The 144,179-nt window shown below is 42.2% G+C and overlaps 12 protein-coding genes across 12 annotated transcripts in view; 5 read left to right on the top strand and 7 right to left on the bottom strand.

Annotated features, from left to right (window-relative positions):
• abcc12 (ATP-binding cassette, sub-family C (CFTR/MRP), member 12) overlaps window positions 1–10,556 on the top strand; it is a gene marked incomplete at both ends in the record, with an annotated part of 16,227 nt that extends 5,671 nt beyond the window's left edge. Inside the window, 21 exons of the mRNA XM_079217479.1 lie at window positions 445–675; window positions 759–830; window positions 996–1,120; window positions 1,979–2,051; window positions 2,282–2,485; window positions 2,806–2,940; window positions 3,196–3,295; window positions 4,403–4,450; window positions 4,781–4,873; window positions 4,972–5,075; window positions 5,560–5,742; window positions 5,952–6,178; window positions 6,406–6,543; window positions 7,451–7,637; window positions 7,743–7,832; window positions 8,047–8,236; window positions 8,586–8,745; window positions 8,859–8,937; window positions 9,391–9,504; window positions 10,226–10,390; window positions 10,464–10,556. Of these exons, the coding sequence (XP_079073605.1) occupies window positions 445–675; window positions 759–830; window positions 996–1,120; window positions 1,979–2,051; window positions 2,282–2,485; window positions 2,806–2,940; window positions 3,196–3,295; window positions 4,403–4,450; window positions 4,781–4,873; window positions 4,972–5,075; window positions 5,560–5,742; window positions 5,952–6,178; window positions 6,406–6,543; window positions 7,451–7,637; window positions 7,743–7,832; window positions 8,047–8,236; window positions 8,586–8,745; window positions 8,859–8,937; window positions 9,391–9,504; window positions 10,226–10,390; window positions 10,464–10,556 (2,811 nt within the window). The remainder of the gene's footprint in view (window positions 1–444; window positions 676–758; window positions 831–995; window positions 1,121–1,978; window positions 2,052–2,281; window positions 2,486–2,805; window positions 2,941–3,195; window positions 3,296–4,402; window positions 4,451–4,780; window positions 4,874–4,971; window positions 5,076–5,559; window positions 5,743–5,951; window positions 6,179–6,405; window positions 6,544–7,450; window positions 7,638–7,742; window positions 7,833–8,046; window positions 8,237–8,585; window positions 8,746–8,858; window positions 8,938–9,390; window positions 9,505–10,225; window positions 10,391–10,463) is intronic.
• A 4,809-nt stretch (window positions 10,557–15,365) lies between these two features.
• pcnp (PEST proteolytic signal containing nuclear protein) lies at window positions 15,366–17,182 on the top strand (the record flags this gene model as incomplete). The annotated part of the gene is made up of 5 exons (XM_079217481.1): window positions 15,366–15,411; window positions 16,042–16,268; window positions 16,499–16,576; window positions 16,659–16,714; window positions 16,840–17,182. The coding sequence occupies 5 exons, from the start codon at window positions 15,366–15,368 to the stop codon at window positions 16,949–16,951; spliced, it is 519 nt and encodes a 172-aa protein (XP_079073607.1). The 3' UTR covers window positions 16,952–17,182.
• Window positions 17,183–18,211: 1,029 nt separating this feature from the next.
• LOC306735912 (interleukin-18 receptor accessory protein-like) lies at window positions 18,212–25,645 on the bottom strand (the record flags this gene model as incomplete). The annotated part of the gene is made up of 12 exons (XM_079217482.1): window positions 18,212–18,783; window positions 19,470–19,585; window positions 19,663–19,806; window positions 19,897–20,007; window positions 20,447–20,584; window positions 21,238–21,392; window positions 21,536–21,662; window positions 22,083–22,151; window positions 23,498–23,666; window positions 23,751–23,913; window positions 25,379–25,493; window positions 25,597–25,645. 12 exons carry the CDS (start codon window positions 25,643–25,645, stop codon window positions 18,535–18,537), a joined length of 1,605 nt encoding a protein of 534 aa, XP_079073608.1. The 3' UTR covers window positions 18,212–18,534.
• Window positions 25,646–27,632: 1,987 nt separating this feature from the next.
• LOC306735913 (X-linked interleukin-1 receptor accessory protein-like 2) lies at window positions 27,633–32,883 on the bottom strand (the record flags this gene model as incomplete). The annotated part of the gene is made up of 8 exons (XM_079217483.1): window positions 27,633–28,015; window positions 28,098–28,250; window positions 28,702–28,845; window positions 29,674–29,819; window positions 30,364–30,443; window positions 30,673–30,850; window positions 31,218–31,452; window positions 32,799–32,883. The coding sequence occupies 8 exons, from the start codon at window positions 32,881–32,883 to the stop codon at window positions 27,633–27,635; spliced, it is 1,404 nt and encodes a 467-aa protein (XP_079073609.1).
• Window positions 32,884–37,541: 4,658 nt separating this feature from the next.
• On the bottom strand, window positions 37,542–41,726 carry LOC306735915 (interleukin-1 receptor type 2-like; the record flags this gene model as incomplete). The annotated part of the gene is made up of 8 exons (XM_079217487.1): window positions 37,542–37,567; window positions 37,637–37,782; window positions 37,877–38,000; window positions 38,109–38,171; window positions 38,265–38,409; window positions 38,639–38,816; window positions 39,184–39,427; window positions 41,609–41,726. The coding sequence occupies 8 exons, from the start codon at window positions 41,724–41,726 to the stop codon at window positions 37,542–37,544; spliced, it is 1,044 nt and encodes a 347-aa protein (XP_079073613.1).
• A 1,022-nt stretch (window positions 41,727–42,748) lies between these two features.
• On the top strand, window positions 42,749–57,879 carry LOC306735823 (coiled-coil domain-containing protein 81-like; the record flags this gene model as incomplete). The annotated part of the gene is made up of 16 exons (XM_079217383.1): window positions 42,749–42,824; window positions 42,967–43,028; window positions 43,198–43,351; window positions 49,766–49,950; window positions 50,040–50,114; window positions 50,195–50,366; window positions 51,506–51,617; window positions 51,906–51,999; window positions 52,301–52,447; window positions 54,225–54,323; window positions 54,726–54,895; window positions 54,977–55,055; window positions 55,723–55,833; window positions 56,396–56,505; window positions 56,602–56,727; window positions 56,867–57,879. 16 exons carry the CDS (start codon window positions 42,749–42,751, stop codon window positions 57,003–57,005), a joined length of 1,911 nt encoding a protein of 636 aa, XP_079073509.1. The 3' UTR covers window positions 57,006–57,879.
• Window positions 57,880–76,125: 18,246 nt separating this feature from the next.
• LOC306735636 (serine protease 23-like) lies at window positions 76,126–78,817 on the top strand (the record flags this gene model as incomplete). Its single annotated transcript, XM_079217131.1, has 2 exons — window positions 76,126–76,151; window positions 77,050–78,817. 2 exons carry the CDS (start codon window positions 76,126–76,128, stop codon window positions 78,215–78,217), a joined length of 1,194 nt encoding a protein of 397 aa, XP_079073257.1. The 3' UTR covers window positions 78,218–78,817.
• A 62-nt stretch (window positions 78,818–78,879) lies between these two features.
• tmem39a (transmembrane protein 39A) lies at window positions 78,880–85,772 on the bottom strand (the record flags this gene model as incomplete). Its single annotated transcript, XM_079216721.1, has 8 exons — window positions 78,880–81,900; window positions 82,310–82,430; window positions 82,534–82,721; window positions 82,851–83,208; window positions 84,482–84,636; window positions 84,757–84,840; window positions 85,328–85,550; window positions 85,660–85,772. 8 exons carry the CDS (start codon window positions 85,770–85,772, stop codon window positions 81,661–81,663), a joined length of 1,482 nt encoding a protein of 493 aa, XP_079072847.1. The 3' UTR covers window positions 78,880–81,660.
• Window positions 85,773–93,702: 7,930 nt separating this feature from the next.
• LOC306735466 (immunoglobulin-like domain-containing receptor 1) lies at window positions 93,703–100,290 on the bottom strand. The gene is made up of 9 exons (XM_079216937.1): window positions 100,234–100,290; window positions 99,450–99,620; window positions 98,578–98,727; window positions 97,992–98,111; window positions 97,658–97,804; window positions 96,632–96,745; window positions 96,292–96,473; window positions 95,092–95,745; window positions 93,703–94,934 (listed from the first exon to the last, which is right to left on the bottom strand). Exons 1-9 carry the CDS (start codon window positions 100,277–100,279, stop codon window positions 94,896–94,898), a joined length of 1,623 nt encoding a protein of 540 aa, XP_079073063.1. The 5' UTR covers window positions 100,280–100,290; the 3' UTR covers window positions 93,703–94,895.
• A 5,066-nt stretch (window positions 100,291–105,356) lies between these two features.
• LOC306735916 (immunoglobulin-like domain-containing receptor 2) lies at window positions 105,357–117,712 on the bottom strand (the record flags this gene model as incomplete). The annotated part of the gene is made up of 10 exons (XM_079217488.1): window positions 105,357–105,392; window positions 106,241–106,964; window positions 107,095–107,440; window positions 107,848–107,976; window positions 108,376–108,534; window positions 108,658–108,804; window positions 110,209–110,265; window positions 114,078–114,197; window positions 117,212–117,598; window positions 117,706–117,712. 10 exons carry the CDS (start codon window positions 117,710–117,712, stop codon window positions 105,357–105,359), a joined length of 2,112 nt encoding a protein of 703 aa, XP_079073614.1.
• An 8,543-nt stretch (window positions 117,713–126,255) lies between these two features.
• LOC306735191 (cell surface A33 antigen-like) lies at window positions 126,256–132,157 on the bottom strand. Its single transcript, XM_079216641.1, has 7 exons — window positions 132,047–132,157; window positions 130,837–131,003; window positions 130,508–130,721; window positions 129,806–129,970; window positions 129,276–129,392; window positions 129,035–129,164; window positions 126,256–128,172 (listed from the first exon to the last, which is right to left on the bottom strand). The coding sequence occupies exons 1-7, from the start codon at window positions 132,084–132,086 to the stop codon at window positions 127,695–127,697; spliced, it is 1,311 nt and encodes a 436-aa protein (XP_079072767.1). The 5' UTR covers window positions 132,087–132,157; the 3' UTR covers window positions 126,256–127,694.
• A 4,094-nt stretch (window positions 132,158–136,251) lies between these two features.
• Window positions 136,252–143,967, top strand: LOC306735917 (gastrin-releasing peptide receptor-like; the record flags this gene model as incomplete). The annotated part of the gene is made up of 4 exons (XM_079217489.1): window positions 136,252–136,559; window positions 141,317–141,668; window positions 143,137–143,250; window positions 143,692–143,967. 4 exons carry the CDS (start codon window positions 136,252–136,254, stop codon window positions 143,965–143,967), a joined length of 1,050 nt encoding a protein of 349 aa, XP_079073615.1.
• Window positions 143,968–144,179: the final 212 nt, after the last annotated feature.

Below are 144,179 nucleotides of genomic sequence, written 5' to 3' on the forward strand. Positions count from 1 at the left end.
ACAAAACGTCATCTTGCTGTGACGTCATCCAGCCACACGAACTGCAGTGTCGTGCCTTTTAGTGGTGATATATAATCTGTAAATGTGGCCTCCCCACCAAAGAACTGAAGAAATTATATAGTTTTAATTTGTTTTATATTTATTAATTTCAAACATCTTCTACAGAGTTTTACCATGTACATCAACCTGCAGTGCAAACTCGTCTTCAATGCTTCGGTGGCCACTTAGTTTCTCACTTGTCTTTTTTTTAATAGCGTCTAATATCTTAAACATGAACATTTGTTTTAAGTCATTGTGTTTCCATTGGTGGTTGCTATTGGCGCAATTTTCTTCACAACAACGTCATTGCCAGCTTTCATTGTTTTGCTGTTTAATTAATTTGCACATAAAATCTCATTCTTATAAACATAAAAAAGATTATTATAAATGCAATGTTTTTTTCAGAAAATATTGCTGATCCAGAATCCAGAGCCCTACCTGATCCAGACAAACAACAGTGACTTAGCCATAGTGATGACAAAGGCTACACTTTCTTGGACCAAAGCAGCCAACAAGCCTGACTCCCAACCAATCTCAGCCAATGGGGGGGCGGGACACAACATGAAGGAGAGAGGCCAGAATGGGCCGGCTGAAACCTTACCAACCCTGAGAAACATCTCCTTCACGCTGCCTAAGGTGTGTTCTACCACCGGTGAGAATAAATGAGGTGTTCTAGATTGGGTTACAGGTTAACCTATACTCCGTGTTATCCCCTGCAGGGCAGCCTGCTTGGCATCTGCGGGAATGTGGGGAGCGGAAAGACGTCACTGATTTCCAGCATTTTGGAACAGGTTCTTCTATTTTGTCTTGTTTAGTCTCTTTGACAATCACGTTTATGACGTAATGTTTTTACTGTTCTATTGTCCCCAATATGTTCCACAGTTATGTAAAAAGAATGCTGATGCCATGTTACATACAACTTTTCTCATGGTTCTCTGCTCATTTTTATATTTTAGATGCACCTTCTGCAGGGCTCCCTCACAGCTGATGGGACATTTGCCTACGTTTCCCAGCAGGCCTGGATATTTCATGGGACTGTTCAAGAAAACATCATGATGGGGCAACCTTTTGATCAGTCAAAGTATATGATCACTTAATCTAAATGCATTATAAATAACCACAGACTTTTGAATCTGGAAACAAAAGGAAGTATCGTTAACTGGATGCCGTTTGGGATGTTACTATTCTACCACTGTTCCTCATTGCAGTTCCATGGACCACTACAACGGGGCATGAATAAGTCTTTCCTTTTGAGTTTATCTCCCATGACATTTAATACATGGAGAAAGTCCCACTTATCGTTTTACAAGCTAGTCAAACAAGAGGTCATGTCTGTTAGCAGCCAGAGACCGCAAGAAGGGAGACTGCTTGACATGTGCCAAGTCACGTAACTCGGCTGGCGTTTATGACTGTGGTGAGGGCCATAGCTGTGCTGTAATTATCTTGAAGTACATGCTCAGGTCAACATGCACCACACCTGACTGACTCAATAGAAAAACTGTTACTATAATTTGTATTTCTCTGGAACGAATAGCTGATCTGATCGGCGACACTAAATATATTACTGGGATGAAGTCTGTGAATCCGTTTCAGCACTGCTTGTCTGTTAATGCTAGCTGTGTGAGACTATTTTGAAACCTTGGTTCTTCCTATACAGATCAAGCACATTAGGAGAAGTAAATCGATAATTAAATTTGAGGCACTGTATTGTACACTTCCATCTGTGTTGTATGTGTCATTATCCTGCTCTGTAAATGTGTTTCATTGTTAGTTTGTTTCCTTTATGTGTGTCTATCCTCTATAAAATGTAAAAGAATATATTTAAAAAAATAGATGGACCTTTTCCCAAAAGTATCGCATCTTAAAAATGGCTCTGTTGAAGCCCCTATATACGTGGCTGTCCCTTGACTTTCAGGCAACTCATTGTCTTACTCCACAGATACAACAGAGTTGTGGATGTCTGCAGCCTCAGAGCTGACCTGGATATTCTCCCATACGGTGATCAAACTGAGGTAGGAGCTTTCTGCTGTACTCATCCCCCGGGAAGGTTTGGTTGGCCTTTGAATGATTTCTGACCAGCTGAGTGGAACTTTTAACACCCTGTAACATAGTATCAGGTCTGAGTTTATCTGAAGCTGTTATATTTCTTTATTGCAAGTTAGTACAAGGGTGACGCGAGCTTTGTGACGTACCATATCCAAGTTGCCACTGTTTTCAGTAGCTTTCTGCTGTTTGTCGGCAGATCGGAGAGCGAGGGCTGAATCTGTCAGGTGGGCAGAAGCAAAGAATCAGCCTGGCCAGAGCCGTCTACTCCAATAAGGACATCTTCCTCCTCGACGATCCGTTATCTGCTGTCGATGCCCATGTGGGGAAACACATCTTTGAGGAATGCATTAAGAAGGAGCTCCGAGAAAAATCTGTCATACTGATTACACACCAGCTGCAGGTAGACAGTTTGTTTCTTTAGCAGATGGTGAAGCCTAAATAGCTTATTACACATTACATTTCTCTGTTGCATTGGCATACTTTTTAAGTGAAACAAACTAAGGACTCCAAGTATAACTAGATTGTGGTAAACCCCAAAGTAAACTGCCTTTTTTGTATTTTCTCATTCATGAATTGTGAGCAGCATTGTAAACCACAAAATAAGAGCATCTGACAAATGCCATAGCTGTAAACTCATGCTGTTTAGACAGAGTTAGGTTGAACTCCGGCCACAGTGCTGAGATCGTTTCGTTGACATGGTTGTTCTCACTTGTGTGTCAGTATCTGGAGTTCTGCGACGACATTATACTTTTGGATGATGGCGAGGTGCAGGAGGCTGGAAACCACAAGGCCCTGATGGAAGCCAAGGGCCGCTACGCTCAGCTCATCAGAAACTACCAGATGGAACAGGCCGAGGTAATAAGAACACACTGTACTGTAGCGCCTCTTTTGTGTCTTTCCTCCATGTTTTACTAGCTGTGGAAACCTTTCACCTTTTTTTTTTTTAAGCACAAACGATAAACGGAGATACGTTGGCCGTAAACTAAATGTCAGAGGTTTATAGGAGGCAGGAACGTATCTGCTACTAGGCCACAGGTTAACTATTTACTTTCGGGTGAAAGTGACTTGTCCAGACTCTGCAGTATCGCTGCGTTTTGCGTTTTCTTTCAGACGGAGGAGGAGGAGGAGGACGAAGTGTCTCCCCGAGACGCAGCGCAGCCACACGACATTGGGCCAAGAGAAAGACCCGAAGAGGGGGTGGTGAACCCAGGTATGAAAACCAGGAAAATATGTCATGATCTAAAATGGATTAAGTGGGATCATTTGTATCCCTCAATTCATCTCTTGATGATTTTATTTGGACCAAAACAAGGCTGAAGATTATAGAGTTTTTTACAAATACACTGGAAGTGTAGCACATTATTTAATAACTTGAGGACATAACTTCCTGGTAGCAATTTAGAGCAGAACCAGTCAGGGGAAGGTTCTAGAATTGGCTGCTTTAATTTTGCCCCAGTTCTCAGTGGATCAAAGTGCCATTCGTGTCAATATATAACCAGGAGGAGGTAAAAGGTAGCGCCAGCTGTCCATCGAGGGAACAAAGCAAGGACGAGCAGCTTTGTAAAACAGATGGGGCAACAAATCTACAATCCTGACAGTTAATGTACTACTATTATTGTGATCTTTGGGCAGGTGTGTGTCTTTATTATAGTTTACTGCCGCGGCCCTGTACCGGTCCTTTGGTACCGGGCCGCAGAAAAAGAATTTATGAAAAAAAATAAGTCGGTCATTCTTTGACCGGATACATCCGTCTGTGCGTAGCCTCAAACGTAACCTCTTGACACATGTCAAGAGGTTCCGTGATACGTTTCCCCAAAAGTGAAACTTAAAAGTCCGTTTCAACTCTGTTCTGGATTTAAAATCAAGGAGTATACTGAGATCGCCAAAAAAGCTCTGAAACCCTGTCTCCATTTCAACCTCCTGTCTTTGTGAAGCGGGTTTTAATGAAGTGACAGAGTGCACATAAAGGTTTAAGTTGCGGCGTAGAGTCATAAACACACGTCGGGGGTCGTTGTCTCCGGTCACCCCGAGATGGGACCGGCTCGTAGCAGAGAAACAAGCTCAGGGCTCCACTAATCTGGCGTAATGGTGAGATGTATCTTTATGGACTTTATAATTGTCTTTATGGCGGTCGTATCATTTTAAAGTCAGATTTATTACGTCATATTTTTCGCCCACACCGTGAAGGCAGGTCCGTGAAAATATTGTCTGACACAAAACCGGTCCGTGGCTCAAAAGGTTGGGGACCGCTGGTCTACAGCACAGGAATTTCTTATATATATTGATGTGTCCCTTTCACACCTGTGCTTCTTTTCAGCATTTGACATTTCAGACGAAAACAATGGAATTCCAGCTGACCAAAGATGTGAGTCTACCAAAGTTATGAAATAATAACTCTAATGTTCTGGGGAATTTCAAATCTGACGAATCCAGTCTCTGCAAGGATGTTAGACTCATTTGGTTCCATTTTATTGTGGGAACATAACAGACAAAGGGTGCGGGCGTTGCGTGGCTGTCTGGATGGTCGAACAGCTTCTCTTAAGATCTTTTTCACATTTTCCGCAACTTTTGGGTTTACAGCAAGTGAATGCAACATTATGAATGCCTTCCAGAAGAGAATATGTGCAGTTATTCAACGGTTAATCAACGATCTCTCCTTTCTACGACGGTTTTCACTCTTCTTCTTCTTCTTCAGCGTCTGTTGGGGATCAGCTGGTCAGTCTGGAGTCCAGCACAGAAGGTGCCGTCTCCTGGACAGTCTACCATCAATACATCAAGGCAGCTGGAGGTTTGAATGCCGACTGCGCGCGCACACACGATTATAATCAATAATACACAATTCACACACGGACAACCTGGTTGATGTGTGTGACTGTGCTGCTGCAGGTTACATGGTAGTCTTCCTCGTCATGCTGAACATCGTCCTGATGATTGGATCCACAGCCTTCAGCAACTGGTGGCTCAGCTTCTGGCTGGGGCAGGGTGACGGGGTGAGAACACACACACACACACACACACACGATTGTCTGTGATGTCCCACAGCGTGAAAAAACAACAGATTCATCCTCAAACAACCATGTTTTATGGAAAGTCTGACGGTTGGGAATAGCGCTCATCAAAGTCTGCTTTCCCAAAACAACAATCCAACAGCCGCACACTTTTGCCACAGAGGCGGACACAGATGTGGGTGTTGCTGCATGTGCTCTGCAGATTAATTTTCCTCACAACTTCAGTGTCTGTTTACGGCCGAACCAAACAGTTTTTGTCTCTTGGCAGCGTGGTGTGCTTTTGGAGAACAGAAATAACTTAACTGTAGTAAACTGTACTATGTGTTATTTCTGCAGATATGCACTAATTGTTGATATTCACAAAAGTATGAAAAAGAAATCCCCCCCAAAATATGTTATGTTGATAAATGATCTCTTTGGAGCCGGTCTCCACTAACATCGTATATTTTCTCTTTGTTTCCCCAAGTCATTCAATGAGACGACTTCAGACCCAGGCAACATCTCACAAAATCCACATCTCCACTTCTACCAAATTATTTATGGCGTGATGGTGGTCGTCATGTTGATTCTCGCCCTCATGAAATGCTTCTCATACACTTGGGTCACCTTGAATGCGTCCACCAAACTCCACGACACCATGTTCAAGAAGGTAGTGTTGATGATATCAAACATAACCATGTTTACCTGGTTAAATATATGGGATTGTTAAAAAAAAAGTTACGATTTTTCCTTTTGTTTACTGATGCAACCAAAGGGAAAGCGCAGGATAAGGCAACCATTTTGTTTTTGTCTTATCCCTGTCATATTTCCTACTCCCTATAATGTGTTTATGGTGACAGTTTTGTTTTCCTGTCTCAGATTTTCTCCAGTCCCATGAGTTTCTTTGACACGACGCCAACAGGCCGCATTCTCAACCGCTTCTCCAAAGATCAAGAGGAGGTGGACGCCGCCCTTCCTCTCAACATGGACCCCTTCTTGCAGTTTAGTCTGCTGGTTCTCGCCACCGTTGCCAGCATCGCTGCAGTCTTCCCCCTGATGCTGGTTGCTGTGTTTTTTTTGGGAGGGTTGTTCATTCTCTTTCTCTTGTGAGTTGATACTAGTTTAAACACGATAACATTGATTTCTAGGGGTACTTTTGGAAAATGGGATTGTAGCAATTCACAATCTGGCACCTGGTGATTCCATGTTCAGTGAATTTTGTGACGTTCATTTAGATTCCAATCTTTAAATTGTTGCAAGTCTTAAAAGCAGGTGCAATAAAAGAGTATGTATGTATGTATGTACACTAAATATGTCAGTTGTTCATCTGCAGTATCTTCCGGAAGGGTATCCGTCATATGAAGAGGCTGGAGAACATCAGTCGTTCTCCCTGCATCTCTCTCACCACCTCGACCCTGCAGGGCCTCAGCACCATCCACGCCTACAACATAAGAGACCAACACATAAAGCTGTAAGAGTTCCTCAACCTGACCTTTAACTGCGTGGCTCCTCATATGGCTGTTTGCAGCGTTGTCTGTGGGGGAAGATTTGGAGACTATTTTAAATGGCAGAAAATGTATCTTAATGCATAACTTTTATAGCACATTCGTTAGAAAACTTGTTACTCAACACCTGTTGTAAAATCATTAATCAGGCCATTTATTCTTTGCAAAGGAGCAGAGCCAGAGATGCAACGTGTCCCTTTACTAATTGCATATCCAAGTCTGCTCCCCGAACAAGCGGAGAGTCTCCCTTGTATACATAAAATACAGTCACAGAAGCTCTCATGACGTCTTGCACTTATCGTGAACCTTCCTCCCGTCATCCATAGATATGTTGTTTAAGCCATAAGAAGAACAACAACACTGTGTATTGTCTTCAGTCTAGAATATACAGATCTAACAGATCACTTGACTCCTAAACTGAACAGTCTTTGTGTAAGGGAAAGTTCACACCGTAGTCATAATTAGGGTAAAGTTCACCCAGGAGTCACAGGCCATGATCATCACATAATTGGAGGAAATCATTTTTTTTTTTTTGTTGTTCATTGTTACCGGATTATAAATTGCTCGAAGAGGTCATGGTTTGCTTTCAGTAAAAATAGACTTCATTCTATGAAAGATCAACAAAAAACATTTCTAAAGTTTCAGGTCAAAACGCAAAGGTTGTTGTTGTGCCACCAGCTGACCAAACCGCACCACAGTTTACTGCGTTCCCTTGTATACACCGGCCAAGTGTGACGTCGACCAGATGAACGGTAGCTTTAGTGTAAAAGCAGCAGGCGTTTCAGATCCTGGTCTGCGTTGTAAAAGCTGAGTTGCTGATCATTGGGGTGAGGCGCTACAGTATACGTTCACATGTCCTTTTTCACGTTATAGGTTCAAGACCCTGAATGACATCAACTCCCACTACCATTTATTGTTTAATTCTGGAACACGCTGGCTCTCCTTCTGCCTGGACTCCATGGCTTCCACCATGACCTTGTTTGTGGCTCTCTTCGTAGTGCTGAGTAATGACTTGATCAGTCCGTCTTTGAAAGGCTTGGCTTTGTCCTACACCATACAGGTAGTTTTAGAGCCGAAAATAAATAAACCTGTAGTGTATTTTTGTTTTTTGTAAGGATACATTGAATGCAACGTGTGTGTTTACAGATGTTGATGTTTTGTCCAGCTTACAGGCTTGCTTCAGTATACAGTGAGGCAGGCGACGGAGGTGGAGGCTAGATTCAGCTCGGTGGAGCGTCTGCTGGAATACATCACGGTCAGACCCTAAACGCCTCTTTATCGTGAAAATAATGACTGTTTATACACAGGTTTGCCTCATAACCATAAACTATTCATTGTTCCTAGTCTTCTTAAAACTCTAAACTTCTCAAGAACACTTTCTAAAGCTATTGGTTTCTCTTCTATGGAGTTCATTATCCTCTGACACGCCTCCTTTCTCCTCCTTCATTAGTTGTTTTTATTGTGTACAGGGTTGTAAGTCTGAGGGCCCCAGGAAAATAATGGGGGCCCAAGTCCCAAAGGACTGGCCGTCAAGCGGAACCATCACCTTCCAGGACTATACGATGAGGTACAGGGAGAATACACCCATTGTCCTGAACGGGCTCAATTTCGTCATCCGAGCTGGAGAGAAGCTGGGCATTGTGGGAAGGACCGGCTCTGGTAAGACCCTGACTCCAGCAGTTTTTACTCATGACTGTAAATGGGCAACTCAGAAAATATCACGATGACTCAGTTTCCATTAATAAATCAATAATTAATGTCTATCACTAACTAGTCCTAAATACACAAACAATTGTACATATTTCAATGCGGCATATCGTATAACAAACGTATGTGCATTACAATAAATCACGATACATTGATCATAATGTATCTTCTACAATGCAAATGTTGATAGCCCTGTTACAAATGAGTAAATGAAAAACTTCCTTGTCGTGGTAACTTGTAAAGACATGTGTGGGTGGTTGGGGAACCCTGCTTCTGTAAACCGTGAGCTTTGTCTCTGTAGGGAAGTCCTCTCTAGGCGTGGCTCTGTTCCGGCTGGTGGAGCCAGCAGCAGGAACCATCCTGATAGATGGCGTGGACATCACGGCCATTGGTCTGCAGGATCTGCGCAGCAAATTGTCAATCATCCCCCAGGATCCTGTGCTTTTCAGCGGCACGGTTAGGTAACCTAAGCTAACTCGTATAGATAAATGTTTACATGCCGGGAGACAATGTTCTCACTGAGGTTTTATTAGTCACTGACTGGCCAACTGACGGTGCATGTCCGCTCCTCCAGGTACAACTTGGACCCCTTCAATAACTTCAATGATGAGGAGATCTGGGCAGCGCTAGAGAAGACCTACATGAAGGACTCTGTAAGCACAGTATATCAACGGTTTCATTATAGCGTGTGGTCAGTGATCAAGACTAAATCTCTTTATCTAAATTATATCTTGAATTATGTTATCTGACCAGATTGTCGTTCTTGGTGGTGTATTGGTGTTATTGAATGCTTATTTTCCAATATATTATGAACTGTAGCCTTGGTGGACGAAGGATTAATTGCAGTACCACACTGTGAAAATACTCCACAAGTCACTGTATGTAAGATTAAAGTACAGAAGTACTATGAGCTTTGTACTTATTAAAAAAATAAAAGTACACTGAGCAGAAATGAGCCCTGACCAGAGTGTTACACGAGATCATTGGATTATGATTAATGTGACAGTAGCGTTTTTAAGTTGGTGGTTTTTACTATTTTACAAACATTTGGGTTGTATCATTATTTGATCTAGTCAGGTGAAGTAGTAAGAGTTTTGTTTCCTCAGATCGCCATACTGGAGGAGAAACTACAGGCAACGGTGCTGGATAATGGAGAGAACTTCTCTGTAGGAGAGAGACAACTCATGTGTATGGCTAGAGCCCTCCTACGCAACTCCAAGGTCTGTACATGCAGCTGCTTCTTCTGATTCCTTGTTACTTATACACTTCCCAATTTGACTGCTGCTGAACCGCCACTGGATTACTACTGCCACGTATCTATCCGTCATGGATTATCTGGATTGATCATAGCTGGGCTTTAAGAGCTGTAGAATCTTCTGATGGAGTTTGTGCACTAATACTAGCTAAGACACGGTTATCATCACTGACAGAGCAGCAGTGTTTTCCTCTGTAATCTGTTACCCGTTTAACAAACTGCATTCTGTATCTTATTTTTCTTCGGTGTCCTGCTTATCAGCGCAAAATTGATTTCGACAGGCAGGATGCCCTTTTACATATTATTCACGCCTGTTTTTATTGATATTGATAGTGAAGCCAATTATCAAACAACCCAGAATTTGATGATGGTGTCTCTTGAACACTGGAACGAATTTATTAGCTAAATGTTTCGGGGGAAATTGAAAACGTCACTCTGGTTTGAAACGTCAGTGATAAATATCAGATTTGTCCGATCGGCCGCAGCATCCAATCAAATGAACAATAAGGGGGCGTGTCGGTCCTTAAAACACTTCCGTGATGGCTGCTCTCGTGTATCCTCACTCAAGGCTCCTCGGAGATCTCTCCTCAGAGCAGAAATAAGAGCTTTAGGACGGCTGTCAAGATGATCAAACAACAAACTGCTGGTTCTCCTTCGTCTGGAGTAACTGTCCTCCTGTTCAACAGATCATTCTTTTGGATGAGGCTACAGCATCAATCGATGCAGAGACGGACGCCTTGATCCAGACCACCATCCAAGAAGCCTTCAAGGACTGCACCATGCTCACCATCGCCCATCGTATCAACACTGTGCTGCACGCAGATCGCATTCTGGTCATGGACAACGGCGAGGTAACAGATGAATACACAGAGGGAAAGTTTGTGCTTCCAAACCTCGACTAACAAGAAGTGATTTGTCCGACAGGTGGCAGAGTTTGACGCTCCAGATGTGCTGAAGCAAAGACCAGACTCTCTGTTCGCCTCGCTCCTCACTGCTGCCAACACTGTGAATACCTGAGGCGCCGTGGCACCACTACACACTAATAACTCACTAATAATATTAATTTTTCACGATCACATCATAATTGGGGAAATTTATGGAGACACACTTTGTTTTTCACCTTACAAAGCGTATAGATACGGATGTATTTATCTCCACTGTCTGCTGAAACCAGTGCATGGACGCTGTTTTTCGAAGGCTTTTTGTCAGACACAATTTCAGTTTTTCACCTTACAAAGCATGTAGATACGGATGTATTTTTCTCCACGGTCTGTTGAAACTAATGCATAGACAATGTTTTTCATAGGCTTTTCATCAGAGTGGATTTTAATGTATATTTAAAACATTTTATTTATTTTCTATGACTTTGTAACACACTTTGCAATGCTTCTGTGTGGAGTCTGTTGGGTGAATATGAACTAACTTGAGCAACAGCACTAAGGGACAAAACGCAACTGGAATTTCACAAAACGGCGAAAGAGACAACTCAACGATGTTTGTAAGACGTAAAACGAAAACCTTGGTTCATTGTGGCCGACGATTCCTCGTCAGTGAATGGACAGAACAACTCCTTTCAAATGTTTTGTGAAATGTCATCTTATTTGTGAACTATCGTGTTTTTTAAAATGTTTTATTTTGTAAAATGTCATTTTGACTAATCGCATTTTATAATAAAGTGAAATATCTTAAAAAATGTGTTTGTAAAGTGTATAAACAATTGCCACATGCACAAGTGGTAATGGATCCGGAAAATGTAAGCGTCACTCAGTGTGCTGTTTGCTGCAACCAGTGACATATTCCGTCTGGGATTGCGTTTAAAGTGTTCAAACACATGATTAGCATTGTATGTAATGCTACTCATTGCCTGTCTACAGGCTATAGGGGTGCTTATTTTGCTATGGCAGGTCTCTTTTTACTTCCCCCAAACTGACTCGACACCCACTATCCTCTCAGTAAAGCTCTTATGAAATGCAGATTGAATAGGTGGCTAATGCTCTATAGTTTGGCAAAGTCTGTGAATTTGCTTAAAGATCAGGTCAGAGAAAGTTAGCTGACATATTTTTTTTTTGAAGAGAATTTCACACGCGCTTCAAAATCTAAGCAGTGTCTTATGAGGAAGCGTTATCTTTTCTGTGAAAGGCCTGGCGTTGTGTTTTAATGGTGAGGGCCGTCCTCGTCCTGCTGTTTCAATCCCTCCTTTAGTTCTCCATCCTCACTTGCCACTCGGGATAAAAACGATGGAGGCACAATATAAATGTGTGTGTGTATATAAAGTGGTGCCTCACTTAAAATCCTTTCAAGAGTAGCCATGTTTCTTGTTTAGAAATGTAATATAGGGAGAATGTTGTGTTGAAGAATACTTGTGTAAAATGGCTTCAAGTTCACTACCTCTTCTGTCTTGCAATGCTTGCAGGCAGGTGTGTTCTCTGCATTGCCAAAGTCAAACAAAACTGGGAGTGAATCCCATTCTCACCATTGCCCATCGTAATACACAAAAAGTTTGTGCTTCCAAACTTCGACTAACAGGAAGTGATTTGTCTGACGGGTGGCTTTGACGATCCAGATGTGCTGAAGCAAAGACCAGACTCTCTGCTCTCCACAATGCTGCCAACACTGAACACCTGAAGCCCTGTGGCACCACTAATAACGCACTAATAATATTAATTTATTCAACTTTATCTTAAACCGTCCTGTCTGTATTTGTGTGGTTTTATCCGGTGTGACTGAGCAGCAGAGAAGAGGTCCTACATTCATGGAGACACAATTTTAGTTTTTCACCGTACAGTGTAGATACGGATGTATTTATCTCCACTGTCTGCTAAAACAAATGCATAAAATAAGAATCCTTTTATTAGTCCCGCAGTGGGGAAATTGCAGGATTTATCAGAGAGGATTTGAATGTATATTTAAAACATTTTATTTATTGATTTTATGACTTTTTAACCCACTTTGCAAAGCTTTTCTGTGGAGTCTGTTGGGTGAATATGAACAACTTAAGCAATAGCACAGTGGCACAGACAAAACAAAAGGATTTGTTTTGTGAAATGTCATTGTCTTTGTAATTCATTAAATTCAATCATGAAATGTTGAATGTAATCATGTTGATTTTAAATTTGATTGAGTCATCTAAAGGGTTAATTATACTTTTTTCTATGTAGCTGGATGCCTTTGGATGCTTTCTCGATGCTACATGAACATCAATAACTGGCCGTGTGTGATCTGAGTGCAACCAACTGTTAATAGTGGAAAATTAACTGAGGTCAAAGGTCACACACGGTTAGGGTTAGGCCTGAGTTCCAGATGGTGAATGCAGTGAGGGCCTGGGATGGTTGAGGTTAGGCGAGGAGAGCAGATGGTTGAGGTTAGGGTTAGTGATGGCGAGATGAAGCTTCCTGAAGCATTGAAGCTTTCCATCCAATTGGTTCGCTCATGTCCCGACGCTTCACGGAGCTTCATCTGCTCTACTGCGCCACCAAGTGGACAATACATGTGACGCCAATACATCAATTATTAACTTATTAATATTGTGTCTATCTTTATGATATAATAGCGGGGTCAAAATCAAAACTCGAAACCAATTAAGAGAGGCTTGTAATGTGACTGTGGGTGAGTGGTTAGAACATCCGACTTTCAGTCAGAGGATCGGTGTTTCGAGCCTCGGCTCCGCTAGTCCATGTTGATGTGTCCAATTTTTAAGTAAAAATAAGAACTTTTCCGCAGTGCTGGGCTTTTTGAGACTATTTCGCCTGCTTTATAAAATACCCTTTCACAGGCACAGATGAAGCTGGGTACAGAGAGGAAGGGGAAATCCATTGAGTTTCGCTGCCCCTTATATTTCAAATCGCACGGCAAACCCACGAACCATTTTCTGAATCAGTCACGTGGTACGGCCGGCTCGCGAGGCTTCGAACCTCACCGCATACGTCATCGACACAAGCCTCGATACGCGCTTCACCAAAATCTACCTGCATTACTCGACACGCGCATCGAAGCCTCGACACGAAAGGACACATCACTAATTCTAACCACTGACCCACAGTCACATCACAACCGTCTCCCAATTGGTTTCGAGTTTTGATTTTGACCCCGCCATTATATCATAAAGATAGACACAATATTAATAAGTTAATAATTGATGTATTGGCGTCACAAACATAATTTATTCAATTTAAAGCTTCACACACCAATGCCATGGTGTCGTTATGATCACTCTGCCTGTTTTACATGTATTGTCCACTTGGTGGCAAATGAAGCTCCGTGAAGCGTCGGGACATGAGCGAACCAATTGGATGGAAAGCTTCAATGCTTCAGGAAGCTTCATCTCGCCATCACTAGTTAGAATATCCGACTTTCAGTCAGAGGATCGGTGTTTCGAGCCTCGGCTCCGCTAGTCCATGTTGATGTGTCCAATTTTTAAGTAAAAATAAGAACTTTTCCGCAGTGCTGGGCTTTTTGAGACTATTTCGCCTGCTTTATAAAATACCCTTTCACAGGCACAGATGAAGCTGGGTACAGAGAGGAAGGGGGAAATCCATTGAGTTTCGCTGCCCCTTATATTTCAAATCGCATGGCAAACCCACGAACCATTTTCTGAATCAGTCACGTGGTACGGCCGGCTCGCGAGGCTTCGAACGTCACCACATACGTCATCGACACAAGCCTCGATACGCGCTTTACCAAAATCTACCTGGATTACTCGACATGAAAGGACACATCACTAGTTAGCATACAAGGACATGGTGTTGCCGGTTTCACCCACATGTTTCAATTCACACTGTTTACACAAACTCTAGTAAATGAAGTTTTGGGATTTAGGACTGCCATGTGGTCTGAGTAAAACACCTCATTAGTATATTAGTTACTGAACCAGTCTCGGGGGTTGAAAATATCCCCTATGCCCTCTGGCTTTGGGTTTGTTGCAAAGTATATGTGTGTTGCAAAGTTCAGGTCAGGTTCTTTCTGAAATATTTTAAATTCACGAGTATTCAATTTCTACAATGTTAGAAAAGTTTGGGAACAACTTTCCCATTAAATAGGGATGGTAATGCTTCGCTGATTAGTTGCAAGATAAATATGACTTATCTCAAAAGATAAGCAAAGTCGAAACGTGTCGATAAATAAATAAAAAAAAAAAATATATAGATATATATATAGCACTTGATTATGATGTGTTGGGATTAAGATTACCACTGCATTGATGTGTTGCATTTTACTGCTGCAGATGTTTAACGTTTTGCTCCTTTAACTACTTTATATACTGCTGGATATGAGTACCACGTATATGTATACATATACAACTTTTTAGAGCCACGAGTACCACGTATCTCTAAAGTCTAGAGTTTAGAATAACAGATGTTTTCAGATGCTGCATGTTCCAGCTGACCCAAGACGGGAGGGCTTTTAAATATCTTATTTTGTTATCAATCCTGTGTTTTGTTTTGTTTAGATCAAGTCATCGGACAATTCTAGTGCTTGATCCACTCGGCAGCTTCATTACTGTTTTTGTTCTACCACTTCCATAAATGTGCAAGATGTTCATCCCCCTATTGTGCAAATAAACATGTACAAAGAGATCGCCAATATCCTGTTTTACTTATACAACGTCTTTAATACGTACAAAATATCGTATAATAATATAAGTACACCCCCACATTTACTTAATGGCATTTAGTTTCCAATCATTAGGCAAACTGTTACTTGAATAGTTATTTAACGTTACTCTTTACGTTTCTTCTTCTTCTACAAATAGTCTGTAATGGCGCGTGTGTGTTGCACAGCGCCGGAGGACCGCAGTGGCACAAGCTGGAACATTTCACAGAAGAAATGATGGCGGATTACGAGCATAACAGAAGAGGTCGCACCGACGACGGAGGTGATATTTGTGCTGTTTCAACGTCTAAATGTGGTTGAGAAATAGGAAGTATTTGGCGTTAGCTTGAATTGCTGCCTATCCATTAAAACCGTCCCTAGCTGATGAATGTTAGACGCAGGAGACGTTCGTACAACTTCACGAAGCTAACTCAATGTTAGCCTCGTACCACTGGCTAGCTAATGCGAACGCGGAGTGACAGTGTAGTTTGTATTATGATTATTATTAATGGCGACGGGCAGTGACTGCCGGGCTAAAGTTACGTCTGACCTTGGACAGGTCGTAAAGCAAAGGCGGGCTTGCAGCCTAACTGTCTCCTGTTAGCTAGCTGACCTGGCTCTAGCCTAGCTTGTGTGCGAGCGCAGGTTAACAACACTACACACTACACGCGTTCAGACCCGTGTTTACGTCGGGGTACCTAACACCATAACATTGCACATAGTTTTCTGCACACACGGTCCCGAGATCTACTTTTAAAAACAGTGAATTAACCGTTAATACTTTACGTCACCCGTGGTTAGTTGACGGCAATACACGTAACGTTAGCCACAGAGGTAAAGGTGATAGCTTGATTTCTTCTCAAGTTCCCAGGAAACAGTTGTTCACCTTGTTGAGTTGTCTTGCCTCAAGCAGGGCCGCAGGAGGAGCGGGACAGAGTGAAAACTAAGCCTGTCTCTTGTAGCACTGTGGGAGGAGAGGGGACCGCGGTCAAACGCACATCCCAGCACCTCGCGCCCGAAGAGGAGGACGAGTCCTCAGAGGACCCACCAGCGCCCCGCAAGGTCTCCAAGATAGGCTTTAGCATGAGCAGCCCGATGGGGAAGAAGGCGATCCCCATATCGATCAAACTTGGAGCGACAGTGAGTGTGTAGCATTGCATCGTGACTGTCTGAGCACACAGCCTGCCGTCATTGGTGTTGAAACAGTTATGTATTCACGAGACCATTGATTACATTAATCCAGTAATGCATTAATTTAAGAACTGCTGCAAAACCACAAATTTGATAAGTGTAACCATCTTTTATTTGATGAGTGAAGCGGTGTGACGCATTTGCGTTCATCTATATCTCGTATCTGAAATCTCTTCTAGAAACCCAAAGAGCCCGCACCGTCAGTTCCTCCAAAAAAGTCAGGGCTGGCATCGGTTTTTAATGAGGATGATGATGATGTAAGAGCACTTGCACACGCAGATTTATGTCATAGTTGTACAAATATGCAGAGGCTGACTTGCGCTCTCTCATGCCGTGCAGAGTGAACCGGAGGAGATGCCCCCAGAAGCAAAGATGAGGATGAAGAACATTGGCAGGTATGACCACACAGATACATGGTATACTTGAGAACAGTTGCCTCAGCTTCTGCTTTAATCAAAACAGTAAATGCTATATTCCACATTAAGATAAATGTGACATGACTAATCTGCTATCTTTTTAGGGAGACACCAACTTCTGCGGGTCCTAATTCCTTCAACAAGGGCAAGCAGGGTTTCTCTGATCATCAAAAACTTTGGGAGAGGAAGATGAAGTCCCAATCAGACGATTTGTAAATGACTTCCACGGTCGTTGTCCCTAATGGATGAGTTTGTATAGTTTAAACCATGTCAGCCATCTATGAAGGCTCAAATGATTCTTCACTGTGCCCTCGGTTTTGACAACCTCTCAGCTTTATGGACATGCAATGAGGAATACTTTAAGCCTTCGAGTGACTCAACTCAAGTTTACGTTTTTAACCACTACCTGCTGACGCTGAGATGAGAGGTACCAGTATGTCAACCCTCTGTGATGAGTTGCAGAGGAGGGAGGGGGGGATATGGGACACACAAAATATCCAAAATATTGATTAAACTGTAGAATTTTACACTTTTCAGCTGGAAAGAATTAATAAAATCTATCCTCGTCGTGCCCTCATTCCCTTATTGTGACATGCTCCTGTCTGAAGCTGGTCGGGTGTGGTCCTGAGCAAGTGTCGCTTGTCAAATATTTGTATAAAAACGTACATAGAACTGTGATGTTTTATTTTTAAAACCACAAATGGGAGTGTGTGTTTAAGAGTAATGTTATTGTGCGTGTGTGGTTTGGACTCGACGTACAGATGGATTGTTGTTTCCTTTAGTTTCTGAGCATCAGTGTCCAACCCTTGTTTTCACCAACTGTGCCATCTCATGGGCACTTCGTTTTTGTCTTTTTGTTTTCGTTATGTTCACAACGAAAGGACTGCTAATATGTTTTTAGTTGAGAACTGTGTGAAGTCATGTGGCTACTAGGGTGCTGGTCAGTCATATTTAAGGGACAGTTCACTCCAAAATAACAATAGATATCAGTTATTCCACTTACCTGTAGTGCTAATAATCATTTAGATTGTTTTGGTGTGAGTTGTGGGAACTGTCCCTTTTTTAAATGATTTCTGGCAGGTTAGAAATAAGACTCAACTCTTCATTGCCACTTTACCATCAGAAAACCCAAACTTTGGAAATCTTACACTAATCCCTTTAGTTCAGATAAATGTGGTTACTTCTCCAGTGCCTGACTTTTGGAAAATGTCCTTTATCAAAAAATAAAGTCCTCCGTGGGTCATCTGACTGTTGTGCTTTCCCAAATGAATCACATCCAGTGCTACGACCCGTTTCATCAAACAAATCTCTTCGTTACATATTTAAGTAGGTCAAATAAAAAGTTTGAATGATGATTATTTGTCAAATGTTTATTGCCGACGGTCTGCTGTGACAATACACGAACTACATCCCACAACATCCCTTTTCTCTAAACTTACATAGAAACAGCTAAAATGTAAGGTTATGTTAAATTGTTAAGTGCATCCATCTTCTTTGTGGGGGTATATTTTGTTTATCAATTTATTAGACATCCTTTATTATATTCATTCTTTTAAAATCTTATGGAGTTGATAATTGCTTAATTTGCACTGCTTAACTGAACGTTTATTTTTGGTACAGATGGAAATGAAAGATCAGACTACATAGCACTTAGCGCCCTGAGCGTGGCACAAAGAGTGACTTACATTTCCTCCCATTATTTGAAAATTATACTTAATGATTTTGCGTCCTTGCCATCGTGGAAAATACCGTGACACATTTGTTCATTCATGTCTTGCACATTGTAGTAACGCTGTGCATCATGTCAGGATCAAATGTTTCTGGTTCTGCACGAGTGAAACTAGCTTCACTCTCTGATCAGGCATGACCTTCTTCAAAGACCTCCAGAAATTGTTGGTGGCTCTGGCAGGTTTGCCTGAGGTCCAGTCCAGACTGGGGAGCACCTTCAAGGCCCGTTGGACCAGCAGGGAGTCCGGCTGGATGAGGGATGCTGAGGCTCTACTGGTCCATATTAGCAGGAGTTTGAGGGCAGAGTTTTGCAGCATAGCCTTTAAAATATAGACCAAGTAGCAAATCAGTGATGATTTGCGTTTTGAACCATAAGAACGGTTTAAAATAACACGCATTATGTCATCAAAGGTATTCGTAACCTCTTAACATAGAAGACAGAGCTTACTTCCATCCACCATTCATGTTTATGTCAGTAAATCAATAAAAGGAAACAAATGTTATTTGAGAATTTCATTCAGGATGTATGTTGCTGGGATCTCAGCCAACATATCTGCTAATTCTAGTGTCACCACTGGCGTTCTGCTTATGCCACGTTCACGATATGTGGGATGGACGTTTTAATTTCCCTCTTGGAATTAATTAAGTCCACTAACTAACTAATTAACTTAAAAACAAACTATTGAAGGGATGATAAATTATCCCACGTCAATTACAAGGGAGTGCTCCAATCAAGACGTTTGTATGATTACAGAGTTGGTCCTGTGGGGAATAAAATAATGTGCATGGACAATATATAACCATATCAATTTGGCAGTCTTCGGCAAATGTGAGGTGTGCATATTTCCTTTTCTGACACTTCCATATTAGGAAACACAAGTCGCGCATATCAGATCTTTCAGACAAGTTAGAGTTTCCTAGAAGTTGGAAACTCGTAGTTACAATAACTCCGACGTGACGTGAATGTGGCATTCGTCCTCTGCTTTCTGTGAAATGTATTTCCTACCTGGACTCCTGACTCCAGCACAAACACAGCATTGCTGTCGGAGAGGTAGTCCGCTGACAGGAGGCAGATAAGCATTCGGCTCCTCTGTATTGCAAGGACCACATCATTTGTATATGCTGCAATACAAAATGGAAACCATCAGAAACACACACACACACACACACACACACACACACACAGTTGAGCCTCTGACCTCCTCCAGGAACCACGTCCCTCTCCAGCAGACAGAGGCGATACCCCCACCGGTCCTCTAACACTCGGGGCAGCACCACCTCGAGTGGCCTCTGGGTGGACATCCCCTCCTCAGTGCTCAGCAGCTCCATGCTGGATATACATGCTGCAAATAAAAGTCATTGCAAATTCAGTCCTCCAGTGTAGTTACGTGACAATAAAGTCCAGACATCGTGCCCTGAAGATATTGGCCTACCTTCCTCATCAGTGTCAGGTCGTCTCGGGGAGGAACGGGCCGAACCTCCCTCGACCCCGGCTGACGGCGGGCTCCACACATACGACAGAAACACATCAAACTCTTTCCCATCTGATTGGTGGTGGACGTGAAAGACAATTATGAAAGCAAAACAGAAATTGAAACCTGGGTTCTTTTATGTATATTTCCGTTACACATGCAAATGTAGTAACACTTTAAAGTGAAGTGATTAGTTTGTGATCAGATTGTCATCTCAGTTTTTGTCACCACCACAGTAAGTGCAATATCATAGTGTCCTACCTACTTTTTTTTACCTTATCTTGTGGGCAATTTATTTTGGATACTCACCTTTTTTGAAATTAGGTTTTGGGTAAGGTTAGGGTAAAAGTTAGGTTGGTAGTGGTTATGGTTGGGTTGGGGTAAGTCTCCAGGAAATTAATGTAAGTCGATGAAATTTCCCCAAAATGTATGCACAGCTGTGTGTGTGTGTGTGTGTGTGTGTGTGTGTGTGTGTGTGTGTGTGTGTGTGTGTGTGTGTGTGCATTCTAACCTCCATGATGTTTTCCATGTTGGAAGTGTGATCTGTAGATAAGTTGTATTTCCAGCCATTTCACATGTAAAATGATTCCTAGTCCAGCTACCAACAGCAAAGAAGCAATGGGATACCCAACCAGCGATGGCCATTTCCCTGAAACCCAGTCAAAAATGTGCACATTGAATTGTGTTGTGCCTTTTAAAGCATCAATAATGGACTTGAGTGTTTAAGCTGTCAACACAGAGTTGACTTATTACCACCGTATGAAGTTATTTGGTGGACTTATTGAAAGTTACTGAGTTACACATCCAGCAGACACAGAGAAACATTAGCATTCATTAGAGTCATGCTTGTGTCCAGTATTCACTTTCCTTTTTGCTCTGTTTTATATATACCACCTCCACCACTTTCTTCACTAGCCAGCTCATTACTTAGCCTGTCTATCGCTTGGAGATGGTAGATATACAATCGGTTTATCTGAGCTTTTTCCGAAAAAAACACAATGGAAACAATGCTGACATGAGCCGTTGGAGTGAACCAGTGGCAGCTGCAGGCCATAAAACCAAAGACTTGAGCTGAAAGTAAGTGACGTGATGAATCTCTGTGGATTAATTAACTAATGTTTCAAACTTCCAATAAAGAGGGTGTCACCAGCCAGCTCACTGGATTGGTTCGATGTTTTGCCTTTTTGGATGCAACGTTTTCAGTTTGAGCAATATGAGGTTATTTGAGCTGCAACGTAACGATGTTATGACAAAATATTGTTTAAATGCAATATATCACGGTGACAATTGAAACAATAGTACCTTTAATCTTTTTCTTGAGCTCAATGGTACCACTTGTGTTTCCAACAATATTGCTGGCGATGCAGGTATATCTGTGCTTCAAGTGTTGGGGAGTCACCGGTTTAATGATGGCCGTTCGTATGACCTTGTACTCGTAATCTGTTAGATTCAAAACCCTGTCTGAATCAGAGGAAGAATTTCAGCTCCCTTGCACCATAAGGAATACTTATCATCATGGTAAAACATCATGCTTACAATTTTACAATACTATAACAAGCAATCACTGGTGCACATTGACGGAGGGACTGCAGTGACTCACTGTTGCTTCTCCATTAGTAGCAGAGTCATATTCTCCATGTTGCTGTCATTCATGTACCACAGCACCTCCCTCGAAAAGCTGACCTCAAAAGGAAAATATACCTCACACGTCAGGTTGTGAGGTTGTCCTTGAATGGGTACAAAGACATGGCCATTATAGTTTAACACTTAATGTCCAAATAAAAGTGATACTATAATTTAATATCTTGCCATCACACCAAATTGCAAGATGCACAAATGAGTCATTTAGACAAAGATATGTAGCCTACATGTAAGTTACAGCAACATTTAGAGCATTAAAAGTGAACAATTACAACCGTCAACATTAGAATGACACACAATTTAAAAACTTTTAGTGGGCAACTCGTGAGATTTGACAAGTGAGTTGAGAACAAACCAGAACACATGAATGCTTGAACGTTTGCTGTATATCAGTCATAAACTGATTATAGTGTCAACACTGTTGACCTTTGAGTGACACCAACTTGGAATCGTTTTTTTCTCCATTCATGCTGTGGGATTATATCATGTCATTTGGACACACTTACCAAGCTCCACTCGCTCTATTTTGTTGCCATCAGGATTTTTAATCCTGGGAGGGGTACTTGCTTGGTCAGCTGTTTGGGCATGGGAAATAAAGTCAGGTAGTTATGCATTATCATCTGTGTGTCTGAGAAACATTCATACTGTACAAAACAGATCTGAGGTCTGCTTTGACACACAGCAACAGCCTCTTTTAAGAAAAATGTATATGATTAGAGCAGGGGTCGCAACCTTTCCTATCCAAAGAGCCATTTTGCCCAATTTTCCACCGTTATAAACGTTATTTAATATCACAGCTTATAAAGTTTTATATATGGTCATATTATACAAAAACTATAGTTTGCTGTATTGATGAAATTATAGATTATAATTAATAAATGTATCTTCATTTTTGTGGCGTTTTTTTCAATGCTTGACGTGATTTAAAAACTGCATTAAAGAAGAATTGTTCTTGTGATGCCCATTGATGCCTTTTGTTCTGAAAACAGGACATTCAAAGTTTTAAATAACAGTAGTCCTTAATGCAATAAGTAACTAAGCTATTATCGCCACAAGTATCTTGAGCATGCATTGCATCCTGCACAGTGGAGCAATGACAGCAGTAACCACACAGGCAGCTAACCACCTGCAGTGAGCGAGGCTGTGGTTTTTGGGGTAAGCATCCAGATATGAAGCGATTTAGATGTGAAAAACATCAGGAAGTGGTGAGTCCCTCAGGAAAGGCGTATTTCTTCATTTCTTTAGTAATTTGATTCGCTTATTGGAGCTCATACAGACTTGATAAAAAGTTCGTTCAAACTAATCAAAAGGTCTATTTTCTCAAAAGTTATTTAATTCTCATTGTATTGCATGGTTTTTCTTCTTCTTCTTGTTCATTTTATTAATATAAGTAGCTTGGGTCCTCATTATTTAAATTGTACCATGGTCAAGGAAAATAGAAATTTCAGATTGGCTGGCAGGTTATTAACAGGACTAATTTTACCCCAGTAGCATAACAGTCCCTTCTTCTGTCTCTGTGAGGTCGTGCTTTGAGCTGAATGCTACAACTAGCATGCTGACAGGTCGTTCCTGTCAGCATGCTAGTGGTACAGCTCCACAAGTACCGACAAAAAGATCGAGAAAGGCCTCATCTTATATAAGCATGTTAGCAGCATGCTAACGTTTGCAAATGAACAATAAACCATCCGATAGTTGTTAAGATATTTCAGTCTGGACCACTGATATAACAGACCAACATTTCCATAGAGTCCTCTAGCATTGCTAAAAGAAATACAAGGTGGTGTGAACCCCGCTCCTCTTTTTGTCTGTACCAAGTGGCCATGGGATAACTGTGATAATATTTATATCATATAATGTGTTACCACGTATAGTTGTGCATTATGGCATTCTTAACCTCTACAGACGCACACAGAGGACTCACGTACGACTGTGACCGTAACAGCCCTCCTGAAGGTCCAGATGACTCCTCGCTCAATTATTTGTTGATCACAGAAATATAGGCCGCGGTCTTCTTTGATGACTTTGCGGAGCTGTAACGAGCCGCTCGTCTGTCCGGGGACTCTTTTATGCTCAGGCACAGTTTCGTTACGCTGGAAGAAAGCACACTTGAGTTTTCGCAGTGATTTATATGATTCCACAGTGAGATGTTTTAATCCTGTTTATGTGTTCTTCACCTTGTGCCAGGTGACATGTGTGTTGTTACTACACTTGAGACCTGGGCAGGGGATCACCCCACCTCCATCAAATCTCAGCAGCACTCTGTTTTCATCAGGCTGGAAGCATCCCAGACTCTTTGACCTTTTCACCACCTGCAGGTGGATGAACAACTCGCTGCCACTGGACAGCAAAGACCTGAACACTTGATAGAAGTTCAAACTCATGCGATTTACACACACACAACAACATATTAATTTGCTATTTAGTGTCCGAGAAAGGTTTTTAAAGTTGGAACTTTATCAAATGCTTTGCAAATGATCATTGACAGAGTATATGTTAATCACAGTGGTGGGCCGTCAGGGCCTGCTAAGCCTTCTCTGCTGGCCTAAACAGAATCACAAAGTTATAGCTATTTTATAATTTTTTTTTTTAATTTGTAATCTTTTTGTAATTTTTTTGTAATATATAATTAAAAGTTATATCTATTTTATAATGTAATTGTTTCGCTGAACAGCATCCCGTCATGCGCGTATTTATGTATACAATATCAGACAGAAGGCCTAGGTATAAAATGCACGGCCCGCCACTGGTTAATCATAATTAGTTTGTTAAATATTTTAGGTGAGGACTCAACTGACTCAAGACATGAACTGTAGATAGCGTGTAGGATTTCAGAGAGCGCTATTTGCAGAAATGTAGTGTAATATTGATAACCACGATTTTATTAGTGTATAATTACCTAAAACAAAATATTGCTCTGTTGGTACACTACCGTTCAAAGGTTTGGGGTCACCCGGACAAATGTTCAGTTTCTTCGCATTTCTCGCATGGGATAGCCTTCATTTCTAAGAACAAGAATAGACTGGCGAGTTTCACATGGAAGTTCTCTTTTTCTGGGCATTTTGAGAGTATAATGAACCCACAAATGTGATGCTCCAGATACTCAACTAGCTCAAAGGAAGGCCAGTTGTAAAGCTTCTCTAACCAGCATAACTGTTTTAAGCTGTGCTAACATTTTTCTAATCATCCATTAGTCTTCTATGCGATTGGCAAACACAATTAGAACACTGAGTGATAGTTGCTGGAAATGGGCCTCTATACACCTATGAAGATATTTCATTAAAAACCAGACGTTTCTACCTAGAAAAGTAATTTACCACATTAAAATGTATAGTGTATTTCTAATTAATTCAATGTTATCTTCATTGAAAAAAACAGTGCTTTTCTTAGTAATAATTAAAATAAGGACATTTCTAAGTGACCCCAAACTTTTGAACAGTAGTCTATATTGCTAGATTTGATTTTTAGGCGTGTTATATCCATGTGTAGGCCAGGGGAAAGGTGGGAAAACGGAAAGGGATCCAGGTGTCTTGGCAACAGCGGCGCCAACAATAATATTACTTGAAAACCAGGGGTTCATAATTTCTTAAACAAAAGGATAACACATTTGTTGAAGAGCACAGCATTAATTGTATAGGAGCAAAAGCACAAATATTAGGATTTTTGTGTTTACGTGGGACTTGATTTTAAACTCCACAGCTAAGATTAATTAAGAAGAACTTGTGAGTTGCCGCGAATTAGTGAAAAACATTGTTTAAACTGAGTCTAATCGGACACACTTGGGGATTAAAACATGGTTGTTTACCTGCACGGGTAATTTCCAGAATGTTTTGCTTCCGCTCGGAACTCGATCCCACGAGTCACAGACTCGTAGCAGGGCATCATGAACATCTCCCCCTCCACAGCTCTGTAGTTGAGACCTGGAGAGAGTCGCGTTTCTGTTTCACTTCAATTGTACAGTCAGACATAAACAGGTCTAGGACACCCTGAACACACACAAAATATGCTTCCTTTTAAACCCACATTCAAAAGCACCGTACCCGATCTTTTCTCTTGATGGTTTCCCATGCATCGTCCCACCGAGAAAATGGGGAAGATAAAAAAAAACAGAATGTATCCAGTTTGCATCGTGTGTCACTAATCTCTTAGCATTGCTTGTAGATTTCCGTCTGATGGTACTGATGAAATCAAGCTTTTTTACAATTTGAGCCTCTTTTCTGTGCATAACCACATCTGGTTTTCTTGGTATTTTCCTATCGTCACTGTTTTCTCCATCAACATGAGGTGCTACCTTTTCACAAGACATGTAGATAGGTGGTGCGGCTTCCTGTGTGGTCACCTTTCAACATGATTTCACAAGAAACTGCTCTAATATTGTGTTCCTGTAAATTGCATGTTACTTTCTATGTAAACTACGGAAGAGTTGTTCAATCTGAGTGGTGTTGTGTAGTATGTTACTGTGATCTTCAGCAAAACAAATACTAAACTAGTAGAATGCACTGAAAATAGGAGATACAAAAGGTAAATAACATAGTTCCTTTAATAAGAACAGACATTTAGATAGCATTGCTTTTTAGTATGATTATTTTTATAATTCAGGGGAAAAGGAAGACACAAACATATTCTGAGAGTAAATTTAGATTAATAAATCATGTTGCACACTGCTTTATGCTGTGGTAAGTGGTTATTAGTGGTTATTAGCTCGATTTTCTAGGGCACACCTGGATTTTGACTGGCCTAGTTTCTAATCTCACTACATAATCTCGCTGGCAGCTCTCTGTGATCTTTTTCCCTGCTGAATCTGCTGTCTGCTTTTGTCTATACTATGTATAGCCACTACTATATTACTACCTTTCTCCTTATGTCATATCCATCCATCATCTAACTGCGTATCCTGTTCAGGGGGGCTGGAGCATGACTCATTGTACATTATATTTATTTTACAGCTCTAGATTAATACGGACAAACATACAAGTACCATTACTGAATCGTATTACATATTAGTCTGGTTAAATACAAAAAACAACAATTTTCGTGACATTATCTTCAATATAGCATAATCGTTATAGCATATTTTCAATATAGCAATACATTGCAATACACTGTGTTTAAAAAATAAACCTGTTCTTTAAAGCTGCCGTAATCAGGTTTTGGTCACAAGATGGCAAACGCTTTTTGGAAAACCAACATATTCGCTTTGAGAAATTCTATAATATTCTCATGTCTGAAAACCAACATTTAGCCTCTGTGAAACTGCACCCTGAAACCAAAACAAATCATATTGAAACAAACAAAAACGAGACACAATGTGTTAAATTAGGGAGCTTTGGAGGTTGTAACGAAGACCCTCCATTACCCTTCACTGGTATGATGGGAGTATAAACTGTTTCCTCGTGCATGGTCAAACATCTTTGTTAAGTTGTTTACAGTCTTAGTGGTAAAGTGGTATTGATCTCTTCATGGCAATCTCGGAAAGAAACAGATTTTGTTGTTGTTGTTGTTCGCAAATAATTGTTTAGTTGGACGTCCGTCATAAAACAACTTCACTGGCATTTTGAAAACATGATGACGAAGGCAGCACAGATATTAAAACAAATGTATGTAAAGGTTTCGCAGAACACTTACAAATACACAGTGGTATGGAAAAACAAATGTAATAATATAGAAGAGAAATTCAGTTACCACATTTTAATATATATTAGGGATTTTAATTAATGAGCCCCTGGGAAAAGCAATAGACAAACTTTCATGAGAATGCATTAGTTGAACATTTCTGGATATGTCAGTATAACTGTTGTGAACCCTGCACATGTAACTTTACATTTGAACATTTCATTCATAATTACGTTACATGTCTTTCGTCAGCTGTCATAGCAAAAAGGAAAAACGTGGAGGTCAATTCCACAATGCAAGATGTTCCATTGACATACTAAGACACCAAAGGTAAATGTGAAAAATAAAGAATTATGACCGTCTACAGCAGTAAATGTCTTTTCCTAGTATGCATTTTTGACATACTGTATCTGCAAGTCATACACTGAAAAGAGATATAATACAAGCTATTCATTCTGGCAAGACGTAAGATCCAAGACTGTCGAAGGTAAAAGCTTTATTTTTGATGCCTGCTGCGGGGCCGGCAGGTGATATCGTAGCTGCTTCCAGAAGGAGGAAGAATGCGGGATGGAGCTCATGCCCTTCCACGTGACACGGTCTCCAGCCTCGCCAAGAAGCTGCAAGGCCTCCGGTAAGGAACCAGATCTCGGCGCTTCAGTTGTCTCCGTTTGGATGAAAACCAAGCGAGTCTGCCGCTCCACAAGGGCTGCATGGATGGCACTCAGCAGCCCAGATCCTGGTCCAGCATCTGGTCCAGGATCTGGGGAGGTGGGAACCAAAACCACCGCCCGACTCTGCTCTATACAGTCTAGCACCGCCTCCGCTGCAGCTGCAACCAACCAGAGTTTGAATTATTCGTTACTTCATGGAGACTTCTTGGTAGACTTTTTTTAGAATAAATAAATACGTACCTTTCCCTGGTAAGACATCACGATCATAAAGACAGAGACTGTAACCAAACCTCTCTTCCAAAACACTCTCCAGACATTTTCTGTCATCTTCATTCAGTCCTGCGTCTGTGTCGCTCTTGTAACACATCAAAAAGGCATCATAGCTCTTTCCATCTAAGCAAACAAAAACAAGCAGCTTTGTCACTTATTTCTCATATTGTCCACATATCGATGGCCAAAGTACAAAACCTATCTGCAAAATGATCCAGGAAAAGTGGGGAAAACCTCCTATCTGCACTGTATCATTAACAAATATAATGCAAGAAAACCCCAAAGTTTTTTTGGATATTTCAGATAGGAGGTTTTGCTCTTCGGCCTCTTATGTGCCTCTTAAACATGAGTTGTTCGCTAAAATTAACCAAAAACAAGCCTGTAACCACTACACACTAAAGCATGGCATTTTGTTATGTATGGAGGAGTAGGGGAAATAATATCAAGGGTGAAGAAGAAATGGAGAACATCGTGACAGAGAACAGATATTTCCAGTGAGAAAGAGAAGGAGGTTTTGCTCTTCGGCCATCGACATGAGTTGTTCGCTAAAATTAACCAAAAACAAGAATCCCACCTAAGGTGCTTCTGTGGCAGCCAAGAGTGTCTCTTAGGAAAAGAGTGACGTTCATTTTGAACCTCACATAGATAACTACTGCCAAGACCATCACCACCATAACGCCGCCAACGGCGAGAGCCAGGGAGACGTAAGAAGGACGAGCTGTAGGGAAATAACAGCAAGAATAAATGGGTCAAAATGTTTATTTAAACACTCATTAATGTAAAGTAGTGATTTTTATCTGAATGAAAGCTGGCTCAAAAAGGCTTTTCTGACATTTATAACAGGACTAAACGAGTAATTCATTATTCCAAATGTGATAATCGTTACTGGCAGCCCCATTCAAAAAGTACTACACAAGCAGATTGAACAGGTTTAAGATTTAAGACAAGGTTTCAAACACACATTCAGTGGCAGTTCTACATGTAGTTACGCCCGGAGCGCCTTCCTTGATGCAAAATCATCAATAATGTCATCATATGAAATATACTGACTTGAGCTCACTAATTGCATTAGAGCAGCGGCCCCTAAACCCCGGGCCGTGGCCCGGTACCGGTCCGTGGGTCCCTTGGTACCGGGCCGCAGAGAAAGAATTTATAAAGAAAAAGAAAAGAAAAAAAGGCGGAAAAATGTTTTATTTTGAAAAAAGACCGGATACATCCGTCTGTGCGTAGCCTCAAACGGAACCTCTTGACACATGTCAAGAGGTTCCGTGATACGTTTCCCCAAAAGTGAAACTTAAAAGTCCGTTACAACTCAGTGTTCTGGATTAAAATCAAGGCAGTGTTAGTGAGATCGCCAAAATATTTTTCATGTCATATTTTTCGACCACACCGTGAAGGCCGGTCCGCGAAAATGCGGCCCAGATGATATATAGATATTTTTTAAGTGGTGTGCCACCCCTCACGTGACATGAAAAAGTGCCGCCCCGGGCGGCTGCCCGGTTCGCCGTGCCCAAAACCGCCCCTGCACACACTAGATCTTACATACCTTTTTGGGCCAATGTGATGTTGGCGAAGCTTGAGGGTCCAGATTCAGGATCCAGTCTACAGGTGTAATTTTTTGATAAATCCTCCTTTGACACCTTTTTGAAGACTAGAGATGCCGTCATCTTCATCTCTGCAGCATTACTCTCCCTGGAATGAAAGAAAAGTAAGAAAGATGAGCTATTTTGTGTGTTGTATGTGTTAAAAATGTGCACTTCCACACTCAGTTATGTGAAGTGTTTACCGTGTAACATTGTAGAAAACAGGAGAGCTGTTGTCTGTTTCCACCTTTGATTTCCCGTCTAACCAGAACAAATCGTCAAAGTCTGAATACATAACGGCTTTACAATCAATCACCACTGTTGTGCCTAGAAAAAGCAGAGTTTTGACAAGATTTAAAAAGAAAGATAGTAAATGCTTGTATGTAGATCCAAGTGTGTGTGTCCATGATGCGATGGAAGAAGATGGACACTTACCCAAATCTACATGAACATCCCTCTTGTGTGGGGAACTGATCATTGACAATATCTTATTTTCTGTGCAAAAAAAGAAGGAAAAAACACTTTACATCTTCCCACGCCAACATATGAAGATAACCAGTGAATATAAAAAGACAGGTCTTTCCTCACCCTTTGGTTTGACTTCAAGCTTCACCCTAAAGGTCATGTTATATACTTGTCTGTAACACAGGTACGATCTGGTACAGGTGGAGACACCGTGGTCATTCTCTTCCACTGTTGAGAAATAGCCGTTTTTTGGAAAAGACTTGCCCTCCTACAAGGTGGGAAAATAAAGATGAATTTGAAAAAGAATGAAAACAAGCCTTAAATGTTGACAAGAAAACCACATTCCCCAAAACTATGGTACACTTTCTGGAAATGAAAGACATAGAGGGATCTGTTAATGAAATGGGTTAAAACAGGCAGTCAGAAGTCCCAACCAGAAGGACCGCATATGTCCAGAGCTGAAATATTATATGACAAAATCTGCTGCGTTTACATACCTTGTGCCATATAATGCCAATGCTGGTAATATTTGTGATGTTCTTAGCAGGCACGTTTACTTCGGGACAGTTCAATGTGCAGGACTCTCCTTCGTAACATTTTTGAGGGTACTGGGTCCTCTCCTCTCTCTGCATTGTGTAAACTGTCAGCCTGAACCAGAACTGCCTGCTGGCGTTCCTGTCATATCATCGAAGAACAAGCATTGAAACTCAACAGAATACAAGTAACTGATAATAATTCACTGTGAACAGTTTTATATTCTGCACATTCAGGAAACGGACCAGCTTTGTTGTCCCATCATGATGGATTTTGCGTAAAAAAGGCAGACTTCAAAGAAGGCTTTCCCTGACATGGGATCAGGACTATGTCTGACATCACCGACTAGCTTGCTGTGTATAAAGCCATTCAGTACTGTAATCCCACAAATCAAAACAAAAAGTACCTTATGTATTCACTGTACATCTATCTCCAAAAGCGCCACATAGCAATTCTATATCTGGTCAAAGCCGAAGTCTGTGTCATTGTGGGACGGAGTGGACTTTACCCCAGAGAGCATGAGTAATTCCCCTGATGCTGGACAGAAGCACTGAGAATCACAAGGCTCCTCCCATGAACCAGCAACCCCATCCGCGTCTGCTCAGCTGAGGACATGTCGGTCAGATCCCTCTCCTGGGGGCTGTGACTGGTCCAGATCACTTTGGCATCCCCAGGTCTGTCAAGAGCGCAGTACAGCGCCACCATCTCACCCGCCTTGACATATGTCTCTTTGGGACACACGCCTGCAAATGAGTGTCACAAATTTAAGGTCATTTAAGTGTTTAAAGCAATCACATGAACTGTTGAGGCTGGTTTAATCCAGTACCAAAGGAGAGCTGGCGTCCAGCCTACTGTTAAGTGAGGGTTGGACACAAAGTGATTGGTCTGTTTGAGCAAAATGGGTTGGACGTTTGGCTTTTAACCCGTCTTTGAACCAGATCCAAGCGACATGTGAGCGTCAACGTTTGGTTGTGTTGTTGTAAAGAGTTCACTAAATAGTTGTCTGTGTTATTTATTGGTTACAATATTTCCGTTCACTTTCTGGCCGGATGACCCTTGACCCTTGTAGTCAGAAAGGTTAATGTGACACTTCACCTTATTCATTCTTTTCAGGTTCACCACAACTCCCACCGATTAAATTGATGAGTTGCATTGCTTTAGTACTAGATTACTTCTAGTCACATCAATTAATCTCCATTTTTTAATGCTTTAAATTGTTTTTCTCATAATCCAGATGTCCATTCAAGAACAATTTACTGCTGTCAACTTGTTAGATAATATCTCCAATCAGGCCTGCAGATTTGCTATTTAAAGAAAGTTAATCGTTACATTTGGTGTGCCTTGTATACTGGGTCATTTGTGGAACAGCATGAGCTTGGCCGATGCAACCGGTATGAAAGCACAGGGGGGCTCTTCACCACATCCTACTTTCTTGGTGCATTTTGATCTTGTGACTTTCAGTGTGACGGGAAATTTGTCAAGTTTGTGGAAGTCAGCACTGGTCAGGGAAACAAAAGGAAACAAAGGGAAGTTTGCCAATGTATTTAAACATTTGCACATTTGATATCTATGATGATCATATCTGCAGCGGCAAGTACATTTACTCAAGTATTTGTACTTTTATTTCCATCTTCTGCTGCTGTATATACTTATACTCCACTACATTTCAGAGGCGAAGCGTGCACATTTTACTCCACTAAATTTATTTGAGAACTTTAATAACTACCTATTTTGCAGATTCAGGTCAAAAATACAGAATGTAATCAGAAAATACCCCCACATTCACCAGCTTTACACATCCATCAATAATGGTAATTCACTTAATAAAGGTTACATTATTTTCAATGGGTACATTCTGTCATCTGCCTGTCTATGTGATCTCAAACAGCACATCAAGTTGAGTCTTCACCCTTTGACACCCCTGAGGGCATGTTCTTACCTGTTAATGATGCAAGGAGTAAAAACAGAAGGAGCAGCAGTGCTTTCACCATCATGATAACATGCAGCGCCGCACAACAAGGCGTTGGAGAGCGTCGTCAGAGCCGTGGTCCTGCCGAGTGGAACATTTCCATCTGAAATGAAACCACACTGGGTGATGATGAAAAGTGAAACACATGGAAGAGCGTCACGTTGTCGCCAGCGCAGTAACCGTTGGATTTCTCCTCCCGAGACATGCTCTCACTGTGGTGGTGGTATTACGCCGGCATCCGCAGTGACAGTTGGAACATACCATATGTGCAGAGGTGCAGTTTCAGTTACTAAGAGAATAAAAAAAAGGTGGCTGACTTGTTTACTCCTTGTGATATGGGGTCAGAACCAGTCAAAGTTAGACAAACAAACTTCCTCTCAGCCGGTGAACGATAGAGTCTTTGCGTTTAGAGCAGGCCAAGCCACTGGCTGCAGGTGAGCCCAACAAGGCCAAACAGGGACGCTTTTAAAGAATGGGTCAAATATTTAGAGAGCAGGGGAAATAGAATAGACTCAGAGATGAAGAAGGACAGACAAAGACAGCTGCACCGATAAGATATAAATGAGGTGTTGCATTGAAAGTGGATTTTAGAGTTTCCTTGGACATGATGAGCAAAAGGAGGATTCAAAGAGTATCAGTACATTTCAAATGTTTGCAACTTGCCGTTGCTTTTTTGCTCCATCGCAAGAAACCTACCTGCATTTAAAATATGGAGGCATTATCAGCTAAATGTATTTTTAGACAAGATGGCTAAATCCAAGAGTTAGAATATTATTATATGAATGTGTACATGTAGGCAACTGCATTTTCGTTCAATCGAACGCCTCTTTTCACTGTCATCAAGGGTTTTTTTTACTGACTAGGCAAAACTTCTCCACAGCAACCGACGTTATGCAACTGTTTTCACAGACTATGAACTGTTAATCCCAATAATCATCATCCTTTACCCATAAAAGTAATGTTATTGAAGTTCCCCTTGAAGAACAACAAGGGCGCTCACATATTTCCACTCAATACCTGCGGTACCTGATTTACCATGCACACACATGTGACATGCCATGTTCTTCGTTTAAAACGTTAAAAGGACACTATGCATGTAACGACCGTATTTCGACACGCCGTCCCGACAAGTTAAAAACTATCCTACAGGGATAAGGTATTGATCTCAAATGCCATGGAGCACTGACTGAGCGGGGATATTTGACTAGTTTGGAGTGAGAATGTGTTGTCCAAGCGCCAAATAAGTTATATTTGAAGGACTCTTTCCAGACATCATGACCTGGTAACTCACGATAATCCACAGACCTTATGAGTATTTAATGTAGGGACTATTGTGTCTGTCTTTTGAGGGTTACGGTCCGTTCAAAAGGTGATATGTCAAAGTTGCATTTTATTTTCTGCTGCCCCCAAGTGGCCAAAAACAAATGTGTTTCAGGTTTAATGATCATATCTGCTTTTTGATACAATGTATGGTCAGCACCTTTTGACAATAGCCATTCAATGTATTTAATGCATTATTCCCCTGTTGTACATATTAGTTTTGTTTATTTCTACTTTTGTTCAGCTTATTTTAGTTTAGTTTCTACCTGTGGGGCATTCTATCTTTCTGTAAATAATTTTGGAACTGTATGTACGTAAACCTAATATTATCCCTGTATCATGTATTATCATTTTTCATACTTGATTCATATTCTGAAGTGTTTACTTGACGAAACACTGTGCTGGTTTATATTGTGGAGAAGTCACAGGAAATGACATGTATTGACTGAGCTGACCGCAATGGTTGGACTGGAAAACGTCCACTGGGTGGCAGAAAAACATCAAACAAGCTCACCATGCAAACAGTGGTAAAGTATGGAGCTACAACATGTTTCTCCAATATTCATCGACCTTTTGGTGTAGTTGTGGTTTGAGAACTTGAGAACTGTTTGCTGTTTGTGGGTTCATCAGTGTGTCTGCCTTCAGGGAGTTGATGAGAACATCTGACAGCTAAATGTTGAGTCAAAACAGGACACCACACAAGCCTAAAACCCTCATCTTTTCACATTACATATATTAATTGCTTTTTTTTGTTCAAATCATTAATATGTATTAATGCAGGTTTAAAAGCAGTGGTTAAACAAAAACAACAGAAAAGTGCATTTTTAACAATTCAGTAATATCTTGACGTGCGGCAGTGCATATTTTTCCCTGTAGTGCCCCAGACCTGATAGGCGATCGGTGGCGATCGGCGCGCAATGCAAGCCGGTTAGATTTGTTTCCGACTTGCTCTGACGTCATGCACACGTGATCAACGACACTCTCATGAGATCAAGCCGGCCGTCAATTTCAGAGCCAGGCGCCGCAGTAGCTCTCTACGGACTGCGTGGCCCAGCGCATGATGGGAAACGCCTGGGCCCTATTTCTCGTACCTGGCTTACTGAGTTAGCGGGCTAATTGTCAGGATAAGATGACGTAGGTCTGGCTTTCTCGGTTTCTCGAAGCAAGCTTAGATAAATCACCATAGCAACACATCCAAAAATGTAAACCTGCTCCCGGGCAGGCTTACTGAAATTCACTGGATAAACTGGCCACTCCCACAGACAAAAAAGGCAGCTCACTTCCTCATTGATGAAGGAGCGATATTAGTTATATTAGTTTTATAGGGAGAGAGTTCTTTCAGATCGCCAGGATCCATCTTTTCCATCACCATGACTTCCTGTACGCGGCGATATAGATTTTGCCGCTTCTCAAGCCGCGGACATTGAACACCACAGGCGCAGCCGATCACCCATCTCAGACATAAACTATCAGCCGCTGCATGCCGCTGTTCTTAAGTTCATTTAGTTCTTAAGAAACTTATGGATGTGTTGAAAGCACTCATAATTATATGACAGTGTTATTAGTACACCATACATATCATTATTGTAGAACATGATTAAGGTGATCGTGATGAGAATACAGAGAATCACACACAATTTATTTTCACTGCTTCAATTGATTGAATTTCTGATTATGAATAATACATACATACTGATCCGCCCATACACATATTCAAACTCCTAGTTAAATGGTAATCTACACATGTATATACATATAGTACATGATTCATACGCACATACAGTACATATATCCTCATAAGTATATATTTATTCGTAAATATAATCTGATTGATCTGGGTGATGAATTTCCCGATACATTTTCCCAGCACTGACGCATTTAACTTGATATATTTGCGACGCTTATGTCTCGCAGCGGGGGCAGTGTTAAAGTTGCGTTCACGGCAGCAATGTTGCAAAAATGTTGGAATATTCGCAAAGCGTTTGCTGCGAATGACTACGGTATTGACTTCCTCATATGCCTTCATGATCATCTCCTGCTTCTCAGCAGAGGAATAAAAAGAGGTTCCTCTGAGTTTATTTTCCATTGTACTGTTAGAACATCGTGGTGTCAGTGCTCGATTATTATCCCTTCTGAAGAGGAGCGGGCGCGCGCATTTATCCAGATGACTGACGTCTGGCTAGAATTAACGAGACCGCTTCAGCACAGGTCTTCCGTGGAGAAACCGCGTTAGCCTGACGTCAATCATCTCGCTAATTTAAGCTGGATAATAGGACATTTGCTCAACTTTGTTGAGCCAGGTACGAGAAATAGGGCCCAGGAATTGGGCCTGCAACTGCTGCTTCTTCTTCTTCTTCAGTTTAATGACGGATCGCAACCAACTTGACTAGGTGCATACCGCCACCTAGTGTACCGGAGTTTGATAACCCATATAGCTGGCTGTCACCATGTACATTGTGTGTTAAGCAGAGCGCTAAAGCAGCGTCAAGCTGCTCCAGCGCGCTGGCCAGAAGCAGAGGAACAGACAAGACAGGAGCTGGTCAATGAGAAAATAAACTAAAAGGGAAAAATAATTATAATACATGTAGTGTATTTGTGAAAAACAATTAAATTATGAAATAGATATAACTTTGAATTGTTAAAAAAATAAAAATATATATTATAATACATGTAGTGCATTTGTGAAAAAAAATAATATATATAATATATATATATATATATTTATATATATAATATATAAAAAATATATAAAATAGCAATAACTTTGTGATTCTGTTTAGGCCAGCAGAGAAGGCTTAGCAGGCCCTGACGGTTAATAATGGCTGAATTCCAATTCACTACTTTGTTTTCAGGGTTCTGGTGCTGTATATGCTGGTTCACTGTCACGGTCATGACTTCCTGCTCGTTAAGTTACAAACACACAAACGCCTGTGCTTTTCCTTCAACGACAGATCAAATTTTCTGCAGAAAAAAAGGCAGATTTGCTCAATTAGATGTGTTCAACCGATCACCAAGAGCTGATTAGGTGTGGGCAGTGAGCCTGTAACCACTACACACTAAAGCATGGAATTTTGTTATGTATGGAGGAGTAGGGGAAATAATATCAAGGGTGAAGAAGAAATGGAGAACATCGTGACAGAGAACAGATATTTCCAGTGAGAAAGAGAAGGAGGTTTTGCTCTTCGGCCATCGACATGAGTTGTTCGCTAAAATTAACCAAAAACAAGAATCCCACCTAAGGTGCTTCTGTGGCAGCCAAGAGTGTCTCTTAGGAAAAGAGTGACGTTCATTTTGAACCTCACATAGATAACTACTGCCAAGACCATCACCACCATAACGCCGCCAACGGCGAGAGCCAGGGAGACGTAAGAAGGACGAGCTGTAGGGAAATAACAACAAGAATAAATGGGTCAAAATGTTTATTTAAACACTCATTAATGTAAAGTAGTGATTTTTATCTGAATGAAAGCTGGCTCAAAAAGGCTTTTCTGACATTTATAACAGGACTAAACGAGTAATTCATTATTCCAAATGTGATAATCGTTACTGGCAGCCCCATTCAAAAAGTACTACACAAGCAGATTGAACAGGTTTAAGATTTAAGACAAGGTTTCAAACACACATTAGATCTTACATACCTTTTTGGGCCAATGTGATGTTGACGAAGCTTGAGGGTCCAGATTCAGGATCCAGTCTACAGGTGTAATTTTTTGATAAATCCTCCTTTGACACCTTTTTGAAGACTAGAGATGCCGTTATCTTCATCTCTGCAGCATTACTCTCCCTGGAATGAAAGAAAAGTAAGAAAGATGAGCTATTTTGTGTGTTGTATGTGTTAAAAATGTGCACTTCCACACTCAGTTATGTGAAGTGTTTACCGTGTATCATTGTAGAAAACAGGAGAGCTGTTGTCTGTTTCCACCTTTGATTTCCCGTCTAACCAGAACAAATCGTCAAAGTCTGAATACATAACGGCTTTACAATCAATCACCACTGTTGTGCCTAGAAAAAGCAGAGTTTTGACAAGATTTAAAAAGAAAGATAGTAAATGCTTGTATGTAGATCCAAGTGTGTGTGTCCATGATACGATGGAAGAAGATGGACACTTACCCAAATCTACATAAAATACATCCCTCTTGTGTGGGGAACTGATCATTGACAATATCTTATTTTCTGTGCAAAAAAAGAAGGAAAAAACACTTTACCTCTTCCCCCGCCAACATATGAAGATAACCAGTGAATATAAAAAGACAGGTCTTTCCTCACCCTTTGGTTTGACTTCAAGCTTCACCCTAAAGGTCATGTTATATACTTGTCTGTAACACAGGTACGATCTGGTACAGGTGGAGACACCGTGGTCATTCTCTTCCACTGTTGAGAAATAGCCGTTTTTTGGAAAAGACTTGCCCTCCTACAAGGTGGGAAAATAAAGATGAATTTGAAAAAGAATGAAAACAAGCCTTAAATGTTGACAAGAAAACCACATTCCCCAAAACTATGGTACACTTTGTGGAAATGAAAGACATAGAGAGATCTGTTAATGAAATGGGTTAAAACAGGCAGTCAGAAGTCCCAACCAGAAGGACCGCATATGTCCAGAGCTGAAATATTATATGACAAAATCTGCTGCGTTTACATACCTTGTGCCATATAATGCCAATGCTGGTAATATTTATGATGTTCTTAGCAGGCACGTTTACTTCGGGACAGTTCAATGTGCAGGACTCTCCTTCGTAACATCTTTGAGGGTACTGGGTCCTCTCCTCTCTCTGCATTGTGTAAACTGTCAGCCTGAACCAGAACTGCCTGCTGGCGTTCCTGTCATATCATCGAAGAACAAGCATTGAAACTCAACAGAATACAAGTAACTGATAATAATTCACTGTGAACAGTTTTATATTCTGCACATTCAGGAAACGGACCAGCTTTGTTGTCCCATCATGATGGATTTTGCGTAAAAAAGGCAGACTTCAAAGAAGGCTTCCCCTGACATGGGATCAGGACTATGTCTGACATCACCGACTAGCTTGCTGTGTATAAAGCCATTCAGTACTGTAATCCCACAAATCAAAACAAAAAGTACCTTATGTATTCACTGTACATCTATCTCCAAAAGCGCCACATAGCAATTCTATATCTGGTCAAAGCCGAAGTCTGTGTCATTGTGGGACGGAGTGGACTTTACCCCAGAGAGCATGAGTAATTCCCCTGATGCTGGACAGAAGCACTGAGAATCACAAGGCTCCTCCCATGAACCAGCAACCCCATCCGCGTCTGCTCAGCTGAGGACATGTCGGTCAGATCCCTCTCCTGGGGGCTGTGACTGGTCCAGATCACTTTGGCATCCCCAGGTCTGTCAAGAGGGCAGTACAGCGCCACCAAATCATCCGTCTTGACAAATGTCTCTTCGGTTCTCCAGGGACACACGCCTGCAAATGAGCGTCACAAATGTCAGTTCATTTAAGTGTGAAACATGATTGTCACTGTAACGTTGCCAGCTAACCAACAGAAACCAAAGTCACTGCACTCAGTCAAGAAATGGTCCCGCACATAACTTTCTACAAAATCAGAAATTGTATCGGGACTTTTGTCATTGTTAAACTAAAAAAATGAGATACACTCATGTGTTACTTAGTGAGTTTTTGAGGCTTGAAGGTGGTTTCTTTGCTAGCCGTTTCCTCTTGTTTCCAGTATTTATGCTAAGCTAGGCTAACCATGTCCTGGCCGTAGCTTCATATTTATCATACAGACAGGAAAGTGGTATTGATCTTTTTATCTAACTCTCGGCAATGAGCGTGAATTACCTGTTCTATAACAATACTGTGAGCGGGTGACTTAACGATAGGCCTATCTGGCCACATCCCAACTTCTTGGTGGCTATTTGTCTTGTGATATTCTTCAAAAAGGAAGTTGGTCAGGATCTGCAGGATCACTCAGCACTTAAGAAAGCTTTGTTTGCTATTTAGCATGTTTCATATCCACGTGGGTATTTCAAAATGTAGGATTGGTTATTTTAGGAGTCTAAATGCTGACTTTTCAAGACTCTAGTCAAAGAGTATTTTTTACATACACATACGCGCAAAATAAATGTATTCTACATTTAAACGCCATCAAAATACAGAAGTATTAAGAGCAAATGATTGGAGTCAAAAGTTCTGACATCCTCTTATATTATTAGATTCTGATGCAACAATGTGTAAGAAGCATTTTACTGTTCTAGTTGATCGAGTTTAACTTTAACTTGAGATACTTTGAATTAGTTTAGTCCAGTAGTTGCCAACCTTCATGTGCAGAGTCACATGATTAATTTGAGGGGTCGTGAGAGGATTAATAAGGCCTGGAAAATAATCAAAAATGATATCCATCAATCTGTTCTTTCCTTTTTTTTGTGAAATACTGAATCATGTAAACTCTCATTGCCTTTCTAATCTTAGATTCCTAATAAATTACCCAAAGAGGACCCCGAGGTTGGTAACCACTGGTCTAACTCATTTGTGTTTTATTTCATTAACTTGTCACTTTTTTTTTATTTTTATAAAAGCTTTCCATTCGTCAAATAAATGTAAGCTATACATTAGTGTTTCCCTCTGAAATGGATTATAGTTTAAGGTAAAGCATTTTAAAACTGAAAAAGGTAAGCAAAGTAATTCAAGTTCAGCACTGGAGTAGTAAAGTGACTTCCCTCCACAGGCTATTCAATGTCAGTCTATTGTAGTGATGGGAATTCTGGCTCTTTTTAGAGAAACGGCTCTTTTGGCTCGGCTCACTAAAAAGAGCCGGCTCTTTCGGCTCCCAAATGGCTCTTCAGATTTTTTGGTGCTTAAATTAATTTATTACCAACAATAATGTAAAATTATGCGCAATATGAATTACTAATGTAAAAAATACATGCACTATATCAAATGTGTATTATATAAATACACTTTTATTTATACACTCTACAGAGTGATAAAAAAAAATTGAAACTGCAAAAATAAACGTTTAACTATTTACAAATTAGCTTAACTAACTTTTAACTATTTTAAACGTTTAGCTTTTTAATACTTAACAAATTCAAAGTGAAACAACATACAGAAGCACCCAGAGTTTTGTCCTTCATTGAAGATTTACATTGAGAAAGACCAAGTGCCTCAGCTTTGAGGCTGATCCTGTTTCTTCTCTCCGGAATTATCTGCCCTGTTTTGGAGAAGCTTCTCTCTGAGGAAACTGAAGTTGCTACAACGCACAGTCTCCGTGCGTCACATGAGTGAGGCGGGGGTCCCTCCCTCCTGGTCGTGTGCTTGCTGTGTGTGTGTGTGTGTGTGTGTGTGTGTGTGTAACTCCCGCCCCTCCCCCCTCTGCTCAGCGTAGGCACAGAGACGACGCCACACATGTTGACCAATTAAATGTGGCTTGAGAGAGAGAGAGAGAGAGAGATTGAGAGAGAAGGAAAAAAAGCGGCTCCCGTCGTTCACGTCAAAGAGCCTCAGAGCCGTTTCATTCGCGACGACACATCACTAGTCTATTGCATGTTGGATATTTCACACCACATCTAAGCAGACACATGACTCATGCGTTCACACTAAAAGAGTTGCGAAATATTCGCGCGAGTAGATTACATGTAGCCCTACCTGTCAATAACGTGAGGAGGATCTGAATCATCAGTATTTTCTCCAGCTTGATGAAACCCCTCACATCAGGGATCCACAATTTTCCTCTCAGAAACGTCTCGGTGTTCTGTGGAATCATTTCGCTTCTCCATCAAACAAAATGAAAGAGAAAGAAGAGCTGGAACATGAACACGCCCTAAAAGGTGACATGACTGAGACAACAACATAAACGAACACCCCCTATTTATAGTGCCTTTGTGTATAAAGCAAAACTTAAACAAGAAAGAAAGAAAAAGAAAAGAAACTGGCATTGCAGTAAGTTATCAACACGGTATTATAATCATATGTGGCTATATCTGTGCTGCCATTAGCAAAGAAAACCATTTAACCCAGCATGGTATTTTCATTTTTGATTTCCATGTAATGTGTTGTAGAGGGATTAAGAGTGTTTGGCGGATGCTATGTTGCTTGACAACTTTGCATAAACACATTCTTCAAATGATTGCACTTGAAGCCAACTCTTTTTTAGGAGGCTGTCCTTATATATTTTTTATATTTTATTTTGGGCAATATTAATACAATTGATTGCAGGATTGCAGAAACATTGAGTCCAAGTTCCCCAAAATGCACAAATAATTTATTGAGTAATTTGATGAATTATTTGTTCATTCAGTTGACTCTTGAACTATATGTTTTCTGTTAATTGTATTTGCCAACATTGATATTTAAATCCTGTTTCAAAACGATTCTTCAAATCCCATTGATTAATACACAATTACAGGCTATTGTCAAGGGGGAAACTTGCATGGCCTAGTTTATTATGTATTATTAATAATAAGAACCTCTTTATTAAAATAAACAGGAGTTGACTATGTCCACTGAAACCCTCCTGCATATGTCCTTGTATGGCTTCTGAATATCTGTCAGACGTGTGTCCAACACAATCATGTTGACAACTACAAGATGAAACTTGAACTGCTGTGTTGTGTGTCTGCGCCGCGCTGGAAACCCGGACCACCGCGCGCATTGTTACGGGCAACCGCTGCTCTCACACGCTCCTCTCATTCTCCTGGTGGTTGCAGCTAAACAGGCAGAAGACGGACGCCACAGAGAGAAGTTTGGTAAACTTCACGGATGATTTTTTAAAACGGTTTAACGGAGATGACGGACATCCTGCGGCTGCTGTCAGAAGCGGACGGGCGGACTCTGCCTCCTCTCTCCCAGCTCTCTGGACACGGTCAGACCAAGGACATCCTGTTAAAGTTAAACTGTTTATTCAACTGTCGGTTTATCTAATTGCTGTATACACGTTGAATAAAGTGCGCGATCGTTTCCGTCTCACGATATAACCAAACTTCATGTTTCTTTCTTTCTTTCAGATATACAATGTATATGGGCTGACGTATCTGCCTACATTGAACGTCAGATGACCTTACAAAAGGTTAGACCTATCTATATATCTATCTATCTATCTATCTATCTATCTATCTATCTATCTATCTATCTATCTATCTATCTATCTATCTATCTATCTATCCATCCATCCATCCATCCATCCATCCATCCATCCATCAATCCATCTTTCCATCCATAATTGATTGATCCAACAGGGGGTCCACCTGGCAGGATTGGGGACCTTCACCTTCTCTCAGCAGAAGTTGGACATAGGAAACAAGTACACAATGATCCAACGACCCATCTTCCTCATGGCTGGGAAGCTTGTCCAGTCTCTGGGGTTAAAGCAGGTCAGACCACTGGCCGCAGGTGAGCACGTTTTGTTGTTGTTGAAGAAATGGCTTCTGAGCATTTATGTCAACACTAACTCATCCCAAAAGCAACACAAAAGATGGAGACATTGATCAAATATATAGCGACGCAGATCCGGAAAAGTAAAGAACCCGAAAACGTTGCTTTTCAATCAGCTCCTTATGAGTGATAGATAGGTATTTAGAATAAGACATACTGTTATAATATTGTAAGAGTGAAATTGTATGATGTAAACTTAATTACATGTATTAGTTATGACCACTAGTCGGCGCTGTTCGGGCGTCTGGAGGTGAGAGGGTAAAGTGAGGGAGAAGAAGAGGAGAGAGGGAAAACGGGGCTGGACGGGCCGGCTGGAATATGGAGTGGGTTGACTAAAGTGATGAGGAAAACCCAGAACGTGTTGGACTGATTTATTCCGACTGATAAACCCACGTCGCTTACACTGGTGGAATATCGTCCCTTGGGATTCTGCTCAACTTTGTCAGTAGCTGAAGCTAAAGGCTAACGACGCTACCCGCTAGCTTAGCTTAGCTTGAGATACAGTGAGCGAGCTAGTCTTTTACCCCATCAGTGTGGTTATTTTATTTGTTTTTTTTTTCCTCTTCCGCTTGTTAGCTTCAAGTGAGTTTAGAAACCGTCTCCCGGGTCGTCTAGTTCCGTACGACAGCTAAAGAAAAGAGGAGGAAGAAAACTCGTCATGTCTGATGAGGAATCACGAGCTCAGCTGGAGCTCCAACGCCAGTTGTGCCGCCGTCCAGCAGAGCGCCACGGGGCATTGCTTTACCGCCGCCCTTTCACAACGATGGCCGTGAGTCTTTTCAACTGTGGATTCGCCGCTACGAGGTAATTCAAGAAGCCCGTTACGAGGACAGTGGTGTGGATTTGAGGACCGTGTTAGCAGATGAGCTACCGACGAGACTACCGCCAGAACTGTTCATTGTTTGGGATAATCTGCCTCGGGAAACTCAGAGGTCTTTTGCTGAAACAAAGAGGTATTTGCAGACAGCTTTTGGCCAAAAGGATATAATAGCATAATTTCAAGCATTCCCTAATGCCCGTCAAAGAATGCCTAATGAAGCAATGGAGGTTTATGCTGCGGATGTGTGCAGGCTGGTCAAAGAAGCTTTTCCTGAGTTTGAACATAAAGCTTCAGAGTATATGAAAATGTCTCGCTTTATTGCCTGGATCAAGAGCTTCAAGTGAAGTGTCATGAAAGAGGAGTGAAAACTTTCACCGAAGCTTGTGAAGTTGCCTCCCAAGCTGAGCGGGCTCGTCAAGCCGCAAGATTGGTAATGCCCGTGTCCCCAGCTAATGTCACATTCAGAGATGTTGGGCCAACGCAGTCAGTAAATTCAGTAGGTGAAAATGACCCTGAACTCAGAAAAGCTCTCCAGAATCTGACTACTACTGTGAAATATTTAAGTAATGATCTGAGTGCTCTGAAACTGAAGATGGATGAACAAAGTAGTGGGCTCCACGTGGAAAGGAACATGCAGGTGCGTCCTCGTAGATCACCCTCACCACATGGGAGGAGCCCAGATAGACCCACAAATGCATGGAGCTCAGGCTATGGGCATTCCCCATCCAGATATTCACGTTCACATCATTCTTCTCCGGAACGTTACCCTCATGTAAACCGTCACCATCAGGATTTCACCCGCAGAGAACCTGACCGGTACCGACAGCCTTACAGAGATGCTCACTATTCAGCCCATGCCTGTGACCCCCATGGGGAAAGGAGATGGAGACAAACTTCTCCCAGCAGACACCGCTATGACTCGCGTCGCCGTAGCCCAAGTCCTTCTCCCAGACATGTGTCATTCCAAGAGTATGAAGACAAAGGCCAGCAGTGCTCCACCAACACTGATTACAAAGATCATGGTAGATTGGAACAGGGAAACGGACATTAGCTGATGATGCGGGGCACCCATCAGCTGCTCCCCTGGAAGCCCCAGAGGTCGGCCACACTGAAATAACAGACAACATCCGACAACAGACAACCCCTAGTGGGGTTACAGATATAAAAATTCCCCTGACTGACGCCACTGTAAGTAAAGCTGTCACCTCCTATGTAAATGGTAATGTTGAAGGCACTGATATGCACGTCATGCTAGATACAGGCTCTACAATCTCATTTATAAGTGAGCGGACCAAAATGTCAATGCCTTCTCTGGCAAAAAAAAACAATAAAAAAGAAGTTCATTATGTCACAAGCTGTGACTGGCCAAAGCTTGGATACATTAGGTATGGTAGATGTCACCTTTAAGCTGGGGTCTCAAACTCTACAACATGAAGTACACGTCATCAGAAATGTAGCTCAAGGCTTTATATTAGGTTGTGACTTTCTCACTCCTCACAATGTTATTTTAGACATGGGGAGAGGGCTATGCTATCTAGGTAATGAGGTCCTGCCCCTACTTAGAAGAAGTGATCTGGCATCTGCTAGTTGTACAGCACAAATAATGGAGAACATAACTATTCCCCCACGTTGTGAAATGATTTGCAAAGTTGCCCTGATTTCCCCTGTAATCAATGCAGGCCTTACGAGCAGTTACAGTGGCTGCCTTGAACCCCGGCAACCAGATATGGATGGTGTGGCAGTTGCCCGCACACTGTCTATTGCTGAAAATGGCTGTACTGTTGTGCGCATCATCAACCCCACACCCACCCCTATGGTACTACATTCAGGTCTGCAGTTAGGACAGTTTACTCCAGTGTCAGACACTGACATAAGTGAGGATTCAGCTCCTGTATGTAATGTGTTCACCTGCCCAGTAGAGCCATCCAGCCAACCAACTAATGTCACCAAGCCAACCAAGCTGCCTATTGATATCAAGTGTGGAGATCTGACCAATGCAGAGAGTTCCGACCTACACAACTTGCTCTCGTCTTACCATGATGTCTTCAGTAAAACCAGCACAGACTTTGGTAATACAGACATGGTCAAACATAACATCTACACAAAAGATGCACCCTCCAGTTAGGAAGCGTGCATATCGTACTTCTCCGAAAATGCAAACATTGATCCAATCACATGTCGAGGAGATGTTGGAAAAAGGAATCGTGGAAATGAGTAACAGCCCTTGGGCAGCACCTGTGGTGATGGTCAGAAAAAAGGATGGCACATGGCGATTTTGTGTAGATTACAGAGGCTTGAATGCAGTCACAGTAAAAGATGCACACCCTTTGCCCAGAACAGACGACACCCTGGATGCACTCAGAGGCTCAGCAGTGTTCAGCACGATGGATCTCTCATCTGGGTATTGGCAGGTGCAGCTCGAGGAACAGGACAAAGCAAAGACTGCTTTCACAACAGGACGAGGACTTTACCAGTTTTGTATGATGCCAATGGGCTTGGTAAATGCACCGCCCACTTTCCAACATCTAATGCAGCTGGTGTTACAAGGTCTCTCATGGAAAACATGTCTAGTATACCCTGATGACATTATTGTGTATAGCCCCAGTTTCAGCATCCATCTTCAGCATTTGAGAGAGGTGTTTGATCGCCTCAGAGCCGCTAATCTCAAACTTAAACCCTCAAAATGCAGTTTTGCAGTACAAGAAGTGACATTTTTGGGACATGTCGTCTCACCTGCAGGACTAAAACCTGACCCAAAAAACATTGAAAAAGTGAGAGACTGGCCTGCTCCCAAAAACCCTACTGAAGTCAGAGCATTCCTTGGGCTGTGCTCTTATTATCGGCGTTTCATTTATGAGTTTGCAAAAATGTCAGAGCCCCTGCATGCTCTCACTCAAAAAGGAAAGACATTTCTATGGACTGAGGTTGAACAGAGCGCATTTGAAAGCCTCCGTCATACTCTGTGTGACACACCCATCCTCTCCTATCCAGATTTCTCACATGAGTTTCTGCTCTTCACAGATGCATCCAGCACAGCCATTGGATGCGTTCTATCTCAGGTGAATGGGGATAACATGGAAAATGTCATTGCTTATGGCAGTCGTGTTTTGACAAAAACAGAGAAACGGTGGTCTACATTTGACAGGGAATTGTGGGCTATCGTATGGTCCATCCGGCACTTTCGCCAGTATCTAACAGGCCAACCCTTTCGCATCATCACAGACCACAAACCCCTTCTTTCCTTGAGGAAGATGCCTCTGGATTGTGATCCTACAGGTCGCAGGGCAAGGTGGGCTTTGGAAATTGACCCCTATGAATGGACAATTGAATATCGACAAGGAACTAAACACGCCAATGCTGATTCTATGTCCCGTCGTCCCCTGACAGCTGGAGAAACCACCCCTACCACTATGGTTGCAGCCAATCAGGTGAGATTTGTTTCAATTCACACTCAAACAGACAAGGCAGAGTCACAGATTTCAACCACTGACTTGACTGACAGTAGGCCGCCATTTTCGAACGTTAAAGCAGCCTCACCAGAAATGAGAGAGTATTGGCGAGAGTTTCCTAAGCTCCGCCTTGTTGATGGTCTCTTATGTCGCAGAGTCAGACCTCCACCAAGTGACCTTGTTTTACAGACTGTAGTCCCCAGTAGTTTGCAGAAGGAGGTATTCCAAACATTACATGGTCACTCACTCTCTGGACACTTCAGTGCGCAGAAGACATTGCATGGGGCACATGCCAGATGCTATTGGCCTCACATAACACGTGACATAACTCAATGGTGCCTTGAATGTACAGCCTGTGAAGCGCGGCGACCACAAACGCCACACCAACGGGCCCCTATGCAAAACATAATCACATCTCGGCCGTTTGAGAAGATTGCAGCAGAGCTGACGGAGTTGCCACTTACTCACCGTGGTAATCGATATGTACTTGTTGTAATGGACTATTTTACAAAGTACCTCAACTTGTATGCACTTTCTGATCAACGAGCAACCACTGTGGCTAAATGTTTGTTTGAAGATTACATCAGCCACCACGGTGTCCCTCAAAGTTTGCATACTGACCAAGGCCGTCAGTTTGAATCGGATCTTGTCAAAGACCTGTGTTCCGCCTGGGAATACACAAAACACGGACATCCCCATATCATGCCATGTCAGATGGCATGGTGGAACGGGCAAACAGGACTATCAAGGACCAGTTGGCAAAATACCTCCACACCACAGGAGGTGAATGGGACGACCACCTGAAACAGGTTGAATTTGCATATAACACCAGTGTTCACTCGTCCACCAAACACACGCCTTTCTCTCTGGCACATGGTAGAGAAGCCCGTCTGCCTGCTGATGTCCTGCTTGGGGACTCCCCAGGAGTTTCAAATGCCACTCCAGGTACTCCGAGTGAATATGCCAATTCTATTGTAAGGAGACTGTGTGCTGCGTTTCACTCTGTTGCACAAAACATTGAGGCAGCAGGTGCTCAACAAAAGCACTACTATGATCGTCAGATGAAACACTCAGCCTATGAGCCGGGTGACTTGGTGTGGGTTGACCTTCCAGCCCTTGCTAGACAAAAGTTGTCACCTAAGTGGTCGGGCCCGTTCAAAATACTGCGAAGGTTGGGCTCGGGCAGTGGTGACATCGGAGTGGACTATGAACTGTTAGACCAGCGGGATCCGAGAGCTAAGCCAAAGGTCATTCACTACAACCGCCTGAAACCTTATCGCTCTGCCTGGTCAGATGGGAAAGATCCGCCTGTACCTGTAGGAGGGTCTACAGCAGCAAACAGCTCAGGCCACTCACTGCCTACTGCACTCTCAGGCTCCAGACCTTATGTTTTCTGGAGCCCAGCCACACCAAGATGCTCTGTGCCTCCAGATAGGGCTCGGACTCATGTGTGTCCTCCATCTCAAGGGGCTGCCACTACCACAACACCTGTGGGACACAATACTTCCACAGAATCTACCAGTGGACTGTCTCCGCTAGTACTGCCTTTCGAAGGAATAAAGACCAAGTTCGGCCGCTGTGTGCGTCCCCGAGTACGTTATGGAACTGTGGTCTAAACTTTTTTTTTTTTCTCTCCTGCTGGTGGATTAACAGCATGTTAACATGTACTGGGAAAGACTGTTATGGACATAAAAAAAAAGAGAATTTAAGTATGCTGTTCTGTGTTATAACCCTTACTGTTACTCCTGTTTATTACCATCACCTGTTTTATTGGTATTTAGTTAGGTAAGTTTACCTACAGTATAAATGCAGTTATTTTGAAGCGAGGACGCTTCTTTTGTAAGGCGGGGAGATGTGTAAGAGTGAAATTGTATGATGTAAACTTAATTACATGTATTAGTTATGACCACTAGTCGGCGCTGTTCGGGCGTCTGGAGGTGAGAGGGTAAAGTGAGGGAGAAGAAGAGGAGTGTAGGCTATAATGTGGAGTGGGTTGACTAAAGTGATGAGGAAAACCCAGAACGTGTTGGACTGATTTATTCCTACTGATAAACCCACGTCGCTTACAATATCATAATATAGGTTTGTGTGTGTCCCTGGCAGCAACACACCTGCCAGTGGTGCAACTGAACTTTGCAGCGGTGTCACAAGAGACTCCTTTCAGCCGAGACGTCGTGGAGGGCTGCGTTAGAGAAACTCTTCTTCTCCTCCTCAGAGCTTTGGCCTCCGAACAAAACATATTCCTCACCTTCCAGGGAATTGGAGTTTTGTCCTTCAATAACAACAAGGTGGCTCGCCTGCTCATCTGTATTTCTTCTAGTGGAACGATGACAGCTGGTTTCCTGCTAAACGTAATCTCTTCTGATGTTATTCAAAGGTGCGGATGAAGTTCAACAGAGCTTTTATTAACGCGATGGATGGAAGTGGTCGGCTGCTGTTAGCGTTTAACAACGTGAGTATAAAGCACGTGTTTGCATGTTAGAGTGTATAATGTGTGTATTGGTGCAGAACACCTGTACTTTCTCCCTGCAGAGACCTGGGAGCAGTGTCTCTTTACTGTCTGGTGGCCTGTCCAGGCTTCAGAGGCCACCGACTGCCAACCCCGTCACCCTGCCAACTGTCTGCTCTCCTCAGCCAGACAACAAAGCTGGGGACAAAGACGTATGGGGCTTGTCACCAGCTCCAGACCAGAGGAATGCAGGAGGTGAAAGCGCTTTTGGCACAAGGCTGACAATTTGGGGTTTGATAGCACTTTAATGAATCTAAATGAAACTTTGGATCAAATCCAAATCCTTTGAAATCTTGTAGAAAAGGAAAAGGATATCTGTTCCTCACTGTTGGCTAGACAAGCTGGAATAAACATGATGTGGAAATGAGGTTCATTCACATTTATTATAAATGTAATGTGTTCGGGGAAGTAGTTATCAACGTCATTTTGGGATCCACCTACTGCATTTCCAAACTCACAAATGAACACAATATATCTCACGCATTTAATCTGTACAGAAAAACAATGTGGAAAAATGACATGTTTTACATGGAATTATGTGCCAAAGTGTTTTTTTGTTTGTACCAGTGGCTTTCTGGAGTCTCTGGCAACCTCATGGTTACGACTCGAGGAGGTTTTTGTACAAACAGATGTATTCTCCCACTTTCAGTCTTTATGCTATGCGAAGCTAACCGGCTGCAGCTTCATATTTATCGCACAGCGAGTGGTGTTGATCTACTCCACAAACGCTCATCAGGAAAGCAAATACATATTTCTGAAAAATATCAAGCTGTTCCTTTAAGCTGTGGACTCACAGGTTCAGGTTCTCACGTTATCTAAAACGACTCAAGCTGTTCCTTTTAATGGGGTTTGTGATAGCCAGTGTTTATGAATGGATAGCCTTGATAAACAGCTGGATTATACAAGACTGGATAAGGTTTAAAGCTTAATGAGTCTAATGACCCACTTTTAAATAATCCAATCAAATGCAAAAGATTTCATTTAGATCTCTCTTGCAACGTTACACCGCAAAAATGTCACTGTTGGACTATACTATTGCATTGCAACAGTCGGTTAAAAGTGAACATATACCAAACAACTAAGTGAAGACAGAGTACATGCTTTGAATTCCTTTAGATATGGCGATGCCTCTTCTGAGCTGACTGCACGATAGAACGTTCATTACAGCCACAAGAGATTTGAGAATTCTTCCAAAAAAAATGACTGCTGGCTAAAAAAACTGAATTGAGAAGAGGTTGAGTCTAGACTGAATACCGATAGATCTGGTGCTGTTGTATGAAGTGCACTTATAGTCACGTTGAACCCACTCAGAGTGTTGTGTGTCTCTACAGAAGTTCCCCAACAGAGAGAATCCAAGTCCCATCAGCCACTGCAGCCTGCCAAGATGAAAGCTGTCAGCCTGTTTGAAGAACTGAATCCAAAACCCCCCATGGAGGCCACAGACAAGTACAACAACCCACACACACACACACACACACACACACACACACACACACACACACACACACACACAGGGTTCAGTTTGCAGTGCACAGATCTCTTGTTTGCAGGTAGATGAGATAGTGTGAGCTGAGAGCTCTGTGGTGGTCTTATATTGTTACTGCCCCGAGGCAGCTTCCAGCTCCATTAATGATGCACAACTACCTGTGGGACAGATTCCTCCTTTGTCATCACCTCACACTCACTCTCGCACGCACGCACGCACTATGGTAAATAATCTGTTTCCACTCTCAGGCCCACCACCTCCTTCACTCCACCAGAGGTCAGTCCCAAGCTGGAGAAGCCTCACGTGACCATCAGCTGCTCTGGCCACACCCGCGCTGGACAGGTGTGTACTGTGTACTGAAGGCGTGTACGTGCTTGGGAAGTAAGACCGAAAGGAGATGTATTGGAATTAGGTTTTTATTGATATGAGCGTTTGAGTATAATGTTGCTTGACAAAATAATGATGTAAAGCTGTATTGCTTTTAAGATAGGGTGTGTCTCTGTTGAGGGAGCGGTGATAACAATCTGAATATAATATAAAACCCAAGCAAGGCATTACCTACAAAGTATTTATATTACACAGCGTGTAAATAGCTATATGTGTACATTACTGATTAATCACTGTCATCGTCTTGTCGTCGTAGGAACTGTGCTACCTGTGCATGCAGCGGGCCCAAAGAAATGTTCCAGTCTACCTGAGGGAGCAGCAGCAGGCGGAGGAGAGAGCTCAGGAGAAACTCTTACTGCTGAAGGAACAACTCAGAGACCAGCAGTACATGCACGAAGAACAGGTGTGTGCGTGTGCATGCATGTGTGCACTTAGTGTGTTTGAACAAGTGTGTGTTCAGACAACAACAAAAAACACAAATTTGACTGCACCAACGTTAGCTGTAGGCTACAAACAACAGACACACAGACTGTATCTGTTGGAATGCGTTGTCTTCTTGTGTGTTTCTGTTCAGCTCACCCACAAGTCATTTCCTTTTTGGAATTTCCCTCCAGTCTTTCTCCTCTTTCCTCTCGTCTCTGTACGTTTATGAAGCAGACTCATAAAGCAACTGGATAAGCACAAGTTGTTATACTTTCAACTTGCAGAGCCACGGGCAACTTTGCGACCAAGTCTTTCCATTTACTTTGCATGCAATTACGCCTCTAAAATTCATCTATACTATCTGAAAACTAAAGCTTATACAGACACACCTCACAACTAAGTTCAACCTCTTAAGCGTGCTAACATTTGGCAATTAACTGACAGCTGTTTTGTACAGCTGAAGCAGATAGGAATGTGCTTAGTCATCTTTGCCAGGAGAATGTTGCGTGGTCGTGCACCTCTTTGTCTGTCCACGTCTTATCTCACATTTGGCTGCAGCAAACTGCTTAATATTGTGACTGGCCAGTTATGGCGCCATGCTCAAGGACCTCTTGTTGTTGCGGTGACTCACTCTCTCTCAAAACTCCTCTTATTGCCTGTTTTGTACTGCCAGTGACTGCCTGCTCATTGCCGCTAGTAATAACACAGCTGAGTGCATCACCGTCCGCTAGACACAGTGACAGAAAACAATTCGCTTACTTTTAGTGTTTTGGATGGGTTGTTTTGCTAACGGATATCAGCTAACAGAACTACCAGTAGACCTGCGAAATGCAATTTTTGTTTTTGCCGATGTATTTTACGTCAACTCATTCAGCGCCACATTGAATGAAATGTATTTAACAATGTTTTACAGCCCATTAATGTCAAGATGGGGGGTTAGACAACTGTGAGTTGTATTCAATCAATAACACGATCACCAGTGGTCGTTACAGACACAACTGTCTGTGTACCTTTCTAGTTTTGCCAGTATTTAATCATAAATCAAATAATTGTGGAACAACATTCTTGATGGCACTTGATGAAAAGTTGAGTGAATCCTGATGGTAACATGAAGGAATTAAATAATCAATGTTGTTGAGATATTGCAGTCCAGACCGACTCAAAGACCAACGTAAGCTACATGAAGCTATGATTGTGCAGGTCAAGTGGGAGAGCGCTTTAGAAGGCTACATTTGAAAAATCTATTAAAAAGAATGAACACCTATTTCATACCATCTGCTGTGGGTTACTGAAGGTGATGTGTGAGTGCTCTGGGGATTTTTTTGTGGTTTCTGAGAGAGAAAAAAGGGATCAGGAAACATCAAAACTGTTGGTTTCACAAGGCTGAGTACAGAAGTACACTCATACCATTATGTCAAGAAAATCTGCAATAAAAACACAAACCATAAAAAACATCTCAACAATTGATCGTTAAGAGTGGTTCCAGACTGGTTGGGGCCAAAGAGCTGAGAAAACTGCTTCATCCTCTTTACGGCACTAGGGAAGAGGTGTGGGACATTTGGGACATTAAAATTCAAAATGAAACAACTGGAAGTGCTTTGCATGATGTTTTCTCCAATATTATTTCATGGATCCATAAAACAGCCCTCTGAAAAAGTTAACTTTTTACCCTGGAGAGCCTCATGCTCTCAATGTCTTTGCTGATTCAGTCAGCCATGATGATACAAGGCTTGTGCTTTTGTGTGTTCGTCTGGCAGGAGAAGCTGAATGAGCAACGTAAGCATGCAAAGCAGGTTGCTACATTCAACCTGCAAATGTTAGAGAAGAAAGAGAAGACTTGCTGCCCTCTCTTCCCTGTGAGTAGAACTTGCTATTTACAGTTGTAAGACTTCCATCCTGGTAGGTAAAACTCTTTGAGCAGCGAGTTTGTGAAAAGAAAAGCAACTTTTGTATCTGTTACATTGCAGCCAAACAAACTGCATACGGCACTAACAGTTTCCCACTCAACAGCAGGTCAAAGTAAAAGTGATCAAAATGGCTATGTCTTGTTTAGTATTCACATTTTTTGGTGAACAATCATGGCCAGAATGTAAATACATTGAAAGGCTATTGCAGAAAAAAAAACGGACCCTAATTTGTATAAAAAATACGGGTTGAGTTCATGAATAGCTGAAGAATTATGACATTTAAACATGAAATCACATTTAACAACTGCATGTTTTGAGTGTAACGGTGGTGGCTGGTTAAAATGTGTTTAGACTTCATTCGTCTTCCCGGCTCGGCCCTTCACCCCTGCCAGGAGGGTCCAGCAGCATCGCTACATGAACGAGCTTCAGAGCCAGATGGAGACCCGACGGCACCATGAGGCTCGAGACCGGCAGAACCGTCTGCTGCTGGAGCGTCTAGACCAGGTGCAGCTGGTCCAGGAGTGAGTAACAGCTGTACTGCTCGGGAAATTCAAATAATGATCTGTTATGATAACAAGTGTAACCCGGTGTGTGTGTTCTAGGGTAGCTTTGCAGAAGGCTCAGCAGCTCCAGCAGAAACACGAGAGAACTACGCATTACAAGAGGGCTCTGGACACGCAGGCAAGAAAATACTTCACAAAGTTGACTTTTGCAAAAGGATGTTGGTGCAAATACTTTTTGTTTGTAAACTAACACAATGGTCACCAGTGACAATATGGCGAGGGAAGTGAGTAAAAGTACTTCACATGTTTTGTTGAACAGTTATTTCACAGCTAATCAATTGCTCAGAGAATCTATCAAAATAGCTTTCAAGTCAACATTAGAAGTAAGTAAAGTTTTGAATAATTCTTGAGAAGAAGACTGAACTTACTGTGCTTTTCAGGTTGAGGAAGGTTGTAGGTCAAAGAAAGGTCAAGGGCACCAGTGCAGACAAACCAAGTAAAGCATTCGAGACACGTTAAGCTCCATCGGCATACTTGCATAGAGTCTACTATATAAGAAGTGGATGTAGTCAGTGACGGTTTGGGGAATATCTGTGGACTTGAATCCTAACCAGCTGCTCTTTTGATGGACCGAAATGATGCATGTGTCCTATGTTAAGCATATGCAGGTATTGTGTATGCCTATTTCAAAATAAAAGTTACATATTTTATTTCAGGGAGAATATGGTTTCCAGAATTTTGCAACATCTTTTGGGGGTTTCACATTTTGTATTTGGCTTAGTTTTGACCTTATAGTCTGCTCAAAGGTCACCTTACAATTACAATGTGTCTGTTCTGTCCTTTAGGTCGGAGATAAGAAGTGCACAGATCCTCCAGAGTGCCAAGCTGACAACTCCGGGTTCAACCGCTGCGAGACAGCAGCCAACAACGCGGAAGGTCGAGAGAGGGCACAGAAGGTCAACCTGTTTGTTATTGCTGCTATGAATCTTACTTTTCATTGTTGGCCTTGTGTAGCCATGAGAAATAATCAAAGTCATTATTGTTCAATTAAAAGTATCTGCATTGGTTTTTGTTTTTGCAGTGGTGGAATAGGTACTCAGATGCTTTATTTAAGTAAAAGTAGCCATACCAATTAATACAAATACATAATAAATAATAATATTATTGATGCAATAACATTCAATAAGCAGTTTCAGGTTGCAGCTATTTGATATGTAGCTAAATAGTATATATATTATAGAATGGCTTCAACTTTATAAATGCATCCGATATTTGTTGATCAAATGTTTTGCACCTAAAATAGTAATCTGCAAATATACTACAGATATTAGCTAAATGTGGTGGAGTAAAAGTGTATTTCCTTCAGAAATGCTGTGAAGTTGAAGCATAACATGTAAATACTATACACATATTCTCAGTCCTGTTATTGTCAGTCTTGTTTTTAAATTGCTTCACTTTATATTGACGTTAAGTTATTTTATATATGTATGTACTGTATATATGTATTTCTACTGGCAGCTCTTCCGAGTAAATTTCAGTGCTGCCACTGAGCGGAAGAAGGAAGAACTACACAGCCGCCAAGCAGAGCTGAAGAAAGAGAGAGATGATCTCAAACACAACAAAATGGAGTGAGTAAAGGAAGGGTGGAATGAAAGAAATGGATAACAATGAGGATAAAGGGAAACAATGGTTGTTTGTCTCTCTCTGGTATGGTTCCTGTCCAGGTTTATAATGGGCCGCATCAATCGCTTCGAGAAGAAGCGGGACATCAGTAAGTCACTGGAGGGCGAATGGAGTCGCAGTGCAAAGCTCAAACACCAGCGAGAGGAAGAGGAGAGGCGCTTCCTGAGGTCTGTGGATGAGGGATCACCTCCGCCATCATTCGCTCACACATTTACATCTATTTATATAATCACGAGTTAACCGTTCTCACACTTACTGACCGACCTGAAAGTATTTACATACTTCACTCTGTCTCCCTGTGGTCAGGTCTGCTGGTGAGCTCCTGGTCGATAAACTGGCACAGTACAGGCACTGCTGCCAGTGTAAGAGGAGGACCACCAACTGTGGAGAGACCAACATCTGGAAGGACTCTCAATACCTCTCTGGTTCACAATTCATGATCTGACGAACAGTGTAGCCTACAGCAGCTACAACTTCAACATCAATACCTCAGAACCTAAACAATACCTCATCATGTGACAGTCACTTCAGATTTAAATAATACGTTGTCTACTTTCATCGGCTGAGTTAATGTGAGATGTATTCTTTCTCTTTTTGTCTGGGCATAGTTCCTGTTTGTTGTACTTTTATTTTCCCTAGAATGTAATGTGGTTGTTTTTGGTCTTTCGGAATTTCTGAGTTCCCAGTCAGAAATTTCAATGGGAACACCACTAGAATTCAGATTTCCGACTCGGAAATTCAGGCAAACCTCATCAACCCCAACCTCAAAATCCAAGATGGCTGCTCCGTGCATCTACAGAAAAAAGCTGTGTGAAATACTGTTTGTGAGTGCTTCTGACTTATTTGTGTTTCAATAGATCAGCCGAACACAGTGCTGTCCAACTTCTATCTGCAGACATGTTGCAACGTTTTTTGTATGCGCAAAATACCGACATATCACAATGTTATCAACCGGTATCGCTAACAATGGCTAACATGGCTAACATGGCTGGAGCAGAGAACATTACGTTTTACAACTTCTAGTGGGAGGTTGATGACCTCTGTGTGACGTCATCCCCAGCTCAGACTTCTGAGGTAAATGGAGCGCAGCACTTTATTCAGCTCAGTTCAGATCTGTTCCCTTTGAAGATTGGGTGTAAAGATCTGTACTGAACTTTTAGTTTGTGTTTGCCAAATACAAGTTATAGTCGGTAAACTGTCCTGGCAACTGCCTAGATACCCTAGCAAAGAGACCCTGTGTATAATTGTAGAAGCTAATCACATCTAGCTATAGTAGTTAGCACGTTGGTAGAAGTCAATGCATTGAAGTACTTTGTAAACCCGGATTACATTCAGTTACAACAAATAAATGTTGCATACAGAGAGGCTGTGTTTTTTTACTGAATTTTAGCGGGTTTTTATCATTGTTGCTGGTTCATTGTCTATGACTTTATCTGAAAGATCAAAGATGAATTTCCTGTAGACAGTACAAATACATATTTAAATGAACATGAATTTATTTCAGTTTTAGTTTTTCAAACAAATGGAAATGGGGTCAATTGCACTCATGCGAAAATTCTTTCACATTGGACTCTAAACTATAAAACATCGTTTCACTTTGGCAGCCAATTTACTGACACAATAACTAGATTTGTAAACATGGACGGAATGTTTTGGGTGAGTTACTACCTTTTGCAGACATGCAGTAGAGCTGTGATATCACATGAAATAGTTGTGACACTCACAGTTGAGGCGATTGAGGAAAAACTAACATAAAAAAAGTGTTTTTTGTCAGATTCTGACACTTTAAAAATGGCTGATGTCCCCCAGTGCAGCATAGTGGCGAAGAGAATAAGGACACTGTCTATTGGCCGTTATTACACTTTGAGGGCAGCTGTCCCATACCTGACCCCGACAAGTGTTGGGGGAAGTTGTATATGCTACAGTAGGCAAACATACAGAGAAGTACATAACTTACAGAGAGATGAAAAGCAAGAGGGCCCCAACATGGGCCCCAAGTTTGTGAGGACTGCAGGGATAGAAGGAACGATAATGCAAAACATTACAAATCATTGTGTGTTTTCTTTACAAGTCATTATAGGTTGAAGACAAATTGGAGCAAAGAGAAAAAGTGAGGGAAACAAGATGAGGATGAAAGACGGTGTGTGGCTTTGATATGGGAGGATGTGTTCATGCAGCGAGGAATTTCTATAGATGATGAATGTGTAGCAGGATCATGACAATATCATTCTGGCTGTAGTCCCAGTTCTCTGTGAACCAGAACTCACTTAATGAGCTCATGGGTGCATTTTCAAGGTCTTCGTATCAAAACAGATGCACAATTAACGGCCCCACGCGCTCCGGATGATTAATCTATTCACTGACGGACCGATTGTGTGTGTGTGTGTGGACTAAAACATGTGTGAGTGCAAGTTGTGGTACAGAAACGGACCTCACAGTGCATGCTGTGTAACCCAGAAAAGAGAAGTGTGATCCAGAACAGGACCCACCTTCAAGCTATTAAACTGGTTTCTGTGCAATAAATGACTGCTGCAGCCTCACTGCAAGTCACAGGAGTACTTTAAATTCCTTGTGGGGGTGAGGGTACATATGTGTATAAGCTTGTAAAAAATTACCTTATGAGATATGCATGGGGAAATTTATACAAGAGTCAGAGACACGGTCATATACCAAATCTAGTGAGTGAGGCATCCCTCACCCACCCGTCCCCTGCTAAGTATTGTGGTGTGTTCTACACGTGGTTTAATATGACTTCCCCTTCAGTGATGTTGCAATCCTCTGGAAACTCAGTTGGACTTGCAAGAGATCGACCCTTGACGGACTGAGGGAGTGAACATGTTGGCATGCTGGTGTTCGGGCTTGTGCTCAAAGGAGGGCAAAAGTGTTTCATTTTTAGGATTCCCTCTAAATTCTGAACAACCCACAACTATTAGTTGAAATGTCACAAAAGCTACTCATGCTTTAATCTGTTTTTTATTGTTTGCTCCTCGGTGGTCTCTCGGATTTGAGGGTTGAATTAAATACTGAGGATTTAGGACTCAAAATCAAAATCTGGTGACTGAGCTACTCCTTTAGTTGCGTGTACATCATACCGGCAATAGAGAGCCGCAGGAACGACATCTTTTTGTAAACTAACCCAGTAAGCTCGCATCGCATTAGTTCCCTTAAGATGAAAAAAATAAAAATAAACTTTAACGGGGAGAAAAAGGGAAGACACCTTCAGGAGAGCAACAGAGCAGGATCCCTGTCCCCGGATGGACAGAAGTACAATGGATGTGTACAGAATTAACAACGTAACCGAGTTACAACACATTCAATTGCATTATTTACAGAAAACACTTAGCCTGACAGGATTCAATCAGATATTTATGGTTATTATTCATGTACTTGAAGATAAGATAAGATAAAATAATCCTTTATTAGTCCCTCAGTAGGGAAATTACAGGATCACAGCAGCATTGCTCACAAGTGAATGAAAGAATAATAAAATAGAAACAAGTAGTATAAATAAGGAGTAAAACAGTAGAATATTAATGTACAGACTGAATAGAAAAGTAAATATAAACAAAAAGTCCTTAAACGTATTGCACGTAATATTGCACCAGGTGAATAATAAAGTGACCAAGTTCAGATCAAGTGTTCGGTTGTCAACAGGGGGAGACGAATTTAACCTTAATTTATTAAGGTGTTGCAAGTCACAAAATAATGATTACACATGTCTTTAAATCAAGGGTTTGTTTAACAATAAATAAATGCACACAAACTTGTGTGTAGTCTGAGTTTTGACACAAATTTGTAGGATCTTGGGGTTTTCTAATCCCCCAAAAAGAGGCGTGGCCTTGACATTTTGGTAATTACCAAATGTGCCACTGTGACGCATGGATCGTTGTCTTCGATTAGGCTCGCTGGGTTGATGCTGTCTGAGCCGAGGGTGGAGGACACTGCCTCACGGGGCATCTATGCTCACCCGTGAGAAGCAGACAGCATGAGACCAACGACAACATCGTTCATACTGTTTGTCACGCACATGATGACTGATGGACAATGGAGGGGTTACGTGAGGCTGAGCAAATTTGCGCTGCAACACCACAAAAGTGTCCTCATACATTTGGCTCAAACGTTTCCTTATTTCCTCAGGAGGAAATCTGTGAAATTAAGGGCACTTGTGAAACTTAGTGAACACCCTCTGTTTCACTCTCTTTTCCCTTGGCCTTTCCCTTTAGTGTGTGTGTGTGTGTGTGTGTGTGTGTGTGTGTGTGTGTGTGTGTGTGTGTGTGTGTGAGAGAGTGAGGGGGGCAGTAGATCTAATGGATATTCATCCTAGTTTTACTGGCAGGCAGATTGTATTTGGCTTTTTGACAGTTAGTGTTCGAGCTTCATTTCAGATCCAGATGTTCCCACCCTGCCCACACGCCATCCCACAATGACCCGTGCACAATTCCCTTGAACCAAGCACATTGTGAGAGCAGGCGGGCCAAGTTTTTGAGGGACAACCAGCACATGATCAGCTGTATACACTCTACTGGGGGACGACGCTGTGTGCGTCGGCTGTAAGGAAACCCGATATGTAAAATACCAAGAGGGTTCAAATTAAGTAAGCAGAGAACATTTTTGTCTTTGTCTTTGTATGTTCGTGTCGTTCAGACACTTTTACTTTGAACACTGTGTGATGCTCAGGGCCTAAATTATGACACTTTAAAGCTACACTGGTCAATTTAAACAGATCTAATTATTTTTACGTAATGTCAAAGGTGCTGCTCAACCCTCAGAGAATGACTTTGCATTTCCCTCAGCTCAATGTTTTAAAGTATTTTAGCTCATTGGTTTTAGTTTTACATTCCACAACTTTACTGTTTGGAAAGCAGGATGTGAGGTTCAAACCATCAACCCGCTCTGACCCTGAGCCACAGCCAAAGCACCAAATAGCAAAGTTAGTGACTAGCTGGTGATCAAAGTGGAGGACAGTTACGCAGTTATGTCTCCACATGTTGAACAGCTGTAAGCGGGGCTCTTGAGAGCACAACAAAAAGCCCTGTTCGGGACAAGCACCCACAGTCCCTCTGTGGGAAAAATCGTCACCTGAATGTAAAAACATGTCTCGAGAAAGGGAACTCGGTTAGTCTGAACGAGCAGGATTACAGATCTTTATTGACACAATTGTCCACCGCGGGGATATTTAAACACAGAATGAGCAGCTATGAGTTGAGGTTTGCCATCACATTTTTCTCACTGACAAAAAATTAAATAAAAATGACTTCAAGACATCAGAAAGAATTGATGACGAAAGACAGATATGTTATTGATTAGAGTAATTTTCAGCACGACTTAGAAACCAAAAGCTATTTCCTGCGATGAAACCAGTGCAGGCGAGAGCCCAGAAAAACTACGCCTGCTCCCTTAAGCCCTTAACAGCTTGTCCTAACACGTGAGTGCACACACACACACACACACACACACACACACACACACACACACACGCACACACACACACACACACACACACACACAACCATAGGGTATCCCATGTCACACATTGCAGGTCATACGATGTTATTTCCTGATGAAATTAGACTTGTACTGTTCTTTAGAAGCCTCCTCCTTTCCTTTTCCTCTTTCCGATCAAAAGGTACATTCCAATGGTTCGCACAGAACTCCCCTTTTCCTCCTCTTTAATGTACATTTTGCTTTTTCTCTGAGCAGCTCCAGAATCAACCTTTCTCCTTCATGTTTTTCGATGTGACTTTGAGTAATGTCCTTCTAGATTACTTCCTTTCCTTCACCACCACTTCTCCTCATATTCATCCCATCATACTTTCGTGTTTGCCCGTCCCTCGTGTATTATCTGAGGTTCCTGTCCATCTTATTGCAACACACATTTCTTCAGTTAGGAGCATGAAGACAATGCAGCTGCAGGGAGCTCAGCATCGATGAGACAAAACATGTGCTGGTTTTGCGGTACGATGCTGTAAGATTGTCATTAGAATTACAATTACAATGTCATTAGAAACCGTTTCTCAAGCCGTCAGTTGCTTCAGAGGAACCTTGATGTAATTTCAGTACACATGACATCTACTGCACTCTGTCCATCCGGGGAGAGGGATCCTCCTCTGTTGCTCTCCTGAAGGTTTCCTCCCTTTTTTCCCTGTGAAAGGTTTTTTTCTGGGTTTTTTGGGGGAGTTATTCCTGATCCGATGTGAGATCCTGGGACAGGGATGTCGTATGTGTGCAGATTGTAAAGCCCTCGAAGGCAAATTTGTAATTTGTGATTCTGGGCTTTACAAAATAAACTGAATTTAATTGAATTAAACTGCTCGGGCAGTGAGCTGCAATGAAAACTGAGCTTAAAGCAGAAGATAAATAAGCGCTAAAGCTTCTCAAACAGAGTCTGCAGCTGCCTTTGTAGCGTGTTGTTTTACATTTGTATCTAGAAGAAGAAGGCGGAATTTGCATTTCAAACTAACATTAATCATTTTTGTTTCCTGTTGTGTGTCTTTGTGGGGACGTACATGTGCACATCTACATGTTATGTTTGTGTGTTTCTGAGAGTCCAACCCTCTCTCATGCCTGTTTATGGTCAAACTATGCTAGCGGGGTCACTCAGAGCACAGCCAGTAGACATGGGAAGAAGGAGAGAGAGAGTGATGGAGAGAAAGACAGAACGTACAACCTCTGAACCCATTGGCCTGATGACGGATAAGCCTCTGGGGTCAAGGGGTTTGGTTTCTTGACTTCCGTGAAGCCAGCGGAAATGATGGTATGATGGACCGTATACCTGCACCAACCAAAGCCTGCTCCAACGTGATCTGTCCATACTACACGGATTACAAACAGAACACTTCCCATACCGCAATCTTGTCCCGTTGCCTACAGATCCTACATGTGAATGCAGAATCTGTTCATAGAGATTGGAGGAAATTTGACTTGCTGTAGTTGCCCTATGTCACTTAATAACAGTTCCTCCAAATGTGTCATCTTTTCCCAAAAAATATGACCTAAAAACACTGTAAAGTTACTAATTTATTTCATACTGATTTGTGTTTTGTTTCCTGGCATTTGTTCAGTTCTTGAAGTCATCTACTTGAAGTCATCATGAACAACACGCAGGATGTTCCTGAGGGCTAACAACGGCTAACGGACAATGTTAGCCAGCCAGCTAAGAACGAGCAGTATGGAAACAATTTCAGAGTAACCAACTCTAATGTAATAACTTCATTTGAAATTGTAGTACATTCCACTTACGCCATAACAAGTAATCACATTGCTGTAACACGTAATGTGTTGCTGCCTTTTGAACACATTGACATCACAAGCCTTTATAGAAAACGGTACAAAGGGGATGATAAGGTTCACAAGCAAAGCCTTGAAAGCTCTTAAACACACACACACACACACACACACACACACACACACACACACACACACACACACACACACACACACACACACACACACACACAGTAACAGTGAATTGCATGCAGGCCAGTCCCTGTGTCATCACTTGTTAATCAACTTCAGTTAATTCTCTCCAATCCCTCTGCACTTGTTCTGTTCCTTTAATAACTGAGACAGAGGGTGTCTCCTGATATCTAGTCCCAGTGAGCTGCGGACTCAGGTCCAGTCTGACAGCACACGGCGGAAATATTTTTGTTTTATGCAACAGTTTGGCAGATACCAGGGAGGAGCCTCTAGAGACTTCATTATGATCCAGCTGCAAACAGATCACGGTGGAGATGTTGCAGCAGCATGACTGATTACACTGCTGCTCTGCATGAACACAAACACTGCATTCAATGGTGTGTGTGTGTGTATTTGAATAGGATATGGAACAATCTCCTTTCAGCCCCTAAATTGCCTGCTGCTAACAAGTAGAGTCTTGATAGATGTGAACAGCTGGGAATGGGGAAACTAAAGCGAGACGTTGATAACCTGCCAAAACCGAGATGCAAGGCCACTCTGCGTATACTTGCAAGCACCTATTGTCATTGCTCACAGCAGGAAAATATATTTCTAAAAGTGATTAAAGCTGCACTAACCCCTATCGTTGTGGTTGGTACGTTTCACTTGTTGTCACACACCCACAAAGAACACACGACTGCAATTCCCCTCAACTCTACGGAGCTTTTTAGTGTTTTTCAGCGCATTGTTTGGATTCAACAAGGCACAGCTTTGCCGTTTTAGTGTTCACTACTGTTCAATGCTGTTTTTATCAACTTTATAAGGCTATAATAATGTTGGGTTTAGGGCATGTTCTGCCTCCCACGAGTGGCCAAAGAAATTAAGTTATGCAGTTATAGCTTTTACATAATTCCACATCCTCACAACTACAGCAGAGCCCGGCTGTGCTGTATGTGTATGTGTGTGTGTGTGTGTGTGTGTGTGTGTGTGTGTGTGTGTGTGTGTGTGTGTGTGTGTGTGTGTGTGTGTGTATTCTTGGACTGCAGCGCAGGTCCAAGATCAGCACGTCACATTTCATAATCATTCACTGACCTGGAGTCGAGCCAAACTGACTCCAGGCCATAAATCGAGATCTATTCAATATTGCAACGCTTCAACCTTAGTTTGATAGATTATGGGGGAAAACTGCAATCAGGAAATGTTGGATTACATTTGTATCCCACGAGAGACAAACTGCATCCATCTTAGTCAAAAACTCTGCCTTCATTTTTTTTTTTTTTAAAGAATCACCAGGCCAGTTGGAGAAGTCTTCTCGTTTCCGCTGCAGTTACACTATCGCAGTCAGATATTCTCTAGAAGCGTCAAGAACCAGAAATGAAACCGGATAAGAAAGGTCAATTTGAGCAAAATAACCTTCTCTCCAATTTGGCGACGTAGTTGTGAAAAATGACCTTTTTGAGACACACTTTGGTGTGTGGAAACATTTGAAGGTATCACACACAATAGATTGTAGAAACTATACAGAGTACACACAGAGAAAAAAAGAAAATGGCCTGGAACAATATTCTCACTGTCATAAAACATGGAAACCCCCTCAGTCAGAATGACGCAGAGGTTTCCCTCCTGCTGGGAACACACCCCTTCCCACACGGAAGCTCTCATGAACCCGAAATGCTCCACACTTCCTGTTGGTCAGACTGTGCCCTGGTTAGGGGTTACGATGGCAACAGTTGTTTCATGCGAGGAAGAGAGGTCAAATGATGGCGACAGGGAGATGTTTGTGTAAAACGGAAGCAGAGCGCACAGCAACAGGCTTTGCGTTTGTTTGTTTCCTTCATGCGGCCTCATGCAGCTTTATGGCAACAGCAGCAATATAGAAATGAGAAAATACAGCATTGATGGGAAGTGACTAAGTATGTTTACTCGATTACTGTTCAATGTTAAAGGTACTTTACTAAGGTATTTCCATTTTCTGCTACTTTAATAATAAGTAGTTATATTTTCTGCTACAAATATTTTATTTATTACCACAAATACTACATTTTATGACTTAAATGAATAGTTACTTTGCTTCAGATTATTAATACACTCCATACACTGCCTCACAGTTGTTGGCCTCTGCCAACCAGCCAAGTTGCAGTCACATTTACAATAGTTGTTCAAAACAGTTCCTTCCAGGCGTCCCTGAGATATCACATTCACGAGTATGTACAGACATACGTTTTGGAAACTCAAAAACATGAGTCCTTCGGACCTCATGTCCGTTTCCGGCATGCAGTCATAAAACATATAACCAATAAATAATTGATGAGGTTTCTTTTTAGGTTAAGATAAGGTAAAACTGTGTTGGTCCCTGGGCGGATGATATTCATAAACTACCCAGCATTCAAGAAAGTAATTAACATGAGCTCCACTTTTACCCGCAGCAAATGAAGTGTTGTTATAAGAATAGTTATATCATCATTATTATTATTACTCTGCAAAAATTGTACTTCATTCTGCTAATACTTTTGTACTTTAACTTAAGTAAATTTTTTTTTTTTTTTCAAACTGCATGTGACGATATGAAAATGTTATGTCACCATGATGCTGGCCAAAATAATTACAATTCACGATAATCCCCCAAATGTATTTAAAACTATTAAAATGGCACGAAAAGGTAGACTGACACACTTTGAATTGTGTTAGGAAACAAATATTTTTCATTGCATCACAGATCACATCTGTGTTGAGTTAAAGCCATTGAATAACCTTCATAAGGAAATCATGAATCATAAATGATAACAATAAATAAATAAATAAAAAAAGTCTGTTCTTTATTTGTTAATTCAGGTACTTTTCCAAACCAGGCTCTATTTTTCCCTCCTCTACTTTGATGACGAGCTAGACAGCGTTTTCAAGTCACTTATGTGAGGATAGCCGAGACTATTCCGATAATCGAAATTCATCATGATCAACTGATTGTGTTTTAATACCAACTGCAATAAAATCCTATACCTTTATATTATTTTTCCTCCTTTAGATACATACTAGAGACGGACAAATGAAGACAGAAAACAGAGATTATCCTGTCAATTATACACGAGCGTAAAACAGGAAACCCTCTGATGAACATCAGTTATTGCACTGATGATGTTTTGGGTTCTCTGGATCATAGAGATCGTTTCAATGGACTAGCATGTAAAACATGAGCCGACCATAACACGTCTCATGTAGAGTTGATGTTCGTGGCTTCAGCCTGATGTCTGTCTCAAATTTGGTCTCTCCACCCCCCTCAAACTGACATTACAACATTAAGCTAAAGCCAAACATTAGCTGAGTGAGTTGTGTTTATTACAGTGAAAACGTCCATCAGCATCATGTTGACTCATGAAAGAAACATCCTAAACCCTCTACGGACACATAACGTCTTCTCAGGGCAGATTCAAAACAAACACGTCATCAAAATGACATTATCCTTGGGAGGACTGTTCACAGCAACCTTCTCAAACTAATGCTGCCAGCTGCCTACTGGATACCTGAAGTAGGAGAATTTAGTCAGAGCATGTATACCATTGATCTGTACCGACGCTGCTACGGGTGAGACTGAAACTGAAAACTATTTTATTAAGACTCTCCAACCTGATTGTTTCTGTGAAATGTATTCATCACAAAGTGATTGCTGTCTATGTTCTGTTTGTGTGCATTGGCACCACGGATGCATAAAGAGAAGTGGCGCTTTTCCTGTGGTCTTGGTTATCACCCCTGTTGCGCCACTGGACCGGCATCTTTCAAATTAATGAAATGGCAGCGTTTTTCCATCAGAGCTTGAGTGGGTCTGAACACGGCCTCGGTCACGCGTTGCCTTTTCCCAGGTTTGGTTTTGCCGAAATTCAGTGGCGATGCATTTCTGTGTCCTCTCGTGCTTTTACATCTGTAAACTGTAGAATATTAATAATGATCTGTAAAAGCACACGTATAAGAAATAGTCAGAGACGTAAACAGTTTAGAAAACAGATTTTCAACGCTGCCTGATCCATTTAAGAAGAGGTGACTCAGAAATTCCCGACCCCCTTCATCAGCATCTCCCACACACAACTCCCCATGCGGTACAGTGGAGATAATTGGGTCTGGACCAGAGAAATGAAGATCATTTCATCATCAAAAGGGCTGAAGGGGCCGATTTGTGGTCCGCTGGGTGCTTATTATGGTCAGAAGTGATCTTGATGGTATGCTGATAGACTCCATGTTCAAGCTTGTGTCGTGTGGTCAGACCACCTCTGCCTGGCTGGAAGAGTTTAACATCTGACCTCTGATGTCATCAGGATCAACTGAGAGAGAGAAAGAGATCATGCACAATCAGAAGCATAACAGGAAGCCTGCAGCTGAATAACATTCATTGTGTTGATGGTGTTTTGGGTTAGCTGAGTCACACCATCCCTGCAGCGCTGGAAGAAGCATCAGAGAATGCAACATTATGACCACAGTGTCTCCTGTGCAGCATACGCTCAACTTTCTCATGACACTGAACCATGCGTTGCTCCCTAAAAAGTCTGCATGCTCACAATCTTGAATTGCTGTGGGGCAGAATATTATCTCAAGATGTGCTTTGACTGAGTAATTAGTCTCTCGATCACATAACTGGTGTTGATTCAAGGATGAATATCTTTTTCTCCGAGAATGAGACCATCCCTGGATGAAAGCCCTGAAAGAAAAACCTTTGTAATGACCTGCAGGGTTTAAAGATGGATTGGATTCACACGAATTCCTGCTCTCTGGGATCTCTTTGTGGCTCACGAACTGTCACTTTCCTCAGCGTGTGGTTGCTCCCTCAGGGATGGGTGGATGCTCACGGTGACTCAACTTGGATCGAGTGAAAACAGGGTGCTTATTTGAGTCAGTGTCCTTTGGCAGGCTGCACCGCTGAATTATAAAAGCATGATGCTGGATGTCTTTGGAAAGGAATGTGAACAGTATAAAAAAAATGCTATGAGACTAGATTTACTGTTGTGTTTTGCTGTGAAGCTTGTTTGGTATGAAGTGTGGTGATGCTGTAACAACGATGTCTGGTCTATCTGTCATTATATGATCTACTATGTGGGACAGACAGCTTGAACAGTTAGCAGTCTGAAAATATATTTGAAAATGTTGGCGGGGGAAAATAAAGAAGCTGATTTGCTTTCTTTCTCAGCGTGAGATGAAACGTTTGACACTAGTCTGATGTCTGTGGGTGTAATATGTAGCAGGAGTCAGGGTTAGCCTAGCTTAGCAGAAATACTGGGAGGAGGGGGGGACCGCTAGCCAGGGTTTAGAAAGTTAAAAAATATGCCCTGAACTGCATTAGATGTTTTCTGGTGTTTTTTGGCCACCCCATTATAGTATATCTGTCTATGGATAATTGCATAAGCCTGACCATGTATGGCTTTAGAGCGGTTAAGATGCTGCAGAGTTGAAGGTAAAGTAAAAACTCAAAAGGTTCTTTCTAGAGCCAGGGTTTGGTAGGTCTATTCTGGGTTGCTGTCCAAACATGGCTGAGTGAGGAGGACTCCTCACTATGTAGGTATGAAGGCCTCATTCTGAGCTAACAAAAAAGGCTTAGTTTCAGTTAATTCTACACAGATGAAAACATATTTAGGATTATTATATTTCTTTTCTGCTAATAGATCCCTTGAAATGCTACACACTAGTCAACAAAGCCATGTTTTTGCAACAGCCACGTCATTTCAAATTGATTTACCTAAAATCAGATGGATGGGCTTTAGAGGCACATATCTGCAATGGTTCACAAGTCACCATCCAGCCAAAGCTGTCAAAGAAAATAATAAGAAACTCCACACAAAAAAATCAGCAATAAAAAGGACAATCGAATAACTCTTAGGGGAGGCCATTCGGAGAAAGCCAGAGGCTTCTGCTCATCATTTTATCTGAATCTGTGCTTTCAGAGCATGTGTCTTTTGGCAAGGCATCGCATTCGCATTACTGAGGGAAAAACACCACAGAACTTTGTATAATGAAAGACTCAGTGTTTTGGTTGAATGACCCTTTGCTCGGATTACATGCGTTGGGTAATGAGTGATAAAATGACTTCAGAGGAGAGTTCAAATAGTTTCTTCAATCAAATTACATAAAAATGTAAACCAAAAAATTTGCAACACAAAAACACAACTCCTGATGGATGTGAGAAATGTTTTGCCATATCTTTCACAAGGATGTGAGTCATTTTCCAGAGAGCCAGGGTATCAAATGGCAGGCCAAGGGATTTACCCACAGTCACGGTGCAACACTCCTTTCCTGTAGGCGAAAAGCTCAGTCACCAAAAGCATTCGTGTGTGAGAGGACACTGTGGGAGAGATATTTGGACTGGAAAAAGAAATGTGTGCAGTTCCACACCATGATGAGTTTATTTTGTTTCCTCAATTTGATGAGAATGCCATATGGTATGATGCGTACGTGACTTGATGTAAACATGTGACCACATCCGGAAGAGAATCCTACACTGCCCTCTGTGGTTGACATAAAGCATAACTGAAGTGTGCTCTGTTGCACCTGTAAGCACACCCAAAAGTACTGTCCCAGGGTGCTGACCAGTGTTCCCTCTAAGCTGCGTGCGTGCGCGGCCGCGCAGGCCAGTCGAAGGGGCCGCGCAATAGATTTTTCAGACCGCGCACATTTTTCAGACCGCACAAACGATTTTTTTTCAGGGGTTAAAAATCTTTTTTGCGCCAGTGTTTCTGAGATAGGAGTGAGCCATCTTCACAATAATAAGATCTTTGATGTGACGTGTCGAGTCTTCTTGGCCAATCAGCGTCCCGTTTCTCGACATGCGCTCTCTGTACCTCTGCTAGCGCTCTGCCTCCGTTAGCACCCCCGACCCCCGCTGTCCTCCTCCGGGCGCCAGGAGTGAAGCTCGCCCAGAGCGCCACATGAGCTCGGGCCGGCGCTGTTTAGGCTCCTCTTGGCGGGCCCTGCTCCAGCAGCTATAGGCCTCCATGGCGAAAAGAAAAGCAGAGCAGGAGCCCCAGAAAAAGGTCTGCCTAACGTTCAAACATGAGTGGCTAGATGAAATAGTCCAAACTGATAAAGGTAGGATGAAACTTTCAGACATATTTAAATATGAAGTATATGAAGTTATTAAATTGTTTCTATAGGCTACCTTTAGGAAAAATGACACCATGTCAATTTAATAGGCCTATAATTATTGTTAAGCACTGCATTAGCATTTTTCTTTCAATGAAGTTCCACTTAAATGTTGTACTTGCTGAGAAATGACTAAACACCTTTGATACTTTTATTTTGTTATATATATCATTATCAGTCATAGCCAGTGAACCAGTCATAACCTCCCCTTATTGAAGTTCAACAAAGATCCTTTAAGTTCAACTAAACTGACTGGGAACATTTTAATGATGGTGTTTTACCAAAGTCCAGCCATTATAAAGGATATTGAATAAATATCAACCATGTATACATATAGATGCATTTGCTGTCATCTCTTTGAATCCCCTATGGCTAACGCAGGCTTGTGGTCATTTTCGGCAGATCGCGTGGTTGCAAATTGCTCACAGTGCTGAAATGTGCGCTCAGAAAAAAATTGTTCTGCTCAGTGCTGAAAAAAATTAGAGGGAACATTGGTGCTGACCACCCGCTGGAGTACACTTCTACATCACCGAAGCAAGGCCAAAAGGGTCAACCTCTGGAGGCCAGCCAACAGTATTTTCATGTTTTTAAAAAGGTATCCAATAAACACAGCAATGCAGCAGCAAAAGGTGGAGAAGAAATGGATTGTAGGTCAATCCAAACAGGAATAGTGACAGATTCCAAAATATATACATAAATTATCTTGTGCAAATTTCTAATAAGGAAGGAAATACTTTGTTTGGCCTGAAGGATGCTGTGAATATTGAACTGTTATCAGGCAGGACTCCATCAACCAGTCGATATTCCCTTGATGTTACTATGCAATCATCACTATTATTGCAGGATGTCTACAAGGCTTTCTTAGTAACAGGAATCACTGATTTACATAATGCTTTTCCCCGCTGGACCAAAACCCACTAACACCAACTAACATCTGGCTTTTGCCTTTAGTGGGAAAGGTAACAATTGTGATTTGTTCCCGGGACAAATGACTCAGTGGTGCAGTGGTAATTAACGTCTCTCTCTCTGAGCGGCAGTGATGGAAACATGGCACCCGGGTGGACGAGCTCCTTTTCACCCTTTTTCTTCGACGCAATGCTATGTGATACACTTTGTAATGAATATTATAATGAACTAGAAAGTGCAGATCTCTACTAGGTGCATTTGCAATGACCAATGCTGTAACCTTTGATTGATTGATTGAATATGAACCACAACGGGCTAAGCCCTTGTCTACGGCTCACACAACAGATATGCTCCCATGTTAATTCATGCCGATGTCAGCAGTAGTTCCGTCAGCTGTTAGCCAAACACACCGTCAAAAACAATAAAAGTGAGCAAACTGTTTCCCCATATGTCTCTGGGCAGGGAGAAGGGCTGGGGGTCCACAGAGCACTCAGCTGTGATATCACTAGCGGCCCCTAGAGTCAGCAGGCCGTATAAATAGAAAAGGGCAGTAAACGGTATGTCCACTGTTCTAACCATCACCAGCTCGTTTGAAAGAAAGACTAAATAACAGGAATAAAAGACGAAGTAATCACCGTAACATTTTTGACTAACCCTGTTTTCAGGCATATTTGTGACATTGAATACGTCATACCAGGGAGAAAATAACCCAGCAAGGCATACTCTTCTGCTGGCATTGGTAAAGGAGTACATCCTGTATTTTCAACAGGGTTTCCCATGTTTGAAAAACCCACATGTACCTGCTAATATTTCTGCGAAAAGGGAATTAGTGTACACAAGGTAAAAGGTCCGAACAGTCACTTTAACAAAATAACTCCAGGAATTCACTAAGTTGAAGTTTCCTGCAGCTGAGCGAGACGAGTGTTTAGCATCTTTTTATCACAAGGCTGTACGAGTTATATATCGAATGTGCCTGGGAACAGTTGTATTCCTTTCCTTTTGCCTGAAGCTTTACATTTGGCCTAAGTTACCCCCTAAGATTTCACAGTAAATAACTTTTCAAAAAGACGCCTGGGTTATCTCATTTTGCCAAACAGCTGTTTCATGGCCTCTAGGGACGAGCGAGAGAAGAGGTCCGGCATTGGAGAGATGATTCAAACAAGAGACTGAGAGGCACAGAGACGGGAAAACACAAAGAAGGAACTGAGACAGGGAGGCAGGGAGAGAGAGAGAGAGAGAGACAGAGACAGAGGGACATGAAGAGAGAGGATTTAAACATGTGAGGCCGTCCACACTTGCTTGATTGTGTCAGTGGCCAGAAGCGAGAGGGGGAGAGTGGGAAGAATAAAACAATTAACATGAACAGTACTCCGGGGAATGTGGGTTTCCTTGACAACAGCAGGCATAGCAAAACAGACGGGCCCTTTCATAACAATTTAAAACAAACAAAAATGTCTCCCTTATGCACCCAGGCAATTGTTAAAAAGGGGACATCCCTTCCTGTTATCCTACAGGGGGAAAACAAATTAATAAATCATATTTCTTCCCCAAATTCTTGTTTCATATTCATTTAAGCTTCTAACTTTGGTTCTAACGGGACGGGAGGAGGATGAGATGCTGGCAGATCCTCCTGCCCCAGATCTCTCGGGTGCACCCGAGAGAGAGAGAGAGAGAGGGGTGTGTGTGTGTGTGTGTGTGTGTGTTATAATTGTAAATGTGTGTTGTGGGACGGGTGGGGTGCAGTGTTTGATGAGCCAGCAGGTCCACCCAGTGTCCTGGCAAAGGTGCTAATGTATAATCAGTTGCAGGAGTGAACAGGATTTGAATGATTTTAAAGCAATAGTTCAACATTTTATTTTATTTTCCTCCTGGAAGTTAGATGAGAAGATTGACACAATGTACTCTCACATCTGTACGGTGAATAATACGCTGAAACCAGCCGTTGGTTGGCCTCGTTTTGCATAAGCAAGAGGGAAACAGCTCGCCTGCAGCCTCACTGTGAGGACAAGACTCAATATATTGATCATGTGTTTAACGCATTTAACTCTCTGCCAGAAAGACAATGTATTTCCCAAAATGTTAAACTGTTGATGTCATTTTTTCAACTGCTCAGCCATGCATGAGTCCACTCGCTGCCTCCACTCGTCTTGCTCTTTCTTTGCCTCTTCCCCGTCTTTCTGGTGGCCGTCGAGCCAAATGAAATCATTACATAGCATCATATCTACCAACGGCTTGCACATTTTATGCTTGGGCGGGCAAAGTGGCCAAAACTTTGGCGTCAGAGCTGCACACTGCCCACTGAACTAATTCCAGTCACAATAGCAGCGAGGTCGCTGTTGAAAGTAAATGTCATATTTCAGAGGGAATAGTCACAGGGAGGTTTCTGTTGTGAAATGAACAGCTTTCTCACAAGTGAACGGCCTTTTGTGATTAATGCCAAGAGTCATGAGGGTGGTCAACCAGGGGAATCGACAGTGTGAAAGTTTGTTTGGGCAGCACATTGATGTATGTGTGTAATTATTTAATGAGTAGTTTGATGGCATTTGTGATGTGACACACAATAGTGGCGTTGATAAAGAACGAATGTGGGTCACAGTTTGGGGAACGTCTCAATTTCTCCCACGCACACGCACACGCACACACACACACACACACACACACACACACACACACACACACACACACACACACACACACACACACACCTACCTTTGGAAGCACTCTGATCTGGACAGGCTCGCCTCCGTCCAGCTGTTTTTGCCTGTCGATAACAAAACATCAACGTGCTCTATACTCACGCAGCAGCCCCTCAGTTTGTCCATGTATTTAATTATTATTGCATTTATAGCTATGTTGTAATAACATTAAACATCAACTAACAAACCTTTTATAAAGGCATATTTATTAGGATGTGTTTTCCAATTTAATGGTTTAAAAATGATCAAAGGTAATTTGACCTTATCGTTTGTATTACTTTAGTTCTACAGAACTAAAGTAATACAAACCATAAGGCCATCACCTTTAGCATAGCCAAGTAGATCATTTTTAAACCATTAAATTGGAAAACACATCCTTATAAATATGCCTTGATGAAAGGTTTGTTAGTTGATGTGTAATGCTATTACAACAAAGCTATATATGCAATAATAAATAAATACATAATTTGCTTATTCTGTGGAGGCAACACAAACAATTGTGATGCCAGGTTGTGAAAAATCCCTCTGTATGGCATTAATCCTCTGCAGGTCACGTGTCACAACAGCTCCTTGATTAACCAGGAAGATCCTCTAATGGACCACTTCATTTCTATAGATTTTGTTTTGTTTTAAACAATTGCCATACAGGCAAACTGTACACTAGATCGCTTAAAACGTGTTTATTAATGGGTTGCAAACGTGTAAAACTAAATTATGCCAAACATAAATCATTCTTAACCGACACCCAAAAGTTACTCTAATTAACGACTTATAAATAATGTAGTAATTAATAATTAATAAAGCCATTAGGTTGAATTGATAAACCATAATGGGTATAGGGTATTCTTATTTTAAACCCTTTATAATACCCAGTGAAGCTTTATATTTCAGTGACGCTTAGTGATAAAACAATGTCATTTGTTTTGGTAATTGCGTGGGTATTATTTTCAAACATTTTGTAGAAGTTAGATTGATCGATTTAAATATAGTCGATGAATAATAATTGGACGCAACCCTGATCAAATGCCTGATATCCAGAGTGCACTGAAATGCGTCACAACGAGCCAGACTGTTAAATGCATGAAGCTCATTACACCACGGACTTGTTTAATGAGTCGTTCCCCAGCAGCAGTGATGTGACGCGTCACGTGGCCGTCTCGGGTCGGATATACTCGCGGTGCGTCCTCAGCAGGCAGATGTGACACTGAGAGCAGACGGACGGACGGAGCGCACGATGACCCACCTCATCCGCTGTCCACCCGGCTGCTGCTTTCGGAAAACTCCAGACTGTCTCGGATAAAATAAAGTAGTCGGTTCTTGAGAGAAGCGCCAAGAAGTCTGTTTTTTCTTTTCTTTCCTTTCTCTCCCACAAGTTAAAGTCCATTCGCGGGCTCCGCCGGTTCTGGGTTGTGGTTTCGGTGTTCAACCACCGGCTCACCTGCAGGAGACACGATGCGCTCCCGGGCTGCGCTCCCCCGGTAAGTCCCCTCTCTTCAAGAAAGTAATGTTAACCGCACTTTTACCATTTAAGTAATGCAAATGGCATGCTTTGTGTTATTAGCTTGACACATTAGCTTGACACCATGACTTCTAATGACGAGGCTGTATATTGTAGCCTCTAATGTGACAAACACTGTCCATCACCAGACAATAAGTCACCTCCGGCCAGATCCTCTGTAAATTAATTAATCAACATCAATAGCCCTCGCACCGCTTTTGTTGTTTGTTACCCACTGTACACGTTTATATACACACACTTCATATACTCTCTCACTACACATACTTTGCACTTTCTCGATTGTTTAAATGTAATATTCTCTGCGCTAATATAAATATATATATATATATATATATATATATATATATATATATATATATCATCCCTATTATTTTAATGTTTGTGTCTGTAAGCTGCTACTTCGACAACAAATTTCCCCTTGGGGATGAATAAAGTATATATATCCATCCATAAAGTATATTAACTCTGCAACCAAATGTTACTCCGCCACATTGGCGGGCATTAGGCCATGTAGTCCCCAGGCCACTTTAGGAATTTCCCATCATATCCTAAGGCCTGATCTTTGCCCTGCTGTCGGTCATATTTGCAGCATTAAAAACAGTTGAAGTCTACAGCTGCCAAATTCCAGGGCAGATAAAAAAAATTACAAAAATCTCCAAGTTGAAATGCTCCTCCTCAACTCCCATGGTTGCAATTATAAATCCATGATGCTGGGTTTAGGAATGAGAATGTTTATTCATGCAGACAGGCATCCGGTCACGTTTAACAGCATCACTTGAGTTCTATATTTTGAGTCCGTCAGTGAACGGGTCTTTAGTGCAGAACTTCACCTGATCGGTCCTCCTGTCCGTCCACAGGTTCACCTCCCTCCTATTTCTTCTCTTCATTGTCCCCGTTTTCGCCTCCTCTTCCCGCCCCCAGTGGGTTCTCCAGCGTGTCCCTGTGGTCCTCGCACAGCAGACGGAGGCCAGGTCGGCCCCCCACTTCCTGTCTCCGGCCCGCTTGGATGTAAGCTCCCCCTGCGACCCAGAATGCCACAAGAAGGCCCCTCGGCCGAGCTACTGGGACCTGCGGCGTCTGCTGGCCTACGAGACGCTCCACTCTGACGGCCAACTCACTGAGACCGCCGTCGGGATCTACGGCTACGACCCCAGTCCTGACTCCAGTCCGGCGGACTCCGCGCGGCCGTCTGGGAAGGCCGAGCGGTCGCGCGTCAGGAGGAAGCGACAGATCTTCGGCCACGATGGGCGCTTTAGCATTGCAGGTCAGAACCACCTGCTGAAGTATCCATTTTCGGTGGCTGTCAAGCTGTCCACTGGGTGTAGTGGCACGTTGGTGGGGGACCGTCATGTTCTCACAGCCGCCCATTGTGTTCATGATGGCAAAAACTACGTGAAAGGAGCCCAGAAGCTCCGGGTCGGGTTCCTCAAAACCAAGCAACGGGACACACAGCCGTCCTCCAACTTCACCAACCACGTTGAAGGTCGCCCCGCTCCTTACGGCCCGCCGACCAACGACAAGATGAAATTCCAGTGGATCAGAGCCAAGCGCACCCATGTGCCCAAAGGGTGGATTAAGGGCAATGCCAATGACATTGGGATGGACTATGACTACGCTTTGCTGGAGCTCAAGAAACCCCACAAACGCCGCCACATGAAGCTCGGAGTCAGCCCCCCGGCTCAGAGGCTGCCCGGTCGACGAGTCCACTTCTCCGGATTTGACAATGACCGTCCTGGCAAGCTGGTGTACCGCTTCTGTCGGGCCGGCGAGGAGACGTCAGACCTGCTGTACCAGCATTGTGATGCTCAGCCCGGTGCCAGCGGGTCGGGGGTCTACGCCCGGATGTGGGACGGCCGGCGCCAGCGCTGGGAGCGGAAGGTGATAGGCGTGTTCTCAGGGCATCAGTGGGTGGAGCGACAAGGGGCGTCTCATGAATTTAATGTCGCCGTGAGAATCACGCCTCTCAAATACGCTCAGATCTGCTACTGGATAAAAGGAAACTTTGTGGACTGCCGGGAGGGATGAGGGTCTCGCTCTGAAACCGTAGGCCCACTTGTTCCTCATACTGGAACGTTTGGGACCGCAAGAATACTCTTTTCACCCCATCATTTGTAGCACTGACGTAACAATATGAACTGGAACTGACACACTGACACACACACACACACACACGCTTCACTATGTATTCTAGACCTTTTTATTGTGCTAATACTAAAGATTTCACTGTTAAAACTTTTGAAGTTTTTCTACTGAAAAAATGATTTGTGTTTGAATGTACAAGTCAGCTACCAAAGGTGCTAACAAGTTTCTCTCCAGACTATCATGTATCTCCTCTCAGCCGACACACTAGTTGCGTACAGTGTACTCCGTTAGCTTGTAAGAGCGCTCAACGTGTTACACAGAAAGATCTTACAAGACTGCAGGTTACTGGTTACAGGACGCACATTTAGTCGAGTGTTGTACTTTAATGCTTAGCCCCATCTGGTGGCAAAGATAAAGCATTGCAGGTGTCCAGCATTATGCACAGCAGGCCTTCATAAGCCCTTTTTACTCCTCGTAAAACATTTGTGGAAACAGAAACTGAAGGCTGTGGCGAATTTAATGAAATATATACTTTGAAATAAGCAACTGTGTCACATATTTCTTATCCGTCTGCTCGGAAAACAAACCCCTCACACAACACCATCTCTGTTTAAACACCATTTGTTTTATTTTTGATGTCAAAAGGCATTTTTATAAATGCTGGGTAAACTGAACAGTGTAAAAAAGCTGAAACATGAGGGCCAGCTCCAAAGACTTCTCCAGCAGTGTCACATTCAACAACAGGCTAAACCACGAGTCTGAAGTTGCATCCTGGGATATGGCACGAAAACAAACTCTGTGACCCAATTTGACAAAAGAACGACTGAATCAGTTTTTAATTAACACTTCTTTGCTAGAGGAAGATGAAGAAAACCTCAGGGCAATGTAGTCAGGAGGTGAACCTAAAATCTTTTTACATGTCATTTCTCTTCGTCAGCTGTGATCGTATGGGTTCACCACAACAAAGAAGGCAGATTGAATGCGTCACTTGAGCAAAGAATCAACATTCAAGCAAGAACTGACCTAGAAGCAGGATTTAAAGCAAACTTAAAAATGTCTTTCTGCTTCATTGAGATAGGGGGCGACATAAAAGTACACCCACAAAAGAATATCATGGTACTCAATCGTAACCAACTTCAAAAACATGCCAATTCAGATCAACAGCAACATTCAGTTGAAAGAAGGTACTACATTCATGTGGAAAATGACCGGAAACACAGAAGCACCAGAGAACCGATTTAAGGGCCGAGTTTGCAGAGAAAGAAGAAGAATGAGCGTGTTTATGGCATTTGTGTGTAATCAAGAGAGTCCTCACACTTCCTCTGAAGAGCAGAGCAGCTGGACCGGTGACCCAGATGTGCACCCGTTGGCTCATCTCAAAAGGGTTTTCCTCCACCTCTCAAACTTGACTAATTCATGACCACACAAGAAATATTTATCTTTTTTTTCTTCCTTTTTCTTAACTAGTCAACAGGTCCTAATTTTCAACACTGCCCCCAAATAACGAACCGACTGCAGCCGGTAAGAGGAGAGGACTCCACTTGAGAGGAAAAGGATTTTAGCAAGGTGGGACTTGACAGAACGGTAACAACATGCAAGGCGACCTGTTTGTAACACCATCTGGTAACTGAGAATACATGAACTGGTAATGAAGTGACGCATACAGTCTTTATCCTCCAGCCTTTGTTTCTGCATTCCTCTCCGATGGAAATGCGACTATTAAACACCCTGCTGTCAAATCCATGTGAGAGGGTGATGACAATATGGCATGTTTGCAGTGGGAGACGGTTTAGGTCCCGGGCGTACCAACAGCAATCGTTAGTATTAGCCACACAGGTCCCGTAATATACATCCAATCCACAAAGAGATGGACCTGGTGTGGTGCGGTCCATCTATGAGCATTCAGGCACCAAAAATATGAAGAAAAGATTGACGGGATCTCCCTTAAGAACACAAATGAAGCAGACGGTCTATAATGGCAAGTCAAAGTATTGTCAGACATCAGTAAGTTGACTTTAATAATCACCAGGTTACAGCAGCAGCCCTTCAAACGTCACTTTTTAATTAACAACCAGGGCAGGTAGGGCTGTACGACACGATGAAAGCAGCCGGGGTCAAGCTGCTGTTTTCTACATTTTTGGTTGTGCTTTGATGCCAATAGTATCGCAGTCCCCGCTCACTTGTTGAGACCCTGGTGTAAGTTTGTAAAGACTGCTGTTGGAACTGCCCTCCTGATAGCCAATGATGTGAAACAAGCAGATACTGATAGTAAATACAAAGTAACTAAAGTGAATGAGGAAGTGGATTAGAGTAGCTCAAGGCTTCCCCCCCTAGACTGATCTCAAGTCAGTTTGGAAGAAAGTTGTATTCCACTCTGTGGTAAAAATCCACACCGAGGCTCTGCTGCAAGCAAAAGTTTGACAATTTAAAGGTAAAAGCTATACCACTCTTATCTGCACTTTAAATATGAAGCTACTGCAGGCAGCTGGTTAGCTTACTCACCGCTTTTGTTTGAGTCTAAACAAAAGCTGAAGTGTGAAAACGACAATTTGCTGTTTTGAAGGGGGGGTTATAAACTAGCCTAATGAAACAAACAAGATATAGCGCGCTAATCCTTGCATTTTAGAGGTGCTGGGAGGCCTATCTTTTAACATTTGACAGAGCAAAGATCAGTTTCCTCGTTTCTAACCTTTGTGCCGACATGAAGCTCACTGACACCCTCGCCTGCTGTAGCCTCGTATTTGATTCACCTGAGAGCCAATAAGCTCATTTCCCAAAATGTTGAACTTTTGCTTTAAAGTCACCCGTGAAAACGTGCTTAAGATGCTGAGAGCAGCGGTGGGGCGCGTGCTCTGCTACCCCAAAGAGCTGCGGCACTTTTTACTGGTTTAGATTAACGCTCTAAGAGCCTCGGGGTTGGACCACAACCGCCCAATCAGAATTCAGGATCTCAGGCACAACTCCTCCCACCGATCTGAGTCGCTCGTCTGGTTGAACTGACTGTCGGGTCAAGTCCTCTCTGTGATTGGCCACCTGCACTTAAAATATCTTTGGTGAGAGTCACCTCCTGGCATTCCCTGACTTCCCCTAGCATCAACATAACACAACATGCTAATGTCGTCAGCGTGGTAATGCCCGGCGTAACTCGAAATAGTATACAAAATAAAAATATTCTTTAAATAGGTATGTATATATATGTATATATATGTATATATACATATATATAAACATTGCATTAAAAATAGAACCGTATCAAAACACAATTTTGAGTTCACAGTCTGTCCCCTGGCCTGCAAGCGTGAGCGCTAGTCAACCCTTCAGCAAACCTCCACCCGTCGCCCCTCCGCATCCAGAGTTCGTAGGCGAGGTCTCGCTGTGCGGAGCCTTTACTGCGACTTGAGCCCCAGACTGCCGGAGGACAGCGGGTCGGAGTAGGCTTTGCCCAGCACGATGCGGTCTCGGAGCAGTTTAAAAAGGACATAGTAGTTGCAGAAGAGAATAAGGCCCAGAGACAAAGTGTGGTTCCAGCGCTCAGAGCGCAGCAGAGAGTATAGCTGGTACAAAACCACACTGGACTCGATCCAGATCAGCAGGTTTAGGATCCGCAATGGTTTGTGGAACAGGAACTAGAAAACCAACAGACCGGAAATGGATTAGAAAAGAGCATACAGAAGGGGTAAAAAACACAAATGATTTTATTTTCTTTCTGCAACACTTTGACACGTTCCTCTGACTTTTATGACCAACATATGACCAATGTGTCACCTGGAGAGCCGAATCTCATCTCATAATCAAGCTACTGGAATGATCCACGGTTGCCTCAAGCTGGATTTATGGCTGTGTTAAAGATTTTTTTATATTTCTGCTGAAATTAGCGAGGGAGGTCTACATTTTCAGGTGAGGTGGTGCAGTTTACGTTTTCATAGGTTGCCACGGCTGTGTGGTATTTTATCATAATGTAAAAAAAGGTATCCATATTATTTCGTCCGCTCTCATTTCAGTGAATAATTCACAGGTTATAGTACATATACTCACATAAAACCTTGCATGGGAAACATCGGAGGGCAGAGCGACATTATACGGTCCGACTGCCTTGTACAGAGATCGACTGTGTCGTACCAAGACCCCCTGAGGCCAAATGGTACTTTCGGACCACCTGCAACACAAATCAGCACCACAGCACAAACTATTAGCGGAGTCATTTTTGTACCTATGTGTGCGCGACTCTGTACAAATGTGAGCCCCAAAGCGCCACTCACACATGCTGAGGTGCGTTGCTGTACGAGCCGTGCTCCAGTTTCTGCCAGCGGCCCAGGTGACCTGCAGAGCGATGGAGCAGGTCGCAGTAGCTCGGGGGCAGCAGCTGACTCATCAGCATGACAAACGCATTGATCCACACCATGATCAGATGCTCACATGACCAGCGCATGTCATAGTACTGGGTGCTCTGTTGAAGTAAAGTGAAAGCATGGTTGAACATACCTTGAGATGAACAAGGAAACAGGAAACTTGAAAAACTGAAGAAAAGAAACCATACAAAGGTCAACAAAATGAAAATGAAAGGACAGATACCAACCTTAACGAAGCAGAGAGGCAGGAAGGCTACGTAGTAAGCGCTGAACAGCGAGTTGAACAGCACTTCCTTGATTCTCCGGTTGAAGTCGCTCTTCAGCTCCTCCACCTCTGCCCGAATCAACTCCGGTGTGTGCGAGTGTGTGTGTGGTGGGCAGGTGTGCGTAGGCATGAGCGGCGGGCTGGAAAACTGCTCTCTGAGGTTCTCTCGCAACAGGAAGAGGAAGTCACGTGGTCGAAAGAACGGGCTCTCGGCTAGGTCGGTCTGCTGGTGGTCAGCGGGGTAATCGCAATCAGCCGGCACCGTTTGGCTTTTCCCTCCCTCCTGATGGAAACAGCACAGCGGGACGTACACGCCGAATCTGGCACGGGAGGAGGGCGGTGAACAAACGAGGACAAAAAGACAGAGCAGCGAGTTTTAGTTTCAAATGATGGCAGGATGAGTAGGGAGGAGACATGTGACGTGAAACAGCATGCATATCTAGAATGAGAGGTGTCCACTAGGGGTGGGAATCACCAGAGGTCCCACGATTCGATTTTATCACGATACTGCGATTTATTGAGTATTGCGATTTATTCCCTTTTTTCCATCGCAAATTGTCCCCAAAGGAAAACATTGTCAACATATTGTATCTAAGAAGACACCATTTTCAGTGTGTTCACCTCAGTGTTTTATTGCAGCAAAATGTGATTGTCAACCCGACCAACATGTCATAGATGTTGCACCTGACAAACTGAACTGTTTGTATTACAGTCTACATAGTCGCGTCATTATTACAGCGCTGCTAGAGGACCCGTAGTCAGTTTGATTTATGCTTTTTTTTACCGTCTTTGACCGGCGGACGGTGCATTCCTAATTTCTTGCTCCGGTGCCTCTATGTTTGTTTTTACCAACTTCCTAACATCACGCTGATCCGGGACCTCCGCTGACCTCACCAGAAAACAACACAGCACCATCTAGTGGACTGAAAAAGCAATTGATTTCATTTTTCGAGCACCAAAAGGTTTAGAATTGATTAAATAAAAGATCGATACTTGGCTTCCGTGTATCGATACAATATCGGCACGCAAAATATTTTTCCCCCCACCCCTAGTGTCCATGCGCGTAATAAGGACGACCCGGCAAAATGCTCATCAGGAAAAGTCTCATTCGTTTTATGCATTTCTTTTTCCATTCCGATAAGTTTTGTTTTGTTTTTTTGAAGCACTGCACCACGACAGCAATGTCATGTTTGTCGTGCGTGCAGGTGAGTTAAAGCGTCACTTTGCTTCAAACAAAGTGCTTATCACATTGCCACACAGCCCAGCACCCCCACATAGTCACAACACTGGAATCAGAAGCTGAATCCAACAATTTGTAAAATTGCACTTTTTGTAAAATCCACAATTTGACTGCACAACGTGAAGTGAGCTGAGGTGTAAAAAGTAAGCAGGGTTTGAACTTCTTTCTCAAAGCTGTATTTTCTTCATTCTTCCCACAACTGCTTTCGTTTTTGTGCAAACAACCGAGCAAAAAACACCACGGATGCATTTGAATGCTTCTCGTGAGTTTTGAGATGTGGTTGGAAGATAACTTTCACAAGCACGTCCTGGCCTTACGAGGGAAGGTGTTGAGGGGGGGATTCAAAGACTCACGGGTATCCCAGGAAGAGGAGGTTGAGCACAGAGTGATTCTTGCAGAGGTTGACCAGCGTCCAGCAGAGCACCCAGCCGCACATGGTCAGCAGGCTGAGCCGAGCCGCGATCAGAACCACATAGCGGAGCAGTGATCCGCCGCTGCTCTGAGACACCTGGACGAGACAGTCACTCAGTTACCAGGAAGACGTAGGCGGGGTTTGATTCCTGCATGTTTGTTTTTTTTTGCACTCAAATATGGTTCGCTGATTGTTTGTGCAGGTCTGTGTGTTTACCTCTGAAACGATAGTCCAGACGAGCCTCCTGGCCAACATGACTGTGATGAAGATAGCCAGGTGGTAGTCCATCAGATGAAAGTTCTGCCCACATAGAGAGAAAAAGAAAGCACACGTTATTTTTTAAATTTTACATGATAAATTAGACCTGAGCCTGAACAATAACATCTGTTATGACCTCTCAATAAGCTAATTAGCCAAAAACAAAAACGCAAAACCTAAATCCTGACACACACCAAAAAAGATTAAATAGAGCAAGGTAACCAAGGTCTCGACCACAGCAGAGAATATGTTTCCAATAATAGAGAAGAAAAAAAGACTGATTACGCAACAGAATCTTAAAGTGAAAGAAAAAGAGAGCGCAATGTTGAGCTATAGAGTGTTTGTACTAAATATTTCAGTCTCACTCAAGGAATTCACATTTTCGAAAATACACACACAAAAAAAGAAAGATGTGTTTGAGGATTAGTTTGGGTATCAAGTTAGGGTTTTGTCCTTTTTACAAGTTAAGAAAGGTGGCCTGGGACAACAGGGCTGATGGTGTGTGTCACAAGTGTGTGTGTGTTCTTACAAGCGAGGTAGAGGCAGCAGGGTGGCTGTATGGGTACCACCACACCGTCCTGTAGATGTTCATGTACTGGACAAACAAGGCCACCAGCAAATAAAGGAAGAGCAGAAACTCAAACAGCAGGCTGCTGTCCAACGGCAGCTCGGGGATCCTCGAGTGACGGACCGGCTCCGGAGTAATGAGGGCCGAGAGAGGGGGCGCAGACAGACCCACCACGGCACTGCTCCTGAGAGACGGCGCACACACACACACACACGAATATTTCACGCCAGGGGGATAAAACCTGCATGAGGCTTTAACGACAGACGGCAGTTTGACTGGGTTTGTGCGCTCACCTGTTCCTGAGGCTGGTACCATTGGCGAGGTTGCCTCCAACCAGAGTCTGCAGGGACGGCAGAGCAGAGCGACTTAGCTGCTGTCTGCTGGGGCCCCTGCGACCTCCTGGCATGGTCGCCAGTTACCGTGGCAACCACGGACGCCGTCCGCCAACCAATAGCCGCCGGGAGTCCTCCCCTTCTCCTCAACGAGCCACCATGTACAGCCAGGCCACTGCAGGGGGTAGAAAAGACAAGAATGCGTCAGAACAAGAAGCCTAAACCGGTCATAAAAACACAGTTGAGACGGAAGAAAACTAAAATCCAACAAACCTGCGGCTCAATCAACATTTACAGCACCCTGGAGTATGATTAGAGTATGAATATGGCCCATGGGATTTACTGAACAAAAAGTAAACAGTAATACATGAAGAGCAGTTCAATTATACTGGGAGGGATTATTAGAGCACAGCGCAGATGATCAAGCCGGTATTTCCTTTTCTGACATTAGTTTCTCCATCAATGCCAATCAGCGTTATAGCAAACAGGCTCGTTATCATCAGCAATCTGAAGTGAAATAAGCAATGTTTCTAGTGTGCTTCATGCGAATATGTTCTTTCTTTGTTCTTCAGGGTGTCATTTAAAAACAAATGTGTTGGATTATTCAATACGAGGAGCGTGATTACCAGTAATGTTCCTGCTACGTACAACACACTTGACATACTGGGCTTCAGGTGAGACTTCAGAGTGAAAAACCAAAACATCTTCTACCACCACAGAGCCAAACAGATCTTTACAACGGTTGAATTACAAGTCGAAGACAGAGTTGAAGGAGGCTCCAGGAAAAAGGCAACAACTCAACTTCAGCATGAGAATACTCTGTGGCAATAAATACAGTGTTGACTTATCGTACAACATATGAGATGACCTTGATATGGTGTTTGTGTGCACAAGAATGTCACGAACATTTTAGCCAACATAATGCCAGAATAGAATCCACATCAAAATATTTGTGAATTGCACATATTTGCCAACAGATAGGGTTTATATTTTATTATTTTATTTTATTTTCTATCTACTTAGCATATTTCATTATGTTTTCACATTCCAATGCCTAAATATATTTAAGAATTGAAGGGGCATTTCTCTTTTAAAAGGGTAAAGTGGCATTATTACGTTATCATTATATCAGTGGCATGAACTAGTCTTAAAATGACAATTATTCCTTTCTATTTATTGCAATTATTTCTGGGACAATCGACCAGCAGAATGAGTTGTTGTGTCAGGCCTACAGGAGAATCCTGCAAACACTTTCATGCCTATTCATTCACGGAGGTTTAAAGATGTAAATATTGAACATCTGTCGGTTTGGCACTGCTCTGATCAGCTTTTATCAGGAAATAAATTGTGTGTCATCATGACACAATCTGTGTCATTGTGGTACATCTCAGCCCTCACAATCCTGCCAGGGGTTTCCCCAGGAAATGTTGAGCAGTGAGTGAGCCACTCATATCCTGGGGTCGCCTAGAAACTACCGACACACTTATTCAATGTATGACATTTGTTTTGAGAATTATTGGTGCTTTTATAGGGAGACCATCTGGCTAACAAGGCGCTCCATCATTTCTGAATGTTAATGTTTTATTTCTTAGAAGTGGAATCATCTGTGGTTTTAGCAGAGGTTGTCAATACTTTGACATAATAATTAGAGATGCTTTTTTTTGCATTCATGGCTGTAAATTGTACTTATTTGTGTTTTGAATTGTTAGTCGGACCAACAAAGTTATTTTTGAAATGTGTGTAGTAAGATGTGTGATATGTATGGTCAGTAGGAGGGTGTGGTTTGTAATGCTGTTGAAATGTTTTGCATTTTGCCCAGAGATGTTTCACACAGTCTAATCTCACTGTTATAAATAGTTGTGGAAAAATGTTAGACACGTCTTTCAGTATAATGCAAGACAGCTCTATCAACAACTGCAGCCTCTAAAGTTGAATCCGTTTCAACAGAAGTTCCTCAAGGGCAGCGTTAACTAGGACTGCTTACTGCATTGCTTTTAGCTCGGTCTACTTAATACACTGGCAAATGACTGCATGTAAACTGACTCAGTGTACTTAACTGAGAGTACTTGGCTTTTACCCCAGAGGTTTCACTTCATAAAAATGCTACCAGATCAGACATCCATCTAAAAGCCCTCCTCGAGGCAACACAGGGCCATCACCAAATCTACAACTAGCCGGAGTGATAGACCTGTTCATACCTGCTGAAGCTCACGTTGGAAAAAACATCTCCGCTGACAAATACAAAGTGTAAGGCTGTGTAACGGAGTTAATGATTCCACTTGCCAGTATTTACAATGTAGTATCAGTTACTGGAGCTGTCTTGCCTGAATAAACGGCTGGTTGGAGCCAATACAAGACCAAGTGTGACTAAATTAATAATACACAACGGAAGAGAAAGAGAGAGAAAGAGAAAGAGAAAGAGAGAGAGAGAGAACACAACCGCTACATACACACGACTAGTACTACGTTTCCATTTTAAAACGCATATCTCTTGCTATGTTTGCGCCTAGCGCCCACTACTCCGGAGTTTAAACCCCCCCAAAACGGAGAGGTTTAAAACCCTACCGAAGCTCAGTTAGTTTGAAAACCCCGGGGTTACTCCGCAGTGTGGACAGACGCCTGTTTACTCGGGCACGCTCATGCCCAGTGCACGTGAATCATGTGATATTAGTTTTCAGGTGTGCTAGTTTGGACAGAAATCATTTCGATGATGTGTGGACGTAGATCTGTTTTGTTTTAAAACCCCGGTTTTTAAACGGAAACGTATTACTGTGCATGAAGCCGAAGTCTGCATGAAATGACTGACAGGAAGAATCCCCTCAATAGCCACCATATCTTTTGAGGCATTTAGGCTACATCAGCTATCAGCAGACACTTTACACAGAATACTTCCACTGTGTTTGGAAAGAAGACACCTGAACCTCTTCTCAACTCCCAAACTACAAGTACAAATGTATCAGCGTTAACTGATTCATAAACGATTATATTAATGGGCCTTTTTCACAGCCCATAATTAACTCATTATAGCAAGAATAGGTGTAACTAATAACATTAACGATGGCTTACCCAGAGAGAGGGGAAGAGTCATCATCAACTTACGTGGAACTCTGCTTTGTCACTTTTTGACCCGCCCACCCAAACCTGTCATGTGTTTCAGTAAGCTCACCTGACCTGTGCATCACTAATGACATGTCTCCATTTCAGGTATGCCAGTGAGCAAGCAGGAACAATACTTTTTGAAATACCGAAATGGTATGCAGCCATTAATTATTATTATTATTGATTGCACCTGGGATTTTCCTGCTAGGACAGTGAAACCAGTTGAACAAAGACAATACGTTCTCACTATGTGTCGCTCTCCAAGCATCGTCATACTCATAGACATGTAACAACTAAGGGTCTGGATGTGGAAGGTTATTATTAATTTATTGCAACGTTTCCCTGCTTTGTGATGTTTTACTTTTCTTCTCTCAGCACTTTTGCATTGATGAGTTGTTTTTTAAGATTATCATTGTATGTCAATGCACTATGTTGTCCTACAACATAGCTGATTTGTTGTTTTGGTTAATTATTTTGGGCTGTTTCAGAATTCATAATAAGAAAATTTAAGAAAATAAAATAAGGGGTCTGGACTCTAGAACCTTGTTAATGAGAGACAGTTGGGAAACGTATAATGGTAATGAAATGGCATTTATTCAGAGTATTTGTAGGTAAAAAATCATCTTTGTCAGTTTTAAGTACAACTTATACATTCAATTTATTCAGGTATCCAAAAGTAAGTACTTACATCAATCAACACTTGTCACCTACGAACCAGATTAACTGGATATTTGTCCATTACCGTCACTAAAAAGATGATAGCTCTCTTATACGATAAACTGCAAAGCATGGACTCTCCCTCAACAGAAACCATCAAACAAGTGGATGATAGTCTACATTATATACATGCTTTAGAAATGACAGATGATGCTTAAGTCACTGCATAGGCTGCATTACTCAAAAGTTTAACTCAACAGCCGTTTCCCTGAGGCATCATCACAGTGTGATCAGTGTAATTCCACAGAGGGAACCTCGTTACATAATTTCGTTGGCTGTCCTTAGCTGACCAAATACTGCACGTTGAATGCTCATGACCTCAAGCTGATTATCCTTAATACAGCACCGGCGCTGAACACATTAATGAAACTCAAAGACAATGTATTGTCTATGGCCTAATAGCTGCGAGAGAGAAAAACTAGCCCAGCACTGGAAAACACCTTCAGGACGTCACTGGCTTGATGATCTGTCTAATACGCTCCACTTGGAGACAATTAGGTTTGAAAATGCATTAATAAAAATACATGATGAAGAAATAAAGTAGTCCCACCCCGCTTGACCAAACATAAACCAGAGCCAGATAACATCCAACCTCCGTGTGTCAACATTTCCTTTATGTTCATATGCAACCTGACGGAGAGGATAAGTGCATGCTCTGTGGCCAGTGTGCATCTCCAATATAAAAGATGAAATGTTCAACAGGAAGCAGCCGTTAACACACCAACACGCATCACAAGGGAACAGAATTACAGTTGCGAGTGAAAAGTGAAAACAGGAACTAAGAACTAGGGAAATGAGCTACAGTGGAGGGATTGCAGAATGGCATTTTGTGATGTTGTGGAACACGTTTCTAGTTTCCTCCCTAAACACAAGTCCTTTTAAACAAAATTGTGGAATGTAACCAAGTACATTTACTCAACTACTGTACGGTATGCATGGTCACAAAGCTGGAGCTCCTGAAAACAGGACGTTTCAGAGATACGTGGTTATCACAGGACAAGCGTATGGCGATATTATAGAATAAGACGAATTGTTGTACATCTGCAGCAATAACATGCAACACACATTAATGTAACAATAATAACAACCTGCAAGTATGGTTTTGAATGCAGGATTTGTACGGGAGGTCTTTCACACTGTGGTATTAATACTTTTACTAAAATGATCTGAATACTTTTTCCACCACTGTTAAAAAAAGCGAATAAGAAGCGGAAGAAACGTTTTGTTTGTTTGTAAAAAGCGTTGAGCTGAAAGTCTTGGCTCTTCTTTGGGGAACACTTTATTAGTAAGTGCTTGTGTTTATTCAGGGACTTGCTAAGACATGCACTAACTAAAGCAAGACATCAGGCAGCAGCGTTGTCCTTTTTGCACACGGCGGAAACTTGTGAACACACTTTAACAACGACGTTAAAACCCACGCGCGAGCTTGCAGCTAGCTCTTAAGCGTGCACATTTGAAGCTACGTAATTTTTCGTCTTTCATCTAATCTCCACAAAGCCATCGGTACTCACACAACACACGGTGGGCTGAAGTGAACGAGGATGCATCAGTCAGTTGTGTGGCTTCCAGCCTGACGAGTCCAGACAGCACCGAGCATGTTCTCCGCCTTCCAGCTTCAATAAACCCGGCTGCTCCGGCGAGGCGACGGGCGACGACGGCACCGGCGCTGCTGGACAGCCGCTTTCTCTCCGGGTCAAACACGTACCAAAAAACGGCTTGAAAAGTTAGCCGCGGGCTTCAGGAGCAACAGTGTAAATGCGCTGCACAGAGACCGACGTGGCAAACCCGTACCTCCTCTATCTGCGACGTCATCAGCGCGCGACTTCACTGCACAGTCGCAGTTTTGACAAAGCGGCTGTTCTGGAGTCAGCCATGAAATAATGACCACAATCCTTAATAACAACCTTTTGGTCATTATTTCATCGATGTGTTTCAACAAGCGTATTTCGAATAAAGCAAAGGAGCACTGTAATTCTTCTTTTCACCGAGGTACAACTGTATGAGAAGTGCACACAAAACAACACTCAGTTGCCAGTTTATTAGGTACATCAAGTGGTTGAACGTAAGTTAATTTACTAAAGTATTGTACTAACTAGGCCTACACGTTTGAGGTACTTGTACTCTATTTGAGTAATTACATGTTATGTTCCTTATACTTATTTTAGAGGCACATATTGTACTTTTTTAGCTTTAGTTACTTCACAGATGTAAATTATGAATATAAATATAAATCAGCTAATGAATGATGATATATTATCATAGGTACAACTACCCTGAAGTATCCTATATAAAGTAATAATAATCAGGCCCACATTTCCCAGATGCAACATTACCAATGCAATACAAGTAGTACTGTAAAAGAGTTTTTTTATGCATCAAAAGTAGTTTGATACACATTATTCTGAAATAACATTTGCATAATGAGTACATTGCTTTTTGCGATTAGATGTTTATACTTATGTACTTGATTTTAAATGCATGGCTTTTACTTGGAACGTACATCTATAGCTAGCTAACGTGCTGACCTCCCCTGATTTTAGGCTGATCAGTTGGATGAATCGAGCCGCTAAATAACATTTATTTTATGTGGAAATCACTGTACTAACTGGTTTCAACTTGAAAGGACCTGAACTGTAGTATAATACAACTAGCATTCATTGGGTACCATGCATATGCCAATGTTAGCTAGCTTGCTACAAGCGCGGTTAGCGTTCCCTGTTGAATATACATGGGCCAGGTGGACGAATTGAGCTTCTTTCAAAAATGAGTATTTGATATCCAAAAGTGTTAAATATACATCTCCCACCATATTTGAACAATTTAATAATGCTTGTACTTACCACAAAGGCGTATGTCGGTGGAGAAAGAAAAGAGTGTGTGAACAAGGTTTTTTTTTTATACAGGTTACTTCAAAACTTTAAAATACTTGTTTTATTGTGTAGGTTTATATGAGAGAGACAACTTTGAGGGATATATGTTATTACATACATGTATTGTAATATAATTGATTTATTACATTATGAAACTTTAATAAGAATGTGTGTGTGAGTTTTGTGTTTCTGCACCTGCCGTTACACCTGTCTGCTCTCACATTCCCGCTTATTTTACCCTCTGTCTTGCATCAGCTAGTTCCAAAACCAAGACAATCCACGATATGTCAATTTTTTTTACATTTAATGGTAAATAGGGCCACGTCCGCTGACTACCTGGCCTGTAGTATTGCTACTTTTAATGAAGTAAAAGATGTGAATATTTCAACCAAAACCGAACATTACAACCTCCACGAAGGAAGGATTTCCGACAGGACCAGCTAGATCTAAAAAATTGTCAGAGAGCAAGTCTTTGTATATTTACATGTGGAGACAAATTGTAACTGGATGAATGCTGCTGGTTATTTTGTGTTTCTTCTCTGTGATTCCCTTGTAATATGACATCAGAGAGATTTCCCCAATTTTCAGAAGTTCTGCTATAGGCTTAGACTGCTAGGGGACATCTTAGGATACACTGAGCTCCTCTCTCCTCTTCTCTCTCTCCTTCTGGATGAATTCATGTCTCTTCAATGCTGGGGCCGGCCCGGCATCCTGGGCCCTCCCTCCTGCCTCCTCGGCCCTCACTCTTGCCTCCTCCCTCTTGCCTCCTCCCTCTTGCCTCCTCCCTCTTGCCTCCTCCCTCTTGCCTCCTCCCTCCAGCCTCCTGGACTCTGCCTCCTTGGGCGCTGCCTCTTGCCCTGCTGATGCCCCTCTCTACCTCCTTCTGCTTCATGGATCGTGGTTATCTGGATTGTGGTCCATACCTACTACTCATTATATGAATAACTTCTGTCATATTCATTGAATGTGCTGTAACTCTGTTACGTTGTTCTTTCTGTACACATGCTATCTGTTGTTTCTGTCCATCCAGGGAGAGGGATCCTCCTCTGTTGCTCTCCTGAAGTGTTCTTCCTTTTTTCCCTGTGAAAATTTTTTTTTTCTGTTTTGGAGGAGTTTTTCCTGATCCGATGTGCAGTCCTAGAACAGGGATGTTGTACGTGTACAGATTGTAAAGCTCTCCGAGGCAAATTTGTAATTTGTGATTCTGGGCTATTAAAATAGACTGAATTAAATTTAATTCTTTATTAAATGTCAAAGATATCGTGAAAAGTTTTCCTAATTTCCCAGAGCCGAAAGTGAGCACAAGAGTGCAAAGTGTTATCACATCCATATACAGTTTTGCGAAGGTTTCAAAAGGTAAAACGTTTATTTTCAAGATTATAAAACAAACAAACACAAACTGTCTGCACAGTGTAAAATCAATGAAGAGAAATACAAATCCTGAAAAGACATCAATGGCAGAGTCAACCACTTAAATGCATGGGTAAGTGATTTTTAGTATTAGAACTTGTACCATTATACACCCAATGGAAGGGAAAACAACCAAGGTACGTTTCCAAAACTGTACACTGAAAATAAAAATGTTCAGTTGAGCCAACAACCGTAATCTAAAAGAGCAAAAAAGTACATTTGGGGGCGCTTAACATTCTGCACATTGCTTAATTTGTTGAATCTAAACCATGTAAAATACTTATTTATACAGTTATTCATAAGGAAGTGAAAATACTTCATATTATCTTATGTACAAAAAGGTTTAAAAAAAAAAACACATAACATTATCTGAACACAGGCTAATGGCACACACCTTTTCCTTCAAAACATATTACTTGATAGTCACTTCAAGACATCCAGGAGATATGAAAAATAACTATTTACAAAAATCATAAAAAGATAAAAACTTATTCCAGCACATTCACAAGAGTCTATTCATATTTATGTGGGTTTAAATAGTTCTAATGTAACAATTCTAATTTGTTTACTGGCCCTGCGCATTATTTCTTGTGCACTTTAGGTTTTATCAAATATACAAATGGACTGTGTTCCTGCCAAAAAAAGAGCTATTAGAGAGAAACATTCATTCAAAGCCACATATGAGAATAATGAATAAAGTTTTTAGTCCCAATCTCGCCTGCAGATTTCTATTACACTGATGAACCAGCAGCGGGGGGATATATTCCCAAAAATCTGTTCAGTAGTAAAGACTTTCTTCCATCAATATAAAAAAGAAAAAGAAAAATACATTTATAGGCTACCAAATATATTTCCACATTGGCATTTGCTTTGCAGCCTTCACACTTTGATGAACGCCTTCAATCTCACATTTTATGAATCCTTCTGTTAGCTTTTCACTTTTCGAAACATGTGATGAAAGAGTGCATTCCTGATTCATTTTAATTCATTAAAATGATGGCATTCAAAAGTTTAGCAGTAGCTCGACAAGAAGTCTCCCAGTTAGTGAGATGGTCGTGTTTTCTGACACAGAGGTCGCAGGGCGTTTCACAGCTGGAGGGCTCAGATGACGACGCTGCTGCCACTGCGATAACTCTGGCCCTGAGAGAGACACACCTTAGATTCACTTCAATTTCAATCAGCATGACTCAGATTTTGTTTTATAATGACTGTGCATTGGATTATGTGTGCGTTTGTCTTGGCATACTGTAAAGGCGTTGGTGCGGATGTCTGTCAACTAAAGCAGTGTGTGTCTTACAGAGTATTGCCCGTTCTTCCGTGGTTCTGGTTTCTTCCCAGGTTCGTACTCCGAGTAGTTGGGAGGTTTGTCAACGAAGCTTCCACCTCCTCTCCTCCCTCCTCCTCCTCCTCCTCCTCTCCTGCTGCTGCCCTCATCATCTGAGCTCCAGGCATCTCCTCCGTTGGCCTGGGATGCTGCTGAAGAGTACTTTCCTCTGGACCTGCTGTCGAACAGGTCGTCCCTGGAGCGGGAGCGGCCCATGCCTCCTCTTGGCCCGCTTTGGCGGTGGCCGTCCAGGGACTCCTCGCTGTAGCTCCTGAGAACGCCCCGAGACCGGGTGGGCGAGGGGTAACGCCTGCCCCCGCCCCCTCGCTCGTCACGACGGCCGAAGCCGCTGCGGCTGCTCTCGCTGGAGCTCGGAGGCCGTGTCCTGGGTGGAGCGGGAAATCTGACCGGCGGCTGCTCTCTTATTGGCGGGAGTGTGATGACGCGGCGCTCTATCGGGCCATCATCGAGGGCAGAGATCATGCTAGGAGGGCCGGGGGAAAAGGGGGCGTTGACGGGCATGTGCTGGGAAGGGGGTGGCATCTGCTGCATGTGCATCATGTGAGGGGGCATCGGCTGCATGTGAGAGGGCATGTGATGCATGTGCTGGGGAGGAGGAGGCTGGGACTGATGGGAAGAAGACACCAGAAGATGAAAAGACAAATTAAAACCACCACTGGTACATTTCAGTGAGATTCATAGAAACACAAGAATTGGGCCCCAATTCAACACTGCAGGCGCAGTTAATATTCTGTTGTCATTTATAACACTAGAAATGCAATTCATTTTGTAGCAACAGGAACTGACACAATCATTGCCCTGACTGATGTCAAGGAAAACACAAGACTTTAGCGAATTTCAAATGTGACCATTTGTAACATCTATTAACACTGTTGATCTCCACCTTGGTCATACATCACATCTGGCAATGCTTATAAACTTTTATCACATTAAATACCTAAAAATTACGTCCTTAGAACTGAACTTTTTCTTTGCTTTGTCAAGAACGTGTTTGGTAGATTGTGTGCCAAATCTCAGAATGTACATTCTGTATTATGTAGTGTATTTTTTGCTTCCAAAATGATACTAAAATTCTGAAGTAACGTAAGAAGGAATGGCAGCAACTGTTTACAAGTGGTTGTAACAGACTTAAGAACATGGGCGGTCACATACCGGGAGCAGAGGAGTCGCCATGTCCATCCCCCTCACCTGGCTCTCCAGGTAATCAAGCATGTGATTGGAGTTGGCAGGGGTGTGTGTGCCGTGGGCACTGGGAGCGGGCATGCTGTAAGCTGAAGACTGAGGAGGAGGGAGGGGCATGGGCTTCATCGGGTAGCTCATCCCTGAAGCAGATCCTGGAGAGGTAATTCATGTACAAAATAAAAGTGATTTAGTTGGAGACCTTTGTGGATGAACGCCCACCTACGGTCTAACGCTATTAAAGCCACAGTGTACTCATTAATTGCTGTGTAACATGAATTGTGTGTAGATCTGTGTGTGTGTGTGTGTGTACCTGAGTAGAGCAGCGGGTTCATCTGGGAGGAGCCGGGGCCATAGACCTGCTGTCCTCCCATCCAGGGCGCCATGGCCTTCTGAGCGTCCTTCATCATGCGATGCTGCATCACCGCTGAAAGACGAGCAAAGCACATTCTTTAATATTCAACAACACAGGAAGGTCCTCACTAAGTAGTTTTTCCTGACATGTTTTGACGGACCACGAGAACAGAGTGCCAACGAGCGGAGATGAGGTTGTTAAAGGTAACCCACCACAATGCAGTCACTCGGTTTTTTTCTTTTCAGGATTGCAGTCGGGAGCAGAGACTGTTTTGAAGTTTTAACTCTCAGGGATAAGTTCACATTTCTTCAAGTCGGTCTCAAAACAATTCTCACACACCCCTTTGAGAGTTATTGGTCACTGAAATAATGTCTCCTGGCCATACTAGCCGTGACAAGTGTCTTTACTTATAACGTATATTTTCCAATTTGTTTGAACTTTTTTTGCGACATTCCAACCATATTTTCCAACATTTACATTTCCAATACTTTTTCAGACATTCCTTCTAAATTCATGAAGAAAAGCTTACACTATCTGCTTTTCCCCTCCCAAGTTGCCTCATTGTTTTGTCTTCTGTGTATTTCTGACAATATAGGCTGTAGATTTAACCAGCAGCCCACTCCCATGTTTTGAAAGAAGAGAAAGAAAGAAATGATCCTTTGTTAATCCCCTTGGGGAAATTATTCTCTGCGTTTAACCCATCCTGGGTAATTAGGGAGCAGTGCATCCGGGGAGCAACTGGGGGTTCAGTGTCTTGCTCAAGGACACTTCAACATGCGAACTGTGGGAAGACTGGGGATCGAACCGGCCACCTTGTGGCTCCAGGACGACCACTCTCCCCATGAGCTACAGCCGCCCCCATTTGGACCCCCCTCAATGCTGCGTTCACGGCAATAGCGTTGCGGAAATTTACAACTCTTTTGGTGTGAACGCAGCATAAGGCACCGACAAGGAGAGTTTTCTAAATGGTGCTCGGCTCTCTACCTTTTTCGGGACAGCAGCATTGCTGCGGGCAGCAGGGACAGCGGACGTAGCAGCAGCACTTCTGGGGGCAGCACTGGCAGCAGCAGATACCTAAGAGGAGGATCAGGAGGAGGGCTCCGATGACGATGAACAACACTGTTAACCAGTCTGAGAGGGGAGAGGAAGAAATACATCTTGTTCATACACATTTCTGTCCCTTATTTTGTTATAGCTCCAAATAGCAACCTATAATGCCACACAGGTTTGTTTAGGTTCAAACAAATCAAATAGGAGAAGTCGTATTTTGGGGCTGCAATAAAGTCAGTGAGTGAACTTTTTTCTTTTTGTTTCTTACGGTAAACGATGAGCTGCAGTTCTTTGTCAGAGTCCCCGGACGTGTCTCCAGCAGCATCCACAGAGCAGTAGTACACCCCGTTGTCCCACCACATCACCTCAGTAATCACCAGGTCAGCATCTGGGCAGACACACAGAGATATCTCCGTTTAAAGCAAACTTTAAACAAACCAATTCTCTCCTTGAACTGAGACTAAAAACTAACAATTGTTTTCATTATCGATTAATTATTGGCTTATTTACTAGTCTGATAGAGTGGAAAATGTGACAGAATTTCAAATTTCTCTGACTAACAGTTCAAAACAGTAGAAAGGACTAAGAAAACCATAAACAACGAAAATTCTTCTTTAACATAAAAATACCGAAATGAGTAAAGGATTATCAAAAAGTAACAGATACAGTTTGTCAATCTACTAATCGATTAGTCGACACATTATTTGGGCTATAATGTGAAGAATGAACAGCCAAATGAAAAGGGAAGCGATTCATTTATAATGAGGACGACAACGTGTTCGAGTCCTGGGTTCTCACGGCCACATTGTGTCTCAAGACTCGACACAAGTGGGTTGAACTGAGGATGAACTCACTATTTTGGATGGTGATCCTGCGTTCACGGTACTCTGGTCCCAGCGTCGGCTCCATGCTCCCTCTCTTCTGGATGACCGTGCGCAAATTCCGCTGGCGGTCGGGACAGTCATTCGCTGGGTTCTGTCCCAACTGGAGAGCAGACTGGTACGCTGCAAACCCAGAGGCAAAGATCCCATTAACACACGTTTACACCTGTATGTGGTGGATGCATCACTTTGATCCAGACTGAAATATCTCCACTAACTACTGGACGGACTGAGTTTGGACAGACATGCGTGGTCCCCAGAGGATAAACCCTAGGACTTTGGTGATCCCCGGACTTTTCAGAATAATGGCACTCCAGTCCGCCTCTGCTGTACATTGTGTTCAGAGCAAATAAGTGCAAAGCTTTTATTAATGTGAACCCATCTTTTCCTCTCCAACATGCCCATCTGCTTTTTATATGTTATATTAATGAGTATTCAATTTTGCATTGTATTAACTATTTTATTTCAGGTTAGTCCAGTAATGTTTTTGCTGGCAGTTCAACCATGTAAAGCACTTTCTAACTTTGTCTTGAAAAATGCCGTATCAATAAAGTGTATTATTATTTGTCATGAAATGCAATAAAAGGTGCAATAAAAAGACTAGGATAAAAAAAAAAAAAAAAATGAAGTAAAAAAATAATATGCATAATATGTCCCAACTGTAGCTCTAAATAAAAATTCTACACATTTGAAGTTGTTCATCCTGGCATTGATGGACCTTCAGAGTGAGACATGAGATTATTCCTATGATGCATGAGATTATTCCTATGATGCCTGGGTTTCATGTCAGCAGTGCAGAACTGCTGTTCTCCAGCCGCTCTGAGACTTCTGCCGTCTCTGGTTACCTGTGGAATAGTACTCCAGGACGGGGTCCTTGCAGAAGGACTTGAACCTCCAGGTGACCAGGACATCTTGGAGGTTTGCAGAGGTGGAGTAGTCACAACGGAGGGTGATTGAGGCAAACAGGAAAGTGCTGCGCTCCTGCTGAGGAACAGTCACCTGGACACACACCGACACTGCAAGTGGAGGGTTAGAGACAGTAGTTTGTGTTTGAGTGTATTAGTGCATCAAGGAATACAGCCATCTAACAGTCACATTGAGAGAAACAGCTTGTGTGCCGCCAAAAGTCAAAGAGGAAAAGTGTAGTCAGACTGAAACAATGTCCATGAGGGTTTCTCTCGACCTAGGTGTTCATTTTCAAAGTGGCAGAACCAGAAAAACCGGTGACGCAGACAAAAGGCACAGGAAGTGGCTACAGTGAAACTACCAGCCTAACATGCAAAAGCTGTCATGAAACCTGTTGAGTTGATCTGCTCCTAAATATGGACAGACTCTCTAAAACGAGCTGGAATACTATAAATAGCATGGGTTACAGCTGATAAATCATGGTAAAGTTCGCCTCATAATTAAATGGAAACACATTTATTCAAGTCTGAAGAAAAACGAAGTTAGCTTCGTCCTATTTTTACAATATTTAGACCGACTATCTTTGTGTCTCATACTCAAACAATACCTCCAGTTTGGTTCGTTTCCGACAAAATGTTCAAAAATGTTCAACTCATGAACGGGTTTAATAGACTTGTTTTAAAAGAGCACGATGCCACTAAAAAGAAAAAAGGAAGCAATTACCTGTAAGAAGAGACAGCAGGAAGGTCGCGGCAGCTAATCTCCGCATGATGACACAAAACAACCACCTCAAAAAGTGGGAAGCAAAACTATCCGCGAATGATAAAACAAAGGAATAAAACCAAGAAGAGTGAGCCTGTATTCTAACCTGAAATGGAAACACAACTATTCATTGTGTCGTCCTGAACAGTGTGTTTGCGTTAACACCTGAACCCGCAGTCATCTCTGGCCACACCCCGAAACAGGTGAATTCATCCGGATACCTTGTGACGCAATCACGTGCACACATCCGAAAAACAGGAGTAAATTTGTCTGCTAATGCTAATGTATCATCGACACATGAAGGTGTTAGACTTGTTTTGAAAAAAGAAAAAACATGTCTGCAGTGTCCATACAACACTTAAAGTGTTGTATGGACACTGCAGACATGTGCTTTTTCATTTGTTATGTATATTTACATTTCAGTACTTTCAAAGATTCATCATCATAATAATTTTGGGGATTTATATACACAGAAACTGATCTCTCTCTCTCTCTCTGTATATATATATATATATATATATATATATATATATATATATATATATATATATATATAGATATAGATATATATATAACATTATGTTCCTGTGTTACTATTATTAGACTCAACAGACGGTGTACATCTTCTGCGTTCAGTCACCATCAGGTGTAATTCTGATGTAAACCACTAGATGGCAGGCTAAACCTGTTTTGAGTCTGAGTGCTTTCTGTTGAAGCTCGACTCTTGAATCTTCTCCAGCTTAAACGATAGAAACCAGGATGTTTATTCCTCGGAGGAAAGGCTCCTTCATGGACGCCGGGGACCATCTTCACATGAATGGGACCGTGTGTGCTGAAGTGTTGTTCGAGTCCTTCAAATGGTCAAAGGTTTCCCTTCAGAGCGGCACGCCCACTCAGCACCTGCAGCCCGTCAGAGCTTCTTTATTTCCCTGGAAACTCCACCCCCCTCTGCTGCGGTGCATCGTTGTTATGCATTTCATTATGCTTAATAATGCTAAACTTGGAATCATTTAAACTAATACACATATATCAGTATTAAATGATCCGTGGCACTATGCCAGTTAATTTAAATCCTCATGCGCAGCAGCCATGAGCCTGCAGCCCACCAGGTCTGTTAAAGGACCTTTACAAAGTAAAATGATCAAAATTATTGAAAAGTTGATTTGAACACACATTAAAATGTAGACGTGGCTGCACTGATGGAAACGGTGATGTAAAGTAACAAAGTGCATTTACTTAAGTAAAGAAATATCTATATCCAATATAAGGTACTTATACTTTACTTGAGTATTTACATTCTCTACTACTTTTAACATTTCAGAGGCAGCTATTGTACTTTTTAATCCACTTTAATCTTTAAACTGTATAATTTGATTAATTATAGCTATATATTATGATATGTCATTATATTAATCTGACTAGCAGCATAAAGATATGAAGTTTAGCCCCACCTTCATTCGCTGCAACATTAATGTGATGCTTACAAATTAAGACATCAATTATACAATATATATATATATATATATATATATATATATATATATATATATATATATATATATATATTCTTAAATGGCTTGTTTTGCATAATGAGCACTTAAACTGTTGCTACTTCAAGGGTATTTTCATGCTAATAATCTGACAACTGTGGCATTTATACACTATGGTATTATTTACTCAAGTATATAATCTGAGTACCACCACTGTATTCATTCTCTGTAAAGTTGCTGTTGCTCTAATGTCTGCACTTAAGCACCTGGCACGTACAAGAAGACAAACAAAGCTCTGACTGCTTGCAGCCCGGTGATGTCATATCGTCCTCCTGGTGCCTCTGTAAAGCCCGGGAGGAAGTTGCTCCACTACATTCCTGACATACCCTCGAGCTGTGAGTGGTCACCGTCTTGGCCGACCCCTCCCCTCACAGACACATGGGGAAGGAGGCTCAGATGAACACACCAGCTCTCTCTCACACAGTAAGGACAACACCCGAGTCCTCTTTTATGAATATAATCAAATGTATTCCTCAGGCGGTTTCAGTGTCATCTTATCGTCTCAGTAGTGGTTGAAGAAACACTCACATCTTTGGCTTGAGGAAGAGAAGTGACGAGGAAGCGATTTGGAATTTAGATATTTCTTTATACAACTGAAATAAACAACCTAAAACCCCATTGGAAAGATTTTCTTCGCTCAAGAAAAGTTGATTCCTGATGACTAACTACGAAAAGATGAAGTGCTGATTATGTAGGAAAATACTGCATTGTTATAATTCCTTCAAATGTATAAGCAGCATTCTACTGTTGTTGTTGAAGGTGGAACCGATTTTTACTACTTTACATATTGTGAGTGTTACATTAAAACAACTATATATTATGTATGTAAATCCTTTATCTACAAAAGTAACTTGTAATTATGACTCAGAAGTGAAGTAGTAGAAGAAAAGGCTAAATACTCAAGTACAACTGTATCATAATGATACTTCTAAACACAGAGAGTATAGATGAATAAGTACACTGCCTGTACGATCATATGTTGAACCAATTGAACCAATAAATAAATGTTACGGGGGAAAAACGTGTCGTAACATAATATTTATGTTGATGACAAAACAACTGCGCAAGAAGAGCAGTCTGTGATTACAACAATGAACAAAGACATGAGTCATACTCAATTACACATTGTCTCCTTCACAGAAAAGTAAAGAGTCATCGCTCCCCCTCTCGCATGTACACACGCGCACACACACACACACACACGCGCGCGCACACACACACACACACACACACACACACACACACACACACACACACACGCACTCGTCAGTACCAGACAGCAGAAAACACGGTGGAAGAAAACTTAAACACTGACGGTAGACTTTTCAAAAAAACAAAAACAACAACATAATGGCAGGAATAATTAAATACTGTTTGGTGTAATGTTAGAACAAAAGACGCAAGAATTCAGAAGGCCAAAGTGTGTTCTGCATGTGTGTGTGTGTGTGTGACTGCTGATAAAGTACGACGGTGTTGATTTAACTGTTGACTCCGTGGTGATAAGAAAAGGCAGAATCACAGTTATCAAATCAAAGGCACTTCATCTTATGCACACAGTCTGACTGGAAAGCCAAAACAAACAGAATGGCTTACAGGTTATATCGATCGTATCACACCACACACACAAATAGGTCCAGTTTACATATAAAAATGTCTTTATCATAAAAAAAAAAAAAGTCTAGTGACAAGTGGCAGTTCAATATCTTAATGGTATACAAAAAACATACAACATTTTATTAGGTTTTAGTCTCTTGGAGAGAATTGTTACTTTGTGTTTTAATAGAAGACGAACAGACAAAAGAATGGTACTGCTTCATGAATAAGAACCTTAATAAAGAAGTAACTATGCTACAACAAATGTGGGTCATATTGGGTCGCTCCGCAGCGTTAGTCCATCCTCTCAGTTCACTACATTGTTTGGCACACACTGCATGCTGTCATGTGCTACAGTTTGGGGACACACATTTGTGTGACTAAGTTACTTAAAGAAAAAGAAAAAAAAGGTGCAGTTTGTAGGATTTGGTGACACCTAGCGGTGAAGTAGCAGACTGCAACCAACTGCAACTTCTCCCGTGTGCTAAGTGTTAGAGAAACTACGGTGGCCCACACAAAAAGTGTCAAAAAGTGTCAAAACGTGTATGGGCCGATCCAGGGTCAATGCTTGGTTTGTCTGTTCTGAGCCACTAACACGGCATCTGGCTAATAAACAGCTCATTCTAAGGTATAAAAACAATGATTCTTATGTCCATGTGATTCATACACTAAAGAAAACATAAGGATACATATTATATTCCATATTCCCCTGAATGCTACTGCTCCTTTAATAGACATGTTGGCCACATGGGGGCAGTAGAAGACGCTGTAAACACACTTGTAAAAATAAAAAACATAAAAAACATAAAAAACATAACCGTATAAAGTTGTTATGGCGAACGTTTTAGCAAACAGTTGCTTGTCTCGACCTCTAGCTGTTACACAGCAACAATATCATTCATTTGGAGTTGTGTTTGTGCTGAATTTTAGCCCAATATTATCTCATTCTCTGTAGTAGTCCCAGTAATATTTGTTCTAAAAGTGTAATAAAGTAGCATAGCACATGACCTGCTTAAACTGTGTTTGAGTCAATAATTGAGGAATGCTTTCAATCAATAAGGAAACTCCAACACTCGACCCACCGATGGTGTAACGTCATGATTAGTCAGGTAGTCGTGTTTATAGGGTTTCGCTCAATGCAGCGTTAATAGTCCTTTTCCATGGTGTGTTTGCATTAATTTGTCCATCCCCTTTGTAGATAAACACAATATCTACATTTGGCGATGTTGGTTACTACTACCAGCTTTAGTTAACATTAAAATCTCATCCCAAGAGCTGTCTGAATTAGGTGCTTTAGTCCCTGAATGCGCTACTGAATGACACAGTGTGTGTATTGTCTTTCAGCTGAAGCTACAGTATGTGCTCTACAATAATGCTGTTGTCATGTACCTTCTTTTCTGCAACTGTGCTTATTTAAAGCCGATATCTCACCAAGTGGAAATGAATGCGCTCATTGTGCTGGAAGCGTAAACTAGTCTTTTCTAAAGGAATGAGAGATGAGCAGAGTCCTGCTGGGGGAGACGGTCCAGGTCATAGTCTGCACCCAGCCCGCACTTGTTTTGTGTTAGTCAAGCTGAGATATATATATATATATATATATATATATACATATATATATATATATATATATATATATATATATATATGTATATATATATATATATATATATATATATACAGTACATATGAGGCAGCCGGTGACAGAAACCGAACAGTGATGACTTCATCCTTCGGCGACGTCACAGGCAGAAACCCTGGTGTCAGGCTCAATACTGAAAGTGTTTCTGTTGTCCATTTCTTCATCCATCGGTGCTGATTCAGCATCCTGCACAGTCAATTGCATATATTTGCAATAGAACTGATTTTATAAAGTATCTTTTCCTCAGCTGACATGCAGCTCCTGTAGAGGGTAAGTGCTCAGCCTGCGAGGCTTTCAGTCCGTCAGACGATGAGGGAGTCCCGGCTGAGAAGAGTGCTCTGGTGAGGGGAAATAAATGTAAATTGAACATCGCAACAGAGAGTTTACGCGGCAATATGAACATGTTGTTTTCAGTAGAATGAGAGCGTTAAGAGATAGTAAACATTAGCCACACAGGGTTATGATGATGAACCTGGGACAAACTGCATTTCAACTGATTTTGAAGATTTGATTGAAACCCCTGAAAGATGGCTCTGGCCAATTCATTTATGTTTGATGTTGAAAACCTTTTTGGCCCAGGTTTGTCAGGGAGGAGACAACCAGTTAAGATTGTTATTGAGAGTAGTTGGATACAGAACAGAGTATTCTACCTAGTTTTCACTGTAGTAGCGTCTGAACCTGACCTGTCAAAGGTACAACAAAACACTTAATGTAGGCCTACAAAACCTTTTTTATACTGCAACTTAAGAGTTTCCCAGAGCTGGGACCCCGTATGGGGAAGACAACATGATGACAGGAGTTTAACGCACTCTTTTTTGCAGGCTTGAAATGTGTGAACCTTTCTGCATATAGTTCCTAGACAATCAAAAAGCACTACAAAAAACTACATTGCCCTGGTTCCTCTCGACAAAGTTTAGTTATAGAGTTTCTCAAAAGGTTCTTGGGCCTCGAAAAAAGTTCCTTTGGTGGAAATGCCCTAAAAGTCCCTTAAAAGCAGGGAAATACAACATTGAGTGTTAAACACTTCGCCGTTAGCCCAGTGTTAACATTTTCATCATTTAGACACCGATAACTCATTTTCAAAAACTAGAAAAGATGCTATGTGACCTCCGGTCATTGCTGTTGATCGACCTGCAAATCAGCGTTACCAGCCAACCAATAATTCAGCGGCTTAAATGGAACTCACCACTTTGCGGGTCTTGTCTCTGGGCTCCTCCCTGCGACCGGCAGGTGGCTGAGAGGAGCGAGAGGTCGCTGGCAGCGGCCGCGGAGACGGCCCGTCAGTTCTGCTTCGCTCTGTGTCGGAGTAAGGAGGCAGCGAATCGGCCTTGGGCCTGTTGCTGGGTGAGCGGCTGCAGTGCTGACTAGATTCCCCGCTGCTCTTCTTCGAGCTGCCCTTCGAGGGCGTGTCCGAATCCTCCTCGCCCCGGGCCCCGCTCTTCCCCTGGCTGACGTCTCGCAACTTCGCCTTGCGCTCCAGCAGGCTGTTCAGGAACGTGCCATCGTAGTCCTTCTCTTGAGAAGAAGTCGATGGTGGACTGACTCTGGGGGGAGGCGGAGCGGGGCGCTCGCCGTCCCAAGTGCCCCTCCGTTTTTGGGGAGACTGAAGTGGGCTTAAGCTGTGTCCGCTTTTCTTGTTCCGCCTGGGATGATCTTCATGGTCGCTGTCATCTCCGAGCTCATTCTCATCGGTGTGATAATGCTGAGGTGGGCCATTACGATAGGAGGGATATCGACTGAACTCCCGGAGCTCCATCTCATACTCTCCGCTCTCCTCGTCCCCTTTCCCCTCCCCTCTGCCTCCCCTGTGCTTGTAGGAGGAAGCAAACTCCTCCAGCTCATCCAGGGAGCAGGTTCTTCCGGCGGTACGGTAACTCTTTCTATGCAGATGCTCTGAACGAGGGTTCCACCTGCGACACGCAAACCCGAGGCCGAGAGAGGACCAACAGGGGGAGAGGGAAAAGGATGCAAGAGGTGGTCAACATGTTTGAGAGTGTTTGAGAAGATATGCAGGGCCTGTGTTGGCATTCTTATCTGTACCTTTTGTGGTCGTCCTCATCGCTGTGATTCTGTTGCCGTTGATTTCGGCCTGGCCTGCGCGCCTGCGAGGTGGACGGAGGGTCGTCGCTGTACCGCCGCGGAGGAAGGTTCTCGTCCTGGCAGCGGCGGGGCTCCCCGTCGGGGTCATCGCAGTATCGTTGGGGTGAGGAGGGGTTGTCGCGGTAACGCTGTGGCTCTGGGCTGCGGTTGTCGCGGTAGCGTTGCGGCTCAGGCTGAGGGTCGCGGTCCGGGATGGCGGGCAGAGCTTTCTTCTGCACGTTCCGGTATGTTTGGCGGAAGCCGGTTTCTCCCTCGTGGAGGGAGCTCAGCTCGGACAGGCTACAGGCTGGACAGGTCCAAACGAGGGCATGGTTAGTTGAAGAACAACTGAACGGACAAACAAATAGACGGAAAATCCTTCTTTAAGGAAGCACAGAATGCGAGGGAAACAAATACAAACAAAGACGTGGCAGAAGAAGGAAGTCAGAGTCGAGGTCTGCAAGCGAGAATTATCAAAACATTGTCTCTCAGGTAAGTAGCCATGCACACCTGCTACTGAGCACATCTCAACTACAGGAAATTCAGAACGAAGAATGCTTGTGCAGAGAGACATGCCAAGACAAGCTCAATGGCGACAACAAGGCAGTTTAGATAGTGCAGCATGCATTTTCTGGTGAGTGCATCAACATGCGATAGAAGATGCTGACGCCATTTTCAGAGAGCAAATCCACAGGATGGGTTTGTGTAGCTTACACTGGTGGCTGTTGGACCTGGCAGGGTTGAAGTGAGCCAGCTGTTTCTCTACATACTGTAGCACCCTGAGAGAGTCCTGATCCTGAGGCGAGGGCACGCGGTAGGGAACCCCTACGCCGTGCATCGGCACTGGAGATACACACTTGACCCATCAGCATGGATAAACTTCTGTTTGTCTGAGTGTGTGTGTGTGTGTGTGTTTGCTCATTGTGGGTTGAGGACCACACTCATGCTTTTGCTGTTGTTTTCGGTTTCCCTATTTTAGTTTATTACTATTGCTTCTGGCCAAAATGGCAGAATAACGCACAGTCACACGAGAAAAACAACATCCACATACAACATTTACATTCCTCACAACCTTTTTTAATGCAGTACTTAAATGTCTGACACAAAGGCAGCGTTTTCAAATGAATTAAGAATAAAAACTGGGGATGATTTCACTGGGATAAAAGAACAAACAAACACTGATAATGTTGTTCAATGATTCTAAAAAATACGGATAACTCGCTAATAAAGCTAAGACCTCACCTGCTGTGAGTAGGCTTCCATCTGAAGGGGGGATGGAAGACATCTTGTCCACCAGAGAAGGGGGGGCGATGGGGATCATTGTCGGGACACCCGTGACAAAGTATGGAGGGTAGGCAGGAGTGGAGGTACCCGTCTTTATACCTTTACCTGCCTCGTATACTACAAAAGCAACAGACGATGCCATTCAGACTCAGAAAAACATACTTCGTTCAAACAGTGTCAGTACTCAGTGGAGTTCACCTTTGCACCTGTATGTGTGTGTGTGTGTGTGTTTGTACTCACGGTGCCTTGGGCAGCAGCATGTGTCAGGGCAGCACCAGCAGCTGACGTAGCAGCAGCAGGAGTGAGGACAGCACTGACACCAACACACCCCGACCAACAGCAGGAATAAGACACTGCCCAGCGCCACGGCCGCCACAAACAGCCACTCTGCAAATGCACCAGTTTGATCAGGTCACTGTGTGTTCACTTTGAATTCTGTAAGTTCAAAGTCTCTAAATTAGTAGAATATTTACTGCTTTCCCTCTGTACAGCCACCATGTTAACCCAATTTCACGCTTCATACTATTTTAACTTTATTTTGAGAAAGTATCAGCTTTACATTTGTAAAAACAAAATGCCAAAAAACAAAAACTACAATTGTTAAGATATCCTAATTTACTTTTATTGTTGTTTTGCTTGAGCTATAAATAGACAAATCTCAATAAAAACAACAACAAAAAACCTAGCGGCCAACCTAGCGGTTCTACAAGGAATCCTTCCTGTAGAACGATGAAAGGAAAAGTCTATCTTAACCAGAGTATGAGTTGCCACATGAAATAAGATGAGTTTTACACACAGTGTTTGAGTATTAGAGCGCTGAAGTGAGTGATACAGCAGATAGATAGATCTGTCTATAGGGACAACACAAAGGGAAGGGAAGGGAAGGAGAGGGCAGATAAGGAAATCTTTAACAATGTAAAACCAAGGATGACATTGTCTGTATAAACACACACACACACAAGCAGGAAACCAGATTTTGCAACAGGAAGGAAAGGGACGGTTTACACCGCTCTGGAAGACACTGACGATTTGGCTGTGACAACAATCTAGCTTGTAATGCGATCTTATTTGCAACCATTATCTCACACACACCACACACACACACACACACACACACACACACACACACACACACACACACACACACACACCAGTGATAAGCATGCATGAACCATTCTGGCTGAGGGACTCATACTGTGTTATTTTGGGAGTTACTTCCACACAATCCATCCATTCACCGTCTCCCCACAAACTCTGTGATAATCAAATGTTTATTACAGGAATTTTACATGACATAAACAAACCTCCCTCTCTTTTGGTCATTGTGGTTTTCTTTTCTTTGTTACTGGGTAGTGTCCAAATGATGTGGGATGACACCCTAACCACATCCACAAATAACTATAATGACCATAATAGCTGTTTTCCAGCACAGCTCATCGTAGGAGGAGCGACTGCCGGCTCATTATCTGATGGGTGTGGAACTGACCGCTCTGAACTCTGTCAAAGCCTCATTATAGCTGGATGACAAACACATGTTGCATTATTTACTGATGTGAGAGGGGGAACAGGAGCAGCATGAACCATTTAACACGGCGGAACAGTTTTATTCGCCTCTATCTTATCTGATCAAGTCTTGTGCCGAATGTCAGAGACCAGTCGTCTTCTAAAATCCTGATAGTGTGCAGAAAGCCACCAGCCAAATGGTTCCTCCACCCATGGGTTAGAGCTGTTAGTAGGGTTAGTATGAATAGAAGGAACCAGGTGAGGGGGGAGAATACATTATGCCCCTACCTGGCATAATCTTCAAGTCAAAGTCTGGCAGCAGATCTTCAGGCACACCTGAGAAACCTGGAGAGAGACAGGGCAGAGGTGACAACAGGAGAGGAGAGGAGAAGAGAGGGAATGGTGACACAAATGATTGATTCAAAGAAAGTTGTTGCGGGAGTAGCATGCACGAGAGGCGAAGCAAGACACACCCAGAGAGGCAGGCAGAGGAAGATAAACAGATAAAGAGAGGTCAAGAGCAGCATGCACCAGACCAGAGGACAGTCTGGTTCCAGAAAGTCTCCAGACAGAGCAACCGATCAGCAGATGGATCCTCTGATTTGTGACATCAGAACCTGTGAGGTGATCGGTGGTCTGCAAGAAGACACACTGGAACAGGAATCACTCTCATGCATAACATGACAAGTGGGCGGGAGCTGTGAGTAATGTTACATGCAGAGCTGCAAAAATCACAGGTGGGAACATTCCTCACGTCCAGCAAACATTTCGTTCCTGAAACCTTTCCTCTGGCTTGTAGAGAGTCGTGGCTCCTGAATGAGACCCGGAGTGCCTTAATAATTATCTCGATAAAAAAAAAAGCACTAATTTGACAAATCAAACCCGCTTATCAATTCAAGAAAATCAATGTGTTTTTTCATCATGCTAGTTTTAGTCAGTATTCTGAGATCACAGATTTGACTACAGGAATGAATACTTACATTGAAAGACCAAATTAACCCAAAGATTCAAAACATCTGTTTTATAGAGGGCTGTGTGTGGGACTATTTATTGGCTGAGAAGCTCACATTAACGACAAGATTTTCCCAATATGTCAAAACAATTGATCTCACTACAGCTCCCATGATGCTTTGCCAGGGAGGCAATAGCATAGACTGATGGGACAATGTGTTATTAATTGTTGAAAATGTTAAAAATGTAATATTTGTTCAAATCATGTCATAATCATATTCATGTAAAGAAAGAATCAAACCAATAAGTGAAAATTAAGAAAAGTCAGAAGGAAAATTATTGTCCATGTTATTTTTTAATGGCATGTCCCACCACCTGCCAGTTGTTGTTCCTGGTATCTCACTGGTGTTTTGTCTTGCTCCTTTAGATTTGTATTTGATCTTAACACAGCTTTAAGGGACTCCACACAAGGTCAGTCAGCAGAAGTCTGAATGAAACATTAGCACGATAGATAAGAGGGCACCGTGTCACAAGCTGGTACAAAATGTGCCTCACAAACGAGTGCGTTCTGTGTTTGGGATATGTCCATGTGAGCAGTGCACGTCATAAGCTGAAGCTTTGTGAACAACAGCCAGAGATCCAGTGCGCTGTGAGCAGAAACCGGTGTTTTACTGTTGATGGTGGCAGAGAGGAGGAGCGGGGTGCCGAGCAGGGGAAAGAAGGACTTGAGAAACAGGCAGCCGGCCGGAGCGTCTTGGCCTCACTCTGGCTGACAGTGCACATACCTCACTTATATCTCCTGAAGGCTAAACGTGTTCTTTGCTGGATTTGAAAACAGAAAGAAACCTCTTAAGTTCATTGAGAAGCAGCTAAATCACAGCCGTTGAATACAGTCAAACAACTCGCTGCTGAAGTTTGCATTGTGTGCATTTAAAGGCACCTCGTTGTTTTTGGTATCTGTTGTTTTTCTGTCTCCCTTCTGTTCAAGCAGTTGAAGGAAGCTCAGTTGTAAAGTTCCCACTCAGACATTGAATTTGCCTGCAAGCTGCTGAGTCACCAAGATTTACTTTCATTACATTTTGGGTTTGCTTGCTTTTCCATATTTGGTTATGCAGACCCAAACTCCTCCTATGGGAATGAACTGTAAAGGGAAGGTGAGCCTATTGGCTGAGAGGTCTACAGCGAAGGTGTGCACTCAAAAACACACGCATGTGCATGCAGATGCAGAAACCACATCATATGTACATTTCGGTAATTGTTCAAAGCAACACCATAAACTCCAGCTCGTGTCCAGGTTACACGTGACTTCTGACCCATTTATTGTTCATATGCTTTGGAACATGGCTCAGGAATGTGTCCACCACCAACAGGTTCATTTTAAAATGGTAAATTCTCCTCATCTTGGTATCAAATCTTTGTCAAAATGTTTTCTAAATCAACAACAAACATCAGGAATCTGTATCAAGATCGTTTGTGCTTCTGTTAAAAAGAGATTTTTTTTTTAAGCTCACAAATATTGTTACGGGCCTCTTAAATCCACTACCTGTTGGGCTATGGATTGGATTCAATGATACTTGAATGCTTAGACAGGTTTTGGGGAATATTGGTCTACTTAAATTGACACCATGCATGAAAAGGTTACATTTTTGATTTTTGAGCACTTTGCATGTGGTAAATTTCCTGCCTTGTGCACATTTCAATGTTTTGTCATGAGGAAATGGCGTCAGAGCTACGAAGGGCAATGGAAGTAAAACAGGGAGAACAGAGGGAAGCAGAATTCTTCTCTCTTTCTGTCAGCCACTGAGCTCTCAGTCAACCAGTCGAGTGTCTCACATGGTGTCACCCTCTCTGTTCTGCTGTCCCTCCTCCACGTCATTAAATCTTCCCTCCCTTCTTTGCTGTGAAGCCATTAAAAAAAAGAAAAAAGAAAAGACAAAAGACCCCCGAGCCGGTGGCCCCAACTGTTGTTATGGAAACACAAGTGCCTCACATGCCATATTAGCTCCACCGAGACCGGGAAATACAACATTTTGGCTCCGCGAAAGATTTAGAGTCTCTCCGTTTAGGTTAAAGACGGCAAAGGGCGTCATCTTCATTGGCCTGTGGCATTTATCTGTCACATATTATTCTCCCAGGACCAACATTTTACAGAATGCGCTCAAGTCTTTGCAAACTGTAAAAGCTTATCGTCTCGTACTTGTGTGTGTGTGTGTGTGTGTTTCTCTGTGTGTGTGTCTTTTGTGCACACACATAAGTCTCTGAGTGCCAGCCAAACAAAAGTTCAGCCTCAGAGTGAATTGGAGCAGCAAGAGCCACATTGCCTCTCGGACGTTGCTATGGTAACATTTGTAAATGAACGCAGACAAGTACACCGTCACTGTAAAGATGCTGCACACTCAGATTGTACACACACACACACACACACACACACACACACACACACACACACACACACACACACACACACACACACACACACACACACACACACACACACAGGATTAAGTGGCATGCCCAAGACTCAATACAAGCGATAACTATTCTGCAGCCACAACGTTTAATAATAACCTCACACTGTATGATGAGACATATGTAGAGTATGTACTGTATGATGAGACATATGTAGAGTATGTACTGTATGTAGAGACATATGAAGAGTATGTACTGTATGTAGAGACATATGTAGAGTATGTACTGTATGGTGAGACATATGTACTGTGTGATAAGACATATGTAGAGGATGTACTGTATGTAGACATACAGTATGAGGGAAAGCAGTTGCTATGGTCACAGATTAAGCAAGACTCCCCTGGAAGTGCCCCTGCTTGTTGTAAATCAGCTCATTAATGAGCCTGTATTGTGCTGCCGGTGATGAATCGGTCCTCTTAAAGGCTGTGTTATGCAACAGCATAATTACATTTTGTCTGTCGATGATTTAATTACATACAAAGGATTGGTGGGAGATACTGCATCGGGAAGTTCGCCAGTCTAATATGGTGCAAAACAAGGTGGTGGGACGCCATAGAGTCAATTACTTACTAACACACGGTTTCATTCAGTCGGCCAGAGCTCACACCAATCCCGGAAACAAGTTTTAACGGATGTCAATGAGAGATGAAGGAGTGTGGGCGAGTGTGACCAAGTCCTTACCCAACGAAACCCCTTCACAACAGGCATTCTGGGAAAGTACGGTAGTGGGAGCTTACCAAGAACCAGCAGTTCCACGGAGGCTTCGTTCTGGCCCTCTAAGTCGTCAGATATAATCACTTTGCAGATGTAGACTCCACTGTCTCCCCACTGGACCTCTCCTAGGCGCAGGTCTGCCTCTGCAAGAGGAAAAAGGACGAGGTTAAAGATGTGCAACAAAGTCTTCGCTCATAAGTGAAATAGGCAAACTGATACTTGATTCAGATTAAAATGCAAAAACCCCAACCCACAATTCATAATTCTTTAGTAATCTTCCAGTTAAGTCAGTTTGCGTAAGCATACTATATGTGTAATATCAAATGTTTCATAATACATAATTAAATGTAACTGTAGAGCCCTGGCCTTACAATTTCAAGCTGCTGTGGGTGAAAACATGGGAAATTAAGAACATATAGATATGAAAATCCATATTATTCTTCTGTCAACATGCATCTTCCACAACATGCAAATGGTGGAGATTAACTCATGACAGCTCATTCACATTCATGATGTATCCATGAAGACCCACTATATGACAAAAGGTGTGTGCAACCCACATTATGTGATTGCAGAACCTCTCACTCCAAAACCACAAGCATGCACCTGCTGCTATGAAACACCCTCCAAACACTTTCCACCAGACTTTTGGAACCTGTCTGCTGGGATTTGCCCCTCACCACTAGAGCATTAGCAAAAACCCAACACAGATGTTGTGTGGTACGGTCTGGCTCACAGCCGGCGTTCCTATTGGATGGGATTGAGGTCAGGGATGTATGCAGGCCCGTCTACATCGAACTCAGAGAACCAGACTAGCCTGAGCAATGAAAAACACTGGTGCCCACATACTTTTGGCCAGATAGTGTATTTATTACTTTATTTATGATTTATTTCATTTTTTTTCTAATTATGGAAGGGAAATTTCCACAAAAAAAGGCTGTTTCATGTCACTGAATAAGCCTTAAAAATGTATAAATATAGTCCCACACACACGAGACAATACTGGGGCCGCTGACTCTATTGTAAGAGGGTCAGACATGTAAATACAGCAGACAGGAAACAGGGTTGTATAATTCCCTTCCTTTTCCTGTAAACTAAGGAAATGGGAGGAGAGACAGACCGATCAGAACACACCACTGTGACTGTAATTGCAAGTCAGTGTGTTGGTTTGACTGTGTTAGCCATGTGATTAACGCCCGCTGCCCAGTGCATGCTGGGACAGACTCCAGGCTCCCTCTGACGCTGGCTAGGATTACATGAGTCTGGATGACTAGGCGTCTCTAAAAAATGCTACATTCTCAAAGCTTCACCTTTTTTTTTTTAACAATGTCGCTGTGCCGACCGGTTTCTGGACGGGAGGTTTAGTGGTACAGAGAAAAAGAAAAGAGAAAGAGTGTGTGTGAAGGTGGAAAGTGCAAAGATCTAGAGAGTGAAAATGAAAGCGGGTCATTGAAGCACATCAGAGGGAAGGAGCGAGAGGTCAGGATGAATGAGAGGACAGCGTGAAAACCATCTGTGTTCCTGGCTGCTGAAGAGAAGGACGATTCTTCAACCAGAGTAAGAGCTCCATAAATCTGAGGCCTGCAAACAAGGCTACCTCTCTGTGTTCAACAAGAAGCACACACCCACACACACACACACACACACACACACACACGTATGTGCACAGCAGTGTCCCTTAGATGATCCTTAAATAACATGATGGTGAGGCAGTAAGGGAGTGTAGCACTGCGGACAGGGGGATGGCAAGAGCATGCATTCCTGTTGGTGAGCTGTCGTAAACTGGTGCAATATTGTCTGAATCACTGTCTTTATTATCATGAGAGATTTGATTTTAGTTATTTTGTGCCAACACTTGAAATGGAGCAACATGTCATCAATGCTAAAAACACACAATCATTCCTGACTGCAAGGCCACACGATAGTAAAGAGATAATATTCAGAACATTCATATTATTTGTGAAACTGAAAGACATGTGGGGCTGGAATTTACTTTTACTATCACTATTAAATCCATATCTTGATAAGAGAATTAGTAAGCATTTACCAACTGATCATAGCAGTACTTAATGGCCATGTGGGGGAGAACCCCTCTCTGCTGCTGACACACAGGAAACACAGAGATTAAACGTTGAGACATCTGACAGTGAGTGCTGTAGCCAACACAGTATTTCTGAGGAAAATACAGATTTTGAAAGTTGAGAAGAAGAAGAAAAGATATGTCCTGAGCATTTGGAAAATAAACTTGTCCTTGTTCACAGGTAGATACACTCTGTAATGCTTCAAATTAGATTAAAAATATTTTCAGGTGTTATTGGTATTTTGTGCCAATGCCAATATATCTGCAATCGTACTACGGGTGCTAATTTAGATTTTACATTTTTCTGACCGATAGCCATCCCTCGTTAACCGTTAACTGACTAGACTAGTGCCCTGCATGCACAGGGGCTGTGGTTCCCCAGTTAATTTGGAAAAGTGTTGGCAATACAGGGCTGGGTTTGATGGTGAGATTTGTTCTTTTTCTTCTGTGTGAATCCACCTGATCAACTGTAGCGTTGTAAACAACTGTCGCTGGTGGGTGCATGCTTATTAGTTCTGTGTTATGTAACCAGATTGTTCTGAAAGCTCGAGAGGTTTTCAGTGAAGCCTCATCCTCTCACCCTCTCCTCTTGTGTGTTCAGAGTCTCTCTGACTTCATGTTGGGCATTTCATCAGGAATCTGTGTGGAGGCTGGGCCGATGCTCGGATTTATGGCATCATAAAACTTGCCAGGCTTGGCAGCAGAAGAAATAAGAACATAAGTTTGGATCAATATTTTACAAAAGAACCAGAATAGCTTCTTTTTTTTTAAAGTACCAAGTAAACTGGCTTTTGAGTGTGTTTTAAAGCACTGCTCTATATTTATATTTGAGTATTTGTTTGTATGTCTTGTGTCTTTTCTTTGCTGTTTTTATGTGTGTGTATTTTACAACATGCTACAAACTGCCAGCAGATGAAGTCAAATTCCATCGAAAGCTGGTGAGCTAAAATTCCGCCTTCAGCACAAATAAAGTGTTGGCCTTGCTGTGATTTGAAAAGAAAAGACTCCACATCATTTTCACCAGGAGCACCAGAGAAACAGAACCAGAGATGAAAGCCAGCACTACATAAGTCTCACTGTTGATGATGGAGATGTCTCTGCTCTTGTAGTACTCCGACAGAGTGATTGAGGAGCCGGACATGGAGGCCACAGTGCGGACCGTGCGGCTGCTGTCAGCACAGTCCAGGTAGTTTGCCGTCATCCCCGTCTCGTACCCTCCACCGGCTCCTCTGGTTCCTCCCGTCAGCCCGCCGCCTCCCTGGCTTCCACTCAGGCTGTCGGGGAAGTTGAACGAATCCCGCGTGCGGTCCCGGCAGTACGACTTGTAGACCCATTGCACCACGGGCGTCTGGGTGGAGACGCTGTTGTACTGACACGGCAGAACCACTGACTGGAACAGCACAGTATACTTCTTCTCATCTCTCACAAACACATTGACCCCGGAGCAGCGGGGAGGGAGGACACCTGTGGGAGGAGGAGGACACGATGAAGAGGGATCAGAAAAGTGTGAATTAATTGCATTCTATTTCCGTTTAAAATCATACTTATGATTCAGACCTGAACACACATACAGTACATCACTGTCTTGGATGTCCATCACATATTAAAAGCATAAAAACTGCTGGCTTACACAAACACAACAGATCTGACAGCCAAAACAGCCTTAAGTACTAACTGGCGAGGTGTAATGAAGGGGATTTAAGGACTGCTACAGCAGACAGAAGCTCACAATGATTCAGATGCTGAGTCGAGGTTTAAGGAGACACCTGATCCTGTTTGCCCACTTTAAAAATATCTGACAAATCACACGCTGCCCTGATCATTGCATCACCTCCCCACTTTTCACAAAGTATTTTAGGATGAACACTTACGAGAAATACTTGCAAGTTTATTATTTTCCTTTCAGCCGGAATGAAATGAATCATTGTGCAAGTTAAGTGTAAGAAAGAAAAGAGGAGACACTGTTTGAGTTGCTCGGTGGAATCGGACTAACTCTGGGTCCCATGACCAGGAGCTCGAACCCGGTAGTTCAACAGCAACACACACTATAGGGGTGACCCTGTGAGAACACCCCCCCCCCCCCCCCACACACACACACACACACACACACACATGCACACCCAGAAACATCTGTGCATACTGCTGCAGCGGTGTGTGTGTGTGTGTGTGTGTGTGTCCGGCTAAGCAGAGAGAGGTGAGACTGAGCTGGACCAGTGAACAGGGATGAGCTGCTTCACTTAATCCAGAACAGGCCTGTTGAAAGAGTTTTGTTTTCTTTCTGGAGCCAGGAGAGAACCAAACTAAACAGCCTCCCCTGTTTTCAAAGAACCGATACATTTCATCAAAAACACCAACAAGCTACAGACTTCTACAAGGACGTGCACACAGACACTTTGTCTATCAACAGAACATGAATCAACGACAACTTTGACAACTGATCGATCATTAAAGTCATTTAAAAAGCCAAAACACCAAACATAGCTGGTTCTACCGTCTCAGATGTGAAAACTGCTGCTTTTCTCTGTTTTGAATTATTATAAATGTAATATATATTAACTTTTGGTCTCTTGATCGGACAATACAAGCAATTAGTTTTTCACTATTTGTTACATTTTAAAGACTGAACACTTCATTCATTATTATTATTATTGCTGATATGGTATACCACAGCTCAAAAATAAAAGTAGTCATACAGTTGCAGCCCTATTACCAAAAACTGAACATTTCAGGACACTAGGAGTCTCTTTATGAGTAACCCCAAAGATAACCTCTACGTCCTCAGACACAAAGCATTGTTGTTTAAATACCAAATCCAGGACATTACAACTAAACATGCACACACATTCTCAAAGTGGAAAAACGTCAAAGAGCAACTATTCAAACACAAGTCAGAGTTTAAAGCTAATCAGACAGACCATGAATCTCCCGTTCCAGATGTGTGCTGATTCAGCTATGAGGTCAGTTTACGCTGCGTACATTTTGAAAACTATTAAATTTGATGTTTAAATACTTAAAGCCTCTCGATACTTTCGCTCCCACCTTGTTAGTTTTGTTAGCTTTTTTTATATTTTAATATTTTAATAATATTATTCAAAATACGTGCTCTGTAAGCACGTATCTAAAGGCTTCTGTGAGGCATCTGAAACCAAGTTAGTTTTTACAGTAAAAGTTGGGCTGGACTGGTGTGGATTTTGGGGGAGAAAAAGAAGCAAATTCAGACTAAGTCGAATCAAACTGGATAAAACATAAATTCCTCAAGGATAACGTTTCTCTGACTTCTGAGAACTGGAACAAAAAAAGCCAGGAGGTTGATCTTCCTGGGATCCCAGGCTGGAGGGGGCGATCCTGGCTTTATTAGTTTTCAGAGGAAGCCACCTCCAGAGAAGAAAATGAAGGAGGAGGAAGAGGAAGAGGAGGAGGGTCTGAATAGTTACCGTTGTAATATTGGACAGTGGGTTTTGATGAGAATGTTTGAAACTCTGAAGTTATTAAAGTATTGATTTGTCTGCATTTACTTGGGGAAAATACTTAATAAAAAGCTGTCAGCATGCTGTTTCACTGTCTTGTGCTTTTAATGGAGATAGACATGTAATGTGCCTTTAGTGCTAAAAGACACTCATCATCATACTCACAGCCCTGAGCCCATGTGATACTGCTGTATTACTACACTGAGCCACTGTAGTATAAACTAGTACACTACTGTGCCTGCTGTATACGTAGCTTCAGTTATTATATATAGCCTACACACCTATACATTGTCTTGATTTGTGTGAAAATATTATTGAATGATTAATCATTAGCAAAAGTTGTTTGTTGATAATTAACTAATATGTTATTCTACCAATAGTAGGAAGGATATTTCTCTTCACATATATATCTATATTTTATTTATGTACTTGTGTATTTTTATTATTATTACTGTATTTTGATCCAAACAGGTCGGATTATTGTGCTGCTGTAAGGGAATTTCTTCTCAAGGTGTTTTCACATGCATTTACTGTGTACAATGAATCAGTTAGTTGTCAACCATTTAATTAATCTCCAACTATTTTAATAATCGATTAATCGCTTTGAGTAATTTTTAAGGAAAAAAACAAGTCTAAATTCTCTGATTGCAGCTTAAAGATGAATATATTTCTGGTTTCCTCAACGTTCCTTCCCTATAACACTAATCTGATCTAATCTTTGCAACACACTGATCCACATTTCCCACCATGTTCAGACTAAAACAGCATCGTTAGTTACACCTCTACACAGGGTTCATACACATTTTGACCAATGGATTTCCATGACTTTAAACCAAATTTCCACAACCAAACATTATGTGAAATCTCGGTGTATACATGAAAAAGTGTAAATGTAGTATTTAAACTAACAATGAGAATTCCAAAGCATACAGTAAACCTTAAATGACACAATAATTTGATTAAAAGAATACACATTTATATAGATGCCTGTATGTATGCCTGCTTATATTTTGAGCGTCTTTCTTTAAAAAAGCATATTAATTATTTCAAACTCAGCGTAAATGAACGTTATGAACACATGAATATAACACATTTCCATGACTTTTCCAAAACTTTGTGGATTTTTTTTTTTTCAAGGACTTTTCCAGGCCTGGAAATAACCATTTTAAAATTCCATGACTTTTCCAGGTGTTCCATGACCGTAGGAACCCAGTCTACATGTCCCCAATATGTCTTGAAGGTGTTTTGTCAAACTCAATGAAGGAGCAACCTGCCATTTCTCCGAGAGGCCTAACGAGCTCCATCATGAGTTAAATCTGTCAGAAGTTGGAGCTCCTAATCCACACGACCCCCAAAGCTTCACACATGACTGAGCAACAGTCGAGCACAGCGGACACAAAGCGCCGCGCTGGCGCTACAAACAGCTACTTTATTACTTTCCTGTGTCAAACATTACAGCTTTTACACAACACAAATGTTCTCTACGTGCTCAGGAAGAATAAGGGACGTGTGGCTGATACAATGTAGTTAATATGGGGTGAAAGGTTGAGGCTAAACGCTTAATTCGTGTGTGCGTGTTCAACAGTGAGGTTATCTTCGTTAACGCGACGCTAGCTTGGTGGAAACGTTCCTCCAAACTAAAGTTAAACAACCTGCTACACTGTTGCACCGAGGGCTCGTCTTCTTACCTGTCACACACACGATACACATCCACCACTTCGGAACCAAAGACATTTTCCAAATCCTGCAGGTGAATTTAAAGAATGTTTTCGGATGGACTACGTCTTCTTTTCTCTCCCGTCTCATCCCGGGACGACGTTTCAAACTCACGCACGGTTATTACACTGGCAGATAACGGGACCGCGGCGCGAGGGCAGCGGCTGCGGGAGCAGCGTCAAGCTTGTCAGAATAAAGCTCACAACTTCCGGCAACGGTTTCCAGAATAAAATACACTTTTGTCGCCACAGTGAGGCAGAGAGTATCGAACTGAATTCTCCTTGAGATAGTCCGACTGATATAAAGTCGATATTGTTATGTTTCTGTAATCGTCCCTATAAAATATGTTTATTTACGAGGGCTACCTAACATTTTATGGTCCTCCTTGAGGAGATTCATTAAGTCGAAAATGCTGACTTGCAAACAACCTAAGTGTGAAAATGTTCAGACTTTTCCTTGACAAATATGTGCAATGCATGGCAATATAGGATTTTATCTTTTAACATGACATTGGAACAGCTTTGCTCCATTGCTCCTTAAGATCTCAGTTGTAAATATGTGTTTACATATCTTGCTTTCCAGCTACCAAAAGGCATGGTTGCGCTGACCTTTGTGGGGTAATGTTACATTTTTAAGATTGTTGCATGTCTACCAGTGTGATCCCTGAACTTGTTCACTCAGCAGATCAACATTTCAGCGGCTAGATGGCCACAAAAACAATAGTTCGGCCTTGATCATGGAAGACATTTTTGTCATGTCAAAGTAGGAAAAGCCAGAGTGTAAATAATAACATTGTTGGTCGCTGAATTCCATTTAGCTGCTTCAGTTACAGGATCCTGGTATTGTGAATGCTGCCTTACTGTCACCCTGTCACAGTGCAGTCTGTATTTAATCGATTCAGACTTTCAATGGCTTATGAATAAAAGACTATTTTTGAGAGTCAAATTTAATGTTAGTCATAAGGCAACTGCAAGAAGTCAAAAAGTAGAAATGATTTAAAATAATAATCCTGAAAATGTATTTGTTGGTACATGGTAAATAACATTCCAAAGTGAAAAAGCAAGCCCCTCTTAATACCCTGTTTAAAATCATTCTTGTTGATTTAATGTATGAATTCAGCTACTTATGTATCTTTTAAAGTCTTCTTATTGTCGGAGATATTGCCCGGCCGAGTAAAACTAAAACTATAAGCGTGGCTTTAAACCAGTGGTTCTCAAACTTGTTCTGTCAAGCCCCACTTTGGATGAAGAAAAATGTCCCACTGCCCAAACAAAATTGTAACAAAATGGTCGATGCTAAATTTTTATTGAAATAACAACCTTTTGTGACTCCTCCATCTGAACTTTTTCAAATAGAAAGACAATTGCAATCACTTTCAAGTAAACCAGATTGCTCCGTCAGACAAAAGCAAATCAAATGTGCAATCACTTTGTTATAACAATGTAAATAAAGTTCTATCTGTGCAAAAAATTATTGATATCTGGCAAAGAAATAGGTTATTGTGGCTGCAATTAACCTGTTTTGCACTGAATATCTTTTCAAGATAATAACAATAAACTGCAACCTGTGAAAAACAAAAGAAAACAATTTAAAATATTGGCAATAAAGAGTTTTACATATTTTTGGCCATCAAGTTGTATCATAGTGGCTGCAATGAGCCTGCTTTCCACTACAAAAACAACAGAAAATCCGATCTCACGGAGGATGTGGCGAGTCGCCAAGAATCTTGGCCGTCGCGCATGCGCAAGCGTACCTGTTAACGGCGTAATGTAAACATTTACACGAAAAGTACAGGCATTTCGCAATGTATTTATTAATGATTTAGTTGTATATCTGTGTACTTTTTACTGTTGTAATATGTGAAGTTCTCAATAAAGTGCCCGCCTCACAGTTTGAGAAATACTGCTTTTAACCAATAGGCGAAAGGGAATTTCTTTGGAATTCTAGTGATTCTGAAGTGGAATGCAGAATGTGACGGAGGAATCAAAACACTCTTAATGTGCCACAATTCACCTGTTGACCACACTGCTGACTAGACTGTTGGACACATCACATGCATTGTTAGACGACACGTGCTACAGTTATTTTAGGAATACAAAAAGCCATGGTTTTAACCCAGCTATACATTGAAGCCACATCAGCCATTTCTTTAAGACAATGAAGACAACGAACAAAGAGAGAGCAGGAGGACTTTTCTCTCTGCAGGACATGGGCTCTTCATGACTCTCCAGGACTCGTCCCACTGAGGACATTTCTGTTGGAGAGGACTTTGAGGAGATAGAGGAAGATATTGACGAGGTTCAGGACTATGCACAGGAGCCTGAGGAAAGTATTATGGAGGAGGTTCAAGAGCAGCCCTCTGTCTCCAACAGCAGAGAAAACTACAGCTACACTTCCATCAGCGAGGTAAGAAATACAATGAAAGTCAAATAATGCAGCTCATACTTCTGTCAAATTTTGTTCATACATCTCCCAACAGTTATTTAGTAGGATCAATTTGCAGAAACAGGATACAACACTGATAACTATGTTTTCATTAGTGTATAATCAACTGAAACTAAGAATCTTTCGCCATGTTGCACCGCAAAGTTTCGACAGTAGAACGGACAAACAAAACACTCACTCTCTTTTACGTAACCCAAAGCTCGACTAGTTCCTGACGTAAACTGAAGTATCACGAGCCGAGGAGAGCAAAAGCGTTGTAGAGTAGTGTTGTTAGGATGAGGATGGCTTCTGAGCGATGTCGTCATTTTGTTAATTTTCTACAGCACTAGCATTACAGCTCATTGTTTAAGAGTGAACCCATACACTTCTCTAATGTAATTAAAATACTGGTGATCTCAAGAAGTCCCAGAAAGATCATCAGAGGAGCAAGCTGAAAGGTGAAAGGTGCAACCACAGCAATGACCGCAGAGATCGAAAAGGACAAGAAGTTGATTGAGAAGCTCCAGAAGGATCTGGAAGCGTCGTCTTGTCAGCACAAAAATAAATCAGCTAAGCGTCATCTGGTGTATTGTGCCGAAATCAAAGCACCGAAGTTCAGCCTCACCGAGCAGCAGGCGGAAAGTCTGGAAAAAGACGATGCAATTCAATCCCTGCACTTCAACATCCAGAAACTTCAAAGCGACATCGACGCCAAGGACACCATCGTGTCCACACTGCAGGAGAAAGTGAAGCAGTGGGCCTCAGACCTCAACGAGGAACAAACAAAAAAATGTTCACTCCAGAAGGACTATGAGGCTGCCGTCTCCCAGCAGCTAAAGGAAGTGGAAGAACTGAACCGTATGATTAATGTGAACCAACAACACGCCTCTGAGAACAAAAGGCTGCAAAGTGAACTTGCGGCTGCGCTAAATGAGAGCGAGCTTCATCGAAAGCAGCTTCAGCAGACATGAGGAGGCCGTTGAGAAGGAGAAGGCTCGGTCCTTGAGAGCATTCAAAAAGATCGAGATCCAAGAGAAGGAGCTCTCTGAGAGGACTCTGGCGGAAAGTTCTTACGGTCTTCCCTCAGAAGTGAGCAGAAGCGCTTTGATCAGATGATCTTGGAAAAGCAGGCTTTAGCGGAACGTCTAGAAATTCTCAGTAACCAGCTGAGAGACGCATCTGCAGGCTCAGAGACTCTGATGGACAACATGCAGACTTTAAGGGTGGAGAATGCAGACATCAGGGCGAAATTCCACGTCATGGAGACCGAATATGATTCAGATCTAAACACCGCTCTCTCTCTGAGCGCCATGAAGAGATGACCTCAAAGAAAAATTATACCATCTCTGAGAACCAAATTACCATCACTAAGCTCCAGTGAGCTGTAGACAGGCTCAAAGAACAGCAGTCAGAGAGCAAGACAAGACGGGCACAACTTGAAGATGCCTTAAAACCGGACAAGACAAGAGTCCCAGAGTCTTCGCCTCCCGGTGCGGCCGACCCCCGGGCTCCCGGCGCGGCCGGCGTCCGGCCCGGGCCGGCCGGCCGGCTCCCACTGGCCGGCTGTCACTAGCCGCACCCCGCCCCTCTTTTCTTTTTTCTCCGCAGAGTTTAAAAATTTAAATATGCTTAAATAAAGCAAGAAAACAATTACACAAACACATGATTATAAACGTATTTGTAATACGTCAACACAAACATAAAAACAATAAAACAAAAATACGTGTATAATCAACATACGTGTTTAATCAACCTATATGTGTATAATCAACAGATGTGTAATTCGTCAAACACAAACATAATCAGGGAGGAGATACGTTTCTGATCAAACGTATTTGGGAATGCGTATTAGTTCTGGGGGAACGTAGTTTTTAGGAGACAGGGTTGGGATGAGAGCACAAAGACTCTGCACCACCTGCAACGGGAATACACAGATCTAGGGAGGAGACACGGAGACATTCATTCTGACCATCGTGAGCTGCTTAAAACTCACAGCGCCCTCCAAATGAAATATGAGAGGCTCTGCTACGCGCAAGGAAAGCCCCGAGCGCACTTTAGCCCACCTCAGTTCACAACTGAACTAATCTTTCTCCATCAAACATGATTTATTTTGTGATTGTAAAAAGTTGATTTGCTATACTGTACATGTAAAAACTGCCAATGACGAAACATAATAAACTTCACTTTGTACAGCCAATTATGTTTTACCTTTGGCGTTTTGTGATCAAAAAGTTGGATTAAAAAACATATGGACACAGCACTATACAATGTTGGAATCAATTTCTAATATCAAAAATGTACTCTCATGCGGGGCAAATATTATCCATCAGTACTAGTAGCTTTTGGTATACGAGTACAGTGAAATGTCAATAGATGGCTTTTGCCATCACTGAAAATAATATACTACAAATAATGCACAGATCAGCTTGCTGGCTTGAAATAAGGGCAGCTATTTTTTTTATGTATTTTTCATTTTATTTTGAAGGCAAAATAACCCCACATCCGTTAGTAGTTGCTTAGTTGTGTAACTTTACGCAACAGGGTGGGGAGACACGAGACGCTCTTTCCAGACAATGGATGGTGACACTGATGGAGGCGAAGCCATTTACAAACAAAACAATTAGTGAAGTAAAAGTTTAAGACGATAATATTAATTAATAAACTCCTGGTATTACTAATAGTATTCAAAACATTTTAGTTTTTACCCGACCTCTATTATGAATTTAATGTGATCACATGACAATATATTTGTCTGGGAAGTGTAAGGTCGCCATCTTGTGTTCACGATTCATACAGTTGCAAGAAGCTGTTCATTTTCTTTTAACTTTATTTTCAAAGCATATTTCATAAATGGAATACACCACACCTTGTTTCATAACACAAATCCTAATGTAAAACTGGCAACATTACCATTGCTGAGATATAATTGCATTTGTACTGTACATTGTCATATTTAAATTCCAGTTCAACAGAAATATCAAATTCAACATAATAAAAACCGTAAGATGACAAATGACAGTAACATGGGTAAAGGTGGTTATATACCGTATATGTTCAAAGTTTAGGCGTATAAAGATTGTTATTTTCATTTTGCAATGTTTTAAAAAGAGAGAGAGAGCGCGCAGTGGTGACACTATACATCCACACAATCAGAGGAAGTTCTAGTTCCTGTTTATACATCATGGTGAAAAAAAAAAATGAAAGCATGAAATAAAGAGGACATTAAAATCGGTCTCAATGTCTATGTTTCTATACAAGGACAGACGGTATTAAACTCAAATAAACAGAATGAAACCCATGAAGCGCAAATAATGACGCAAAATGGAAACCCTTTCCTTTATGGCGGTAACTTTAAAAAAAAACAAAGAAATTAAATGACAAAAAATTAGTCCACCACCAGTCCACACCTAGCAACAGAAGCCAGCAGACAAACAGACATAAACCAAGCTGATCACTCTTATTAAAAAGTGCCAACATGTTAAGTTTAAAGCTAAAATATCACCTAATTTCTGTATTATAAAGCTACAAATTTCTTTGGGGATCTGTGAAATATTTGCCCATTTCCAAATATTTGTATGACGCCAGCTTGGTACACAAAAAAAAGATACAGATCTTGCACAGGGCATTGTGTAGACCCGGGCCTTCACCTGAGTCTGCGACTGGTGACCCCACCCTCCCCGACCACTCCCTGTATAAAACGGATCAGATGGGCGTTGTGGCCACCATTTTGGGTTCCCGGCCCTTCCTCAACTAATCCTCCCACAAAAAGCTTGCCTCATAAAATTGTTCTAGAAAAACAACAGCTTATGCTTCCAGTATAGTTGTGGTGTTTGAGCCAATTATGTCACAACAAAAAAAGGGCACACCTTGAGAGGGAGGTAACTGGCTGCCATTGGAGTAAAGTCAATGGCGATCAAAAACAGAAGATGGAGGTCGATTACAGGTTGGCGGCTTTAGGTGCGGAAGTCCTTCGACGGTGGCTTATTGGCTGGCAGAGGCGGTCTGTCATCATCACGATCCTCATAGGGCTCGTCATAGAGATTGTCATCGTTGCGACGGTCGTCGTAGCGCTCATTGCGGTCACTGTACTTCTCGCGGCGGTCGTCGTAGTCGCTCCTGCGTTCGGTGTAGTCGCTCCTGCGGTCGTCGTAGTCGCTCCTGCGGTCGTCGTAGTCGCTGCGCCGGTCGTCGTAGTCGCTGCGCCGGTCGTTGTAGTCGCTGCGCCGGTCGTTGTAGTCGCTGCGCCGGTCGTCGTAGTCGCTACGGCGGTCGTCGTAGTCGCGCTCACTGCGTACCTCGTGGCGGTCAGCGCTTTCAGCAGGGCGCCTCACACTGGAGTCGTCATGAGCCCGGTCGTCCTCTTGTCCATCGGGGAGGCGACTCTCACCATTCCTAACCGGCTGTTTGTCGCTGTACTCTTCCTCAGGAACTCTGGAAAGTGAACATATAGCAGTCAGATGACGGAGTGGGAAGGTTTTCTTTGGTAGTTTTACCTGAAGCAAAGCTTTCACCATAGTTTCCTTGAAAAGGGTCTCAACTTTGTAGTTTTGGTTGGTTCATGAAATCTTAAAGTAATCTTCCCAAAATTAGCTCAAGAAATCTGGAGTGGCAAGCTTTTGCGTTTTCTTTTATAGTGAGATAAATAAAATCGGTCTTTGGCTCGACTCGATAAAAACACAAGAAATACAGGCTGTATCAAAAGATCAGAGGTAAAACATTGGCTAAAAAGTTATTTCAGATTTTAAAAAAAAATATTCTGTCCGGGTGAATCATTTTTAGCATGCTTACAGCTGTGAAAAATATTTTTCGACTTTTTGCTTCCCGAGTATGAATTGGCCATTCTGGATGCTCAGCGTGCTTCCTTTCAAACACCCAAACAATTATTTTGTACAGTTCTGCCAAGTGTTGCGGGTGAGAGAGAAGCCTGGGTCGGCCTGCTGAACCTGCTGCCACCGCGACCCGAGCCCGGATAACCGGCTGATAATGGATGGATGGAGTTCTGCTAAGTCTGATCTTTTCAGAGCTACAATTGACCATTAGACTATGAATAGGTCTCTATGACTCGTTCTTTTTTCACCTTGCGAATACAATGTGCTCAATAAATTAAACATTTTGCCTTCTAACAGTCTTGGTGGACATAGACCTTCTCTGCCTAAAAAACGAAAAGCCCTTATATGTTCGGCGGCCTGCTCATTCAGCCTCGTGAATGGGCCATCGCAGATGTTCACCCAGCTGTTAACATCACAGCATCGTTTTCACTGGTCAGTGTATCTTCAAGGGAGGCAAACTTTACCCCATGGCGTATTCCTCCTCCTTCTTCTTCTTCTTCCGGCAGCAGCAGCAATAGATGACGATGATGAGTATGAGCAACCCGGCAACGACTCCACCAATGATTCCTGCAGTGGAGCCAATGTTCATGGAAGCTGCAGGATTGATGAAGAGGAAGTTAACGATGATGCATATTACGATGCATTGTTGTAAATATGTGTTTATCGGGAATTCGACGTCCCCAGACAGGTCATTCATTATCTCACGTGGCAAGACTGAGAGGGTGATGTTGCAGGTAGCGGAGCGGATCTTGTTTGACGAGGTGCAGATGTAGTATCCTGATGTGTCTTTGGAGATGTTGTAGAGAGACAGGATGCCTCCCTCTAAAAGACAATGAGAAAGTCACATACACACATCAGTGGCATTGCGATTTTATTTTGTATAGGCTACACATTTTACAGTGCTGGTGCTCATAAAAAAAATCCAGGGAAATCTATAATCAATGCGGTTTATCTTAGTTACTGACAATTTAATTGTTTTACCAGAATTTAGCTGATCAAATATATAGTATATTGGTATCTGCCTAGTTGTCTGATAAGTAAACAACAGATTGCCATCCAGCGATGCCATAAACAGCTTCAAAACTGTGTTGCCACACCATGTTCACAACCAACTTTAAGAGTTGGGAACTGTTTGTTTAAATCCATTAAGGTAGCAAGTAAGTAAATCTCTATGTGCCGAGAGAGTTGACTTGCATGTTCCTGGATCCCTAGTCCTCACAGAAACGGACACTTACTGTCGGTGGTTCTCGGGTCGGCCACGCGAGGCATGTTCCTGACATCTTGACTTTTCCACGAGTAAACGGGTGTCGGCATGCCTTCCGCGGACAGACAGGTCAGGTTGATGTTCTTGCCGTATTCTGCCTTTCCCTCGATCTTACAGATGGGTGTAGATGGAGCCACTAATACAAATAGAAAAGGTGGGACGATATTAAAAATGACAATAAAACATGTCTGATTTGATGTAAATTATGAAAAGGAAGTGTGAATAAAGAACACAAGACATGAAACATGTTTTCTAGTGAATTCGAATGGCAGTTGTAGTGTGTCGATGCCCCCTGTTAACACAGAATAGTACCACAGAGAGCATCTTGAGATGGGATCACAGCAGCTCAATGTCAAATCGAGCCAGGGGTGTAAAGCGGTGGGGTCCAATTGTTAAAACAGGAACCGACCTTTTGATGATCTACTTCTGTGTCACAGTTTTTCTTTATTTTTTGCAATTGATTGCTAGAAGCAATCACTTTACACCAGAGAACATTTAAAAGCTAAAAAAATATATAGCTTTGCTATAATAAACTAGCTTTAACTTCTCAAATAGTAACACTATACAATACTACATGCTGAATGTGAAATAATAAAAAAAAGATTTGCAAAACGCAACTCTTTTTACTTTTGAAACGCGGACGATTTCTCTGAAAACAAAAATGAAAAGTTACCGAGCACCACCAGGCGCGTCGTGGCGGACGGCGTGCCCTCATCGTCGCCTGGGATCTGGACGCGACACTCAAACTCCTTGTTGTCCGCTTTGGTGATGGAGAAAAGTCTCAGGTTGGCCTTTCCTTTGGCAACATCTACGTCCAGTGCCACCCGGCCTTCATACTGCGATTTGATGTCAGTAGTTCCAGTCGAATAATAAGTGAGGATTATGGGCTGTAAGACAACAGGAGCATCAGAGGAACATTAAACGAGGAAGAAAACACAGCTCTCTCTTCAGAGATTCAGAGAATCGGACACACATGCACACATAATCACACTGATGTCTGACCTCAGTGTCGACGCCCTGAAGCTCACCGGACCATGAGATGATGACTAGGGGCGGTTTGAAGTTAGGTTTGACTTTAAAGGTGCAGGGCAGTGTGACGTTGTCCCCCCTGGCATACTCGTATAAATCCTTCGGGATGGTCACGGTGACGCCACCAACACCTGCCAGCACTGTCACAGAAAGCAGAGAATATCGACTGTCATCATTTAGCTTGATATTACGGTAATGATGTATGACCAATATATATCCCTGCAGAACATACAATTAGGCAATAACATATGTCGAAAATAATATTTTTGTTGATATAGCATGTTTTCTGGTAATTCAATAAATACATAAATAAATATATGATTTAACCACATGGTAAAGACTATTTCCGTGTGCTTCTGTGTGAATGTAATTGACAAATGAAAAGATGGCTTCTGAGTTTTTTCTACTTTTTTTTTGTTTTTTTCAACTAACAAAATTAATGACGTTTTTTGTGAAAAAGTGGGGCATTGCCAAAGGCAGAATTTGTATGAATTCAGATTGTCTGAGTCAGTATGTTAGACGACGGAATTGGATATCACGATATATGATTTCAGATGCGCCTTCACTGTAAATGATTCTGCACCTGAGATCTGCACAAACAACACACACACACACACACACACACACACGCACACACGCACACACGCACACACCTGTTTTGCTTAGCGCAGAAACAAATGAAACCGGCAGTAAACTGAATGTCTTTAGATTTTGGAAGGAGACATTTCCAGACGCCAGCATGAGCTCTGGGAACTTAATGGACATTTTCCAGCCTCGCAGTAGGCTGGGCCTAAAATAGTCCTGAGGTGAAGCCCTACTGTTGTTGTTCCAAGTATTTGATCGTCACCCTTCATTTTGAAACCAAGTCTCATGTCTCATATGCTTTATTTAAATTATATTTTAATTTAGAAACTCAAACCCCAATAGTAGGCGGAGAATATAAAAAAAATGCCGATTTCAAGAGCTTGTCAAATCGAGTTTGCTTGAATAATTGTACTTCATTTATTGATTTTACAAAAAAAACAAAAAAAATGGGGCGAGCCCTCCACAAAGCAACGAGACAGACCCTCTGCCTCAACAGGTGGCTTGGGCCTGCTCGGTGCCACAACACCTGAAGGTACGAGAACAGGTGTGGCAGCTCGGAAAAGACGCAGAGGAAATCATTCCCAGCAGGTAAACTCACCCAGAGACAGCAGGGTCAAGGTAGAAATCCTCCTCTCCATTGCCAACGCTTTTATTTTCTCAAAAAACCCCTCACTGATTCCTCTGTGTGTGAGGTCGTTCACTCTAAGATGTAAAAGGGAACTGAATTTGCATGCAACGAATTTCCATCGAAACCAGACTGGTTTGCGCCCAATGGGTGCGGCCGCCGCGTCCGGATGACAGACAGCGCTCCCCGCCAATCACCGAGGCTCCTGCGGTTCAGACACATTCTTCATCCGCCCACCTGGCGTGTGTCGGCTTGCCTTCAGAAGAGCCTATACCTGACTTTTCAAGCTTACTCTTTATCTGTGGCATTTCGATCCGGGTCGCTTTATTAACAGAAACCAGGTTATCCAAATGCCACCAAAATATGTCACAATCTCACATCTAAATGTGCTCTATAGTTCACCAACCCATAGCAATATCAGACATGAACTTTAGTAGGCTAGTTTTTCACATAGGCCTATGTTACATATTATAGTGGTACAAAATGGGAGACGGCTGTTTAGTTCCTCATTACATACAGCATGTTGCCAAACAAGTGCAAAACAGTTTTGTTTCCCTTCAGTTTTTCTGAACTCTGAAGAGGCAAAACCCAGATGTTCACAAAGTTTGTGATGAGTGACAGGTAGTTTATTCATGCAAAACAGCTGGGGTTTAAAATTCAAGCAAACTGCTTTATTTAAGGGGTTTAGAGAAGGCGGGGCATTGAGATCTAGTAAGTTCAGACTACACAAGAACTGGAGGTGGAGCAGTGAAAAACTGATGTGTGCTGTTGAAACAAGAGAAGCGTTTTGTTCTGTCAGACTGGTTTGACCGGATATATCACCTTGAGACAACACACACACACACACACACACACACACACACACACACACACATGCACACACACACACGCACACGTAAAACAGAAAGAAACAACAAACGAGAACAGTGTTTAATTTCAAGCATATTGTTCTCCAACGTAAGAGTTTAAAATATTTGTTGTTGAGTGACTATCGAAGGGGTTCAGTTTGTGTTTGGCTCAGCTTTCAGTTGTATCGTAGCCTCGATAGCACCGTTTAGTGGATGTGACTGGGAAACTATCCAACAGTGGCCTAATGTAAGATATGTAATACGTTTATACTGATGAATAAATGCACCCGACCTTTAACACATTTTAAAATAAAATATGAAAAAACATGCATATTTATGAGTAGAGCGTGGAAGAAAAAACATCTAGTTTGCACCAGTGGTTTTCTGGCCAGATAGATGAGAAGATCACTCAAATCTGTCTGTAATATAAGCTACAGGCAGCATATGATTAGCTTAGCTTAGCACAATAATTGGAAACAGGGGGGAAAAGCTAGCCTGGTTGTGTCCAAAGGTAACACAAATGTTCATATACTCTAAACTCATTAAGCCAATACAATCCTGTTTACTTACTTTTACTTACAAAAGAGTTGGTTACATTCACCAGGACCACGCCACAATTTGTCATTTGTATCACATGTTCTTTTCTTCCAAGTCCTCCACATTATGAAACAAAATAGGTTGTTTGTCCATCGAACAACACATTGAAGCGTTTTCCGATCAGCAAAGCTCAATTAACTCATGTCATTATTGTAACCAGTTCAAAGTTAAATGTCTTGATATTAAATTGGAAGATAAAAAGATCTCCAGTAATGGAAGTCATGATGGCGAGCAGAAAGGCCAGCGGACTGATTCAAAGAGCAGAGTGGCTTCAACACTCTAACGCAGACACGATATCAATGATATCAATCACGTGGAGAATATAAGTCATGTGAGATGAGAGTTGCCGTTGTTGATGCTGTTATGATTCTGTGCTCCAAGGAATTTGGAAAAGCTCATTCAGTCATGACCCACAAATCAGCACGACATCGATATGTGCAACTTTCAAATGAAATTCTTTTGTGAAAGATGTCTGTCAATTTTTCTTTGAATATAATATTTATTAAAAGAAAAATTGACAGACGGCGGCATTTTGTGCAACAAGAGGTTTCGATGTGGCATTAAAAGACATTCCACATTTCAGGCAAGGGGAGATAATTGAACTGTGTCCTTCTGCTGAAAGATTAGGAAGAACGTGTCGGATCACAGCGAGAGCGTTCATCTTTTACTTGATATGTACGTGACATTTTGTGCTTCAAAAATAACCTTTTCCTTGTGGCACTAATGTATTTTATTGTATCTTCAAAAAGGATGGAAAATAATCAAAAGGTAGTTGAGTTTTTTCCACCATATAAGCACAGGTGTATACATACCCATGCATTCAACCAGAAGAAGGGGAGACACCTCCAGGTACTGTTTTCTGTCCCTCATCCCTTCTTTCTCCCCTGCTTGACACTATAAAAACAATTCTGACTCTCCTCCACACATTGACTCCGGACGACCTTTCATTTTCTACCTCATGCAATTAAAGCACGTCAAATTGCCGAGCAGATCTTGACTAACCATGCGATAAACAGGACATAGAGGCGTTCATATGTGCCACATTGCACCCAGCTGGATTTCTGCCCATTGTTGGTTCTGTGTTTGATTCTGTGTTGAAGAAGACCTGTATTTCAATATATCACCTGGAGGGTCCTTCCGTGGATAATTTCTCTGCTTGAGTGCCTGCTGATGGCCTGTCGGTCCATATTTATCTTTGGTGCCTGTGAAGCTCCATTATCTGGAGGCAGCTGAGGATCCATAGAAGCTCTTTCAACAGGAACCTGCTGGGTAATTGGACCCAACAGGAGATCTGCTATTCAACCAGTGTAAAAACATCACGTCTCAGAGTGCTCATGCTTTAACTATTTTAGGACTGCATAGGTCGTAGTTTCAGTTGGCTGGATCTGAACAAAGCCCGGAACGCCTTTTTAATAGAAGGCTGTACTAATGGTTAAACCTACAGGCGCCCAACACGTTAAGGTAACCTAAATGTTGGTTGGTCGGGCCACCGCTTTGATCCATTCTGAAATATTTTTTTTTAAATTTGGTTCAGACGTTCATGATGCTGAGAGTATGCACCCTAATGACTTCAGTGATCTCCTGACCTTTCTTCTAATGCCCCCAACACGTTTTCTCTTATTGCTCGACATTTTGGATTGAAACACTATTTGTACAGACATTCATGGTTCCCAGAGGATAAAGGCTAATGACTTTAACTTTGGATGGATTGTCATTATATTTGATACTTGATACTCACACATATTCATGCCCCCCTTCGGATGAATTGAAACAACCTTGGTGAGCTTTTAACTTTTAACCTCTACTGCCATCCTCTGGTCAACATTTTAATTTGTCCAATAATTGGCTTCATCACCGAATGCCTGCAAAACTAAAGACATTCTCATCAGCCTCAGCAAAGATGTGTCTTAAGCGCTATTTAGCAAATGTCAAGAATCCCAAGGGGAATTTGGTAACAGCATCTCCATTTGATTGATCAGTGTTGGCTGTGGGCTGCAGTCTCACGACACACATTGGGTGGAAGGCTGATAAAGTGTTTAGTCTGTATAATAATAAGCCATGGCTGTCAAGCGCTGCCTGGAATACAACGCTCTTTGCAATAATGACTCAAGTCTCAAAGACATTTAATGGACAATTAATGGGACCAGCTTGTATTATTTAAAAAAAACAATAATATTAAAATTGTGTTGCAACATTATAATCTATGCTTAATTAAATATGCAAATATGCTTCTAAGTACTGTAATTCTACAGCGTACATATGGCGTAGTAGATGGACAGACAGATATACAGATAGATCTATCTATCTATCTATCTATCTATCTATCGATGGATTGAGAGATAGATGGAGAGATGGAGAAATGGATAGATGGATGGATGGATGGATGGATGGATGGATAGATATATAGATATTAGGATAATGTAATATTGTATCTTCTCTCTTAAATTCAATGCCACAGACACACATGTATTGATTGTTCTTCATGGTGCATGGTGTGTATGAACACACTGGGTAACAGCTCTTACTCCATTAACGTGCACAAAACCTAAAGTTGGACACACAATTGACCCCAGTAGTATTGCCTTCTCTCCAAAACTCCAAAGGGCATGTCCATATGTCTCTAAGTTCTACCTTGAATTGTTTAAAGAAAAAAAAATCTCAAGTGACAGAGAGAGATGGACCATCTGTGCCCAGACGCGTCGCGGTGCGTCACAGCTCTCCACTGCACGGACGATGTGGTTCACCGGCGTGGTCATCGCTTCAGTTTACGGCTTGATCACCGTGGTAGGGCTAATCGGCAACATCACGCTCATCAAGACCTTCTGCTTCGCCAAATCAATCCGCAATGTGCCCAATCTCTTCATGTCCAGCCTCGCGCTCGGGGACGTTTTGCTGCTGGTGACCTGCGCTCCGGTGGATGCCAGCCGCTACCTGTCAGAGGAGTGGCTGTTTGGGAGAGTGGGCTGTAAAGTCATCCCCTTCATTCAGCTCACCTCGGTCGGGGTGTCCGTGTTCACTCTCACTGCCCTCTCTGCGGACAGGTAGGCTCCGGGTTTTGTTGATCATGTTATTGACCTAGGATCACTTTAAAGTGGCCATACATGGCAAACTAATCATCCAAGCGTCCTCTTATCGCTCACGTTATGAAGATAGTCACAGGCAATATGCATTCTAAATGTTTTATTACCACAATGGAAAGGACATATTTAACTGTATTGATCGGGGGAGTATTGCGCACGACAGATGCTGTGCGCTTCTGTTCAATGCTGCTGACACGTGCGTTACTATGATAGAGAAAATAGATTAATTGCTGTCAATTTCTAATTTCAAAAGTGTGTTGTTATGGTGTTATGACACAAGGAAGACTTTTTCCTGCAGGAGATGTGTTTTAAATACTTGGCTGTGAGTGGGAAACTTGAATAGTGTAGTATAATGTTTGATACATGTGTTCCATGAGGATGTGATGCAAATATCACAGTAATACGTTTCACTTCTTCCTCTCATTATTTCCCCTCTCTGGCCATTTCATACGTTATTTTCTTTCTCTCGACCAACATCTTATTGCGTACAGCCAGACCTTTCTGCCGTTATAAAAAATGTGAAAAAGAGACTGCGAGCTGCAGTGTCCTTTTTCGAATAACGTTTATTTCTCGTCTCAAAAAAAAATATTGGAATCATATGCATGTGTTTGTTGAGCTGCATTCAAAGATTATATCAACCTGTGGCCTACAATAAGGTACAATTTAAAAAGTAATAGTTGCTTTAACTGTAAGCTTTACACATTAGCATGCATTTGTAATCTGAAAATTAATCTCTGTCTCTCATTTACAGTTACAGGAAGAAAGCTCACTAAAACAATCCCAAACATCCCAATAAATCTTGTTTTATTTGCCCCAGTATCTGTCAGCTAAAAGCAACCCTGTCTCCTAAAAAATACGTTCCCCCAGAACTAATACGCATTCCCAATTACGTTTGATCAGAAACGTATCTCCTCCCTGATTATGTTTGTGTTTGACGTATTACACATATGTTGATTATACACGTATAGGTTGATTAAACACGTATGTTGATTATACACATATTTTTGTTTTATTAAGTGTGGCTTCAGCTAGAGGGGTCATAGACCCCTATAGCAAAGCGCACTTCATATTATTGTTCGGGCTTATTAAGTGTGGCTTCAGCTACAGGGGTCATAGACCCCTAAAGCAAAGCACACTTCATAGTATTGCTCGGGCTTATTATTATTATTATTATTATTAAGTGTGGCTTCAGCTACAGGGGTCATAGACCCCTATAGCAAAGCACACTTCATAGTATTGCTCGGGCTTATTAAGTGTGGCTTCAGCTACAGGGGTCATAGACCCCTATAGCAAAGCACACTTCATAGTATTGCTCGGGCTTATTATTATTATTATTACTTATTATTATTCTTCTTATTCCGCCAAACTTTGGACCGTATCTCCTCCCACAGCGTTGCCAGCACATGCATAAAAAATACATCAAAACGTGCGGCCTGATCGGGAATCGCGCAGAATGACTTTTTTAAGAGCGGCCGTTTTCCCGAAAAATGCAAAAAACGGCGAGAAATTGTCCCATTCACTTGACTGGGGTTTTGGACTGAAGAGAGCAAAAAAACATACATCTTTGTGCCCACAGTGACTCGCCATAATGTATCGTAGAGAAATGATTTAAAGTTTAAAACGTTGACAAAAGTCTGGAGTTTATTTGCCCAATTGGGCATTTTTTGATAGCTAGCACAGTTTTCATGTAATTATAGTTTAGGAAAATGTGGGAACCATTTCAGAGTTTACAATGGGTGTGTGTGGGGCAGGTTAGAGCTGTGATGTCATCGCTAGAGCACGAGGAGCTGTGTCCTAAACAACCTTTGTGTATTTGTATTTTGCCATTCATTCCACAATATTGACTTTTGAGGCATAATTTATACATGAAAACGTTGGAAATATTGTGCTTGTGGTACACATGCGTCGTGGACTCCAACAAATTTATACTGTTTTGTCAGCAAGCCTGAAAGCGACATGAAGTCCGGCCAACTGCTCCATCAACCTCCATGTTAAATCGGACCACAATTTTCTCTCATGACGGAAACGTGAGCACTTTACAAACTGAATTCACGCTCTCATTTATAAATCCTTACAAATATTTAAGTAGACGGAAACGTTCTCAGAAGTCTTGTGCTTCTCATGATTACGTTATTTTCGTGATGGGATTCACGGTTGTCTGTCAAATACAATAGTTTGAAAGGTTGTTTTCTCATTAAATCCACAGTCCAGTCTCCCGCTCTGTGACAGTGTCACACCTGTTTCAAGTTAGCCAATCAAGGCAGTCACCATGGCAACCAGTGACACACGGGCACACACACGCAGGAGGAACACGTGTAATCACGTGATATGTTGCAGCAAAGTGCTGTCCTATTCCTATTTACACCATCAAGCCCTCACAGCTAATGTTGGCATATATATATCCAATCCACACATACGTGCGCGAACGACCGTGCGCGTGCACGTGGTAATACGGTCGCGTGCACTCAGACTCTTGACTTTTGATCATATTTATGCAAAAAATTAATAATATTTTTTTTTATTTTTTATTTTTTTTTAAGTAAAGGAGTTATTGATTCTTTAGAGATCAAGGACAATAGGGGCTGGTATTCATATGTAATCACGTGATATGTTGCAGCAAAGTGCTGTCCTATTCATATTTACACCATCAAGCCCTCACAGCTAATGTTGGCATATATGTATATATATAATGTACCTCAATAACACATCTCACTACCGGTAATGTATATATATTGCGACGTCTTACGGCAGTAGTAGCCACACTTTCAAAATTTCTTGTGAAATTTTCTAGTTGTTTTTATGTTTGTGTTTGACGTATTACAAATATGTTTATAATCCTGTGTTTGTGTTATTGTTTTCTTGCTTTATTTAAGCACATTTTAATTTTTAAACTCTGCGGAGAAAAAAGAAAAGAGGGGCGGGGTGAGGCTAGTGACAGCCGGCCAGTGAGAGCCGGCCGGGCCGGGCGCCGGCCGCACCGGGAGCCGGCCGCACCGGGAGCCGGCCGCACCGGGAGCCGGCCGCACCGGGAGCCTGAGAGTCGGTCGCACCGGGAGGCGAAGACCGTTTGCCCGCCGTTGTTAGGCCAGTCTTCAGACTGCGTGCACCGGGGCTCGGTCTTCAGACGCTTGGCGTCGCCGTCAGGCCGTCGGTAACAGCCTCCTTTGCGCCGGCTCCGGTCTTCTCTGAGTCGGGTTGTTTGTGAATGCAGCCCAAAGTGTGTGATAAACTCCATCTAGTGCAGTAAACCACTGCGATCATCAGCAGACACTCGGAGCTCTGTGGTCACATCAAGTGCATAATCTGACGTGAAAAATATTCAAACGGGCGGAAGGAGTCACGGGACCCAACATCCGGTTTTCAAAATACTAACTGATAGGAATGTGTTCAGAACATTTCTGACCACATCCACACATCTTAACTACGTCAAACACAAACATAATCAGGGAGGAGATACGTTTCTGATCAAACGTAATTGGGAATGCGTATTAGTTCTGGGGGAACGTAATTTTTAGGAGACAGTGTTGGCTAAAAGTAGCCACAACCTTCTTCCCATTATGAAATAATAGAAGTATAGCGCAGAGCCGCAGCTCTCCAAGGTTTCACTTCAAGCTTCTCTGTGTATCATTACTAATCAATAAGAGGAATTGCATGCTGCAACAATAGGAAGCTGGCCAACGAGGCTGCTGGTGATGCGACTGTTGATGGGTCTTCACTCACAAGTCACGAAACACCTGACATCTCTGTCAGTCGTCCATAACGTTACTCCCGCTCCAAATGTTCACCACTCCTTGAATTCAGTGAGTTGTATACAATGTTATTCTGGAAAGTGTGATGTGGTCCCATAACCCCATAACTTGCCAGAGAATCATCACGTTTTCTTCAGTATTTAAGTAGTCCAGTGATGTATATCTGTACATCCATGGGTAGATTGGAAACATGAACTGCTTATAGGTTTTTTTTGGTCATGCTTTCAATTGTGCTAATATACAGAAATGTTAACAAATCGGGTCTCAAGTTGTAATTCACAGCACGAGTAACAAACAATAAGCCATTATCTGTTTTGGGGTCAGAAGACCCCAAATAAGCATCAGACTTTAAAAACCCTGCTCTCTAACCGTAATCCGTTACTATTGAGTTGCCCGTTTATCTGTCTGATGTATATTCTGAACATTCAGGCTGAGAGGTTCAGACAGAGACATTCTAAAAGGTGTCATTGTCTTGTTGTGCAGTTTAGTTCTCGGAAACGTGTCTAAATCCAGGCTGCTCACATCAGATCAAATCAGTTTCATGTTCTTCATGGTAATGATTTCATTTGAGCACAGCTCTTACACATTATCCTTAAATCGAGTGGAGTTTTCAAAATTGTGTTTTTACTCAGTCAAACAAGATCTACCTAAATAAACCTGCGAGGTGAAATGAGCAAAGCAAAAGTATTGCCTTCTGTTCCTTTCAGGGTTAAGTAATCATTACTAATAAGGCTAAGGCTTGTTTTCTTTGCTCTTCATTCCTTATATTGCTTCCTCAAATTCATCAGTGTTAATGCATTCAATAGATCTGATCCCAGACATTACTGAGAACAACTTTTGGGTTCAACGGATCGCTCAAAGAATTGACTGGTTCTGCAGCCTGAAACTTTGTGTGCCTCTGCTCTCACACTAACCCGTTGTGCTAACATGTTTATCCATCTATACGACTTATATCTCCACGTCTATCAGGTACAAGGCCATCGTGAAGCCCCTTGACGTCCAAAAGTCAAGCAGCACCACCAGCATTGTCCTGCGGGCGGCACTCATCTGGCTGCTGTCCCTGGTGCTGGCTATCCCAGAGGCCGTCTTCTCTGACCTCCACAGCTTCAACGTCACCTCCACTAATGAGAGCTTTGTCACCTGCGCCCCTTATCCCCATGCAGGGGAACTGCACCCCAAGATCCACTCCATGGCCTCTTTCCTCATTTTCTATGTCATTCCCTTGCTGGTCATATCCGTGTACTACACCTTCATCGCCCGGAGCCTGATGAGGAGCGCCTCAAACCTGCCCGTGGAGGGGAACTTGCATGCAAGACGACAGGCCAGTGTTCAAACTACCAACCCTGGTGCCCTATTGCTCGATCTGTGATATCGTGAGGTCATGAGTGAAAAGTTCAAATACAATTTGAATCCACTGAAATCTACCCATTATCACATGTGTTGATTGTTTTATAAAACCTGGCTTGGAATTCACTCGGGTTAAATCCCCCAAGTACCAAAAATATGACCAATGTCATCGCCTCAGTGACCTTAATGGAAGCAAGAGCATTACAGTATTAGAGTGTACAACAAATAGAGTTTCACATAGCAGCTCCAGGACAGGGCACTGAATGCCATTTTACACTCCATAAATTAGCCTAGCGGCTAGTGGATCCTTCCTTACTCATTGCTCTTCTACTCTTTCTTGGTTTAACACTGCATCTCCCGACAGATCACCACGGGGACATTTCAGCCTGCATGCACATATTTTATCAGCCCAACATCATTGAACCAGAGCAGCTGATATTAGAGCAACATTTTGGCTGAATGCCAACATGCACACAGAGTTTGTGTGAGCTCTGCCCTCTGTGACTAGAGGTCAGAGGAAAAGAGAGCGAGAACGAGGAGAGGGGCGAGAAACGAGCACAACTGTAAATGTCAGCAAATGCAAATGAACATATATATCTAGCTAGCAACTTAAATTTTTCTCTTCTATACACCGTAGACACAGCAACGCGGAGCAATGTGTCTTGCTCAAGGATGCATAGATGTGAACTAGCGGAGACGAGGCTTGAACCACTGGTTGTTTTGATTGAAAGACGGGTATGTGTGCCCGTCTTTCAGTGTGTCTCTACTATAGAACTGTCTGTACACATGTGATGCACATTTTTTTTGTTTTAAATGGTTTATTTTATAAGGCGACAGTGCACATTAATAAAAACATTTCTGTAAATGCGCCAGACTTAGCCAAGAGGCTAATTGATTATTACACAATCAATATTCGATCACACAAATAATCCAATATATCAATAAATATCAATAAACAATCTGGTAGCTTAAACTGAGCACTTTTACATTTGAAACTTTAAGTACAAACTTAACGACTGTAGCTCAGTGGTGAGCAGGGTCGTCCTTCAATCAGAGGATCGGCGGTTCGATCCCCGGCTTCGCTAGCCCATGTCGATGTGTCCTTGAGCAAGACACTTAACCCTAAATTGCTCCTGTAGCTGCGCCTACGGTGTATGCATGGTTGCTAATCTGGTGTGGCATCTTGCATGGTAGCTCCTCTCATCAGTGGGTGAATGATGTCATGTAATGTTAAAGTGCTTTGAGTGGTCGGAAGGCTATGAAAGTACGGGTCCATTTAGCTGGTGATACTTCATTAGAATTTTTAATGCATGACTCGTTGCATTGCTAACTTAACTTTACCTCCACCACTGGCACAAATACACTGAAATACTAAAACACTATTGTCTATCATATTACAGCACGCTCTTTGGTTTTGACGGCTTTCTTTCGACACACAACAGGTTGAATCCAGAAAGCGCTTAGCCAAGACCGTGCTGGTGTTTGTTGTCCTGTTTGCAGTGTGCTGGCTTCCCTGCCACATCATCTACTTATACCGCTCCTTTCACTACTCTCAGGTAGGCTGCACAAAGAAACACTTGTTATCTGTTTCTATACACTCAGTGTGTAACACACAGTCATTAACGGTGTCTGTTTATTTCACAAACATATTTGTATTTGTGTCTTTATTTACTTGAAGTTCCTTTAAATCATCAATTGTTTATTTTACTGACATTTAAGTTAGACATAAGTTGAACTGCTAAACATAATTTGTAATATTTTAACTATGTACTAATATGGATGTATCATGCATTAGCTCCTAAAAATCTCAAAGATATTGATCGACAAATATTACTGCACAAATTCAGATTCTGTGTATTTGTATTTGCACATTCATATCCAAAGGATCTATTTGTATTTGGTCACATCCCTCGTTCATGCACACCTCTATTTGTCTGCCTCTCCATCTTTCAAACCGTTTCCCCCCAACCCTTCCCCCTCCGCCTCTCCACGACCAGGTGGACAACTCCCTGGTTCACTTTGTGGGCAGCGTCGTCGCTCGCATCCTGGCCTTCACCAACTCCTGCCTCAACCCGTTTGCCCTGTACCTCCTGAGCAACACCTTCCAGAAGCAGTTCAACCAGCAGCTGTGCTGCTGCTGTCGTATAATCCTCAAACGCTCCGCGCAGAACCCGTCTCATTATAACACACATGTGACGTCTGTCCGCAGCACACATCACTCCATGGGGAGCCTGAGCATGATCAACGGCAGACGGGTCTATCAGGAGAATTGAGTGTAAGGGACGTGAATTTGTGTGTGTTTGTGTGCTTCTTTGCGTTTGACTCATAACTATTTTTACTCTATGTTTTCACAAAACAGTTTGATCATAAGAACTTTGCATAACGATATACAGGTGACATATTGTACCAAAACGGGTACTCCCGTATTTAAATATTGCAACGTTTAGGGACTTGAGACAGAGAGTGTCATTATTGTAAGACTGGT

Source organism: Taurulus bubalis, assembly GCF_910589615.1.
Source record: "Taurulus bubalis genome assembly, chromosome: 4".
In the NCBI taxonomy this organism is placed as follows: domain Eukaryota; kingdom Metazoa; phylum Chordata; class Actinopteri; order Perciformes; family Cottidae; genus Taurulus; species Taurulus bubalis.

Bases quoted from the DNA above. Each gene is read 5' to 3' on its own strand.
- LOC306735191 (XM_079216641.1), bottom strand. From the start codon at position 132,086: ATGGAGAGGAGGATTTCTACCTTGACCCTGCTGTCTCTGG. The intron at 131,004-132,046 runs GTGAGTTTACCT...TTTCTGTGACAG, and splicing joins CTTGACCCTGCTGTCTCTGG to TGCTGGCAGGTGTTGGTGGC. The intron at 130,722-130,836 runs GTCAGACATCAG...GTTGTCTTACAG, and splicing joins TTCAGGGCGTCGACACTGAG to CCCATAATCCTCACTTATTA.
- LOC306735466 (XM_079216937.1), bottom strand. From the start codon at position 100,279: ATGCGGAGATTAGCTGCCGCGACCTTCCTGCTGTCTCTTCTTACAG. The intron at 98,728-99,449 runs GTAACCAGAGAC...CTGGGTTTGCAG, and splicing joins CCTGGAGTACTATTCCACAG to CGTACCAGTCTGCTCTCCAG. The intron at 97,805-97,991 runs GTAAGAAACAAA...CTCCCCTCTCAG, and splicing joins ACTGCAGCTCATCGTTTACC to ACTGGTTAACAGTGTTGTTC.